The sequence below is a fragment of the Trichomycterus rosablanca genome, chromosome 14 (genome assembly GCF_030014385.1).
Source record: "Trichomycterus rosablanca isolate fTriRos1 chromosome 14, fTriRos1.hap1, whole genome shotgun sequence".
In the NCBI taxonomy this organism is placed as follows: domain Eukaryota; kingdom Metazoa; phylum Chordata; class Actinopteri; order Siluriformes; family Trichomycteridae; genus Trichomycterus; species Trichomycterus rosablanca.
Genome location: NC_086001.1, coordinates 26,617,616 through 26,754,098, shown reverse-complemented (window position 1 = coordinate 26,754,098; position 136,483 = coordinate 26,617,616). Strand labels below are relative to the sequence as shown.

General features: G+C 36.5%; 2 protein-coding genes, 5 non-coding genes and 3 pseudogenes across 7 annotated transcripts; 4 read left to right on the top strand and 6 right to left on the bottom strand.

The window, feature by feature from the left end:
* Window positions 1–8,494: 8,494 nt before the first annotated feature.
* Window positions 8,495–8,613, bottom strand: LOC134327210 (5S ribosomal RNA; annotated as a pseudogene).
* A 659-nt stretch (window positions 8,614–9,272) lies between these two features.
* On the bottom strand, window positions 9,273–9,346 carry trnai-gau (transfer RNA isoleucine (anticodon GAU)). Its single transcript has one exon. It is a non-coding gene; the product is annotated as a tRNA-Ile (tRNA).
* Window positions 9,347–29,956: 20,610 nt separating this feature from the next.
* Window positions 29,957–111,664, bottom strand: LOC134326792 (zinc finger protein 850-like; the record flags this gene model as incomplete). The annotated part of the gene is made up of 4 exons (XM_063008950.1): window positions 29,957–30,270; window positions 30,465–30,741; window positions 57,833–58,453; window positions 110,753–111,664. Coding segments are annotated over 4 exons (2,124 nt in total), but the record flags the coding sequence as incomplete, so codon positions are not given.
* Window positions 68,897–69,010, bottom strand: LOC134327173 (5S ribosomal RNA; annotated as a pseudogene).
* LOC134326806 (tripartite motif-containing protein 16-like) lies at window positions 80,757–87,760 on the top strand. The gene is made up of 6 exons (XM_063008959.1): window positions 80,757–81,257; window positions 81,375–81,470; window positions 82,295–82,528; window positions 83,351–83,501; window positions 86,700–86,759; window positions 87,221–87,760. Exons 1-6 carry the CDS (start codon window positions 80,772–80,774, stop codon window positions 87,754–87,756), a joined length of 1,563 nt encoding a protein of 520 aa, XP_062865029.1. The 5' UTR covers window positions 80,757–80,771; the 3' UTR covers window positions 87,757–87,760.
* trnan-guu (transfer RNA asparagine (anticodon GUU)) lies at window positions 90,366–90,439 on the top strand. The gene has a single exon. It is a non-coding gene; the product is annotated as a tRNA-Asn (tRNA).
* On the bottom strand, window positions 90,649–90,721 carry trnak-cuu (transfer RNA lysine (anticodon CUU)). The gene has a single exon. It is a non-coding gene; the product is annotated as a tRNA-Lys (tRNA).
* trnai-aau (transfer RNA isoleucine (anticodon AAU)) lies at window positions 97,493–97,566 on the bottom strand. The gene has a single exon. It is a non-coding gene; the product is annotated as a tRNA-Ile (tRNA).
* Window positions 100,030–100,103, top strand: trnan-guu (transfer RNA asparagine (anticodon GUU)). The gene has a single exon. It is a non-coding gene; the product is annotated as a tRNA-Asn (tRNA).
* A 21,752-nt stretch (window positions 111,665–133,416) lies between the features above and the next one.
* On the top strand, window positions 133,417–133,525 carry LOC134327167 (5S ribosomal RNA; annotated as a pseudogene).
* The last annotated feature ends 2,958 nt before the right edge of the window (window positions 133,526–136,483 follow it).

Below are 136,483 nucleotides of genomic sequence, written 5' to 3'. Positions count from 1 at the left end.
CCGGAGGGGAGAGCTCCTTTAGTCCCTATAGTAGCACAGGCCCCCCTTCACATGGTGGCCATGGACTTTTTAACTTTGGGACGCCCTATGGACCGATACCAGAACATTCTTGTGATTACTGATTTGTTCACAAAATTTGTGTGGGCAGTACCTACAGTGGATCAAACCGCCTTAACCACAGCTAAAGTCCTTTGGAACTGTGTAATTCAGCCGTTCGGTTGTCCAGAGGTTTTCCATTCGGATCAAGGGCCTAATTTCGAATCTCTATTGATTCAAGAACTATGTGGGGTATATGGGTGTCGGAAGAGTCGAACAACCCCTTATCATCCGCAAGGGAACGGTAGCTGTGAGAGATTCAATCGGACCCTGTTGGATTTATTGGGGACATTGGAGCCAGAGCAGCAGGGGAGGTGGGTAGAATTTCTCCCCTCTCTTGTACAAGGGTACAATAATAGTGTGCATAGCATTACGAGTTATGCTCCAGCTTTTCTTATTTTTGGGAGACATCTGCGACCACCATTGGACTTGGTGATGGGAGTTCCAAGCCAGGGGGTGCAGAGTAACAGACATGAATGGGTAAGGAAACATCATGAACAACTAACCTATGCTTACTGTAAAGTCTCTGAGTCATTGCAGAAAGCCGCAGCTAAGAACAAACGCCTGTATGATCGGACAGCCCGTATAGCCCCTCTGCTACCTGGTGAACGGGTTTTGGTACGGGATAATCGATGGCGTGCAAAGGGAAAGTTGGGGGATCGTTGGAAGTCCCAACCACATGTGATTGTGAGGCAGCAGCGTGAAGATGTCCCTGTCTATGTAGTGAGACCCGAAGGAAAGGACGGCCCGGAGAGGACATTTCATCGTAACCTCTTGCGCCCTTGTTTGTGCTACCCTACAGCTTCCCGAGAGATGTCATCAACCCAGGGGCAAAGGGTAGTTGAACAGTGGGGTTGGGTGCCTGTGGTCCCGAGGGACCTAAGGGAAAGTGTGGGGCCTGAAAACAGACGATCCCAACGAGCAAACCAGGGCTGTCCCCCAGAGAGATTTGGGGATTGGGTTTCTTGAACTAAGGTTCCAGGGACTGGAACCCATTGGTGGGGGAGGGTGTCACGAGTGACTAAATTGGAGGGGTAGTGAGTTAATTGGTGACACCTGGGAAGGACCTGACTGTGGAGAGATGATAGGAATGGGCGGGCGGCGGAACGAATAAAAAAGGGGACGAGTGGATAAGTCGGGAGAGAGAGGACGGGACACAGGAAGCCGGGACGGGAGCTGCACGCGGAGAGCGACAAACGGACAGCGCAGAGAAAGGGGGAAGCTACGAGAAACCAATTGTTTTGTGAATCGGAGCTGGTTCGAATTCATATTGCTGGTTCGAGGGCGAGGTGCACCGACTTCGAGTGGCACAGGATTGGAGCCAGCAGACTGTGACGCGTGTTTGGGATAAGGAAGCAGGGCTCTAGACTAACTTTTTGCACTGGTTGCACTGGTGCGCCTAACTTTTTTTCTTAGGTGCACCAGCACAAAAGTTAGGTGCACCCAAATTTTTGACCGCATCGCATTTAACACCGCAGTTTTACAGGTTCACTTTTTTTTTTTAAATCACTGTCCACACAGGCAATATTGACTTGTAAATAACTAACAATCTGGTCAACATGGCCTTGTCTGATGATCTGTTTGCTACTGCCTGCCACTGAAAGGCAGTGGGGAGAGGGGACACTTGGGCAGTGCATTTATCGCGGCATGTAATGTGTTTTATAGATGCATTGTGCTTTTTCAGCCTTTCAATTCGAAATGTATTAGAACCAGTCACAAATATACTATTGCCGGCCATGGTCTTCCCATGGTCTTTACAGTTAATTATAGTATTATAGACTAATTATAGTACACTTATAAAAACTATAAAAATAATAATAGAGTAAATGTGTATGTATGTGTGTATATCTATTTATGTGTGTGTGTATATTTAAAATTATATGTATATGTTTGTGTGTGTGTGTATGGGGCTCTAGAGTGTTAGAGTGTAATCTTAAATGCAGTGCATTATATTATCGGCTTTACTGTATCTTTTACACAGATTCCCAAAATCGCTTGCGGTGCACTCACTGCGTATTTTGACTACATGTATTGTAATATATTTTGGTCTTTTAGTTATTTTTATATTTTACTTAACGAAAATATTGTCGTGTTTTTACTTTCACTATCGCCACACTTTACCGCTAGCATTAGCCCCTTGCTACTGTAGAGGGTCGGCTCACCTAGCCGCTGTCCGGTGGGGATGCTGCGGGTCTTTTGCTGTGCGGTGGTGGAGGTGTGGGAATAAACGCACACGGCAGGGTAGAGTCACTTTAACTGTTTAGTCAGGACTTAAGTGAGCGTTACAACACTTTACACCGCCGAGCTCCAGAAGCCGAACTTCCATTCTGGAGACATCCGGCGAGTCTCATATACAAAACTAAACTTACTGCAGAACATCCGAACGCACGTGGCTGAGCTGAATGTCGCTCACATATCACCGCTACAATATTGTCCCGCCCTTCACTATCTCTGATTGGTTTAGACCATGATATTGGCCTAATGTGTGTCTGTTGTTTTTTTTTTCCCTCGGACGCCTGGTCGCACCGGTGCGACCTGAGATTTTTTTTAGTCGCACCATTGAGAAATTAGGTCGCATGTGCGACCAAATTGGTCGCACTCTAGAGCCCTGGGAAGGGTGAGAACGCTCACCCTTCCCAAAGTTAAGTGCTTGCTCTCTTATATGTGTAAAGAAATAAGCGCTGTGTTTGTGCAGTGTGCCTCCGTTCCCGTATTTTAAGGTTTTAACGTTAAGCCGCCTTATTTGTGACTCTAGGGGTTTTAAATGAACTTTTAGCCATAGTAGCTTATGTCTAATGAAGCTTGTACCAGTGGATAGGTTTTTCTTTTACATTTGTTTTGTGGTAGTGTGATTTATTATTTGTTTATTTGATAGATTGGAGAGTGCATTATTAATTACTTATTTTGCATATGATTTGAGTATTTTTGTGTGTTATAAACCTGACCCCATTTGTATAGGTTTTTATGTAGACTCAGGCTCCTATGTGCATATGCTAGTCCCTGACCTAAGTCATAGTGTAAGGTGGTAAATTCTTCTCTGTGATGGTAGAAAGTGTCGCCTTTAGGAAGGTAAATGTATACCCTTCTTTTTCTTTCCTTTGTAGTGGCGGTTTTTACTGAATAAATTGGACTGAGTCTGTTGTCGTCGTGCAATAGGACTTTTGGACAAGCCCACTTTGCTCTACTCCCTCCACTGGCAGCTCTGGGACCCAAGGGATTGTGATGAACTTGATGTTTTAATTGTCTTTTATTTCTGTGGTAATAAAAATTGTAAACTTTGTAAATTCCTGACTCTGCATTACTGACCATTTCTGCTGCACCCCCAAGTATAACTATACCCTTGTTGTAAGGTGGCTAGTAGGTTTTTCCCCCCTACCACCTGGGTTACATAGACACACAGATTAACTCCTCAACAATTGAGAGATACAGATGTGCTAATGAAGCTATTTTACTGCTAAGCTGCTGTTCAACTCCAGTCCAGTTGGTGACGCTGGTGCGTCTTAAGTTGTTCTGCCAACCGCCATTAAACATCATAAGAAGAACAAGAAGCTGCTGTGTTTGTACTGTAGAGCCTCATCTGTAAGTAAAATATGTATTTAATTATAACCCTTATATTTAATTATAACCACATTCTAATTCATAATAAAACTAGAGTTCATAATAAAACATCACTGTGAGGATTTGAGGAGCTTTAACTCCAGTTTTATTTAAACACACAAACTATTAGCTGCTCCGCTAACTGTTAGCATCACACATGATTCAGTACTGATGAACCGATTCATTGAACCGATTTATATAAACACGTGATATTTTAAAACTTTGTTTACAGTTGAACTTTGTTTATAGTTTAACTTTGTTTATAGTTGAATATTGTTTATAGTTGAACTTTGTTTATAGCTGAATAGTCTGTCTGTCTATTAGATCTTTAATAATGCAGTCAGCAGAAGAGGGAGACGTCACCCCTGTGGATCTACAACATGAAGAATTCCAGAAGAAAATAATACAAAAGGAGGAAGAGGATGATGATTTTTTTCTGTAAGTAAATATAGAGCATGATGACACTTTTCCACCAGACAGTATGGTACAGTACAGTGTCTGGATTTAAGTTTTAATCTAACTAGGATTTATTTATGATTAGAAAATCAAACCCACAACCTTCAGTTTCCTCCAGTTGTTGAGATTCTTCTTCTCATATTGATGAATTTCAGGTGAAGTAACTTTAATCCCTGCAGAACTTGTGGCTTCTGTGGAACTGCTCTTCTCAGAGGAGCAACAGTGTGGAGGTTTCCAGATGAAGCCTGTGAAGAAGGAAGAACCTGAAGATAAAGATGAACTCAGTAAGATATTTTTTATCTTGAGTAAAATAAGATTTGGATTGAATAGAATCAGAGGAACCTGGGATGAAGCATCATACAGTGAAAGCTTGTATTGTGCTCATGCAGATCAGTGTGAGCAGGAAATGATGAATGCAGGATGAATCACGTTACAGGACTTTAGCATCAGATCTCAGTTTAACAATTACTAACAGTATTTATTATTTATAATGTTATAAATGTATCTGATTATTTACACTGTTATAAATGTATTTGATTATTTATAATGTTATAAATGTGTTTGATTATTTATGTTATAAATGTATTTGATTTTTTATAATGTTATAAATGTATTTGATTATTTATAATGTTATAAATGTATTTATTATTTATAATGTTATAAATGTATTTGATTATTTATAATGTTATAAATGTATTTGATTATTTATAATGTTATAAATGTATTTATTATTTATAATGTTATAAATGTATTTGATTATTTATAATGTTATAAATGTATTTTATTATTTATAATGTTATAAATGTATTTATTATTTATAATGTTATAAATGTATTTGATTATTTATAATGTTATAAATGTATTTTATTATTTATAATGTTATAAATGTATTTTAATATTTATAATGTTATAAATGTATATTATTATTTATAATGTTATAAATGTGTTTGATTATTTATAATGTTATAAATGTATTTGATTATTTATAATGTTATAAATGTATTTGATTATTTATAATGTTATAAATGTATTTGATTATTTATAACGTTATAAATGTATTTGATTATTTATAACGTTATAAATGTATTTGATTATTTATAACGTTATAAATGTATTTGATTATTTATAACGTTATAAATGTATTTGATTATTTATAATGTTATAAATGTATTTGGTTATTTATAATGTTATAAATGTATTTGATTATTTATAATGTTATAAATGTATTTATTATTTATAATGTTATAAATGTATTTGATTATTTATAATGTTATAAATGTATTTATTATTTATAATGTTATAAATGTATTTGGTTATTTATAATGTTATAAATGTATTTGATTATTTATAATGTTATAAATGTATTTGATTATTTATAATGTTATAAATGTATTTGATTATTTTCTGCTTCAGAACTGAACAAGGATTTCTGCTGCTCCTCGTGTCCACGTTCCTCTACAACCCAAAATCAGCTCCACAATCACATCAAGAGCTGCAACCATGATAAATATGAGACTCTGGTGAAGATTAAGACTGAACATGAGGATCTGACGCCCACCAGAAGCTCCAGTAATCAGCAAACGTCCTCTGGTACTGTCAGCATTAACACCTCTCTCAGTCCCACACAGGAAGAAGGAAATGTCTGCTCACAGTGTGGGAAGAGCTTCAGGTACCAGAGTAATCTCAAAATCCACCAGCGCATTCACACTGGAGAGAAACCGTATCAGTGCTCTCAATGTTGGAAGAGTTTTAATCAGCATTGTCATCTCAAAAAACACCAGCGCATTCACACTGGAGAGAAACCGTATCAGTGCTCACAGTGTGGAAAGAGCTTTAATATACAGATTCATCTCAAAACACACCAGCGCATTCATACTGGAGAGAAACCGTATCAGTGCTCACAGTGTGGAAAGAGCTTTAATATACAGATTAATCTCAAAACACACCAGCGCATTCATACTGGAGAGAAACCGTATCAGTGCTCACAGTGTGGAAAGAGTTTTAATCGACAGGGTAATCTCAAAACACACCAGCGCATTCACACTGGAGAGAAACCGTATCAGTGCTCACAGTGTGGTAAGAGTTTTAACAGTCAGGAATCTCTCAAAAAACACCAGCGCATTCACACTGGAGAGAAACCGTATCAGTGCTCACAGTGTGGAAAAAGCTTTAATATACAGAGTAATCTCAAAAAACACCAGCGCATTCACACTGGAGAGAAACCGTATCAGTGCTCACAGTGTGAGAAGAGTTTTAATCGACAGGATACTCTCAAAACACACCAGCGCATTCACATTGGAGAGAAACTGTATTAGTGCTCACAGTGTGGAAAGAGTTTTTATACAGTCTAGTCTCAAAATCCACCAGCGCATTTACACTGGAGAGAAACCATATCAGTGCTCACAATGTGGAAAGAGTTTCCATAGACAGAGTGAGCTCAAAATACACCAGGGCCTTCACACTGGAGAGAAACCATATCAGTGCTCACAGTGTGGGAAGAGTTTTAATCAACAGAGTGCTTTCAAAAGACACCAGCGCATTCACACTGGAGAGAAACATTATCTGCATCCGGAATCAGATACTAACAGAGTCGGTACTAGATTTTAATCAACAGAGTTTGTGCTGTTAATACAGTTCATGTGGTAAATGTTTAATGTTTGTTTAAGAGTCGTTTGGTAACTGATGATGATTCATTGTAGCGGTTCACTAAGTGAAGCGATTCATGCACGAGAATGTAGTGGAGCCTCATGAAGTTCATTTCATGCCTTTGGATGCATTGTGGGTATGTTTATTTGTTAACAGATGTTTTAATTGATGTTTATTAAGAGTATTAGTTGATTTTGTATTACATGCTTGAATCAGGTTAGCTCATGATGCATTAAGTTAAATGAATTTGCACATGTTGGCTTATTAGTATTGAAATGCAGAACTTGGAATAATATGCATATGGACTTTAAACTTAAATATTATTTGATATTCATGTCTTGATGTGCTGAAGTTTATAAACGTGTTGTTTTTACTTCTTTTAGTTTTAAACTACTTCCAGTTTACCATTAAACAGAGTTGAACTAAACATCTTCTACAGCGTGGTGATTGGTGGAGGAGTTATCTATCTGCCAGTTTATGCAGGGCGTATAAAGGTTGCAGAATAGAGTTAATACACCAGCACATTCACACTGGAGAGAAACCGTATCAGTGCTCTGTGTGAGAAAAGCTTTAATATACAAAGTGACCGTAAAATACACCAGCACATTCACACTGGAGAGAAACCGTATCAGTGATCTTAGTGTGGATCCAAGAGTTTTAATCAACATTGTCATCTCAAATTACACCAACGCATTCACACTGGAGAGAAATTGTATCTGGACTCTGTAAACACTGTAACACACAGGAATCAGACTCAGATTATCAGATGATCAGATTGTAAAAGGTAGAAGAAAGAAAGAACAGAGTTAGAGAAGCATGTTGGAGAACTAAACATGACATTAGAGGAACTGCTTGGAAGAACGTCTAGGACTGACTGTAGTCCTCTCTAAAGCTACCTGAGCGATAGTGCTAATGGAAATTTATTAATGCTAAGCTGCTGTTAAACCATGCCATTATTTTAATTAGCCAAACTTAATGACCCTTCTGTAAATGGTTTAATGTGCACACTGCTGCTACTGACTTGTTTTTCTTTTCTACAATGTAAGTTCATACCTTCAGGTTCATGTTATTTGAGGTCTGTGTTTTGTTCATTCATATGAATGCTGTGTACTTTGGTCAGTGGAAGTAGTTTTATAGCTTTATAAAAACATTGTACTTACTTATTATTTCCATTCTTGCAGAAGTGTGTGTTTACCTTCCACTTCCATAGTGAGGCGTGTCCAGCCCTGATACACAAACATTTTTGTCCCTGTTAAAAACTTTAGCAAGTTAAAATAACTCGTGTCCTGACCAATATTTACCCAGAGCTGGGTTGCCAAATAACACCTTTTCACCTGCATTCGGCCTTTTTTCCCCTGCATACCAAAAACAGTCGCCATTGCAGGTTTACAAAAACACTTTGGACAGAAGAGCCATAAACACTTTCTAATTTTTATATATTATACAAATAAAATAATAATAATGTTACAAATCTGTACCCAAGTAACAAGCTGTAATTTATTTCTAGCACCACTAGATGGAGACGATGTCTGTACAACATTTTGAACTTCACTTTAAAAGTCAGTTGAATGTGTTTTACTGTAGTAAGAATGAAAGTATGAGCTGATCTTTGTCTCATTGTGTAGCTTTGATGAAGAAAAAGCCGCTGGGTCAGTGTGTAACAGGAGGTTTGGAGTGAAGGTGGGGGTGTGTGGATAAAAGCTTCCAGCACCTGGTATTCTCAGGCGGCCTCCCATCCAAGTACTAACCAGGCCCGACCCTGCTTAGCTTCCTAGATCGGACGAGATCGAGTGTTCTCAGGAAGGTGTGGCCGTAAGCGAGAGATGCTGTCAACAAGCTGCTTCTTATAGTCCGTCGTTCAGGCTTTCTAAATAAATAAATAAGTAATAAAAACCTTAAAATTGTTAGTTCGTTAAATTTCAGGTGTTGTTTATGTAAACAAAAATCTCAAAAGGACGACTAATGAAATTTATTTATAAATAGTGTTCATGGTTTTACACTTTATGTTGATATTAATTAAAATAATAATACTAATAAGTCAGAAGGAAAGATTTATGGTGTTCAGGAAAATTCACGTCTTTTAAAGCACCACGTTTTGTTCAACTCTCTTGAGTTTTGCTCAGTAAAATGCCAATAAAAAGACAAGAGTTTCTTACATTTACACTGATTCTTATTCCACTGCAGATATGAACTCAAGATATTTCATGTTTTATCAGGTCAACTGTTATGATTCAAGAATAAATAAAAGCTGATGCTTTTAATCTCATATTTTCCTAATACTTTCATTCTACACTGTCTAAATTTCTTTTAGTCTTCTGCCATTAGGTGAAATGAAGCCAGAATTAAAGATGGCAGAAGAACAGGGTGATATTCTTACTTTCAGTGATTAAATTACTTAGGTTAGAAAGTCCTGATACACAGCACATGCTTACCTGACTCTCTCTCAGCCATGCTACCTTTAATCGTTAAAGAGGCTGTGGCCCGTACAGGGATCGAACCCGCAACCTTGGCGTTATCAGCACCACGCTCTAACCAACTGAGCTAACCGGCCAGTTCATCTATTCTCTTAAGATCTTTGTACATAATTCTACACTAACCCCATTCAACCAGCTGCATGGCAGCACAAAAACCATTTGAGAGTCTGCACACTTACAGTGAAGATCTGCAGAAATGAGCAGCTCCTAAACTGAATTTGGTTGTTATTGCGCCAGAAATGCAGCAGTTTCATGTTATTTTAATGATCTGAGATCTCAGTCCTATTTCAGACATCACTGTCTAGTCATTTTTTTATGTTCAGACTTTTTTTAATACACATCTAAGAGGTTTTGTAGGTTCTTATATGTGTGTTCTGTTTAAACTATATATTTCTTAAAGTTCTTGACTGCGCTTAATGCCACCAACCAGTGACTGGAGCAGATACGACTCAGGTCCTAGGATTTGTACGTGTAGATTCTGGGTTTTAGGAAGTTGAGCTACTGTTAATATTTTTTCCCAGTTGAACTAAAAACAACCTGAATTGATGTTTTAATTGTTCATTAAGACTTCACTAAGAGTTATTACCATCAAGCAAATGTAAAGCATATTTCTATATGAAGAGCATCTGTTTCCAGATAATATACACTGAAGTTTAAAGCATAATGGAGCGGGTTCAGTAATTGTGTAGTAGTTTAAAAGCGACAGCGTCTGTGTCTGTTTCTGTTGCTTATTCTGAATTTTGTTTGTTTGTAAACTGTTAATTAGTTCTTAATCTGGTCGTGATGTTAGTGAATTAAACCTACATCTCTCTGATGGTCTGACTGATGAGCTGTCTGTTCTGACCTGCTGCGTAAGCCCAGCTAGCTCAGTTGGTAGAGCATGAGACTCTTAATCTCAGGGTCGTGTGTTCGAGCCCTACGTTGGGCGACTTCATTTAACATTGTTAGGTTTTTAACATAACATCATTATTAAACATAAATTACATCCAGACCACATGGTCTATTGTTCAACATGTCGCCCGCTAGGCTCTCTCCCTGACTCCTACAGAAAGGGGGGGGAGGCAGAGCCCGGGGCTTGTTAGCACACTTCATTGGCTCCACCAGCAGTAAAGGAGGAGGAGCCTAGCTGAGTTTAAAAACTGGCGGGGAGAAAGGTTCGGCCTCTTTCTTACGTGGTGTGTCTAGACTGCAGGAGTAAGGAGCGCCGGCCGGCTTAGCTCTGATATATATTCACAGATCATTTTTACACTTAATAAAGTGTTTTAAAGAGTACTTTCTGGACTTCCTTCGACTGCTTTCTTCAGGAACTTTTGAACAAAAGATTTATCCTAACAAATGGTAGCCAGAGGATGGTTCAGGAGGTCTGAGGATAGCATCGAATCGATTCAGCTGACTGAGGTAAGACCAGGAATTCTGAAAAATCTTTTGTACTCAGTACAAGGCGCGCGCCTGCTTAAGGTAAACAGACGTTCTCTGTATATATATTAGATGCATTTATTATTTAGTGTACTGAGTGTGAAAGTGAATCTCAGAATCCGTAAGTGTCTGATTAAATTACTAAAGTATCATTAGATAGTTTAAAACTGTGAATATATGTTGGAGCTAAAAAAAATTTATGTTTCCTGATTGCTGAGTTTGAATCAGACCGAGCAAAATAAACGGTAAAGGGCTGTTCGGCAGAGGCTTCACCCGGAACACCATTGGAGCGAAACGTGTCTGTCTGTTTCAAAAGCAGGGGCGCGTGATTCGAAAGATCTAAGTTTTAACGAGTCTGGGACTGGGTTAATTCTATAGATCTCAAATTTTCGAGCGTTGGATCTAGAAGTCTGGCAGTTTGAAAAACGAGATTCTATGATTCGAGCGTTGGAAATAATAGGGTCTGGCAGTTTAAAAAACGAGATTCTATAATTCGAGCGTTGTAAAACCTAGGGTCTGGCAGTTTAAAAAACGGGATTCTATGAATGAGCGAACGTTGGAAATCTATTACCTGGCAGTTCAAAGGACGGGGTTCTATGATTTGAACGTGGAAATCTTAGGAGTCTGGCTGTTCAAAGGACGGGATTCTATGAAAAAGATTGTCCTAAAATTCGGACTTGACGGTTTTGGGAACGGAGTTCGGTTAATTAGACTACTTTAAATTCTAAATTTGGTTCGAAAACAGTACATCGGGAGTTTGTTTGTCAGTGTTTCTGTGCGTATTTATATGTAACCTTTTGTTTGTCCGCCATCTTGCACACGCGTGTTTTTCTGTCTGTCCGCCATTTTGGCTTTCTGTCTGTCCGCCATTTTGTCTTGGGAATGCAACGTGGTCTCCCGTCTATCCGCCATTTTGTTTCTTGAGAACGCAGCGTGTTTTTCTGTCTGTCCGCCATTTTGGCTTTCTGTCTGTCCGCCATTTTGTCTTGGGAATGCAACGTGGTCTCCCGTCTATCCGCCATTTTGTTTCTTGAGAACGCAGCGTGGCTTTCTGTCTGTCCGCCATTTTGGCTCTGTCTGTACGCCATTTTGTCTTGGGAATGCAACGTGGTCTCCCGTCTATCCGCCATTTTGTTTCTTGAGAACGCAGCGTGGTTTTCTGTCTGTCCACCATTTTGGCTCTGGGAGAGCTGAGCGTGGTTTTCTGTCTGTCCACCATTTTGGCTCTGGGAGAGCTGAGCGTGGTTTTCTGTGTATCCGCCTTTTTGGCTCTATGTGAGCAGCTTGCCGTATCTTGTCCATCGGCTATCTTTGTCTTTGTACGCCTGGATTGGGTAAGTGCTGCAGTTAATTTTATAATCAACTTTATTTTTATAATCTTAAGATAACTGAGTTAAGATGAAGTATTTATGGTACCTTATTAAGTGTGTTTTAAGGTAGATAGCGTTCTTGAACTTTAAGGTTCTTAAACCAGGAAAGGGGGTACTTAGAGTGGAATTCATCCATGTGTGACATAGGACATTTTCACACATAATTAAGGAAAATCTCCTTAATCAGAGTTGTTATAGTGAATAAGATTAAAATTTTGTGAGTAACACAGCGCTTGTTAGTCGTGATAGGAGATTTGCTGGGTGTATTGGTGCATGTATTATTGAGAGATTGCTATATTGTTTCTTTGTTTAATGTATGGGGTAGTGCTGGACAATAATTCGACATCAATATGTCGCAAGTGGGGAATGTTTCAATAGCGGGGATATGATTTTAAACAAATTCGATCAATACACATACATACACGAATCCAGTGCTTAGTGTTACCGCTCTGATCGCACTGGTTACTGTAACACAGTAGTTTTTAAAGCACATTTCACAGACTGTAATTTTGCTTTTGCTTAAGTATGTTTTGTATTAGTAATTGTTACATTTTGAATAGCATCTGTTACCGAGCAAAATAAAAATAAAAATAAAAAACGCTAAAGAAATCGCGAATTCAGTGAGTTGCGACAGGGAGTCGAGTCTTTTGTCTCGGTTCCTTTTGAAGAGCCGCGTATTTACATGGCGACTGCCGGAAGAGTCGGTTCCTTTGTTTCGGTTAGAAGAGCCGATTCATGGATTCAAATCATTTTACGACACATCGCTAGTGGCTATACAGTTTGAAAAAGTTTTATGTCATTTGAAATGACACATTACACATCCCTAACTGTTTTAATTGTTGCATCAACATGTTTCTTCTATTGCATTTGAGTTAAGGACAACGTTTCTTCTATTACATTTGAATAAAAAAAAACTACTGTTGAGGTTTGTATCCACTCCTGTTCACATTACACAGAGGAGACCCCCTGCTGTTTACTCGGTGAGTACATTTTAAATGAGTTACTTTCTACTTTTTGCTTGAGTGGATTTTCAGAGTAGTAACTTTACTTGTAATTAAGTAAAGATTAATTAAAGTAATAGTACTTTTACTTGAATACAATTTTTTGGTACTCTTTCCACCTCTGATTAAAACATATGGTAATATATTAGATTATATATTGTCAAAGCTTATGTTTATTTGAGAGTGAGGTCGTGTTTTTCTCTGTATACAAATGCTGAATACAAGTAAAAGGTAAAAGCTAACATGTTACTGTTTCTAAAATATTGTGTAGTTGTAAAGAGTGAGATTTCAAAGCCCTATAAATCTTATGAGGTGTGATCATTTGTTTGCCTCTGGAATTAAATTGGAAATAATGCCTGAAGGTACCACTATTTCTGTACAAGACAGGGACTCTGATCCCTTCTGGATTTGTGCAGAATTTTCTTTGTCTTTGTCTGCTACAGAAATATCCGCAGTTATACTAAGTGATCTTGAGGGTTATACTTATCTAACTCGGTTAGTGCCAAATTATGTTCTATAACTGAAAGGAAAACATCTCACGTATCAAGTTAATGATTGTATAAATACTACAGTGTACTTCTAAAATTGAACATTATTATCAAATGCTGTAATATACTTAATCCTACCACTTTTTACTAATTGCAGGAGATGGTGAACATCATGACTGTATTACTCTATCTATTTTTTCTGGGCCTGATAGGAATCCTGAATTGGAAATGTTTGTGAAAGGATTTGCATCCAGAGATGCTGCAACAGACAGGAAACAAGTGGGCTTAGTTAAAAATTTTAGCAAATGATACTTTGTGTCATTGTCCCTCCTATTCAATTTAAGTGGAACTATTTAAGTAAAGTTTTGTTCCAATTTTACAGGACAATGCCAGAGGTGACACTGCTGACAAAGCTGTTACACACCTTCCACTGCTCAATAACGACATTATTTGTTTACAGGTCCAGCTAACACCAGACTTTGATTGAACTAACTTTAAAATTCTGTGCTTTCCAACAGGATAAACACATTTAGAAGGTTTATTTAATGTTTTATTTTCAAGATTTGATTGTAAAATTTGAAAAAAGGGGGGAGTATAATGGTAGGAATGAGAGTTTATGTTTAAATATGGCAGGAGTATTATGGCAGGAATAAGAATTTATGTTTAATATGCCGCTTTGTGTATTAAATCCTGTGATACATTGTGCTGGGGCAGCTGGACTGGCAGACCTACGGATATGCATGCAGATTCAGGTACGTATATGCATGCAGATTCAGAGACGCCTGGTGAAGGTAATCTTCAGCCTTACTTCACATATGAGGACATTACATTTTGGTTTTGTTATGCCTTATTCCTTGACCTGCTAAACCTAGACCGATTGTTCCCATTAGTGGACATTTTTTGTCTGCCAGCTAGTGGTAGCAAAAGTACTAGAACACTAATAAAGTTTGTTTGTTTCTTTATTGAGATTTTGACGTTATGTTTTGCACTTTGGTTGCATTTATGGCAGGAGCGGTGGTTGCTCATTGCATGGGATTCAGGTTATATCGGGCACAGACATGGACAGTTCAGTGTCTCTGGTTCGCCTCGCTGGCATGTCTTTGGACTGTGGGAGGAAACCGGAGCACCCGGGGAAAACCCACATGACAACATGCGGGCTCCGCGGAGGGGGGACCTTCTTGCTGTGACAGTGTGCGACGGTACTACCCACTGAGCCACCGTGTCACCCAACTAATAAGGTTAAAAACAAAAGGAATAGGGAAAATGCATTGAAAAAATCAAAGCTCGGGTCTCAGGAGATTAAATATAATTGCTTACACGGACTCCGGTAAGATTCAATTTAATTGGTAATATTTTTTGGAAATTGTTAATTGGCAATTGGTAATATTTGATGCTTGTGTTGTATCCGATGAATCTTTTCTAGCTAATTGATCAGGTCAACTCACTCATTTTATATTATATAGTTTATTGAAGAAGTTAGATTGGTTCAATGTGGTGCAGTAAACCTTGTGGCAATACTATGCATGATCATAGATGAGTGCAATTTAAAGATTGAGGGAATAGTGAGAAGAAAATAACTTGTTAGGAGAGAAGTACATGAAGGGGGGTGACTGGAGACCCAGGTCATAGGTTTCACAGACACACAGCAACCCAGCGGGGGGTTGAGGCCATAAACTGCAGGCCCTGCATGAGTAAAGAGAAGTCTGATATTTAATCTACTGTGTACTGGCTGAGGATGGTGGACACTTATGCAGTACCAAAGATGATGTAAAAATTATGAATACCAGATCTTGCAGATGTGTGTCATGGCTGTTGTTGCATTCTGATGTTTGAGTAAAGCAGTGTTCAAGAGGCATATGGGGTGCTGAGGTACAGAATGCCAAAGTAATGACATCATCAGACAAGAGGAAGGGAAAGCTGATGTGAGACTGGATGGAGACGTTATGCAGTGAAATCTCAAGACCGTGTGGGACAGTAGTGTGTTTTAATAGACATCCACCTGAAGATCTGGGTTCCATAATAAAAAGTGAGGGGTTCGGTAACATCTTATAGAGGTTTTGGATGTATTTTACAGTAAGGTATTAGAATAACAATAATTCGTGTAGAAAAAGTTTTGGTTACAAGAGTAAATTAGAAAGAGCTACAAGTGCTTGTGTTTTAGTGAGAGTAGGGATGCAGGTACCATAGTGATGTGGGGTTAATGACATTTGTAGGGAGATGTAACAATAATACAATAGAGATAGTATAGGTTGGTAGTACTTTGCAGTGAGTTAACTAAATGGAACTGTTTAAGTAGAATTTAGTATTCAAGAAAGCCAAAGTGGATCAAAGCACTAGTGATGATGAGCATGAGGGATTGGCTGACTAGGAGCAGGAGATGGTCATGTGAGAGTCTGTTGGACTGTGGGAAATGGAGTCTGTATTGTTAGAAGCAGGAGGTGTGTTAGTACCAGTGACCAAAAGTTGGGGTAAAAAATCTGAATGAATAAATAATATAAGTCAGGGGTTTGTAGGACTGATGGAAGTTGATATAGCAGAGCGGTTGTTATTTTAAGTATGGCAGAGTAAATAATAAATAGTGGATTGGTGATTTGTATTGGGAAAAATGTGATTTAGAACATTTGAAGGCTCTCTAGCATGCGACGATGATGAAGTAGAATAAGTGTAGAAAATGTTAGATGTAATGTGTATGCACCTTCTGCTCTGATCAGTTTGAACTATTTGAAGTTAAATTTTATATAGCAGGAAGGGTTAATGCAGTATGAGAGACAAGTAATGAAGTATATGTTTGTTTCCATAGGACCATTGTCGGTCGCGGTGAAGTAATTGTTTGTTTCCAGGGGATCACTGTCGATTGCCCTGAAGTATATGTTTGTTTCCATAGGGCCATTGTCGGTCGCGGTGAAGTAATTGTTTGTTTCCAGGGGATCACTGTCGATTGCCCTGAACTATATGTTTGTTTCCATAGGGCCATTGTCGGTCGCGGTGAAGTAATTGTTTGTTTCCAGGGGATCACTGTCGATTGCCCTGAAGTATATGTTTGTTTCCATAGGGCCATTGTCGGTCGCGGTGAAGTAATTGTTTGTTTCCAGGGGATCACTGTCGATTGCCCTGAACTATATGTTTGTTTCCATAGGGCCATTGTCGGTCGCGGTGAAGTAATTGTTTGTTTCCAGGGGATCACTGTCGATTGCCCTGAACTATATGTTTGTTTCCATAGGGCCATTGTCGGTCGCGGTGAAGTAATTGTTTGTTTCCAGTAGACACTGTTGTTGTACTGAGGTTTACGTTCTTTTGTCTGAGTTGTGTTTGGACAACCGAGTGAGTTGTGCCAGTGAATGTTAAAAGAATACTCGTATTCTTCGACTAGGCAGGAATCTTCTGTTCTAGGGTGTGTCTCGTTAAAACCAGTTTATCTTTGTCTTAATACGTGTTACAGATTTTGCTCGAAAGGTTGTTTAAAGCGGTCTAAAATGTCTAATTTAACACATAGAGAATTTATCCATGTCTCACCCACTAACACAAAGCTTATAAAGACAATTACACCTGTTTCAGGAGCAACAAACCAGAACTGATAAACAGGGGACATTTTTCAGAAGGGATGTGTGTATGAATGGGTGTCTGTCGCTAAAACACTGAATGAACTGCCAAAGGCAGCTCACTTGCGGCCCTGACGCTAACCTTCCTTACTCGCCGGCGCCACATTGGTGTCAGAAGTGGGATCGTGGTGTTTGGGTGGCTCTGATGGTTTGGTGAGCCAATATGCCCGGTCTGTCGGAGTGCGCTAGCCCAGGTGGCTGTAGGGGCAGGGTGCCCGGTCCAGCAGTGGGTGGAAGAGCGACTCGGCAGTGTAATGGGGTGCGGTCCAGACATGGAGCCACCCAGTGGACGCTGGTGAGTGGGTCACCGGGACGGTTGACCATTAGGGAGGGGACAGTGTAGCGTCGCCACTGGGTCTGGCACGGGCTTTACCCAGAAAGCCTTGCGGCAGTGGTGTCTAAGCTCACCGTGGCTGTGTATCCCGATGTTGGGAGTGGGGTGGCTGCGGTGAGGGCTGGGTAAGTAGCTTATATGTTTGTCTGTTGTATGATTGTATGTGTGTATGAATGGGTTAAGTGGCTAGAAGGAATGTTTGGGCCATGGAAGGGAGTTATTGCAAATTTGGTGATGTCAGCATGCGTAGGATTGGTAATTTTAGTGATATGTTGTTGTTGTGGTATCCCGTGCATCAGGGTATTAATAGAAAAATTTTTAATAGATATAGTGAGTAGAGGAAGCAGAGGGGGGCAGGATCCACCAGTTATCCAGATGGTGTTGGCTGATTTGTCTAGATAGCATGCAGATGATGATGAGGAGGATACCCTTGAAGGTGGGCCGGAAGACCCACTTCGAGCAGTATAAGTGCTACTAACTCTGCTTAATTAAAGGTAAAACCGACCAGACAAGACGAGGAGAGAGGACCAGCACTACTGATCACACACCGTGATGAAGGAAGGAGACTGGGAAGGACTGGCAGAGGCAGACACTGAGGGGACTGGAAGACCCACTCCAAGGGACAGAAGTGGCACTAACTGGACCTGCCTACAGGGAACAAACCACAGCAGAAAGCCCGACAAAACCGACTATGTGGAAGAAGAGTCCAGCGGAATCAACGGAGCGGAACAAGACGAGGGGGGAGAATTTAGTTAGACTAGGAAAAAAAAAAACATAAACATATAGTTCGCAGACACATAGACCATCTTTGAAAACACTAGTTAAGTGCAACACACATAGTTTAGCTACAAAACGCAAGGGGTTAGTTCAGGATTGTTTACAATGTATATATGTTTGGTACTCTGCTATTTTTAGGAAATGTTTGTGCTGCTGTGGAAACAGGTAAGGCCGACAGGGGAGAATCCATAAGACATTAGGAGTCATGCAGAGACACAGGAGCTATGGGCCCCTTCTGAATATCTGCAGCTCCGTCTGGTGGAGGACAACCTGAACGGACTTCCTGTAGAAGCCACGCACCCATTGTGTTTATTTTATTTTTCTTCTCTTTTTGATTTCCTATTTTTTAAATTACTTTATTTTGATTTCCTGTTTTTATTTTTTTTTTGTTTGTTTGTTTGTTATAGGGTTAGGAGCTGTTGCGATAGGTACGGTTCCTTTAGTTTAATTGGTAGCCTTTTTATTTTTAGAAACGTTTTATTGTATAAAATTCAGCCCAGTGGCCATGTAGTCAGAAGGGGTTAAATTGGGGGGTTGCTGACGGCTATCCTTATCTCCTGGGATCTAGAAACACCTAATCTATAGTTAAAAGTTATTGTGAAAGCATTAAGATGCTTTCAAGGGGGGATGGTAGGTTTTTAACATAACATCATTATTAAACATAAATTACATCCAGACCACATGGTCTATTGTTCAACATGTCGCCGGCTAGGCTCTCTCCCTGACTCCTACAGAAAGGGGGGGCAGGCAGAGCCCGGGGCTTGTTAGCACACTTCATTGGCTCCACCAGCAGTAAAGGAGGAGGAGCCTAGCTGAGTTTAAAAACTGGCGGGGAGAAAGGTTCGGCCTCTTTCTTACGTGGTGTGTCTAGACTGCAGGAGTAAGGAGCGCCGGCCGGCTTAGCTCTGATATATATTCACAGATCATTTTTACACTTAATAAAGTGTTTTAAAGAGTACTTTCTGGACTTCCTTCGACTGCTTTCTTCAGGACCTTTTGAACAAAAGATTTATCCTAACAACATCTACAGAAACCAAAAGGACGTTCTTCCACTTTGGACAGCCGGTCTCCAGTGACTTATCAGGTGGATATTTGTGCTTGTAGGACTGTTGTTTACTGGATGTTTATCAGTTACTTATTTCCACTATTCTGTGGAGCTACACATTGTTTTTGTGTCTCATATCCGTTTGATCAACAGGCAGGTTGTGCAATAAAAGACACTCGTCCCTGGGTGGACTCGAACCACCAAGCTTTCGGTTAATTGGTAGTCCGGCCTATTTTTGTGCATTTTCCGCCTGAAAGACATACCTAGTTTCTAAGGCTTCTCATTCAGAAAGTTTATAAGATAACACAAAAATTATACTTCAGTGTTATAGAGAACCCTTTAAAGTATCAGAAAAACACAGCCAAATGCCATAATGTTATGTTACAATGATCAAATGATGACAAAAACCCCCCAAAATGTAGGCGCTTTTTACATTTTTTTTTTAATCCAAAGTTTCAGTGAGTATAAGTAGGACTGCAGGTCTGCAGACCATCTACAGAACATATATAGAGTTGTAGCCAAAGGGGTTTTCTGTCACAGGCCCAGATTTTAGACCTCTAACTCATTCTGATTTTGAGTTATTGCACCTGGAGTGGCATCACACTTTACTGCTCTCCAAATCTTTCCATAGCTTTCTAACTGACAATAAACAGATTATACTGCAGATAAAATGTGTAAAATGCATTATTTATACTTTATAAAGTCATTATTTATAACATTTGAGTGTTTTTTGGAGTGATGAACTCTCACAGTGAGCCAGTAAGCGCTCCCTTCCCCCAGCGCGCACACACATATACAAACCGCTACTTTTGTAACAAGATACAGGCAGCCGGTTGAACTTTTCACGAACTGAGTCGTTTAAATAGATTCACACTGTATTATCAGCCCTAAGAGGGAAGTTTGACTCACTTTACTGACTCAGAAGCCCAGGTTTCAGCGTGCGTAATGTGTATCCATGGTGACGGCTGGTGAAATACAGCTGTTTAGACTAATCCGAGAGGCTAAATGCAAAAAGCGGGGCGGGATATAAGCTGGTCCTCCAATCAAAAGCAAAATATGCTAATATTTTTGCATTTCTCCAATGAAAAACAAGTATTAGGTGGTGAGATGGATACTGTCTCTACATTGGCTGTAAAGGTATTGCGCAATCTCACAGCCAAACTCTGAGCGCTATCAGTTAGAGTGAGGTTTTGTGATTACTGTGAGTGCTTTCTCATTATAATACGATCTGATATTCGCGTGTTATTGACTTATAAACTTATACAACATGCTTGCAACTATTCAAAATGGCCGCCGGTGTTTGTAAACATTTACAAAAAGTGGATTTTATCTGGAATGGAAGGACTAATGAACATAAATTTGGACTCAGATTGAAGATAAAAGATCCAGGTATGTGCTGGTTTAGCTCTCATGCTTTTGTTTGATATACATTTGTCGCGGTGGTGTTGTTTACCGAGTGCTTTGATGCATTGCATGCTATGCATTGATGGCAGAGCTTTATCAGACATGAATCATTTCTGGTATATTTTTTATGCTGATTTATTTGAAGTAAAACAAACAGCAGAAATGTGATGGTGAAGTTGTGCTGGCTTGTTTGGTATAAATGTTGTCGGTATGAAAGTAAGTACCGCAGTATAATATTACAAAATATAAAGGCTGTATTTCTGGCAGAAATTTTTCAGACCTACAATTCTTTTGTGTTTTTAAAAGAACTTATAAACAAAATAAGCTCAATGTTTACGTTGCTAAAAACTAGAGATTTTAAGCTATCAGAAGGTTCCTTGTTTACCAACAATGATATTTTGACGGTGTGACAGTATACAGAGAAACACAAACATAAAAATTCATAGCCCGTTCACGGGCTAAAGACCACCATGGGGTTTTTAAAATGTTCTTTTCTTTCGTGCAGCGGAGGATAACGAGTAGACTCCAGAGCTTTCTGTGTTTGTTCAGCATGGAGATGCTCCGGATCATCACAGACTGCACCGTCCACGAAGCCCGGAGAACAAACGAATGCTGGAGCCTTTCTGTCAGTGAGCTGATGGCCTTCATAGCAGTTCTGTTTCTTCGAGCAACACTCTGCCCAATTGGTGCGATGATAGAGTCTTGGTCAGAAAATTATGCCGTGCCTGCAATCAAGGAGACGATGTGCCGTGACCGCTACAAAGAAATCATGCGGTATTTGCGGTTTGACAACAAAGACACCCGTGCTGAACGTGTGAAGACCGACAGATTCGCTGCAGTTTCGGACATCTGGCAACGTTTCATATGTAACTGTCATCTGTGTTACGTACCGGGACAACACATTACTGTCGACGAGCAGCTGTTTCCCACCAAGGTCCGCTGTCCATTCACGCAGTACATCTCAACTAAGCCTGATAAATTTGGCATAAAGTTCTGGATTGCTGCAGACTTGGAGACGAAGTATATGTGCAACGCCATTCCATATTTAGGAAAGGACCCCAGTCGTCCCAAAGGTGAAAGACTGTCTGAGAATGTCGTCATGAAGCTCATGGAGCCATTTCTGGGCAGGGGAAGAATTGTCACCATGGACAACACATCTATGGCACTGGCTAACAGACTGCTGAACCATAACACAACTCTGCTCGGCACAATCAACAAAATTAGACGGGAGATTCCCCCTCCAGCAAAAAGTGCCAAGGGCCGGGCTGAATTGTCCACACAAGTTTATAAATCTGGCAGTGCCACACTGACAGTGTATGTTCCTAGGAAGAACAAGTTGGTCTGCGTTCTCAGCACCATGCACCAGCATGTGCTAGTTGGCGATGAGCGCAAACGGAAACCAAACACTATTACAGATTACAACTCCATGAAGGTATGTATATGCATAATGTTGCCGCACTGGTTTAATGTACTTATACATGTTGCACTGTTTCCAAAATGTAACATGCACCTCTCAAAATATTGTTTTTGCAGTGTGGTGTCGACATAATGGACCAGATGGCACGTGTGTATACGGTACGTGCAGCCACACGCAGGTGGCCCGTTGCCGTATTTTACAACATGCTTGACCTAGCAGCGATGAACGCATATGTGTTGTACAAAGCATGCACCAGGTCCACCGAAAGCAGAAGAGATTTTATACATGGCCTTGCACTGGAACTTCGGCAGCAATTTATGCTGGAAAAGGCTATGAAACAAAAGCAACATCCCTCGCCTGTTCCTGGAAAGACGACGCAGTGTCAGGTGCAGACGCTCTGCACTAGAAACCGCAGCACAAAACAGTGTGGAGTTTGCAACAAGTACACCTGTCGCAAATGTAGAACTGAGAAAAACTGGGTGTGTAATAAGTGTGAATAACATGTATAGCTACAATTACACATACACACACACACACATACACACACACACACATATATATATATATATATATATAGTACCTATAGTTTTGTAAAAACATTAAATAAACAAAAAAAAAAAAAATTGCAATTTTGTAAGATTTTTTTTCCTGTGAATATTATTTTAAATAAATCTTGCTGCCAGCTCACTCAGGCCTGTCTCTAGAATTTGGGCAGAGGAGGATAAGAGGTGTTTGTGTGTAGACAGGCTGTGGGTCATTACCATGATACTGGGTACTAAGTGGCTCACAACAGGGGAGTGGGGGATCGAGAGGCTAGAGTCCCTTGCGCAAAAAAGCGCAAGCATAGTCATTCTAGTGTTAAGGACTAAACTCTAGACCTGTAGCTGAGTCACTTGGTAAGAAGGATCTTCTGCACGTTCTTCATTAGAAACGACCTGCTGGAGACACCAGCTTTGTTAAAGTAGCTGCCAGGATTCTAACAGGAAGGTAAAGGGTTTTCTTGTTTGTTTCTTTTACATTTATGTTGCATTTGTTGTTCTTTTTATTTTATGATGTTATTTAATATTATCAGGTTAATATATTCAGACTGTTTAAAATAGCTTTATGCTCATAATTGTGGTGTTTTATGAAGCCTTTTTTACTCCCAGCACACCAAAGATTTACACTTGTGAGCTAATTATTAGTCCTGTCATGAACTGGATTAGATTTGCTTGGTGCAGGACTGATGTTAAGAAAGTCAGATCTCTTATATCTTTATTTATATCAAGTTATTTATAGTTATTTAATTATTAATATCTGCAGTATTTATAAGTATTTTATCCTGATGTTCTTTGAATTCAGATTCTCACTTAGACGTGAAGTGAATTTAATGTTTTTATTACTAGGTGATGAGTTTATTATTATTGTGGTATTAATGTAGTAAAAGTAATTCTAATTAATCAACTTGTTTCTTTGTTTCTGTTGCTTTCCAAGGAAACAGTTTCTACAGTCTTATCAAAGCATAAACATGAAGAACTTTCATCACTGCTTAGAGTGGGAAGAGTTTTATTAAGCAGAGTAATCTCAAACAACACCAGCGCATTCATACAGGAGAGAAGCCATATCACTACTCACGGTGTGGGCAGAGTTTTACGATGCAGAGTAATCTTCAACGACACCAGCACATTCACACAGGAGAGAAGCCATTTCAGTGTTCAGAGTGTGAAAAGAGTTTTACTCAAAGCAGTAACCTTAAAGTACACCAGCGTGTTCACACAGGAGAGAAGCCGTATCACTGCTCGGAGTGTGGAAAAAGTTTTAGTCAACGATGTACACTCCAACAACACCAGCGAATTCACACAGGAGAGAAGCCGTATCACTGCTCAGAGTGTGGAAAGAGTTTTATTCGAAGTAGTGACCTTAAAGTACACCAGCGTGTTCACACTGGAGAGAAGCCATATCACTGCTCAGAGTGTGGAAAGAGTTTTGCTCAACATGTTAACCTAAAAAAACACCAGCGTATTCACACAGGAGAGAAACCGTATAACTGCTCTGAGTGTGGAAAGAGTTTTGCTCAACAGGGTACCCTTCAAAAACACCAGCGTGTTCACACAGGAGAGAAACCATATTACTGCTCAGAGTGTGGAAACAATTTTGCTGAACATGGTAGCCTTCAAAACCACCAGCGTATTCACACAGGAGAGAAACCATATCACTGCACCGAGTGTGGAAAGAGTTTTACTCAAAGTAGTGCCCTTAAAGTACACCAGCGTATTCACACAGGAGAGAAACCGTATTACTGCTCAGTGTGTGGAAAGATTTTTGCTCATGAAAGGAATCTCAAACAGCATCAGCGTATTCACATAGAAAAACTACATCACTGTTAAGAGTGTGGGAAGTATTTTATTGCATATTATGTTCTCCAACAACACCAGCGCATTCACACAGGAGAGAAGTCATATCACCATTCACTGTCTGAAAAGAACTTTAGTGAAAGGAATATTCTTTAAGTACACCACACCAGCGCATTCACATAAGAGGATGACCCATATTGCTGCTTATAGTGCAGATGAAGTTTTACTGGAAGCAGCATTTTTAATAGACACCAGTACGGTCACACAGAAGTTACGTTTTTGTGACTGAAGTCGTCTTGAAAAACACCAGCGCATTCAGAGGAGAAAATAAAATGATACTCCACTACTGCATGTACAGAAAGAGCTGTGTGTGCTTTCTTTTTCTACTAATATCCACTAGAACTGTTCTACTTCAATTATCAAATGTACATGATGGTATGAATATTATTATTAATCATCAAATGTAATGTGGTGTAATGTACCAACCTCAGATCTGAATCTGTTTTTGTTCTTTATTCAAGTTTAATCTACTTTAATAAACACAAAACAACTTTTACTTTCAAGTGGAAGAATTTTACCCTGGTCTTTATGGTGTTTGCAAGAATTCTTCATATTATGAATGCAAAGTTTTCATAAATGAATAGCCTCTTACTTTAACACTTTTAGGTCTACACTCCAAAATTCTAGTCTTTAGATGATTTCCACTTAGCAAATAATGAACCATCCTCAACCAGAATGTACATGAGAAGGTGTGAATGGAGGGCTGTGGACTGAACAGTGTTGCATTGTTCTATCATCATGAGTCTTTGTTCTTTGTGTTTATTTATAGACCAAATTAGTGGTAGCTAAACTCCTTTGTTAAAAGAAATACTCATATTTACATTTAATTATCCCACCATCTTCTAGTGCATAAAACCCAGTTCATATAAATCCTAATACAGACTGCACTGACATGTTTTAAAATTACATTTAAAAATAAATAAATACTATTGTGGTAGTTTAGGCGTTTCCTTATCATGGAGGTGACCAATTGACCAAGACCAACTGAGGGGTCAGGAGGCAATTGTTTTTTTATTGATGAATAAATGTATTTGTTAAACTGTAAATTCCATCTGAGTCCTCTGTGTGATGAGAGTTTGGTTTTGAATCCGATGTCAGCAAATGTGTCCACAGTTGTTAAATGGGACTAAACTCACTGTCCATGTATTTGTATGTAGGCTTGAGCTGGAGTGACAATAGAAGATAGATGTAAAGAACTGGGTGGGCACCCAGCTAGCAAAAAAATTATGAATATATCCGGCATGCCGGAACTTTTTGTGTCGGCCCACATCCGGCAGCTGGATCTGGCCCGGTGTCAAAATAAATGACGGTTAGATTGTGGCCCATATACGGCTGCCCGGATCCCAGCCATGACTGCCAGCAATAAGCCAGCACTTAACCACCTGCTAGCCAGAACAACCATTATTAGGCCCAGTTAAGGCCTGCAGTAGATTTTTAAAAGGCTTTCCTTTAATGGTCACTGGTACTACTACAACTGTTCTTGCTTCTTATTGCTATGAAAATACTCTGTAAAATATATATATATATATATATATATTAGGGCTGTCGAAGTTAACGCGATAATAACGCATTAACGCGATCTCAGTTTAACGTGATTAAAAAAAATAGTGCCGTTAACGCATTTGGCCCTGCGAGTCATCTGTAGTTCATGTTGATACTTGACCGTGCACGGCATCTATCATTAAAAGTAGAGGAGTACGTGAGTGATGGAGAAAGGTCTGTTAAACGTGAAGTTTCATTTCAAAAGTTTGCCAGATGGCTCACTTGACAAAACAAAAGCTGTTTGCAGTTATTGTCAGAGTTTAGCTATCACCAATTGACCAAGACCAACTGAGGGGTCAGGAGACAATTTTTTTTATTGATGAATAAATGTATTTGTTAAACTGTAACATGTGGTATGTGGTATTTCAATCCAGCTTGAAATACCACATGCAAGCCAAGCACACATTTGGCAGCAGGTTGAGCTCTGGCAATGTACGACAGACAACACTGGACAATGTTCGCCGGCAGACGATGGACCAGCCCACCTCCAACAAATTAACGGTAGCAATTGCTAAATGGATAGCCACAGCATGCAGACCAATTAACATAGTGCAGGACGAGGGTCTGCGCGACATAATTAGGCTCGCTTCCAAGGACCCATCTTATGAGCTACGCTCGAGATCAACTATCGTCAACAGAATTCACGAGCTATATGAAACGGAGAGGGCAAAACTAGCTCAGGATTTGGAACTCACAGCCACTATTGCTCTTACGGGTGATTATTGGACATCACTAGGTAACGACAGCTATCTCGGAGTTACAGGTCATTATATAGATGAACAGTGGCAACTTCATTCACATGCTTTAACGGTCATGAAAACAGAGGAGAGGCATCATGCTGTGACCTGTGCCGAACATTTTATGGATGTGGCGAAGCAGTGGAACATCGAAAGTAAAGTGAGTACCCTAAGCACAGATAGTGCAAGAAATATGATAGCAGCGACGAGGCACCTACCGTTCGAACATTTGCCATGCATCACACACAGCATTCAACGTACTGTTACAGTGTCCCTACAAAATAGTATATTTGACTGTGCACTTTCTAAGTGTCGCAAGGTGGTGGGGCACTTCAAACATAGTCCACCTAATACCTCTGAATTAGAAAAACAGCAAGTTGCACATGGGCTGAAGACACGATGGAACTCCACTCTGGAGAAGGTGAAACGTCTGCAAAAACACCAAGAACCAGTAAAAGACGCACTAGCCCTGCACAAAACCAATGTATATATATGTTCTGTTACTACAGTATATCAGTATTTGTAATATAAAGTTTTAGTAAGTTTTTAGTCCTAAAGAGCAGCAGTTAATGTTACCTTGAAAAGCTCAGTGAATAAGTGTAAAAGATAATGGTTCTCTTATTTAAACTGAACTTAATGCTTGAGGCTCCTCGCACATGCGTTCAGGGAACCTTTCATAGTGAACTGATTCTACCTGACACCACCATGTATTAACATTAAGATAATAGTTAAAAATCACTTGTCAGTTATCATTCTTATAAACAGTTATCATGGTTTAGCGTACGTACATCTGGTTCAAGTCAAACAAGCTTATCAAGCGACTGTAAAATAATGTTATACATACATATACAACTATTATATTGAATTAAAAAAGTTGCTTTGAGTCTCAGTCAGCCAACATGCAGCCATATTCTGGCCAGATGTGGGGTGCCGCAATGTAGCCGAGTCTCAGTCAGCCAACAGTGCCGACATGCAGCCATAATCGGGCCAGATGTGGGGTGCCGAGCCGACAGACAGCCGACACTGCCAAACCGGAGCCGGAATCGGCCCAGATCTATCTTGCTAGCTGGGCAGCGTCGGTGCGCACGCGTTTCTACGAGAACCAGCCAAACCCAGCTGTGGTGACAACTGGGCCGGATCTGGCTACATTGATTCTAGCCGATTCTGACACTCGGCCGACGGTGCCGATAGAAAAGTGGGAACTGGGCCAGATGATTGTGCTAGCTGGGGTATATCTCTGCACAAGAGATGATTTTTTTTTTTTTACTAAATAAATAAAGTAAATAAATGGAATTTGTTTGTAGATGTGATTCCAGTATACAGTATTTGTTTGGGTTTAGAATGTAACGTGAAAGTAAAGTAATGAGGAACGAGATTACATTTTCCAGGATGTAATGAGTAAAGTAATTTTAGTTAAGTAACAAGCTGTAATTTATTTCTAGCACCACTAGATGGAGACGATGTCTGTACAACATTTTGAACTTCACTTTAAAAGTCAGTTGAATGCATTTTACTGTAGTAAGAATGAAAGTATGAGCTGATCTTTGTCTCATTGTGTAGCTTTGATGAAGAAAAAGCCGCTGGGTCAGTGTGTAACAGGAGGTTTGGAGTGAAGGTGGGTGTGTGTGAGTAAAAGCTTCCAGCACCTGGTATTCCCAGGCGGTCTCCCATCCAAGTACTAACCAGATCCGACCCTGTTTAGCTGTGGGCATTCTCAAGATGGTGTGGTTATTTTTTTTTCTTCTGGACTTTAAATAAGCTGGGTTGCTCTATCTATACTGCAGATTTTACTGCGCATTTAAACCCTTTTTTATACTATGCTTAAAGTTTAAGTGGGCATCTAAACCTTAGTATTTTTTATTTATTTTATAATAGTTTTAAATCTAATAAAATATTAGATCTCTCCAATCTTTATTATTAATGATTTAGGATTTCAGGTTACATGATGAACTATTTACAATTATTACCCACCCAGTCCTTTACATCTATCTTCTATTGTCACTCCAGCTCAAGCCTACATACAAATACATGGACCGTGAGTTTTGTCCCATTTAACAACCGTGGACACATTTGCTGATGTCGGATTCAAAACCAAACTCTCATCACACAGAGGACTCGGATGGAATTTACAGTTTAACAAATACATTTATTCATCAATAAAAAAACAATTGCCTCCTGACCCCTCAGTTGGTCTTGGTCAATTGGTCACCTCCATGATAAGGAAACACCACAATAGTATTTATTTATTTTTAAATGTAATTTTAATGTCTGTATTAGGATTTATATGAACTGGGTTTTATGCACTAGAAGATGGTGGGATAATTAAACGTAAATATGAGTATTTCTTTTAACAAAGGAGTTTAGCTACCACTAATTTGGTCTATAGATAAACACAAAGAACAAAGACTCATGATGATAGAACAATGCAACACTGTTCAGTCCACAGCCCTCTATTCACACCTTCTCATGTACATTCTGGTGGAGGACGGTTCATTATTTGCTAAGTGGAAATCATCTAAACACTAGAATTTTGGAGTGTAGACCTAGAAGTGTTAAAGTAAGAGGCTATTCATTTTTGAAAACTTAGCATTCATATAATGAAGAATTTATGCAAACACCATAAAGACCAGGGTAAAATTCTTCCACTTGAATGTAAAAGTTGTTCTGTGTTTATTAAAGTAGATTAAACTTGAATGAAGAACAAAAACAGATTCAGATCTGAGGTTGGTACATTACACCACATTACATTTGATGATTAATGATCATATTCACACCATCATGTACATTTGATAATTGAAGTAGAACAGTTCTAGTGTATATTAGTAGAAAAAGAAATCTGTAAGAGAAAAAATGACATGACTTTTTCTGTACATGCAGTAGTGGAGTATCATTTTATTTTCTCCTCTGAATGCGCTGGTGTTTTTCAAGATGACTGCAGTCACAATAACGTAACTTCTGTGTGACCATACTGGTGTCTATTAAAAATGCTGCTTCCAGTAAAACTTCATCCGCACTATAAGCAGCAATACGGGTCATCCTCTTATGTTCTTTTCAGACAGTGAACTGTAATACGACCTCTCTCCTGTGTGAATACGCTGATGCTGTTTGAGATTCTTTTCACGAGCAAAAATCTTTCCACACACTGAGCAGTAATACGGTTTCTCTCCTGTGTGAATACGCTGGTGTTTTTGAAGGGTACCATGTTCAGCAAAACTGTTTCCACACTCTGAGCAGTGATAGGGCTTCTCTCCTGTGTGAACACGCTGATGTACTTTAAGGGCACTACTTTGAGTAAAACTCTTTCCACACTCTGAGCAGTGATGTGGTTTCTCTCCTGTGTGAATACGCTGGTGGCTTTGAAGGGTACCCTGTTGAGCAAAACTCTTTCCACACTCTGAGCAGTGATAAGGTTTCTCTCCTGTGTGAATACGCTGGTGTTTTTGAAGGTTACCCTGTTGAGTAAAACTCTTTTCACACTCTGAACACATTTACATTTTCAGCATTTAGCAGACGCTTTTATCCAAAGCGACTTACACAATGAGCAATTGAGGGTTAAGGGCCTTGCTCAGGGACTTAACAGTGGCAACTTGGTGGTGGTGGGGCTTGAACCGGCAACCTTCTGTTTACAAGCCCAGTACCTTAACCACTGAGCTATCACTGGCCCTGAACCACTGGCCACTGAACACTGATATGGCTTCTCTCCTGTGTGAATGCGCTGGTGTTTTTGGAGCATATTCTGACGAGAAAAACTCTTCCCACACTCTGAGCAGTGATATGGCTTCTCTCCTGTATGAATACGCTGGTGTTGTTGGAGTTTACATTGTTGAGTAAAACTTTTTCCACACTCTGAGCAGTGATATGGTTTCTCTCCTGTGTGAATGCGCTGGTGTCGTTGGAGATGACTCTGCATAGTAAAACTCTTCCCACACTCTGAGCAGTGATGAAAGTTCTTCATGTTTATGCTTTGTAGAAACTGTTTCCTTGGAAAGCAACAGAAACAAAGAAACAAGTCGATTAATTAGAATTACTTTTACTACATTAATACCACAATAATATTAAACTCTTCACCTAGTAATTAAAACATTAAATTCACGTCACGTCTAAGTGAGAATCTGAATTCAAAGAACATCAGGATAAAATACTTATAAATACTGCAGATATTAATAAGTAAATAACTATAAATAACTTGATATAAATAAAGATATAAGAGATCTGACTTTCTCAACATCAGTCCTGCACCAAGCAAATCTAATCCAGTTCATGACAGGACTAATAATTAGCTCACAAGTGTAAATCTTTGGTGTGCTGGGAGTAAAAAAGGCTTCATAAAACACCACAATTATGAGCATAAAGCTATTTTAAACAGTCTGAATATATTAACCTAATAATATTAAATAACATCATAAAATAAAAAGAACAACAAATGCAACTTAAATGTAAAAGAAACAAACAAGAAAACCCTTTACCTTCCTGTTAGAATCCTGGCAGCCACTTTAACAAAGCTGGTGTCTCCAGCAGGTCGTTTCTAATGAAGAACGTGCAGAAGATCCTTCTTACCAAGTGACTCAGCTACAAGTCTAGAGTTTAGTCCTTAAATAGAGCTGAGGACAAAGACCCAAGACCAGTTAAAAACTCTGCATTGGTCAATCATCAGCCAACCATTCACACCTTCTTGTGTGAAGTACTAGCTCATTATCTATGGAACGTGTGCAAATGAAGTAGATAGAGCCACAAAGCATGATGGGTGAGGTCAAACTACACCTATTTATCTCAGCAGAGAAGTGATTTACATTTAATCCTAAACACAAACAAGAAATTGAAAGGCTATTCTGTAAAGTGAAATGACATGAACTTAGATAAAGCTTTTATGATAAGAATCTAAGTCATGTAAAATGCTGTATGTATATTTGTGTGAATTAGTTTCTACTGTATATGAGGAACAATAAGAAAACTAGAAGAGGAAACACCCACCTATAGATTTATCTGTATTTATGGTGTAGAAATATGTGAACTGTTGGATTTACTGAAGCACTTTCTACATTCTGAGCAGTGATACGAGCTCACTGAGGAAACATAAAGATTAATAAAGGGAAGGAAACAAAACCTGAAAATAAAAGCTTTACCTTCCGTTCAAATCCTGTTCAAACTGCTGAGAATGAGAGCAGTTCATAACTACAGGAACACAGACTGTACTTGTACTCGGTCTGTTGACCTCCAGCAGCAACTGGAACCAACGCCAAACAATTCAACTCTACCCAGGGTTGCCAAGTCCAGCACAAATATCCAGCTCAAATTCTGTCTAAACCCGTCCTTCACATGCTAAAACTAGCAGACCTTGTTCATAGGTATGTGAGCATAAATCCTCATTAAAACATTTTGTACGGTTTGTAAAGAAAGCTTTCAGACAGCCGTGACACATTTTGAAAGTAGCCCAATTTGGCGGGAAAATCACGAAAGTTGCCAGGTTCAGCCTGGTCTAAAATCAACCCTGAAGCTGAAACTAGCCCAGAATCCAGGGGGTCACAGATATTGGTGGAATGGCAAATGAATGATCAGTGTACTACTAGTGAATCTTTTATTATTAATAATAATATACTTTCATTTTACATTCCGATTGATACTTTTTTGTGTTGTATTTTGTTTACAATCTACTGCTTTTAGTAAAGAGTGGGCAGTCGTTGCGTAGTGCTTAAGGTACTGAACTAGTAATTAGAAGGTCGCTGGTTCAAGCCCCACCACAGCCAGGTTGCTGCTGTTGGACCCTTGAGCAAGGCCCATAACCCTCTATTGCTCAGACTATATACTGTAACTGTATTGTAAATCGCTTTGGATAAAGATATCTGCTAAATGCTAAAAATGTGAATGTAAATAAAGAGACAAAATTAATATTGAGCAGAATTAAGTTCAGCTTATTGGTCCGGCCCTCCACAACAGTCCCAGTTTCTTATGTGGCCCCTTGGAAAATTTAATTGCCCACCCCTGATTTAAACCCTATTTTTTGATACCCTTAAACTTAATAATAAATGCCTTTAATATTGTCACATTTCTAGAATGTATTTGTAACCTACATGTTGTGTACTATCATTATGAAGTGGAATTGTTCTGTGGAAACAAGAGAATTCCTTTTAATAACAATAACAATTCATGTAATCAAGATTATTCCATTTAATAACAATCTAAATTAAAACGGGAATGAGCTTAGATTATATTTTAGTTTACTATAAATTTAAAGTAAAATCATAATTTCCAGTTATTACCAAACCTTTTATATTAAAGCCTGAAATTCTATCCTAAATAGTTCCGCCAGACGCTTTTACCGTAATGTTTAGTATACGTACATCTTCACAAACAATGTGGGAGCTGATTTGACTGAGCATTTTGAAGTGGAGGCTTGACCGCAGTAGTAAATCAAACAGTTCACAGACACACAAGTGCACAGTAAATATTTCTACACCATAAACACAGATAAATCTATAGGTGGGTGTTTCCTCTTATAGTTTTCTTATTGTTCCTCATATACAGTAGAAACTAATACACACAAATATACATACAGCATTTTACATGACTTAGATTCTTATCATAAAAGCTTTATCTAAGTTCATGTCATTTCACTTTACAGAATAGCCTTTCAATTCCTTGTTTGTGTTTAGGATTAAATGTAAATAACTTCTCTGCTGAGATAAATAGGTGTAGTTTGACTTCACCCATCATGCTTTGTGGCTCCATCTAGTTCATTTGCACACGTTCCATAGATAATGAGCTAGTACTTCACACAAAAACGTGTGAATAGTTGGCTGATGATTGACTAATGCAGAGTTTTTAACTCATCTTGGGTCTTTGTCCTCAGCTCTATTTAAGGACTAAACTCTAGACTTGTAGCTGAGTCACTTGGTAAGAAGGATCTTCTGCACGTTCTTCATTAGAAACGACCTGCTGGAGACACCAGCTTTGTTAAAGTGGCTGCCAGGATTCTAACAGGAAGGTAAAGGGTTTTCTTGTTTGTTTCTTTTACATTTATGTTGCATTTGTTGTTCTTTTTATTTTATTATGTTATTTAATATTATCAGGTTAATATATTCAGACTGTTTAAAATAGCTTTATGCTCATAATTGTGGTGATTTATGAAGCCTTTTTTACTCCCAGCACACCAAAGATTTACACTTGTGAGCTAATTATTAGTCCTGTCATGAACTGGATTAGATTTGCTTGGTGCAGGACTGATGTTGAGAAAGTCAGATCTCTTATATCTTTATTTATATCAAGTTATTTATAGTTACTTAATTATTAATATCTGCAGTATTTATAAGTATTTTATCCTGATGTTCTTTGAATTCAGATTCTCACTTAGACGTGAAGTGAATTTAATGTTTTTATTACTAGGTGAAGAGTTTAATATTATTGTGGTATTAATGTAGTAAAAGTAATTCTAATTAATCGACTTGTTTCTTTGTTTCTGTTGCTTTCCAAGGAAACAGTTTCTACAGTCTTATCAAAGCATAAACATGAAGAACTTTCATCACTGCTCAGAGTGTGGGAAGAGTTTTACTACACAGAGTAATCTCAAACAACACCAGCGCATTCACACAGGAGAGAAGCCATATCACTGCTCAGAGTGTGGAAAGAGTTTTGCTCAACAGGGTACCCTTCAAAAACACCAGCGCATTTATACAGGAGAGAAGCCATATCACTGCTCAGAGTGTGGAAAGAGTTTTACTCAAAGCAGTAACCTTAAATTACACCAGTGTATTCACACAGGAGAGAAACAGTATCACTGCTTAGTGTGAAAAGAGTTTTGCTTACAGTAATGCTCTTAAGGTACACCAGAGTGTTCACACTGGAGAAAAGTCGTATCACTGCTTAGAGTGTGCAAAGTGTTTTGCTGTACATAGTACCCTTCAAAAACACCAGCGTATTCACACAGGAGAGAAACCGTATTACTGCTCAGTGTGTGAAAAGATTTTTGCTCATGAAAATAGTCTCAAACGGCATCAGCGTATTCACATAGAGAAACTACATCACTGTTAAGAGTGTGGGAAGTATTTTATTGCACATTATGTTCTCCAACACCACCAGCGCATTCACACAGGAGAGAGGTCGTATCACTGTTCACTGTCTGAAAAGAACTTTAGTGAAAGGAATATCCTTTAAGTACACCACACCAGCGCATTCACATAAAAGGATGACCCATATTGCTGCTTATAGTGCGAATGAAGTTTTACTGGAAGCAGCATTTTTAATAGACACCAGTACGGTCACACAGAAGTTACGTTTTTGTGACTGAAGTCGTGTTTCATTTTCTACTAATAGCCACTAGAACTGTTCTACTTTAATTATCAAATGTACATGATTACATGAATATGATCATTAATCATCAAATGTAATGTGGTGTAATGTACCGACCTCAGATCTGAATCTGTTTTTATTCTTTATTCAAGTTTAATCTACTTTAATAAACACAGAACAACTTTTACTTTCAAGTGGAAGAATTTTACCCTGGTCTTTATGGTGTTTGCAAGAATTCTTCATATTATGAATGCTAAGTTTTCATAAATGAATAGCCTCTTACTTTAACACTTCCAAGTCTACACTCCAAAATTCTAATCTTTAGATGATTTCCACTTAGCAAATAATGAACCGTCCTCCACCAGAATGTACATGAGAAGGTGTGAATGGAGGGCTGTGGACTGAACAGTGTTGCATTGTTCTATCATCATGAGTCTTTGTTCTTTGTGTTTATCTATAGACCAAATTAGTGGTAGCTAAACTCCTTTGTAAAAAGAAATACTCATATTTACATATAATTATCCCACCATCTTCTTAGATTCTACTTAGATTCTTATCATAAAAGCTTTATCTAAGTTCATGTCATTTCACTTCACAGAATAGCCTTTCAATTCCTTGTTTGTGTTTAGGATTAAATGTAAATAACTTCTCTGCTCATATAAATAGGTGTAGTTAGACTTCACCCATTATGCTTTGCGTCTCCATTTACTTAATTTGCACATGTTCCATAGATAATGAGCTAGTACTTCACACAAGAAGGTGTGAATAGTTGGCTGATGATTGACCAATGCAGAGTTTTTAACTGGTCTTGGGTCTTTGTCCTCAGCTCTATTTAAGGACTAAACTCTAGACTTGTAGCTGAGTCACTTGGTAAGAAGGATCTTCTGCACGTTCTTCATTAGAAACGACCTGCTGGAGACACCAGCTTTGTTAAAGTGGCTGCCAGGATTCTAACAGGAAGGTAAAGGGTTTTCTTGTTTGTTTCTTTTACATTTATGTTGCATTTGTTGTTCTTTTTATTTTATTATGTTATTTAATATTATCAGGTTAATATATTCAGACTGTTTAAAATAGCTTTATGCTCATAATTGTGGTGATTTATGAAGCCTTTTTTACTCCCAGCACACCAAAGATTTACACTTGTGAGCTAATTATTAGTCCTGTCATGAACTGGATTAGATTTGCTTGGTGCAGGACTGATGTTGAGAAAGTCAGATCTCTTATATCTTTATTTATATCAAGTTATTTATAGTTACTTAATTATTAATATCTGCAGTATTTATAAGTATTTTATCCTGATGTTCTTTGAATTCAGATTCTCACTTAGACGTGAAGTGAATTTAATGTTTTTATTACTAGGTGAAGAGTTTAATATTATTGTGGTATTAATGTAGTAAAAGTAATTCTAATTAATCGACTTGTTTCTTTGTTTCTGTTGCTTTCCAAGGAAACAGTTTCTACAGTCTTATCAAAGCATAAACATGAAGAACTTTCATCACTGCTCAGAGTGTGGGAAGAGTTTTACTACACAGAGTAATCTCAAACAACACCAGCGCATTCACACAGGAGAGAAGCCATATCACTGCTCAGAGTGTGGAAAGAGTTTTGCTCAACAGGGTACCCTTCAAAAACACCAGCGCATTTATACAGGAGAGAAGCCATATCACTGCTCAGAGTGTGGAAAGAGTTTTACTCAAAGCAGTAACCTTAAATTACACCAGTGTATTCACACAGGAGAGAAACAGTATCACTGCTTAGTGTGAAAAGAGTTTTGCTTACAGTAATGCTCTTAAGGTACACCAGAGTGTTCACACTGGAGAAAAGTCGTATCACTGCTTAGAGTGTGCAAAGTGTTTTGCTGTACATAGTACCCTTCAAAAACACCAGCGTATTCACACAGGAGAGAAACCGTATTACTGCTCAGTGTGTGAAAAGATTTTTGCTCATGAAAATAGTCTCAAACGGCATCAGCGTATTCACATAGAGAAACTACATCACTGTTAAGAGTGTGGGAAGTATTTTATTGCACATTATGTTCTCCAACACCACCAGCGCATTCACACAGGAGAGAGGTCGTATCACTGTTCACTGTCTGAAAAGAACTTTAGTGAAAGGAATATCCTTTAAGTACACCACACCAGCGCATTCACATAAAAGGATGACCCATATTGCTGCTTATAGTGCGAATGAAGTTTTACTGGAAGCAGCATTTTTAATAGACACCAGTACGGTCACACAGAAGTTACGTTTTTGTGACTGAAGTCGTGTTTCATTTTCTACTAATAGCCACTAGAACTGTTCTACTTTAATTATCAAATGTACATGATTACATGAATATGATCATTAATCATCAAATGTAATGTGGTGTAATGTACCGACCTCAGATCTGAATCTGTTTTTATTCTTTATTCAAGTTTAATCTACTTTAATAAACACAGAACAACTTTTACTTTCAAGTGGAAGAATTTTACCCTGGTCTTTATGGTGTTTGCAAGAATTCTTCATATTATGAATGCTAAGTTTTCATAAATGAATAGCCTCTTACTTTAACACTTCCAAGTCTACACTCCAAAATTCTAATCTTTAGATGATTTCCACTTAGCAAATAATGAACCGTCCTCCACCAGAATGTACATGAGAAGGTGTGAATGGAGGGCTGTGGACTGAACAGTGTTGCATTGTTCTATCATCATGAGTCTTTGTTCTTTGTGTTTATCTATAGACCAAATTAGTGGTAGCTAAACTCCTTTGTAAAAAGAAATACTCATATTTACATATAATTATCCCACCATCTTCTTAGATTCTACTTAGATTCTTATCATAAAAGCTTTATCTAAGTTCATGTCATTTCACTTCACAGAATAGCCTTTCAATTCCTTGTTTGTGTTTAGGATTAAATGTAAATAACTTCTCTGCTCATATAAATAGGTGTAGTTAGACTTCACCCATTATGCTTTGCGTCTCCATTTACTTAATTTGCACATGTTCCATAGATAATGAGCTAGTACTTCACACAAGAAGGTGTGAATAGTTGGCTGATGATTGACCAATGCAGAGTTTTTAACTGGTCTTGGGTCTTTGTCCTCAGCTCTATTTAAGGACTAAACTCTAGACTTGTAGCTGAGTCACTTGGTAAGAAGGATCTTCTGCACGTTCTTCATTAGAAACGACCTGCTGGAGACACCAGCTTTGTTAAAGTGGCTGCCAGGATTCTAACAGGAAGGTAAAGGGTTTTCTTGTTTGTTTCTTTTACATTTATGTTGCATTTGTTGTTGTTTTTATTTTATTATGTTATTTAATATTATCAGGTTAATATATTCAGACTGTTAAAAATAGCTTTATGCTCATAATTATTACTTATTGTGGTATTAATGTAGTAATAATGCTAATGCTAATAGTAATGCTAATGAATTGACTTGTTTCTTTGTTTCTGTTGCTTTCCAAGGAAACAGTTTCTACAGTCTTATCAAAGCATAAACATGAAGAACTTTCATCACTGCTCAGAGTGTGGGAAGAGTTTTATTAAACAGAGTAATCTCCAACAACACCAGCGTATTCACACAGGAGAGAAACCATATCACTGCTCAGTGTGGGAAGAGTTTTACTCAACAGGGTAACCTTCAAAAACACCAGCGTATTCACACAGGAGAGAAACCGTATGTGTGGAAAGATTTTTGCTCATGAAAATAATCTCAAACAGCATCAGCGTATTCACATACAAAAACTACATCACTGTTAAGAGTGTGGGAAGTATTTTATTGCACATTGTTCTCCAACAACACCAGCACATTCACACAGGAGAGAGGTCATATCACAGTTTACTGTCTGAAAAGAACTTTAGTGAAAGGAATATCCTTTAAGTACACCACACCAGCGCATTCACATAAGAGGATGGCCCATATTGCTGCTTATAGTGCAGATGAAGTTTTACTGGAAGCAGCATTTTTAATAGACACCAGTATGGTCACACAGAAGTTAAGTTTTTGTGACTGAAGTCGTGTGCATTTTCTACTAATATCCACTAGAACTGTTCTACTTCAATTATCAAATGTACATGATGGTATGAATATGATCATTAATCATCAAATGTAATGTGGTGTAATGTACCAACCTCAGATCTGAATCTGTTTTTTTTTTTTATTCAAGTTTAATCTACTTAAACACAGAACAACTTTTACTTTCAAGTGGAAGAATTTTACCCTGGTCTTTATGGTGTTTGCATAAATTCTTCATATTATGAATGCTAAGTTTTCATAAATGAATAGCCCCTTACTTTAACACTTCTAGGTCTACACTCCAAAATTGTAGTGTTTAGATGATTTCCACTTAAATTATGAACCGTCCTCAACCAGAATGTACATGAGAAGGTGTGAATGGAGGGCTGTGGACTGAACAGTGTTGCATTGTTCTATCATCATGAGTCTTTGTTCTTTGTGTTCATCTATAGACCAAGTTAGTGGTAGCTAAACTCCTTTGTTAAAATAAATACTAATATTTACATTTAATTATCCCACCATCTTCTAGTGCATAAAACCCAGTTCATATAAATCCTAATACAGACATACTATTGTGGTGTTTCCTTATCATGGAGGTGACCAATTGACCAAGACCAACTGAGGGGTCAGGAGGCAATTGTTTTTTTATTGATGAATAAATGTATTTGTTAAACTGTAAATTCCATCCGAGTCCTCTGTGTGATGAGAGTTTGGTTTTGAATCCGACGTCAGCAAATGTGTCCACGGTTGTTAAATGGGTGTCACACTTGAGCCTTCTGTGTGCTCCTGTCTGCCACACCCACCTCTATTGGAGCAATCAGCCTCCAGCCAGCTCCCCTCTCTGGATTGGTTCTCTGGGGCTAATTAGCCCCGGCTGCAATATATTTAAGAGAGGTACTGGGAGAGGCTGGTGGGGATTATTGGATTTGTTTCATGGTTGCTCTGTTTGACTAATGTATCTCTGTCTGGTTCATATAGATCCTGATCTATTCTGGTTTGTTCTTGTCGTTGCCTTTGTCATGTTGAGTCTGTTTAGTCATGGTTAGTCTGTTTAGTCCTGTTCAGTCTGTTTAGTCCTGTTTAGTCCTGTTAGTCTGTTTAGCCCAGTGAGTCTGTTTAGCCCAGTTAGTCTGTTTAGCCCAGTTAGTCTGTTTAACCCTGTTAGTCTGTTTAGTCCTGTTTAGTCCTGTTAGTCTGTTTAGCCCAGTTAGTCTGTTTAGCCCAGTTAGTCTGTTTAGTCCTGTTCAGTCTGTTTAGTCCTGTTCAGTCTGTTTAGTCCTGTTAGTCTGTTTAGCCCAGTTAGTCTGTTTAGCCCAGTTAGTCTGTTTAGCCCAGTTAGTCTGTTTAACCCTGTTAGTCTGTTTAGTCCTGTTTAGTCCTGTTAGTCTGTTTAGCCCAGTTAGTCTGTTTAGCCCAGTTAGTCTGTTTAGTCCTGTTCAGTCTGTTTAGTCCTGTTCAGTCTGTTTAGTCCTGTTAGTCTGTTTAGCCCAGTTAGTCTGTTTAGCCCAGTTAGTCTGTTTAGCCCAGTTAGTCTGTTTAACCCTGTTAGTCTGTTTAGTCCTGTTCAGTCTGTTTAACCCTGTTCAGTCTGTTTAGTCCTGTTCAGTCTGTTTAGCCCTGTTAGTCTGTTTAGTCCTGTTTAGTCCTGTTCAGTCTGTTCAGTCTGTTTAGCCCAGTTAGTCTGTTTAGCCCAGTTAGTCTGTTTAGCCCAGTTAGTCTGTTTAGCCCAGTTAGTCTGTTTAGCCCAGTTAGTCTGTTTAGCCCAGTTAGTCTGTTTAGTCCTGTTCAGTCTGTTTAGCCCAGTTAGTCTGTTTAGCCCAGTGAGTCTGTTTAACCCTGTTAGTCTGTTTAGTCCTGTTCAGTCTGTTTAGTCCTGTTCAGTCTGTTTAGCCCTGTTAGTCTGTTTAGTCCTGTTCAGTCTGTTTAGTCCTGTTCTGTCAGTTTAACCCTGTCTTGTCTTATTATTAAAATTCATCAGTCTATCACACATCTCTGCGTTTGTGTCCGCCCCTCCTGTCCGTCTAGCCCACAGAGCGTTACAGAATAATCCCCCAATTAGGACACAGCGAGATGTTGCTTTTTCACGTTTTCCCAGACTTTGGCTCTATGAGGTTTCCTCTGGTCTTCCCGCTTAGTAGGCCGGCTCCTTATGATGGAAGCAACCATAGTGTTGAAGGCTTCCTTCTACAGAGCCAGCTCTACCTGCAGAACCTTCTGGACCCCCAGCCAACTGAAATCGACAAGGTACGATTTATGATGTCTAGACTGAGGGGTGCTGCTCATGAGTGGGCTAAGCAGCTTTGGTCTGACAGGGGAGTTGTGCTGAACTCGGTGAAGGATTTTGAGGGCCTCATGAGAACCAAATTTTCATGTAGCAAAGTGCCCACTGCAGCTTATACCTGGCATCCAGTGCCCACTGGGGAGGTTAAGTTTTCCCCAGTGCCCACTGCGGATGTGGTCCAGGAGCCAGTGCCCGCTTATAAAGCTCGTGACTGTCCCAAGTCCACGTTAGGAGCCAGCCAAAATTATTTAGGTCCTATTTCCTGTTTCGACCCCAAGGGCTCCGGGGGTCCTTCTGTTTGTTCGCCGGCTCCAGTCCCGTGTACTCAGGTTCAGATGAGTCCAGTTTCTCCAGGGTCCAAACAGCTGACTTCTGACGCATATCCAGGGTCCAAGCAGCTGATTTCGGACGCCTCTCCAGTGTTTTCGCAGCTGAGTCCAGTTTCTCCAGGGTCCAAACAGCTGACTTCTGAAGCATATCCAGGGTCCAAGCAGCTGATTTTGGACGCCTCCCCAGTGTCCTCGCAGCTGAGCGATGTTTCTCCAGTGTTTTCTCAGCTGACTCCGGACGCCTCTTCTCAAGGGTCCACGCAGCTGACTCCGGACGCCTCTTCTCAAGGGTCCACGCAGCTGACTCCGGACGCCTCTTCTCAAGGGTCCAAGCAGCTGACTCCGGACGCCTCTTCTCAAGGGTCCACGCAGCTGACTCCGGACGCCTCTTCTCAAGGGTCCATGCAGCTGACTCCGGACGCCTCTTCTCAAGGGTCCACGCAGCTGACTCCGGACGCCTCTTCTCAAGGGTCCACGCAGCTGACTCCGGACGCCTCCTCGCCAGGGTCCTCGCAGCTGACTCCGGATGCCTCCTCTCAAGGGTCCACGCAGCTGACTTCGGACGCCTCTTCTCAAGGGTCCACGCAGCTGACTCCGGACGCTTCTTCTCCAGGGTTCTCACAGCTGTTTCAAGGAGTTTCTCAAGGATTTTCGCAGCTGACTTCGGAAGCCTCTCCAGGGTCCTTGCAGCTGAGTGACGTTTCTCTAGTGTTTTCGCAGTTAACTTTGGACGCCTCTCCAGTGTCCTCGCAGCTGAATGTTGTTTCTCCAGTGTTTTCGCAGCTGACTTCGGACGCCTCTCCAGGGTCCTCACAGCTGAATCAAGGAGATTCTCAAGGATTTGTGCAGCTGATTAATGACGTTTCTCCAGAGTTTTTGCAGCTGACTCCCGAAGCCTCTTCGCCAGGCTCCACGCAGCTGACTCCCGAAGCCTCTTCGCCAGGCTCCACGCAGCTGACTCCCGAAGCCTCTTCGCCAGGCTCTACGCAGCTGACTCCCGAAGCCTCTTCGCCAGGCTCCACGCAGCTGACTCCCGAAGCCTCTTCGCCAGGCTCCACGCAGCTGGCTTCTGTTCCCGTGTTGGTGCTCTCCGATGGCGCTTCTGTTCCTGAGTTGGTACCCCCAGAGGGTGCTTCTGTTCCTGAGTTGGTGTCCTCCGATGGCACTTCAGTTCATGAGTTGGCGCCCTTAGATGGTGCTTCTGGCTCCTCGTCAGCGGCCCCCGATGGCGCTTCTGAACTCTTGTCGGCACCCCCTGACAGTGCTTCTGAACCCTCGTTGGCGCCCCCCGACGGCGCTTCTGGATTTCCGTCGGCACCCCGAGTTACCGCACTTATGTCATGCCTGCCTCGGAACGTTATGAATTACTTTAAATTCGCCCCGCAGGGTCCAGGACCCCCTTTTTTTTTGTGTTTATATTTGGGCACGCCGGGAGTCGTGCCTACAGGGGGGGCTACTGTCACACTTGAGCCTTCTGTGTGCTCCTGTCTGCCACACCCACCTCTATTGGAGCAATCAGCCTCCAGCCAGCTCCCCTCTCTGGATTGGTTCTCTGGGGCTAATTAGCCCCGGCTGCAATATATTTAAGAGAGGTACTGGGAGAGGCTGGTGGGGATTATTGGATTTGTTTCATGGTTGCTCTGTTTGACTAATGTATCTCTGTCTGGTTCATATAGATCCTGATCTATTCTGGTTTGTTCTTGTCGTTGCCTTTGTCATGTTGAGTCTGTTTAGTCATGGTTAGTCTGTTTAGTCCTGTTCAGTCTGTTTAGTCCTGTTTAGTCCTGTTAGTCTGTTTAGCCCAGTGAGTCTGTTTAGCCCAGTGAGTCTGTTTAGCCCAGTTAGTGTGTTTAGCCCAGTTAGTCTGTTTAGCCCAGTTAGTCTGTTTAGTCCTGTTCAGTCTGTTTAGCCCAGTTAGTCTGTTTAGCCCAGTGAGTCTGTTTAACCCTGTTAGTCTGTTTAGTCCTGTTCAGTCTGTTTAGTCCTGTTCAGTCTGTTTAGCCCTGTTAGTCTGTTTAGTCCTGTTCAGTCTGTTTAGTCCTGTTCTGTCAGTTTAACCCTGTCTTGTCTTATTATTAAAATTCATCAGTCTATCACACATCTCTGCGTTTGTGTCCGCCCCTCCTGTCCGTCTAGCCCACAGAGCGTTACAATGGGACTAAACTCACGGTCCATGTATTTGTATGTAGGCTTGAGCTGGAGTGACAATAGAAGATAGATGTAAATGACTGGGTGGGTAATAATTGTAAATAGTTCATCATGTAACCTGAAATCCTAAATCATTATTAATAAAGATTGGAGAGATCTAATCTTTTATTAGATTTAAAACGATTATAAAATAAATAAAAAATACTAAGGTTTAGATGCCCACTTAAACTTTAAGCATAGTATAAAAAAGGGTTTAAATGCGCAGTAAAATCTGCAGTATAGATAGAGCAACCCAGCTTATTTAAAGTCCAGAAGAAAAAAAAATAACCACACCATCTTGAGAATGCCCACAGCTAAACAGGGTCGGATCTGGTTAGTACTTGGATGGGAGACCGCCTGGGAATACCAGGTGCTGGAAGCTTTTACTCACACACACCCACCTTCACTCCAAACCTCCTGTTACACACTGACCCAGTGGCTTTTTCTTCATCAAAGCTACACAATGAGACAAAGATCAGCTCGTTCTTTCATTCTTACTACAGTAAAATGCATTCAACTGACTTTTAAAGTGAAGTTCAAAATGTTGTACAGACATCGCCGTTATCTAGTGGTGCTAGAAATAAATTACAGCTTGTTACTTAACTAAAATTGTAATGGGATTACTTTACTCATTACATCCTGGAAAATGTAATCTCGTTCCTCATTACTTTACTTTCACGTTACATTCTAAACCCAAACAAATACTGTATACTGGAATCACATCTACAAACAAATTCCATTTATTTACTTTATTTATTTAGTAAAAAAAAAAAAATCATCTCTTGTGCAGAGATATACCCCAGCTAGCACAATCATCTGGCCCAGTTCCCACTTTTCTATCGGCACCGTCGGCCGAGTGTCAGAATCGGCTAGAATCAATGTAGCCAGATCCGGCCCAGTTGTCACCACAGCTGGGTTTGGCTGGTTCTCGTAGAAACGCGTGCGCACCGACGCTGCCCAGCTAGCAAGATAGATCTGGGCCGATTCCGGCTCCGGTTTGGCAGTGTCGGCTGTCTGTCGGCTCGGCACCCCACATCTGGCCCGATTATGGCTGCATGTCGGCACTGTTGGCTGACTGAGACTCGGCTACATTGCGGCACCCCACATCTGGCCAGAATATGGCTGCATGTTGGCTGACTGAGACTCAAAGCAACTTTTTTAATTCAATATAATAGTTGTATATGTATGTATAACATTATTTTACAGTCGCTTGATAAGCTTGTTTGACTTGAACCAGATGTACGTACGCTAAAAGAAATACTCATATTTACATATAATTATCCCACCATCTTCTTAGATTCTACTTAGATTCTTATCATAAAAGCTTTATCTAAGTTCATGTCATTTCACTTCACAGAATAGCCTTTCAATTCCTTGTTTGTGTTTAGGATTAAATGTAAATAACTTCTCTGCTCATATAAATAGGTGTAGTTAGACTTCACCCATTATGCTTTGCGTCTCCATTTACTTAATTTGCACATGTTCCATAGATAATGAGCTAGTACTTCACACAAGAAGGTGTGAATAGTTGGCTGATGATTGACCAATGCAGAGTTTTTAACTGGTCTTGGGTCTTTGTCCTCAGCTCTATTTAAGGACTAAACTCTAGACTTGTAGCTGAGTCACTTGGTAAGAAGGATCTTCTGCACGTTCTTCATTAGAAACGACCTGCTGGAGACACCAGCTTTGTTAAAGTGGCTGCCAGGATTCTAACAGGAAGGTAAAGGGTTTTCTTGTTTGTTTCTTTTACATTTATGTTGCATTTGTTGTTCTTTTTATTTTATTATGTTATTTAATATTATCAGGTTAATATATTCAGACTGTTTAAAATAGCTTTATGCTCATAATTGTGGTGATTTATGAAGCCTTTTTTACTCCCAGCACACCAAAGATTTACACTTGTGAGCTAATTATTAGTCCTGTCATGAACTGGATTAGATTTGCTTGGTGCAGGACTGATGTTGAGAAAGTCAGATCTCTTATATCTTTATTTATATCAAGTTATTTATAGTTACTTAATTATTAATATCTGCAGTATTTATAAGTATTTTATCCTGATGTTCTTTGAATTCAGATTCTCACTTAGACGTGAAGTGAATTTAATGTTTTTATTACTAGGTGAAGAGTTTAATATTATTGTGGTATTAATGTAGTAAAAGTAATTCTAATTAATCGACTTGTTTCTTTGTTTCTGTTGCTTTCCAAGGAAACAGTTTCTACAGTCTTATCAAAGCATAAACATGAAGAACTTTCATCACTGCTCAGAGTGTGGGAAGAGTTTTACTACACAGAGTAATCTCAAACAACACCAGCGCATTCACACAGGAGAGAAGCCATATCACTGCTCAGAGTGTGGAAAGAGTTTTGCTCAACAGGGTACCCTTCAAAAACACCAGCGCATTTATACAGGAGAGAAGCCATATCACTGCTCAGAGTGTGGAAAGAGTTTTACTCAAAGCAGTAACCTTAAATTACACCAGTGTATTCACACAGGAGAGAAACAGTATCACTGCTTAGTGTGAAAAGAGTTTTGCTTACAGTAATGCTCTTAAGGTACACCAGAGTGTTCACACTGGAGAAAAGTCGTATCACTGCTTAGAGTGTGCAAAGTGTTTTGCTGTACATAGTACCCTTCAAAAACACCAGCGTATTCACACAGGAGAGAAACCGTATTACTGCTCAGTGTGTGAAAAGATTTTTGCTCATGAAAATAGTCTCAAACGGCATCAGCGTATTCACATAGAGAAACTACATCACTGTTAAGAGTGTGGGAAGTATTTTATTGCACATTATGTTCTCCAACACCACCAGCGCATTCACACAGGAGAGAGGTCGTATCACTGTTCACTGTCTGAAAAGAACTTTAGTGAAAGGAATATCCTTTAAGTACACCACACCAGCGCATTCACATAAAAGGATGACCCATATTGCTGCTTATAGTGCGAATGAAGTTTTACTGGAAGCAGCATTTTTAATAGACACCAGTACGGTCACACAGAAGTTACGTTTTTGTGACTGAAGTCGTGTTTCATTTTCTACTAATAGCCACTAGAACTGTTCTACTTTAATTATCAAATGTACATGATTACATGAATATGATCATTAATCATCAAATGTAATGTGGTGTAATGTACCGACCTCAGATCTGAATCTGTTTTTATTCTTTATTCAAGTTTAATCTACTTTAATAAACACAGAACAACTTTTACTTTCAAGTGGAAGAATTTTACCCTGGTCTTTATGGTGTTTGCAAGAATTCTTCATATTATGAATGCTAAGTTTTCATAAATGAATAGCCTCTTACTTTAACACTTCCAAGTCTACACTCCAAAATTCTAATCTTTAGATGATTTCCACTTAGCAAATAATGAACCGTCCTCCACCAGAATGTACATGAGAAGGTGTGAATGGAGGGCTGTGGACTGAACAGTGTTGCATTGTTCTATCATCATGAGTCTTTGTTCTTTGTGTTTATCTATAGACCAAATTAGTGGTAGCTAAACTCCTTTGTAAAAAGAAATACTCATATTTACATATAATTATCCCACCATCTTCTTAGATTCTACTTAGATTCTTATCATAAAAGCTTTATCTAAGTTCATGTCATTTCACTTCACAGAATAGCCTTTCAATTCCTTGTTTGTGTTTAGGATTAAATGTAAATAACTTCTCTGCTCATATAAATAGGTGTAGTTAGACTTCACCCATTATGCTTTGCGTCTCCATTTACTTAATTTGCACATGTTCCATAGATAATGAGCTAGTACTTCACACAAGAAGGTGTGAATAGTTGGCTGATGATTGACCAATGCAGAGTTTTTAACTGGTCTTGGGTCTTTGTCCTCAGCTCTATTTAAGGACTAAACTCTAGACTTGTAGCTGAGTCACTTGGTAAGAAGGATCTTCTGCACGTTCTTCATTAGAAACGACCTGCTGGAGACACCAGCTTTGTTAAAGTGGCTGCCAGGATTCTAACAGGAAGGTAAAGGGTTTTCTTGTTTGTTTCTTTTACATTTATGTTGCATTTGTTGTTGTTTTTATTTTATTATGTTATTTAATATTATCAGGTTAATATATTCAGACTGTTAAAAATAGCTTTATGCTCATAATTATTACTTATTGTGGTATTAATGTAGTAATAATGCTAATGCTAATAGTAATGCTAATGAATTGACTTGTTTCTTTGTTTCTGTTGCTTTCCAAGGAAACAGTTTCTACAGTCTTATCAAAGCATAAACATGAAGAACTTTCATCACTGCTCAGAGTGTGGGAAGAGTTTTATTAAACAGAGTAATCTCCAACAACACCAGCGTATTCACACAGGAGAGAAACCATATCACTGCTCAGTGTGGGAAGAGTTTTACTCAACAGGGTAACCTTCAAAAACACCAGCGTATTCACACAGGAGAGAAACCGTATGTGTGGAAAGATTTTTGCTCATGAAAATAATCTCAAACAGCATCAGCGTATTCACATACAAAAACTACATCACTGTTAAGAGTGTGGGAAGTATTTTATTGCACATTGTTCTCCAACAACACCAGCACATTCACACAGGAGAGAGGTCATATCACAGTTTACTGTCTGAAAAGAACTTTAGTGAAAGGAATATCCTTTAAGTACACCACACCAGCGCATTCACATAAGAGGATGGCCCATATTGCTGCTTATAGTGCAGATGAAGTTTTACTGGAAGCAGCATTTTTAATAGACACCAGTATGGTCACACAGAAGTTAAGTTTTTGTGACTGAAGTCGTGTGCATTTTCTACTAATATCCACTAGAACTGTTCTACTTCAATTATCAAATGTACATGATGGTATGAATATGATCATTAATCATCAAATGTAATGTGGTGTAATGTACCAACCTCAGATCTGAATCTGTTTTTTTTTTTTATTCAAGTTTAATCTACTTAAACACAGAACAACTTTTACTTTCAAGTGGAAGAATTTTACCCTGGTCTTTATGGTGTTTGCATAAATTCTTCATATTATGAATGCTAAGTTTTCATAAATGAATAGCCCCTTACTTTAACACTTCTAGGTCTACACTCCAAAATTGTAGTGTTTAGATGATTTCCACTTAAATTATGAACCGTCCTCAACCAGAATGTACATGAGAAGGTGTGAATGGAGGGCTGTGGACTGAACAGTGTTGCATTGTTCTATCATCATGAGTCTTTGTTCTTTGTGTTCATCTATAGACCAAGTTAGTGGTAGCTAAACTCCTTTGTTAAAATAAATACTAATATTTACATTTAATTATCCCACCATCTTCTAGTGCATAAAACCCAGTTCATATAAATCCTAATACAGACATACTATTGTGGTGTTTCCTTATCATGGAGGTGACCAATTGACCAAGACCAACTGAGGGGTCAGGAGGCAATTGTTTTTTTATTGATGAATAAATGTATTTGTTAAACTGTAAATTCCATCCGAGTCCTCTGTGTGATGAGAGTTTGGTTTTGAATCCGACGTCAGCAAATGTGTCCACGGTTGTTAAATGGGTGTCACACTTGAGCCTTCTGTGTGCTCCTGTCTGCCACACCCACCTCTATTGGAGCAATCAGCCTCCAGCCAGCTCCCCTCTCTGGATTGGTTCTCTGGGGCTAATTAGCCCCGGCTGCAATATATTTAAGAGAGGTACTGGGAGAGGCTGGTGGGGATTATTGGATTTGTTTCATGGTTGCTCTGTTTGACTAATGTATCTCTGTCTGGTTCATATAGATCCTGATCTATTCTGGTTTGTTCTTGTCGTTGCCTTTGTCATGTTGAGTCTGTTTAGTCATGGTTAGTCTGTTTAGTCCTGTTCAGTCTGTTTAGTCCTGTTTAGTCCTGTTAGTCTGTTTAGCCCAGTGAGTCTGTTTAGCCCAGTTAGTCTGTTTAGCCCAGTTAGTCTGTTTAACCCTGTTAGTCTGTTTAGTCCTGTTTAGTCCTGTTAGTCTGTTTAGCCCAGTTAGTCTGTTTAGCCCAGTTAGTCTGTTTAGTCCTGTTCAGTCTGTTTAGTCCTGTTCAGTCTGTTTAGTCCTGTTAGTCTGTTTAGCCCAGTTAGTCTGTTTAGCCCAGTTAGTCTGTTTAGCCCAGTTAGTCTGTTTAACCCTGTTAGTCTGTTTAGTCCTGTTTAGTCCTGTTAGTCTGTTTAGCCCAGTTAGTCTGTTTAGCCCAGTTAGTCTGTTTAGTCCTGTTCAGTCTGTTTAGTCCTGTTCAGTCTGTTTAGTCCTGTTAGTCTGTTTAGCCCAGTTAGTCTGTTTAGCCCAGTTAGTCTGTTTAGCCCAGTTAGTCTGTTTAACCCTGTTAGTCTGTTTAGTCCTGTTCAGTCTGTTTAACCCTGTTCAGTCTGTTTAGTCCTGTTCAGTCTGTTTAGCCCTGTTAGTCTGTTTAGTCCTGTTTAGTCCTGTTCAGTCTGTTCAGTCTGTTTAGCCCAGTTAGTCTGTTTAGCCCAGTTAGTCTGTTTAGCCCAGTTAGTCTGTTTAGCCCAGTTAGTCTGTTTAGCCCAGTTAGTCTGTTTAGCCCAGTTAGTCTGTTTAGTCCTGTTCAGTCTGTTTAGCCCAGTTAGTCTGTTTAGCCCAGTGAGTCTGTTTAACCCTGTTAGTCTGTTTAGTCCTGTTCAGTCTGTTTAGTCCTGTTCAGTCTGTTTAGCCCTGTTAGTCTGTTTAGTCCTGTTCAGTCTGTTTAGTCCTGTTCTGTCAGTTTAACCCTGTCTTGTCTTATTATTAAAATTCATCAGTCTATCACACATCTCTGCGTTTGTGTCCGCCCCTCCTGTCCGTCTAGCCCACAGAGCGTTACAGAATAATCCCCCAATTAGGACACAGCGAGATGTTGCTTTTTCACGTTTTCCCAGACTTTGGCTCTATGAGGTTTCCTCTGGTCTTCCCGCTTAGTAGGCCGGCTCCTTATGATGGAAGCAACCATAGTGTTGAAGGCTTCCTTCTACAGAGCCAGCTCTACCTGCAGAACCTTCTGGACCCCCAGCCAACTGAAATCGACAAGGTACGATTTATGATGTCTAGACTGAGGGGTGCTGCTCATGAGTGGGCTAAGCAGCTTTGGTCTGACAGGGGAGTTGTGCTGAACTCGGTGAAGGATTTTGAGGGCCTCATGAGAACCAAATTTTCATGTAGCAAAGTGCCCACTGCAGCTTATACCTGGCATCCAGTGCCCACTGGGGAGGTTAAGTTTTCCCCAGTGCCCACTGCGGATGTGGTCCAGGAGCCAGTGCCCGCTTATAAAGCTCGTGACTGTCCCAAGTCCACGTTAGGAGCCAGCCAAAATTATTTAGGTCCTATTTCCTGTTTCGACCCCAAGGGCTCCGGGGGTCCTTCTGTTTGTTCGCCGGCTCCAGTCCCGTGTACTCAGGTTCAGATGAGTCCAGTTTCTCCAGGGTCCAAACAGCTGACTTCTGACGCATATCCAGGGTCCAAGCAGCTGATTTCGGACGCCTCTCCAGTGTTTTCGCAGCTGAGTCCAGTTTCTCCAGGGTCCAAACAGCTGACTTCTGAAGCATATCCAGGGTCCAAGCAGCTGATTTTGGACGCCTCCCCAGTGTCCTCGCAGCTGAGCGATGTTTCTCCAGTGTTTTCTCAGCTGACTCCGGACGCCTCTTCTCAAGGGTCCACGCAGCTGACTCCGGACGCCTCTTCTCAAGGGTCCACGCAGCTGACTCCGGACGCCTCTTCTCAAGGGTCCAAGCAGCTGACTCCGGACGCCTCTTCTCAAGGGTCCACGCAGCTGACTCCGGACGCCTCTTCTCAAGGGTCCATGCAGCTGACTCCGGACGCCTCTTCTCAAGGGTCCACGCAGCTGACTCCGGACGCCTCTTCTCAAGGGTCCACGCAGCTGACTCCGGACGCCTCCTCGCCAGGGTCCTCGCAGCTGACTCCGGATGCCTCCTCTCAAGGGTCCACGCAGCTGACTTCGGACGCCTCTTCTCAAGGGTCCACGCAGCTGACTCCGGACGCTTCTTCTCCAGGGTTCTCACAGCTGTTTCAAGGAGTTTCTCAAGGATTTTCGCAGCTGACTTCGGAAGCCTCTCCAGGGTCCTTGCAGCTGAGTGACGTTTCTCTAGTGTTTTCGCAGTTAACTTTGGACGCCTCTCCAGTGTCCTCGCAGCTGAATGTTGTTTCTCCAGTGTTTTCGCAGCTGACTTCGGACGCCTCTCCAGGGTCCTCACAGCTGAATCAAGGAGATTCTCAAGGATTTGTGCAGCTGATTAATGACGTTTCTCCAGAGTTTTTGCAGCTGACTCCCGAAGCCTCTTCGCCAGGCTCCACGCAGCTGACTCCCGAAGCCTCTTCGCCAGGCTCCACGCAGCTGACTCCCGAAGCCTCTTCGCCAGGCTCTACGCAGCTGACTCCCGAAGCCTCTTCGCCAGGCTCCACGCAGCTGACTCCCGAAGCCTCTTCGCCAGGCTCCACGCAGCTGGCTTCTGTTCCCGTGTTGGTGCTCTCCGATGGCGCTTCTGTTCCTGAGTTGGTACCCCCAGAGGGTGCTTCTGTTCCTGAGTTGGTGTCCTCCGATGGCACTTCAGTTCATGAGTTGGCGCCCTTAGATGGTGCTTCTGGCTCCTCGTCAGCGGCCCCCGATGGCGCTTCTGAACTCTTGTCGGCACCCCCTGACAGTGCTTCTGAACCCTCGTTGGCGCCCCCCGACGGCGCTTCTGGATTTCCGTCGGCACCCCGAGTTACCGCACTTATGTCATGCCTGCCTCGGAACGTTATGAATTACTTTAAATTCGCCCCGCAGGGTCCAGGACCCCCTTTTTTTTTGTGTTTATATTTGGGCACGCCGGGAGTCGTGCCTACAGGGGGGGCTACTGTCACACTTGAGCCTTCTGTGTGCTCCTGTCTGCCACACCCACCTCTATTGGAGCAATCAGCCTCCAGCCAGCTCCCCTCTCTGGATTGGTTCTCTGGGGCTAATTAGCCCCGGCTGCAATATATTTAAGAGAGGTACTGGGAGAGGCTGGTGGGGATTATTGGATTTGTTTCATGGTTGCTCTGTTTGACTAATGTATCTCTGTCTGGTTCATATAGATCCTGATCTATTCTGGTTTGTTCTTGTCGTTGCCTTTGTCATGTTGAGTCTGTTTAGTCATGGTTAGTCTGTTTAGTCCTGTTCAGTCTGTTTAGTCCTGTTTAGTCCTGTTAGTCTGTTTAGCCCAGTGAGTCTGTTTAGCCCAGTGAGTCTGTTTAGCCCAGTTAGTGTGTTTAGCCCAGTTAGTCTGTTTAGCCCAGTTAGTCTGTTTAGTCCTGTTCAGTCTGTTTAGCCCAGTTAGTCTGTTTAGCCCAGTGAGTCTGTTTAACCCTGTTAGTCTGTTTAGTCCTGTTCAGTCTGTTTAGTCCTGTTCAGTCTGTTTAGCCCTGTTAGTCTGTTTAGTCCTGTTCAGTCTGTTTAGTCCTGTTCTGTCAGTTTAACCCTGTCTTGTCTTATTATTAAAATTCATCAGTCTATCACACATCTCTGCGTTTGTGTCCGCCCCTCCTGTCCGTCTAGCCCACAGAGCGTTACAATGGGACTAAACTCACGGTCCATGTATTTGTATGTAGGCTTGAGCTGGAGTGACAATAGAAGATAGATGTAAATGACTGGGTGGGTAATAATTGTAAATAGTTCATCATGTAACCTGAAATCCTAAATCATTATTAATAAAGATTGGAGAGATCTAATCTTTTATTAGATTTAAAACGATTATAAAATAAATAAAAAATACTAAGGTTTAGATGCCCACTTAAACTTTAAGCATAGTATAAAAAAGGGTTTAAATGCGCAGTAAAATCTGCAGTATAGATAGAGCAACCCAGCTTATTTAAAGTCCAGAAGAAAAAAAAATAACCACACCATCTTGAGAATGCCCACAGCTAAACAGGGTCGGATCTGGTTAGTACTTGGATGGGAGACCGCCTGGGAATACCAGGTGCTGGAAGCTTTTACTCACACACACCCACCTTCACTCCAAACCTCCTGTTACACACTGACCCAGTGGCTTTTTCTTCATCAAAGCTACACAATGAGACAAAGATCAGCTCGTTCTTTCATTCTTACTACAGTAAAATGCATTCAACTGACTTTTAAAGTGAAGTTCAAAATGTTGTACAGACATCGCCGTTATCTAGTGGTGCTAGAAATAAATTACAGCTTGTTACTTAACTAAAATTGTAATGGGATTACTTTACTCATTACATCCTGGAAAATGTAATCTCGTTCCTCATTACTTTACTTTCACGTTACATTCTAAACCCAAACAAATACTGTATACTGGAATCACATCTACAAACAAATTCCATTTATTTACTTTATTTATTTAGTAAAAAAAAAAAAATCATCTCTTGTGCAGAGATATACCCCAGCTAGCACAATCATCTGGCCCAGTTCCCACTTTTCTATCGGCACCGTCGGCCGAGTGTCAGAATCGGCTAGAATCAATGTAGCCAGATCCGGCCCAGTTGTCACCACAGCTGGGTTTGGCTGGTTCTCGTAGAAACGCGTGCGCACCGACGCTGCCCAGCTAGCAAGATAGATCTGGGCCGATTCCGGCTCCGGTTTGGCAGTGTCGGCTGTCTGTCGGCTCGGCACCCCACATCTGGCCCGATTATGGCTGCATGTCGGCACTGTTGGCTGACTGAGACTCGGCTACATTGCGGCACCCCACATCTGGCCAGAATATGGCTGCATGTTGGCTGACTGAGACTCAAAGCAACTTTTTTAATTCAATATAATAGTTGTATATGTATGTATAACATTATTTTACAGTCGCTTGATAAGCTTGTTTGACTTGAACCAGATGTACGTACGCTAAACCATGATAACTGTTTATAAGAATGATAACTGACAAGTGATTTTTAACTATTATCTTAATGTTAATACATGGTGGTGTCAGGTAGAATCAGTTCACTATGAAAGGTTCCCTGAACGCATGTGCGAGGAGCCTCAAGCATTAAGTTCAGTTTAAATAAGAGAACCATTATCTTTTACACTTATTCACTGAGCTTTTCAAGGTAACATTAACTGCTGCTCTTTAGGACTAAAAACTTACTAAAACTTTATATTACAAATACTGATATACTGTAGTAACAGAACATATATATACATTGGTTTTGTGCAGGGCTAGTGCGTCTTTTACTGGTTCTTGGTGTTTTTGCAGACGTTTCACCTTCTCCAGAGTGGAGTTCCATCGTGTCTTCAGCCCATGTGCAACTTGCTGTTTTTCTAATTCAGAGGTATTAGGTGGACTATGTTTGAAGTGCCCCACCACCTTGCGACACTTAGAAAGTGCACAGTCAAATATACTATTTTGTAGGGACACTGTAACAGTACGTTGAATGCTGTGTGTGATGCATGGCAAATGTTCGAACGGTAGGTGCCTCGTCGCTGCTATCATATTTCTTGCACTATCTGTGCTTAGGGTACTCACTTTACTTTCGATGTTCCACTGCTTCGCCACATCCATAAAATGTTCGGCACAGGTCACAGCATGATGCCTCTCCTCTGTTTTCATGACCGTTAAAGCATGTGAATGAAGTTGCCACTGTTCATCTATATAATGACCTGTAACTCCGAGATAGCTGTCGTTACCTAGTGATGTCCAATAATCACCCGTAAGAGCAATAGTGGCTGTGAGTTCCAAATCCTGAGCTAGTTTTGCCCTCTCCGTTTCATATAGCTCGTGAATTCTGTTGACGATAGTTGATCTCGAGCGTAGCTCATAAGATGGGTCCTTGGAAGCGAGCCTAATTATGTCGCGCAGACCCTCGTCCTGCACTATGTTAATTGGTCTGCATGCTGTGGCTATCCATTTAGCAATTGCTACCGTTAATTTGTTGGAGGTGGGCTGGTCCATCGTCTGCCGGCGAACATTGTCCAGTGTTGTCTGTCGTACATTGCCAGAGCTCAACCTGCTGCCAAATGTGTGCTTGGCTTGCATGTGGTATTTCAAGCTGGATTGAAATACCACATACCACATGTTACAGTTTAACAAATACATTTATTCATCAATAAAAAAAATTGTCTCCTGACCCCTCAGTTGGTCTTGGTCAATTGGTGATAGCTAAACTCTGACAATAACTGCAAACAGCTTTTGTTTTGTCAAGTGAGCCATCTGGCAAACTTTTGAAATGAAACTTCACGTTTAACAGACCTTTCTCCATCACTCACGTACTCCTCTACTTTTAATGATAGATGCCGTGCACGGTCAAGTATCAACATGAACTACAGATGACTCGCAGGGCCAAATGCGTTAACGGCACTATTTTTTTTAATCACGTTAAACTGAGATCGCGTTAATGCGTTATTATCGCGTTAACTTCGACAGCCCTAATATATATATATATATATATATATTTTACAGAGTATTTTCATAGCAATAAGAAGCAAGAACAGTTGTAGTAGTACCAGTGACCATTAAAGGAAAGCCTTTTAAAAATCTACTGCAGGCCTTAACTGGGCCTAATAATGGTTGTTCTGGCTAGCAGGTGGTTAAGTGCTGGCTTATTGCTGGCAGTCATGGCTGGGATCCGGGCAGCCGTATATGGGCCACAATCTAACCGTCATTTATTTTGACACCGGGCCAGATCCAGCTGCCGGATGTGGGCCGACACAAAAAGTTCCGGCATGCCGGATATATTCATAATTTTTTTGCTAGCTGGGTGCCCACCCAGTTCTTTACATCTATCTTCTATTGTCACTCCAGCTCAAGCCTACATACAAATACATGGACAGTGAGTTTAGTCCCATTTAACAACTGTGGACACATTTGCTGACATCGGATTCAAAACCAAACTCTCATCACACAGAGGACTCAGATGGAATTTACAGTTTAACAAATACATTTATTCATCAATAAAAAAACAATTGCCTCCTGACCCCTCAGTTGGTCTTGGTCAATTGGTCACCTCCATGATAAGGAAACGCCTAAACTACCACAATAGTATTTATTTATTTTTAAATGTAATTTTAAAACATGTCAGTGCAGTCTGTATTAGGATTTATATGAACTGGGTTTTATGCACTAGAAGATGGTGGGATAATTAAATGTAAATATGAGTATTTCTTTTAACAAAGGAGTTTAGCTACCACTAATTTGGTCTATAAATAAACACAAAGAACAAAGACTCATGATGATAGAACAATGCAACACTGTTCAGTCCACAGCCCTCCATTCACACCTTCTCATGTACATTCTGGTTGAGGATGGTTCATTATTTGCTAAGTGGAAATCATCTAAAGACTAGAATTTTGGAGTGTAGACCTAAAAGTGTTAAAGTAAGAGGCTATTCATTTATGAAAACTTTGCATTCATAATATGAAGAATTCTTGCAAACACCATAAAGACCAGGGTAAAATTCTTCCACTTGAAAGTAAAAGTTGTTTTGTGTTTATTAAAGTAGATTAAACTTGAATAAAGAACAAAAACAGATTCAGATCTGAGGTTGGTACATTACACCACATTACATTTGATGATTAATAATAATATTCATACCATCATGTACATTTGATAATTGAAGTAGAACAGTTCTAGTGGATATTAGTAGAAAAAGAAAGCACACACAGCTCTTTCTGTACATGCAGTAGTGGAGTATCATTTTATTTTCTCCTCTGAATGCGCTGGTGTTTTTCAAGACGACTTCAGTCACAAAAACGTAACTTCTGTGTGACCGTACTGGTGTCTATTAAAAATGCTGCTTCCAGTAAAACTTCATCTGCACTATAAGCAGCAATATGGGTCATCCTCTTATGTGAATGCGCTGGTGTGGTGTACTTAAAGAATATTCCTTTCACTAAAGTTCTTTTCAGACAGTGAATGGTGATATGACTTCTCTCCTGTGTGAATGCGCTGGTGTTGTTGGAGAACATAATATGCAATAAAATACTTCCCACACTCTTAACAGTGATGTAGTTTTTCTATGTGAATACGCTGATGCTGTTTGAGATTCCTTTCATGAGCAAAAATCTTTCCACACACTGAGCAGTAATACGGTTTCTCTCCTGTGTGAATACGCTGGTGTACTTTAAGGGCACTACTTTGAGTAAAACTCTTTCCACACTCGGTGCAGTGATATGGTTTCTCTCCTGTGTGAATACGCTGGTGGTTTTGAAGGCTACCATGTTCAGCAAAATTGTTTCCACACTCTGAGCAGTAATATGGTTTCTCTCCTGTGTGAACACGCTGGTGTTTTTGAAGGGTACCCTGTTGAGCAAAACTCTTTCCACACTCAGAGCAGTTATACGGTTTCTCTCCTGTGTGAATACGCTGGTGTTTTTTTAGGTTAACATGTTGAGCAAAACTCTTTCCACACTCTGAGCAGTGATATGGCTTCTCTCCAGTGTGAACACGCTGGTGTACTTTAAGGTCACTACTTCGAATAAAACTCTTTCCACACTCTGAGCAGTGATACGGCTTCTCTCCTGTGTGAATTCGCTGGTGTTGTTGGAGTGTACATCGTTGACTAAAACTTTTTCCACACTCCGAGCAGTGATACGGCTTCTCTCCTGTGTGAACACGCTGGTGTACTTTAAGGTTACTGCTTTGAGTAAAACTCTTTTCACACTCTGAACACTGAAATGGCTTCTCTCCTGTGTGAATGTGCTGGTGTCGTTGAAGATTACTCTGCATAGTAAAACTCTGCCCACACCGTGAGTAGTGATATGGCTTCTCTCCTGTATGAATGCGCTGGTGTTGACGAATAGGGTGTTCCAAGTACCAAAAAAATACAATGTTTAAATTGTATAATTTTTTCATTTAATATTGTGCACAAATGTGTCACCTATGTAAATATGTATTTTATTTCTCAGCATTTCGCTTATTTGATAATTTTAGTGTTGTTGACACACAACAAGGGCACAAAAATGTCATTCAGTGCAACGACTAATTTATGACAAAATACACACATAAGGAACAATCTTATCCATTTCAAATTTATAAGTTTAGTATATCTCTTACAAAAGATTTAAAACCTCAGAAGAAACTGTACTTTTGAATTTTCTGTGCATTGTTTGTCTTGGGATTTTGTTTATTTGTATACAAGATGTTTTTGCTACACATTCTATTCTATTTAAAACCCAATCAAACTCTGTTTTCTATGAAGCAGGCCTGGATTCTCTTGCATTCACATGAAAAAAATATATAATAATGACTTATTACAGTTATTTTAAGCAAATGTTTTTGTTGCACTGTATGATGATTTTATGTTGCACTGAATGACATACTCCAAATTATCCTGTTACATCAGAATATTCATGACTTAATTTGTTTTTAAGTTCTTTATTGATTAAAGTAGCAATAGTAGAATGAAATTATGCCACACCAGTGGCAAGTATGTGTTATAATTAGGGCTGTCAAACGATTAAAATTTTTAATCGCGATTAATCTCAGAATTTCATATAGTTAATCGCGATTAATCGCATTAAATAAAATCTGTGTAAATGTTATAGAAAACAAGGTTTTTTAAGTGAAATGTGAAAAGTGGACGTTTCTACACGAAGTGAGTGTGTTTTGACCCTTTTGGGGCTTCCATAGTTCATGGACTAGCGTGCTTGACTCCGGTATTCAGTGCCGTAACAGATTAAGTTAATAAAGTGTTTTGCTCCCGACAACTTGTGAATATACCGTGTATTTATTTCTTTATTATGCAAGTGCATCCCTACGACGCTCAGTTACAGTGTATCACAAAAGTGAGTACACCCCTCACATTTCTGCAAATATTTCATTATATCTTTTCATGGGACAACACTATAGACATGAAACTTGGATATAACTTAGAGTAGTCAGTGTACAACTTGTATAGCAGTGTAGATTTACTGTCTTCTGAAAATAACTCAACACACAGCCATTAATGTCTAAATACCTGGCAACATAAGTGAGTACACCCCACAGTGAACATGTCCAAATTGTGCCCAAATGTGTCGTTGCCCCTCCCTGGTGTCATGTGTCAAGGTCCCAGGTGTAAATGGGGGGCAGGGCTGTTAAATTTGGTGTTTTGGGTACAATTCTCTCATACTGGCCACTGGATATTCAACATGGCACCTCATGGCAAAGAACACTCTGAGGATGTGAGAAATAGAATTGTTGCTCTCCACAAAGATGGCCTGGGCTATAAGAAGATTGCTAACACCCTGAAACTGAGCTACAGCATGGTGGCCAAGGTCATACAGCGGTTTTCCAGGACAGGTTCCACTCGGAACAGGCTTTGCCAGGGTCGACCAAAGAAGTTGAGTCCACGTGTTCGGCGTCATATCCAGAGGTTGGCTTTAAAAAATAGACACATGAGTGCTGCCAGCATTGCTGCAGAGGTTGAAGACGTGGGAGGTCAGCCTGTCAGTGCTCAGACCATACGCCGCACACTGCATCAACTCGGTCTGCATGGTCGTCACCCCAGAAGGAAGCTGACGCACAAGAAAGCCCGCAAACAGTTTGCTGAAGACAAGCAGTCCAAGAACATGGATTACTGGAATGCCCTGTGGTCTGACGAGACCAAGATAAACTTGTTTGGCTCAGATGGTGTCCAGCATGTGTGGCGGCGCCCTGGTGAGAAGTACCAAGACAACTGTATCTTGCCTACAGTCAAGCATGGTGGTGGTAGCATCATGGTCTTGGGCTGCATGAGTGTTGCTGGCACTGGGGAGCTGCAGTTCATTGAGGGAAACATGAATTCCAACATGTACTGTGACATTCTGAAACAGAGCATGATCCCCTCCCTTCGAAAACTGGGCCTCATGGCAGTTTTACAACAGGATTACGACCCCAAACACAACCTCCAAGATGACAACTGCCTTGCTGAGGAAGCTGAAGGTAAAGGTGATGGACTAAACCCAATTGAGCACCTGTGGCACATCCTCAAGTGGAAGGTGGAGGAGTTCAAGGTGTCTAACATCCACCAGCTCCGTGATGTCATCATGGAGGAGTGGAAGAGGATTCCAGTAGCAACCTGTGCAGCTCTGGTGAATTCCATGCCCAGGAGGGTTAAGGCAGTGCTGGATAATAATGGTGGTCACACAAAATATTGACACTTTGGGCACAATTTGGACATGTTCACTGTGGGGTGTACTCACTTATGTTGCCAGCCATTTAGACATTAATGGCTGTGTGTTGAGTTATTTTCAGAAGACAGTAAATCTACACTGCTATACAAGTTGTACACTGACTACTCTAACTTATATCCAAGTTTTATTTCTATAGTGTTGTCCCATGAAAAGATATAATAAAATATTTGCAGAAATGTGAGGGGTGTACTCACTTTTGTGATACACTGTATATTATTTTAACAAACCGCAAATGAAAAACGGTGGCAAGTCCGACATTAAAACGTTTGTTCTACCAGTCAAGTCTCAACATGAACTAGAATTTGCGTTAACGGCACTATTTTTTTTAATCGCGTTAAATTGAGATCGCGTTAATGCGTTATTATCGCGTTAACTTCGACAGCCCTAGTTATAATATTACTACATCATGAAAAAAGTAAGGCAATGAAAAACATAGCTAATGAAGCCATCATAACAACTTGTAAGGCACCAGAACAGTGTGGAAGTTTGGAATTTGTGTCATAACACGTGAAAAAGTTGCTGCAGTAAATCTAAATTCATTCAAAACTATTTTCTTGCTGTACATGGCTTTGGTTCTGCGATTATGATTTTGACATCAGACTTAAGGTAGTAAATTTCATCAGGTGGATTTGGCCACACAAAGGAATTTCTGTTTCAATTTTGTAGCATGCAGCTAACTTGCACCTCATCTCCTACAGACAGCAGTACCTGCCCAACGAATGGCAGGTCATCGTACTTGACTATAACAAAATCTCAGGGACCACTTCATCAAAAACATAATTATTAATATTCATTGTAATTACTGCTCTTATTAAGGAAGACTAGAATGGAAAAAAGTGGTTTTCATATTTAAAAATAATTTTAAAACATTATAAAGTCAGTATAACAACGTCATTGTCAATTTAGTGCAACAGCGAAATTCTGTTGCATTGAATGACTGTTGTTGTACTGAATGACAGAAATTTTACTTTAGCACATTTTACAGTTATCCCAGTGGTTAGCAAAAGCTAACATTGACCTTAGCTCAAAGACATTTCTACACATATTCACATTTAAATGTTAATAACCTTGTTTGTTTACAAGATTAACCGTAATATTACGTTTTCTGTGTTGTACTGAATGACACTCAGTTTTGTTCTTTAATGTACTATGTCAGTAAAAAGACATTTTTATCAAATAATGTTAAAATGCATTGACCTCGTGTGTGTGCTGAAGGGTCCCCAGGAGTCTTTTGTTGTTATAATTGGTCACATGACTGCAGTAGCTTGATTGCATATTAAAATAAGGCTTTTTATTAACGTTGTACTGAATGACAACTGAAGATTGGGAAAATGGGGACTGAAAGTATCCTGAATATTATTAATATTGAAAAACACATCTGATTGAATATTATTTAATGTCACACATGACATTTGTACAATTATGCCAAAGCAGTAAATTTTAAGTTTTACTTAAGATTAATTAGTTTTTTCTTAATGTTTTATTACTTAAAGAGGTAGGGGGACCGTTGCACTGAATGACATTTTGGGGGTTTCAAGGGTTATTTTTTCAAAAATCATACATTTTCCGTAAAAATTACTTTAGGTTTCAGTAAAGATGTACAAATGGAGTAGATTGAAGGTATATCCACTTATATTAATATAATTGTATATTATTTATCAAGTGGGGACACTAAAAAGTTACGTCTCGTCTTTGACCCTAGTACAGCACTGTTATTGGGAGTGGATGAGAAACTAGATGTAAAGAACATCAGACTTAATCATTTCACTTTGGACCACAAAACCACTTCCACCAAACTCAAAGGCTTGTTTCCCAGACAGGGATTAAGGCTTATAGTCCAGGACTACATTTAGCTTTAAATAGAGAATCTCCATTCAAAATGCTGTGTAGTCTAGGACTAGGCTTAATCCCTGTCTGTGAAACCAACCCAAAAAGTTCTATTAGAAGTCTTTTCTGTCTGATGCTGCTCAGTCCCACAATAGTTTCAACATTTTCACTCTGTTTACAGCCTCACAGCATTAAAAAGAAACAGTTAAAACAGTCTGAAAGAATTTTCCTGGATTTCTCTTTAATAGGGAATAAAGTACATTTGTCTATCTGTCTGTCTGCCTGTCAGATCTTTTAATAATGCAGTCAGCAGAAGAGGGAGACGTCACCCCCATAGATCTACAAAATGAAGGATTCCAAGAGAAACTAATAAAAAAGGAGGAGGAAGAAGATGTAAGTTACTTCTGTAAGTAAATGTGGAGCAATTTGCCATGTTAGTACAGTACAGTGTGGTTAGTATAGTAGAAATAATAAGAGAATGTGGATAGTGGGATTAGAACCTGTACTGTACCGTACTGTCCTATGGAGAAGTGCTGATACACTCCAGTCTGGATTAAATCTAAGTAGTATTTATTTGTGGTAACTAAACCCACAACCTTCAGTTTCCTCCAGTTGTTGAGCTTCTTCTTCACATATTGATGAATTTCAGGTGAAGCAGGGCTCTAGACTAACGTTTTGCACTGGTTGCACTGGTGCGCCTAACTTTTTTTCTTAGGTGCACCAGCACAAAAGTTAGGTGCACCCAAATTTTCGACCGCATCGCATTTAACACCGCAGTTTTACAGGTTCACTTTTTTTTTTTAAATCACTGTCCATACAGGCAATATTGACTTGTAAATAACTAACAATCTGGTCAACATGGCCTCGTCTGATGATCTGTTTGCTGCTGCCTGCCACTAAAAGGCAGTGGGGAGAGGGGACACTTGGGCAGTGCATTTATCGCCACATGTAATGTTTCATAGATGCATTGGGCTTTTTCAGCCTTTCAATTCGAAATGTATTAGAACCAGTCACAAATATACTATTGCCGGCCAATGTCTTCCCATGCTCTTTACAGTTAATTATAGTATTATAGTCTAATTATAGCAATTATTTTTTTATCAAAATTATAAAAATAATAATAGAGTAAATGTGTATGTATGTGTGTATATCTATTTATATGTGTGTGTATATTAAAAATTATATGTATATGTTTGTGTGTGTGTGTGTGTGTGTGTGTGTGTGTGTGTGTGTGTGTGTGTGTGTGTGTGTATGGGGCTCTAGAGTGTTAGTGTAATCTTAAATGCAGTGCATTATATTATCAGCTTTACTGAATCTTTTACACAGATTCCCAAAATCGCTTGCGGTGCACTCACTGTGTATTTTGACTACATGTATTGTAATATATTATGGTCTTTTAGTTATTTTTATATTTTACTTAACGAAAACATTGTCGTGTTTTTACTTTCACTATCGCCGCACTTTACCGCTAGCATTAGCCCCTTGCTACTGTAGAGGGTCGGCTCACCTAGCCGCTGTCCGGTGGGGATGCTTCGGGTCTTTTGCTGTGCGGTGGTGGAGGTGTGGGAATAAAGGCACACGACAGGGTAGAGTCACTTTAACTGTTTAGTCAGGACTTCAGTGAGCGTTACGACACTTTACACCGCCGAGCTCCAGAACCCGAACTTCCATTCTGGGGACATCCGGCGAGTCTCATATACAAAACTAAACTAACTGCAGAACGTCCGAACGCACGTGTATAAACCTGGTGCTGCATTCTGATTGGCTGAGCTGAATGTCGCTCACATATCACCGCTACAATATTGTCCCGCCCTTCACCATCTCTGATTGGTTTAGACCATGATATTGGCCTAATGTGTGTCTGTTGTTTTTTTTTCCATCGGACGCCTGGTCGCACCGGTGCGACCTAAGATTTTTTTTAGTCGCACCATTGAGAAAATAGGTCGCATGTGCGACCAAATTGGTCGCACTCTAGAGCCCTGTGAAGGATCTTTAATCCCTGTGGAACACGTCACCTCTGAGGAACACCTCACCCCAGAGGACCAACAGTGTGGAGGTTTCCAGATGAAGCCTGTGAAGAAGGAAGAACCTGAAGATAAAGATGAACTCAGTAAGATATTTTTTATCTTGAGTAAAATAAGATTAGGATTGAATAGAATCAGAGGAACCTGGGATGAAGCATCATACAGTGAAAGCTTGTATTGTGCTCATGCAGATCAGTGTGAGCAGGAAATGATGAATGCAGGATGAATCACGTTACAGGACTTTAGCATCAGATCTCAGTTTAACAATTACTAACAGTATTTATTATTTATAATGTTATAAATGTATTTGATTATTTTATAATGTTATAAATGTATTTGATTATTTTATAATGTTATAAATGTATTTTATTATTTATAATGTTATAAATGTATTTGATTATTTTATAATGTTATAAATGTATTTGATTATTTATAATGTTATAAATGTATTTGATTATTTTATAATGTTATAAATGTATTTTATTATTTATAATGTTATAAATGTATTTGATTATTTTATAATGTTATAAATGTATTTTATTATTTATAATGTTATAAATGTATTTGATTATTTTATAATGTTATAAATGTATTTGATTATTTATAATTTATAAATGTATATGATTATTTATAATGTTATAAATGTATTTGATTATTTTATAATGTTATAAATGTATTTTATTATTTATAATGTTATAAATGTATTTGATTATTTTATAATGTTATAAATGTATTTGATTATTTATAATGTTATAAATGTATTTATTATTTATAATGTTATAAATGTATTTTATTATTTATAATGTTATAAATGTATTTGATATTTTATAATGTTATAAATGTATTTGATTATTTATAATGTTATAAATGTATTTGATTATTTATAATGTTATAAATGTATTTGATTATTTATAATGTTATAAATGTATTTGATTATTTATAATGTTATAAATGTATTTATTATTTATAATGTTATAAATGTATTTTATTATTTATAATGTTATAAATGTATTTGATATTTTATAATGTTATAAATGTATTTGATTATTTATAATGTTATAAATGTATATGATTATTTATAATGTTATAAATGTATTTATTATTTATAATGTTATAAATGTATTTGATTATTTATAATGTTATAAATGTATTTATTATTTATAATGTTATAAATGTATTTATTATTTATAATGTTATAAATGTATTTATTATTTATAATGTTATAAATGTATTTGATTATTTATAATGTTATAAATGTATATGATTATTTATAATGTTATAAATGTATTTGATTATTTATAATGTTATAATTGTATTTGATTATTTATAATGTTATAAATGTATTTGATTATTTATAATGTTATAAATGTATATGATTATTTATAATGTTATAAATGTATTTGATTATTTATAATGTTATAAATGTATATGATTATTTATAATGTTATAAATGTATTTGATTATTTATAATGTTATAATTGTATTTGATTATTTATAATGTTATAAATGTATATGATTATTTATAATGTTATAAATGTATTTGATTATTTATAATGTTATAATTGTATTTGATTATTTATAATGTTATAAATGTATTTGATTATTTATAATGTTATAAATGTATATTATTATTTATAATGTTATAAATGTATATGATTATTTATAATGTTATAAATGTATTTGATTATTTATAATGTTATAAATGTATATGATTATTTATAATGTTATAAATGTATTTGATTATGTATAATGTTATAAATGTATTTGATTATTTATAATGTTATAAATGTATATGATTATTTATAATGTTATAAATGTATTTGATTATTTTCTGCTTCAGAACTGAACAAGGATTTCTGCTGCTCCTCGTGTCCACGTTCCTCTACAACCCAAAATCAGCTCCACAATCACATCAAGAGCTGCAACCATGATAAATATGAGACTCTGGTGAAGATTAAGACTGAACATGAGGATCTGACGCCCACCAGAAACTCCAGTAATCAGCAAACGTCCTCTGGTACTGTCAGCATTAACACCTCTCTCAGTCCCACACAGGAAGAAGGAAACGTCTGCTCACAGTGTGGGAAGAGCTTCAGTACCCGGGGTGCTCTCAAAATACACCAGCGCATTCACACTGGAGATAAATTGTATCAGTGCTCACAGTGTGGCAAGAGCTTCAAGTTTCAGAGTGCTTTCAAAATACACCAACGCATTCACACAGGAGAGAAACCTTATTCCTGCTTACAGTGTGGGAAGAGTTTTAATCAACAGAGTGCTCTCAAAACACACCAGCACATTCACACTGGAGTGAAACCATATCAGTGCTCACAGTGTGTGAAGAGCTTTAGATGTCTGGGTGCTCTTAAAATACATCAGCGCATTCACACGGGAGAGAAACCGTATCAGTGCTCACAGTGTGGAAAGAGTTTTAATACACAGAGTTATCTCAAAACACACCAGCACATTCACAGAGGAGAGAAACCGTATCAGTGTTCACAGTGTGGAAAAAGTTTTAATCGACAGAGTCATCTCAAAAAACACCAGCGCATTCACACTGGAGAGAAACCGTATCAGTGCTCACAGTGTGGGACGAGTTTTAATACACAGAGTAATCTCAAAACACACCAGCGCATTCACAGAGGAGAGAAACCGTATCAGTGTTCACAGTGTGGAAAAAGTTTTTATCAACAGAGTCATCTCAAAAAACACCAGCGCATTCACACTGGAGAGAAACCGTATCAGTGCTCAAAGTGTGAGAAGAGTTTTAACAGACAGGACTCTCTCAAAAAACACCAGCGCATTCACACTGGAGAGAAACCGTATCAGTGCTCACATTGTGGGAAGAGTTTTGTTACACAGATTAATCTCAAAAATCACCAGCGCATTCACAGTGGAGAGAAACCATATCGGTGCTCACAGTGTGGAAAGAGTTTTAATCAACACAGTAATCTCAAAGTACACCAGCGCATTCACACTGGAGAGAAACCGTATCAGTGCTCACAGTGTAGAAAGAGTTTTATTACACAGAGTAATCTCAAAAAACACCAGCGCATTCACACTGGAGAGAAACCATATCAGCGCTCACAGTGTGGAAAGAGTTTTAATATACAGAGTAATCTCTACACCCACCAGCACATTCACACTGGAGAGAAACTGTATCAGTGATCTCAGTCTGTATGCACAGGAATCAAACTCAGATGATCAGATTGTAAAAGGTCTAAGAAAGAAAGAACAGAGTTAGAGAAGCATGTTGGAGAACTAAACATGACATTAGAGGAACTGCTTGGAAGAACGTCTAAAGGACTACAGTCTGTTGTTCAACTCCAGCTGCTGCTGTTCAACTCCAAACATGCCATTATTTCAATTAGCCAAACTTAATGACCCTTCTGTAAATGGTTTAATGTGCACACTGCTGCTACTGGCTTGTTTTTCTTTTCTACATTGTAAGTTCATATCATACCTTCAGGTTCATGTTATTTGAGGTCTGTGTTTTGTTCATTTATATGAATGCTTTCCATTCTTGCAGGAGTGTGGGTTTACCTTCCACTTCAATAGGGAGGCGTGTCCAGCCCTGCTACAGAAACTGTCATTCTGTCCCTGTTAAAAACTTTAGCTTAGTTAAAGCAAATAAAGACACATTTAAAATCTTCATCTTTTATTACAGGATTAAAGTTACATAGTTGACCCATGGTAAAAAAAGAACCTCACAGTTGGGATTTTGTAACAGCTCAGCACAGTGGTCAAACTGCACAATTCATTGCATTGCATTCTGCCTTTTCTTTCCTGCATAACAAAAACAGTCGCCATTGCAGGTTTACAAAAACTCTTGGGACAGAAGAGCCATAAACACTTTCTAATGTTTATATATTATACAAATGAAATAATAATAAAGTCACAAATTTGTACCCACGCAACAAGCTGCAATATACAGTATTTCTAGCACAACTAGATGGCGACGATGTCTGTACAACATTTTTGTACAACTTCACTTTAAAAGTCAGTTGAATGTGTTTTACTGTAGTAAGAATGAAAGTATGAGCTGATCTTTGTCTCGTTGTGTTGCTTTGATGAAGAAAAAGCCGCTGGGTCAGTGTGTAACAGGAGGTTTGGAGTGAAGGTGGGTGTGTGTGGACAAAAGCTTGCAGCACCTGGTATTCCCAGGCGGTCTCCCATCCAAGTACTAACCAGGCCCAACCCTGCTTTCGAGATCGGACGAGATCTGGTGTTCTCAGGGTGGTGTGGCCGTAAGCGAGAGACGCTGTAAACAAGCTGCTTCTTATAGACGTCCGTCGTTCAGCCTTTCACTTGCTGTGTGTCGTCTTTTACTTTCTCTGTTCTACACGCAGCTTTTCAAATAAAAGATCCTGAAACAGTGACAAAACACACAGAGAACCACACACACTACTCAGCTGCTGCTGCTGATCCACTTTCACCTGCATTTAGTACAAAAACACCACAACAAATCATCTGGATTCAACCTTTTCTTAACCATGTACAAGAAAACTGCTAAAAATGAAAACAATAGAATTTGAACAATGCAAAATAAACCTTTCTATAAACGTTTACTAGGAAAAGTGAAGGTACAACCTAAACACACACTGGAGCAGATTGTTCCCAGACCTAGGAGTCAAAGATATATATATAAATAGATATAAAACACTTTTGCTAAAACACAATTTAATTTTAATGAATTAAGATTATATAGAATAAATTTGTGTAAATCTCCAAATGAACCTGCTAATATCATTTCTAACAGAACACTGTTTTAATGTAAGTAAAGAATGTTTGTTTTCCTTTTTTATATATTTATTGTATATTACTGGTAGTGTTTTTAACAAACGTGTCAGTCCAGAATCCAAGATTAAAAATGTGTCCTTTAAAAGACACTTTCTAGCTGTTGGCATAATAAAGTGTCCGTCTGTCCTTTTTATTCAAGCACCTACAGCTTACAGTCACACCTGAATCAGATGAGGACAGACCATGGGAACCAGGTGAGGATTGCAAGCAGGAAGTGCAGGCAATGATGGAGGGAAGGAGGAGGATGAAAGATGCTGTCTAGTATCAGTAACTGTAAAATCTTACCATGATTTGTTTTTGAGGAACTTGGCATCCATATATTTAATTGTTTGCTGAATATTGAAGGCAAACACAGAGTATCACATCATGACCACAAGTTTTTACTGATATGTTGACAGTTTTGAACAGGAAATACAGACTACACAACAGTCTTAGACTCCTAAGATTATATATAAAGTTATAAAAATAGAATAAGTACAAATAATCATAAATACAGTAAAAAGTAAGAAGTAGATGTAGTTTGACTTCACCCATCATGCTTTGTGGCTCCATCTACTGTAGTTCATTTGCACACGTTCCATAAATAATGAGCTACACTGCAAAAAATGATTTTTTGACTTAGTAAATAGAGTGAAGATTTTTAAAGTACTTTATACAAGATTATTCTAGTACAGTCTTGCTACTTAAGAATTTCACATATAATTTAGTGTGTTACTTTGTGTTTCTTTGTAACTATTTGTCATCAAATATATTAGTAAATTTTTTTCTAAATACCAAGTAAAATTAACTATGTTTTTCATTTCTTGGATTGAAGCAAAGCAAAACTAAAAACTTCTAGTAAATATTACTTTATGTTCCACGCATGCGCATTGCCTGGCAAGTTCGGACATGTTTCACACACACAGTGCAAAACGAGCTGCTGAGACTTTTGAATCTTCTCAAGTCTTCTCACCACCAAGTTTTTCGGTTGTTGAGGACATACTTTGGCCAAAGAGGACTGTTTTATGGTAAGTTGTCATTTTTTAAGAAATTATATTACCATGCCAGTTAATATTATAAATTTTTAAAATGTGTTTAACTTTCTACACTATTGACTCCAAATTAGCATCCGTTAGCATTTACATTTACATTTACATTTTCAGCATTTAGCAGACGCTCTTATCCAGAGCGACTTACAGAAGTGCTTCCATAGTGAACATTTCATTCCTTAAGTTTAGATAGACAACAGTCGACGAACACAACTCTGCTAAAACCTGTTAGAACCAAAGTGCCTTTTTTCTTTTTTTTTTTTTTTTTTTTAAATGGAAAAGATTGGAATAAAGTGTTAGTAAATAAGTACAGATCAGCCTAAGTGTTTAGTGAAAAGGTGTGTTTTTAATCGTTTTTTAAAGACAGCAAGAGACTCAGCTGTTCGGACAGACAGAGGAAGTTCGTTCCACCATTTGGGCGCTAGAACAGAGAACAGCCTTGATGCTTGTCTTCCTTTAGTCCTGGATGGAGGCTCAAGTCGAGCTAGACTAGAGGCTCGGAGGTTGCGTGGTACAGAGCGGGGTTTGATTAGACCCCGAAGGTAGCTTGGGGCTGGTCCATTTTTGGCTTTGTAGGCGAGCGTCAGTGTTTTAAACTGAATGCGTGCAGCTACAGGAAGCCAGTGAAGAGAACGTAGCAGTGGGGTGATGTGGCAGTGTTTAGGTTGGTTAAAGACCAGACGGGCAGCTGCATTTTGAATGAGCTGTAAGGGTTTAATAGTGGCCATGGGAGCTCCTGCCAGGAGGGAGTTGCAGTAGTCCAACCGAGAGATTACAAGTGATTGCACCAGAATCTGGGTAGCTTCTCTGGAGAGAAATGGCCGAATCTTCCTGATGTTGTACAGGAGGAACCGGCACGATCTCGTCATGTTGGCAATATAAGGAGAGAAGGTCAGCTGGTTATCCAGGACAACACCAAGACTTCTTACCTTATCAGATGGTCTAATCTGGAAGTCATCCAGAGAAATGACTAGGTCCTGGGTTGGAGACAGATCTCCAGGAATGAGCAACATCTCTGTCTTGCTGGGATTAAGTTTTAGATGATGAGCTGACATCCATTGTGAGATATCTCGCAGACATGCTGAGATGCGAGCTGAGACTTGCGTGTCTGAAGAAGGAAATGACAGAACAAGCTGAGTGTCATCTGCATAGGAGTGGTAGGAGAAGCCATGGGAGGCTATGACCTTACCCAGAGAGCAGGTGTAGATAGAGAAGAGAAGTGGGCCAAGTACAGAGCCCTGAGGAACACCGGTTGAGAGAGTGCATGGGGTAGATATGGATCCCCTCCATGACACTTGGTAGGAGCGCCCTTCCAGGTAGGAGGCCATCCATTGCCATGCTGAACCTGTTACTCCAAGGTTGGAGAGAGTGGTCAGGAGAATGCTGTGATTCACTGTGTCGAAGGCTGCAGAAAGGTCAAGAAGAATAAGAACAGATGACAGTTTGGCTGCATGAAGCTTCTCAGTAACAGCTACAAGTGCTGTTTCTGTAGAATGTGCTGCCTTGAAGCCAGACTGGTACGGATCGTGGAGATCATTCTGAGTAAGAAAGGCAGATAGTTGGTTATAGACAGCACGTTCAAGAATTTTGGATAGAAAAGAGAGGAGTGAGACAGGTCTGTAGTTGTTAATGTCTATAGTGTCTAGTGTAGGTTTCTTAAGAAGGGGAATGACCTGAGCCTTCTTAAAAGCAGTAGGGACAACACCTGATGTCAGGGAGTTGTTGATGATGGGTGTGATGAAGGGGATTAGGTCCTGCGAGAGGTCTTTGAGGATGGTGGATGGTATAGGGTCAAGTGTGCATGTAGTGGGATTGCTGGATGAGAGGAGCTGTGTAACCTCATCCATGGTGAGTGGGGTGAAGCTGGTGAGTGTGTTGGTGGGTTGAGGGTCAGTTGAAAGTGGGTCAGTCGGAGAGAAGGATTGATTGATTTTGTCAATCTTGTCCTGGAAGAATGTTGCAAAGTCAGTAGCAGTGAGAGAGGCAGAAGGGGGAGGAGGAGGAGGGTTCAGAAGAGAGGAAAAGATAGCATGAAGCTTACGTGGGTCAGCAGCAGATTGTTCAAGCTTGGCTTTGTAAAAAGATGTTTTTGCAGCAGTCAGAATGGCAGAATGAATGTTATGTAGTTATATTAATCGGGATAACTTGTTCCGTTTAATGAACGTTAGTTCTAAAATAGTTCTTTTGTTTAATGATTATGAAAGCCTGTTTTGCTACTTAAAAATAAATCTGTCTGAGGCTGTATAGTCCCGGGTCTTTCAAATACAAATGTGCATTATTAGGCGACCTGTGAGCAAACCTTGAGAAAGTAAAATTGAATTATAATATGTAACATAACATTCTGAGGTCTACATAAACTTTATAATTACTAATTTATGTTATTTTTTTAATCTTTGTCTTAGGTGAAAGATCAGTTCAGGAGGATAACAACAGTCCACCTGGAGCAAGTGTTTCTGACAAACTTTTACTTGCATCTATTTTTATTTTTTACTGCAAGTTTTCAGAAAATTTTTTGAAAGATTGATATCATTTATTTTGTCCTTACACTGTGACACTTTTATAGTTTGTTTTCCATTTACATTTTTTACTTTTGTGTAGCGAGTGAGACTTTAGAAAACACGCTGTTTGAAAGACATTTTGTCCACTGAACTGGAAGTGAAAATGCATTTCCATTAATTGTGCAAAACAAATAAAAAAGTTTGACAAAAAATGTGTTCTGTCTGTTATAGTGGTTTTTGTATATGGTAATCATTGATGTTGAATTGAATAATGTAAAATTATTTAGCAATGTATAATATAGCATTTTAATAATATATATAATATAGCATTTTATAAGCCATGTTTTAATGCTGCAATGTTTAAGTAGAATCTACTAAGATACAGCTATTAAAATATACTTGAAGCAGTGTGTAGCAAAGTAACTTTTACTGAAGAATTTCTAGTAAAATCCAGATAGAATTGTGAGTAACTTTTACTTGAATATATGGTCTGTTAAATTTACTAGCAGTTTGTACATGGAAAAACGTTCCTAAGTTTTTTTAAGTAAATCTTACTCCACATTTTTTGCAGTGCACGTATAGAGCAAGCAGAACTCTCCATTAGCACAACTAGAAAGTGAAGTTTTCAATAATTGAAAGGTTAGTACAAGGTTCCCTTAAAGGTTTCAATAATTTTAAGGTTACGGGAACGTTAGGGGAACGTTCCCAGAACTATAATGCACAACCAAACGGGAACGTTCTATTTCCGTAAAGAAAACTTTCTTGGGGAACCAAAGGGCAACCAAAATGATCCGTTCCCAGAACATTCTGGGAACCAAAAACTAACATTCCCAGAACGTTCTGGGAACCAAAAATTGTTAGCTGGGACCATACACACAGTGAAGCAAAAATAACATTCAAAGCTCAACAACATAAAAATACATCAAATTACCCAAATATTATCTACATAACACCAGAGCGCATTGAGCATGAGACACATGCATTTCAACAAGCTCACACGCTCACACACCACACATGGTATTTCTCACGCTGAGAAATGATTAACTTCGCCGCACATAAATGACTATAACCTATCCTACACACGAGTCAAAGGCAGACTACTCTGCACTCATACCGCTGTCTTGAATTAGCGACCTATCGGCCAATCAGAAAATAGAATTTCTCAGCCAATCAGAAAATAGAATTTCTTGTTGCTGCGGGAGGTCTGAAATAGTGACGTAACCTATGCTCTAAATGCGTGCACATAATTGTAGACGAGCTGGAGGTGGAAGAGAACCGTCAGGATCATCAGGTAATATCTTCATTTATTTTAATCTTTCATTAGTTACTATAGTTACTATAGTTTTTCAACTCTTTGTATAAGGCCTATACCTGCCAGTTAAAGTGTTCGTTTGAATAGTAGGCTTAAAGAGGATGAAGAGAGGAACGTTTGCCTGTTTTTTACTGTTTGTGTTGTTTATTCAGACTTCAAGATGTCAGGGAAGAAACAAAAGAGTATTATTTCATTTTTGGTGGCTCAGCCATCAAAAAAGGTTTCCAGGTCAGATGAGGTAGGCCTACCAGTGGAAGAGGCAGTGATTGAGACAGCAAGGGAGACATTAGGGGAGATAGTGACAGTGGAGATGACCGAAGAAGAGAGTGTGGAGGTCAGAGAAATAACAGTGAAAAAAAACGGCCTTAACCGGAGCTGCCACCTATAGGAGCACTTTTAAAAGTGAGTGGACAGCAAAATGGCCATTCATTAGTGTAGGCACCACCAGCTCCTACTATTGGTGCTCAATCTGCAGACAGGAAAACTCATGTGCCCATCAAGGTGTAGCAGATGTGCAGCGACATATTAGGAGCAAAGGACACCAGTCTAAAGAGCAGGCACTGCAGTCCACAAGCGGTATTGCTCAGTTTTATCCCACAGTGGCTGTTGGTGGCATGACTACACAAGAGGCCAAGGTATAGGAGCACATGCAGCTAACACATGAAATCTTGTTTTTCATTATTTCTGCCCTCCATTTATAAAAATTAGTTTTTGTAATTCAGTCACAATGATTATGAACAATTACAGGGTAGCTGATATCACACTTTTAAAGTACATTGAGTCTGTGTTTATTATATGAAATTAGCTATACAAATAAATTTGACTTAAATGTCCCCTCTGTTGATAACATGGTTATCATCGTTTTCTGTTACAGACAAGAAGAGCTGAAGTTAAAGTGGCTGTGGCTATGGTGCAGCACAATGTGCCATTTGCCATCGCGGAACATTTCAGTCCATTGTTCAGGGATTGCTTCAAGGACTCTGTCACAGCACAGCATTACAAATGTGCCAGCACAAAAACAATGTGCATAATAAATGAAGCTGTGGCACCACATTTTAGGGAGGAGCTGGTCACCAAGATGAAGACCATTCCCTTCACTCTAATAATAGATGGATCAAATGATACAGGTGTTATTTTGACAGCCAGTTGACACTTTCTCATTTTCCAGTATTTATTTCTTTACACAACATTTCAGTGTGGGGTGTATGTAATGCTTGTAATGTAATGCTTGCACCTTGTCATCACAGGACGAGAGAAAATGAACCCCCTCACGGTCAGAGTGTTTGACGGCAAGGCTGTTGTTCACAGATTTCTGGACATGTGCACAACAAGTGGGCAACGCTGCGGCACGGCCGAAGTCATTTTCCAGAAAATGAACGACATCGTCCAGAAACACTCGATACCGTGGGGTAATTGTGTTTCTCTCTCTATCGACAATGCCCCTGTCAATACAGGGGCAAGAAACTCCATTTCCTCAGGGATACTCACAGAGAATTCCCATGTGTACATCCATGGGTGTCCATGCCATATTCTTCATAATACTGTGAAACATGCTGGGCAGAGGTTTTTGGAAGTAAGTTTGTATCCTTTCAATAACCTATATGTTAAACCTAATGTAAGATTTAAATAGCTTGTTATGCTGTAGTGTAATGAATCTGTGATCAAAATGCTGTGATTATGAAACATAATGTATTGTAGGTGACTGGATTTGACCCCGAAGATCTTGCAGTGGATGTTGGGCACTGGTTTAGAGGCAGTACGAACCGTAAAGGTTACTTAACAGGTTTGTGATTTAATCAGCAGCAGTATAGTGTGAATGGCATGCAGAAGATTTTCAGTAGACTGAAACTTAATGTTACATTCTCATCACAGAATTATGTGAGTTGCACGAATACGACTATATGGAGATACTTCAGCATATTTCCATTCATTGGCTGAGCCTGGAGCGGTGTTTGATACGCATTCTACAGCAATACGAGCCACTCACCAGCTATTTCAAGTCGCCAAGTAGGTTGCATATTTCACTGACATGAATGCAAGGTTCTTCAGGAGATTGCTATGTAAATGTATACTATGTACAATGTGTGCTTTTTAATTTTTAGGTGAGAAACAACCAAGGTTCAGAAGGCTGGTGGATGCATTCTGTAACCCACTGACAGAGGTCTACCTGATTTTCTATCATGCAACGTTGCCAGCCTTCTCCTCACTAAATCTCCTCCTTCAGAGAGAGAAATCCTCAAGCTGCCTTCTCTATGAAGAGGTAAAACAGGAGGGTTAAGCTGTGTTTCTGCCAGTAATAGCCACTGGTCATTTTTCATTTGCTGAAACTATTTTGTGCAAATTTAATTCAAAATCTTTACTGAAATGCAACTTTGTAGATGACCAAGTTCATTCGCAAGTTGTGCGGAAGGTTTTTGAAAGTTGAAGCACTGCAGAGCCGAGCGGTGAATGAGATCCACTACAAGGATCCATCCAACCAACTGCCAGGTAATGTTCCCCAAGTTTTCCATAAGCAAATACATAAACTCTCCACCCACTGACCACAAATGGCTCATTCAGTTATGACATTGAGGATGTCACTGATGTGAAGGGATATTGTACATACTTTAAGAGGAGTATGAAAAATGGAAAATGTGGGAGTTGTCCATGACTATTATTGTGAACGTACCTTCCTGAGGTTTAAGTCTTTGATTTATGTCTCTGGTAGGACAAAAGCAGAATATTGGGTTTACAACCCGAGCAACGCTCAACAGGCTCCTTGATGCAGGAGATATCACGCCACAGCAAGTGGAGAGGTTCCATCAGGCAGCGCTGGCATTTCTAATAGGAGCAGTTCAGTATGCTATTGCGAAACTACCCCTGAAAGAGACCCTGCTGAAACATGCCAGGTTTGTTGATGTCCAGCAGAGGACTGAGTGTGAAGTGAATGATGCTGCATACTTTGTGGAAAGGTAAGGGTTTAACATTTTGAATAGATTGTGAAGTTTGATCACATTTGAAAAAACAAACCCCTTTGTTTCTCCTAGTTCAGTACACATTATGTTCTTTAGGTTTCCTGAACTGCTTCCATACCATGGACCCCAAGAGCATGATCAGCTGAGTGAGGAGTTCCTGGACTACCAGTTAATGGACATCCCTATGCCCCAAGACCCAGCCATGTTTGACATTGAGGCTTTCTGGGGGAATATAACCGCACTGAAGAATAGGGTAAGAAATATGCAGCGCTGACATGAACAACATAATAACTGCAAAAATATGTAGGAGTGTAATTAGGCTTCCTTGGTTCATTTTTTTCAAAGGTGACTGGTATGAGCATATTTCCAAGGCTGTCTACAATAGCCAAATTGGTATTAGTTCTGCCTCACTCAAATGCAGATGCAGAGAGGGTTTTTTCCATGGTGGGGCTTAATAAAACAAAAACCAGGAACGCGTTGGCTCTGGATGGAACACTGTCATCCATCATGACTGTGAAAATGGCTGACATTGAACCACATTGCTTTAAATGATACCGATATTGGGGGCTCCCATTTAAAGCAATGTGGTTCAATGTCAGCCATTTTCACAGTCATGATGGATGACAGAGTTCCATCCAGAGCCAACGCGTTCCTGGTTTTTGTTTTATTAAGCCCCACCATGGCAAAAACCCTCTCTGCATCTGCATTTGAGTGAGGCAGAACTAATCATCAAGGCATCAAAATCTGCCACAAACACTTACAACACACATCACTCATAAACACAAACACACACAGCTGCTGTTCATTTGTTTGTTTGTTTGTTTGTTGTTTAACGCCATGTTTACCCATTGGTCACTCTCATGGCAAGATAGGTACCTAGTTTTGTTCAGGTTATTTATTCATGTTCTTTGTCTTCTGTCCTTTCTGTGTTTATTTGTAGATGTGTATTATCAGTCATGTATATTTCAAGTAATTGATCAGAGTTCCTGTGTTGGTTTTGTTAAAGATTTATACCATTGTGTTTGGTAGAATTACAAGTCTTTGTCGTTCTATGTCATATTTTGTCAATGCACCAACCCCCCCGAAACAACCTGTGAAAACTCCAACCCCCTGCTCCCCCCAAAAAAATATCTCACTCCAAGCAAACTTGACGATTACAGCATTGTACTTGCTTACTTTGTATTTATTAAATCCACAACAGTAACGAACATTAACTATCAAAATCCCGCAGACATCTGTGTGTGCGTCGCTCTAACCATTCCGTACTGAAATATAAAACCATCACACGTTCGATACATTAACACATATTGTTACATCCCCTTTTGTTTTTGTTTTTAGTCGGTTCCTTTGCATTAATCAGAGGTGGAAAGAGTACTAAAATATTGTACTCAAGTAAAAGTACTATTACTTTAATTAATTTTTACTTAAGTACGAATAAAATTACTAGTCTAAAAATCTACTCAAGTAAAAAGTAACTCATTTAAAATGAGTAAACGTTACTTAGTTACTTTTTTAACGGGGGGGGGGGGGGGGGGGGGGTCTCTCCGGTGTAATACAAACAGGACAAGTGGATATAAATCTCACAATAGTTGTTTTTAATTAAAACAGAAAAAACATGTTGATATAACATTTAAAACATTTAGAGATGTGTAATGTGTTATTTTAGTACAGACCATCCCATAAAACTTTTTCAAACTGTACAACCACTGAAGTTGGCATTAATTGTGGTTGCCGCCCTGTTGATCAGGATCAACAAGCCTCAAAATCTCATAACATTAAATAAAACATAAATAAACTCACTGAATATATGAAGGTGCATGGATGTTCATTTTCACAATAGCTGTTTGCTACAACTTACAATTTCTTTAATAATAATTATTGCAGTAATCTGTATTTTTCATCATTTTGTTTTTAATATTCTGTGTATGAAGTGAATTTTATGTACGTCTACTATAAACCATTAGCAAACTACTAAATGTGGCTATATTAGACTTTTACTGTAACATTTACATTCATAACTTAAGAAAAAAGATATAATGTACTAGGCTAATCAACTTTCAAAACTATATAAAAGTCCAGAATTTGGCTTAAAAGTCTTGAAATTTCATCTCTACTATGAAAAAATATTGATTTGAATTAAAAAGCATTGAAAACAATTGCAGGATAAGGCATGACAATAATATGTGTTTGTATTTTATTTAAAAACAAACTGAATGATACATTTCTGAATTATATTTAGTGTTACCAATTAAAGACGGACCCACCGTGACCCTGACCAGGTGATGAAAAGAAAAAACTGTACGTTGTGGTTCCGTCTCTCTCTCTCTCTCTCTCTCTCTCTCTCTCTCTCTCTCTCTCTCTCTCTCTCTCCCTCCCCTTTAGTTCAGCAGAAGTGAAACTGATCTGTTCCGTGTCTGTGTTTGTAGTTTTGTTGATAATTGAAGTTGATGAACGCAGGTGAGTTTATACATTTCCACACTTCTGTACATTACTGTGTATTGTTACTTTATGTAGTTCAGATTGTTGATTTGATTTAAACGCACGTGTTTTGAACAGAACACTCACGAACTAAACCAGGAAGCCGTTCTCGGCTAATAAACATCCAAAAATGAGTGAAACTGCATTAACTGATTCTGCAGTAAACAAGGAACAAACTACAATCAAATATGTTTTAAAGTTTTTTCTGTAAATGTTTATTTTCTGTTATTTTGTAAATGTGAGCTTCATCCGCGTTGAAAGGCTAAGGAAGTGTTAAGGGAGCGTCTACAAAGTGCAAGCCGAGGTGTAGTTATTACCCAGTGGCATGTACCATTCAATACAACTGTATAAAGTCCTACAGTATGGGTACAGTAAAAATATATAGTGTCAACAATTCTAAAAACAACCATTTTAATATAATAAACGATGCAATAGTTACCTAGTGACATGTACCACCCACTACACTTACATTACAGAAACAAACCCTACAGTATGGGTACAGTAATAAAGAATTGTAAAAAAGTAAAAAAAAAACAACATAATTTAATATAACCATATTTCATAGTAACCAACAACTTGTACTAGTTACTACAACCACATTATAAAAGTGCATGGGTACAGTAACAAATCATAAAATGTAAAGGTACAGTAAAGGTATAGTAATAATAAAATATAGAAAATTAACAAAAATTAAGAAACGCAAATTTTGATAAGACGAAGGTTGTAGTAGTTAACTACTGACTTGTACTACTTACTACAACCACAATACAAATTCCCACAGCATGAGTACAGTAGATAATCAAAAATTTTAAAAATGAACGTTTCTGTTTACGTGTAGAAAAATGGAGTCCAAAATTTCAGTAACTCAGGACGAGTTCAGCTGTTCAGTCTGTCTGGAAACGCTGAAGGATCCTGTAACTACATCATGTGGACACAATTTCTGTATGGTGTGTATTAATAACTGTTGGGATCAGGAGGATGATAAGGGAACACACAGCCGTCCACAGTGTAGACAAACCTTTACTTCAAGACCTGATGTGAGTAGAAACACCATGCTGGCTGGAGTTGTGGAGAAACTGAAGAAAACAGAACTTCAAGCTCCACATCCTGGTCACTGTTCTGCTGGACCTGAAGATGTGGAGTGTGATTACTGTACAGAGAGAAAATCCAAAGCAGTAAAATCCTGTCTGGTGTGTTTGGTCTCTTTCTGTGAAACTCACCTTCAGCCTCATTATCAAATTCCTGTTTATAAGACTCACAAGCTGGTTAAAGCCTCCAGACGACTCCAGGATCAGATCTGCTCTCAGCATGATAAACTGCTGGAGGTTTACTGTCGTACTGATCAGCAGTGTATCTGCACATTGTGTATGCTAGAGAATCATGAAGGACATGATATAATATCGGCTGCAGCAGAAAGAACTGAGAAACAGGTAAAAATATTATACAGCTCTCTTTAACAAGTAACAACTCATTATCATTTACACTGACATTGTTTATGTGGTGCTCGTACACAATACAAGTAAATTCTGAATTGTTATTCTGTGTAGAAGCAGCTGCTGGAGATCCAGAGAAAATTCCAGGAGAAAATCCAGAACAGAGAGAAGGAACTTTGTGAGCTGATAAATGCTGTGGAGTCTCACAAGGTAAGTTTTATAAACAAAAAGCTCTTAGGATCAGTCAGACTCTCCTCCATTAAACCAATCTCCATTAAAAATTTGATATTTTATATCTCAGGTAACTTTGCAAGTGATGGAGCATTTTTGTTTATGAATTTTAAAAAATTCTTCAAATTCTGCCTGGTTAGTTTGTGATTGATGCTGTACAGCAATTCTTAGGTTGTGCTAATAATTATAAGGGTGATAAGATCAGATTAGGGCTTTGACTGGGCCACCCAAAAAAAAATATTAATTGTTGCTTTGCATCAAGATGCTTAAACATAAATGACTGTATAAGATTTCTGGTAAAGATTTGAGAAGATCACTACATTGAATTTCCCAGTCCTGGCCAGCCTGCTGTTTCCTGATACTCAAAAGAATTTATGTAACAGTATGCTACCACCAGCACATTTTACAGTATATATGGTGTTTTTAGGTTTTATTAGATTTAATCCACACATATAATTTTAAATTAAGGACATACAGGAGCAGGTGTGTTGTATCAAAGAGCTGTGAGGAAATATAACATGCTGATAAATGCAGTAAAATGATGATGAACATTGAAGAAGTGCTGGAGTTTAAGGTGGAAGGTAGAAGACTGGAACTCTTTCTTATATTTGGTAAGTAGAGTATCAAATACTGCATCATGTGGACATGATGATGATGGTAACATTTACCAGGGTATGAAAAATCAAGCCATTTAACACCATCACCAAGCTATGAGTGATGAAAGTCTTACTCTGGCCAGTAGCTACATATGAATGTGAAGGATGGACAAATATCTAAGTGAGAAATGTTTCCTCTTCTCACAGTGTTCTGCACAGACAGCAGTGAAGAACATTGAGATTATCTGTACTGAACTAATCAACTCAATTAACAGAAGATGCTCTGAGCTAAAAGATCTGATCAGAGATCGAGAGACAGCTGAAGTAAGTCAAGCTGAAAAAATCCTGAAACAGTTGGAGCAGCAGATTGTAGAGCTGAAGAGGAGAGATGCTGAACTGGAACAGCTTTCACACACAGAGGATCCCGTCCATTTCCTCCAGGTAACAGAACTAAAAAGAATAAATTATTGCTGCACCAGTAATAAAATATGTTCAGAATGTGAACAAACTTTATGACCGTAGTGTTAAAGAGATAAAAATTAGTATGAACTCTCCTGAAATCAGATAATAAGAGATTAAATTAAACATTGATGGCGGTCTCTAGTGGACAGATAGGGAAATAACAGGGCTGAGTTTTTTTGGGGGGGAAATCTGATTGGTTGCCAGCGAAAGGGAAAAGGGGCAGCTTGTATTTGGGATTGTGTTAATCCAGTGCATTTGTTCTAATGATTACTTTTCTCAATCGAAAATAAGTCGAAATAGCAGCAATTTTTTAAAAGTCTTATTTAAAGGAACAAGCTTGACCTTGTTTAACACAATACATACATAGTCCACAATATTCAGGCTAACAGGAGTCTGGTTTTAAAAATGAGGACAAACACAAAACATGTGATGCATACAATTAAAGTCCAATATTTAGGTAATGGTGCCTCTAGTGGACAGGTAGTGAAATAACAGGGCTGCTGTTGCTTGATGAAGAATGTTCTGTTTAAACTGTAGGATTATTTAATAATGCATTTTAGAGTCGTTGCTCATAAAAACTGGTCTGTACCTGAATGCTTCTTTTATACCCAAACACAGCTGGATTATCTGTTTAAGATGATTGTGGGACATTTTACAATCTTCACAGTAGTGTTAAATTGTCCTTGTACCAACTATTTTCAACAGTTTTACAGGCACAAGTTTATTAGTTTATTAGTTGAATCATTTATGATTCATCATCATCTTGTTGTTTCTCTGTGAACATTATTTGTCTGGATGTAGAATTTTCAGTCTCTCTCTGCTCCTGCTGGATCTGCCGCCATCACAATCAGTCCTTTCCTCTCATTTGATGATGTTACAAAGTCTGTATCTCAGCTGAGAGAGAAAGTAGAAGAATTCTGGAAAGAGCAGTGGGAGAAGATACCAGATGGAGGTGAGTTTAAGCCCTTAGTGTTCCATTGTCTCCAAAATGTACTCAAACATCAAACAAAACAATCAAATCCACCAACATGAACATTTTACATCTAACAACATCATTCATTTACTCATTAACCCAGTACTGGTCATGGTCACAGTGAGTCCAGGGTTGAATGAAATACACTCACACACAGTTATTCAGACTTAAGGTCACTTTAGACGAGGGATGCATCGATACCATTTTTTCCCAACCGAGTACGAGTACAAGTACATGTATTTTTGTACTCGCCGATACCGATACCTATTTAGAATGATGCAATCTGGAGCATTATGGAATAGTGTAGTTTTTAGTGTAAAATAGTGCAGTGGAACAGTTGCTTGGGTTGCCATCACTAATTGTAAAAAAAAAACACCGCACAGACATCATTGAGAAAGCTTCTGACAAGCTAACGTTAACGTTCATTAATAAACGCACGTAATTAACGTTGTGCACATCATACATGCGATGCGATTCTGCTGAATGAAATATTTACTTTAAAAAGATAATACAGTCCGATCCCATCTGAGCCGATTCTATCAGCACATACATTCGTGGTTCACCTCGGTAAATCGTAAACGACGAAGTCGGCTCCCGCTCTGTGGTAATAACCAGTATAATTAAGCCTGAGCTTTATAAGGTAAGCGAGTCACACAAAATGTTCTGTAGTATTTGGTGTTTATTTACAACCGCATCATTCATTATAACAGTAAACACGGAGAGATGACTGAGAAAAGAAACTTACGCTGCGCTTAAAATGAGTCGACTCCTGAATCACTTGTATCGACACTGTGAACAGAGTATTAAAGACACACACACGTCCTATAACGGCGGTCGCTGCTTTTGCTTTTTCGCTGTTAGCTGTATTTTGAATGTTTTTTTTTTCAAACGGAACTAAATAACATTAAACGTGCGTGTGAGCGTGGTCAGTGAGAATAATTCAATCTGTCTCCCGTGGGTGAAAAATGAATTGCTTTAGTTTTAAAAGTAAAAAAATCTCGCAAGGTCAGGCACACAGGTTGAAAACCCCTGCGTTAACGCAGCAACGTGCACTAGGCACACGGTATCGGATGTTTAGTATCGGAGCCTCGTTTGCGAGTACGAGTTAATGAACGTGGTATCGGGCTAATACCCGATACTAGTATCGGTACTCATGCATCTCTACTTTAGACAAACACTGGGAGAACATGTCAAATATGTATTTACTGTGATTAGTGATTGTACTGTTACTCTTTCTGCAGTGAAGAAAGTCTGGATTACTTCACCTCCTGAACCTGAAATCAAAGAAGATTTTCTACAATGTAAGTTGCTCACAAGCACACAAACATACACAGTGCAGTGAAAAAGTATTTGCACCCTCCAGTTATCTGTATTTTACATATGTGTCACACTTCAGAGGTCATGAAGTTAAAAAAAGTAAAACAATCATTTAAACTGCTGTCTGTATATTTTTGATCCAGGAGATTTTATAAGTCTAAATCATTCAGTCACAGAAACCACTGAAATACACACACACACACCAACACACATTTACGCAGACAAACCCTATGACACACATGCCTACACACTCCTACACACTCCTACACACATTCTCTTATACATACTCTCTTATTCATGTGTACAAATGCACACACTGAAATACACACACACAATTTAAAGAGCTTTATTAGCATGACTGTGTGTTTGTTGTTGGATTGTGTGTTGCTAGTGTGTGTTTGTGTACTGTTTATGTATGTCTGTATAGTGTTCATGCATTTGTGTAGCATTTGTGTGTGTTTGAGTTGTATTTGTGTGTATGTGTATATTTGTGTAGTGTTTGTGTGTATGTTTAGTGTCTGTGTAATGTATGTGTGTTTGTGTAGTATTTATGTGTGCTTGAGTAGTATTTGTGTGTGTTTGTTTGTGTAGTGTTTGTGTGATTGTGTAACATTTGTGTGTTTGAGTAGTATTTGTGTGTGTAGGGTTTGTATGTGTTTGTGTAGCATTTGTGTAGTATTCATGTGTGCTTGAGTATTTTTGTGTGTAGTGTTTGTGTGATTGTGTAACATTTGTATGTTTGTGTAGTATTTGTGTATGTGTAGTGTCTGTGTAGCGTTTGTGTGTGCATGCCTGTTCAGTTCCTGTGTGTATGTGTAGTGTTTGTATGTGTTTGTGTAGCATTTGTTTGTTTTTGTTTAGCATCTGTGTGCTTGAGTAGTATTTGTGTGTAGTGTTTGCGTGTGTTTGTGTGATTGTGCAGTGTGTCTGTATGCCTGTTCAGTGACTGTGTGTATGGGCAGTGTATGTGTTTGTGTGGTCTTCATGTGTGTTTGTGTAGTATTTGTGTGTATGTGTAGTGTCTGTGTGTATATGTGCAATGTTTGTGTAATGTATGTGTGTGTTTGCGGTGTTCATGTGTGTTTGTATAGTATTTGTGTGTGTTTGAGTAGTATTTGTGTGTTGTTTGTGTATGTTTGTGTATTTACATTTACATTTTCAGCATTTAGCGGACGCTTTTATCCAAAGCGACTTACACAATGAGCTGAACACAATGAGCAATTGAGGGTTAAGGGCCTTGCTCAGGGACCCAACAGTGGCAACTTGGTGGTGGCGGGGCTCGAACCGGCAACCTTTACTAGTCCAGTACCTTAACCACTGAGCTATCACTGGCCCTATCACTGTGTAGTGTCACACTCTTACACGCACACACTTAGACTTACATTTAATTACACACACACACACACACACACACTGTTACGCGTACATAGTTAGCCTTAATAAAAGCAAAGCGTAATTGCTGGTACATTAGTAAGTTGCCAGTGTGCTACATAACTTAGTGAAGTGTGAAAATCAGGAGGCAGAAAACCAGATTTATACTCAGCTAAATCAACTTTACTCAGCAGCTCTTTAAATATTACAGGTTTTTATAAACAAAGTGTTTTAATTACACGACACAAATGTAGAAATTACAACTTCAAATCCAACAAAACTCCCACTCACAAAGTGAACTGTACACGGAGCCAAATAAAAGAAATAAGCAAAACAGCTAAACTGCCAAACCAGGCCTAAACTAACAAACACAAAAAAGACAAGGGGTGGCACCTGTCTCTTAACTAGTGGGCTAAACAGAATAATAATAATACTTGTGTATAAATGTATTTACAGTGATTAGTGATTTTACTGTTACTCTTTCTGCAGTGAAGAAAGTCTGGATTACTTCACCTCCTGAACCTGAAATCAGAGAAGATTTTCTACAATGTAAGTTTCTCACAAGCCCACAAACATACACAGTGCAGTGAAAAAGTATTTGCACCCCCCAGTACACACGTGTGTGTGTATGTGTAGTGTTTTTGTAGCATTTGTGTGTATGTGTAGTGTTTTTGTAGCGTTTGTGTAGTGTTTGTGTGTTTGGTGTTGAATAGTGTTGCTCTGTATCTTTGGTTGTGCAGTGTTTGTGTGTATTTGTGTGTGTGTGTGTATGTAGTGTTTGTCTTTTTGTGTGTGTTTGGTGTTGGATAGTGTTGCACTGTATCTTTGGTTGTGCGGTGTTTCTGTGTATTTCAGAATCAGAATCAGACTTTATTGGCCAAGTATGCTCACACATACAGTACAAGGAATTTGACTTTGGTTATACAGAGGCTAGCAGTGCACAATAAATACAATAAGGACATTCTCTCTCTCTTCTATGTTAATTGGTTTATTTTGTGTTTCCTCTCCAGATGTTTGTCGGTTCACACTGGATCCAAACACAGTAAATAAAAACCTCCGTCTGTCTGAGGAGAACAAAGTAGTGACCTGCAGTAGAACATTACAGTCGTATCCTGATCATCCAGATAGATTTGATTATTTCCCTCAGGTTGTGTGTAGAGAGAGTGTGAGTGGACGCTGTTACTGGGAGGTTGAGTGGAGTGGGGATGATGGGGTTTGTATTGCAGTGTCATATAAAAGCATCAGCAGGAAGGGAGATGGTGATGAGTGTTTGTTTGGATGTAATAATCAGTCCTGGAGTTTGTTCTGTTCTCAATCCAGATTTCTATTCAGGCACAAAAACAGAAAGACTAAAATTCCCATAATGCCGAGTTCCTCTAGAATAGGAGTGTATGTGGATTATGAAGCAGGAACTCTGTCCTTCTACAGCGTCTCTGATACAATGAAGCTCCTCCACAGAGTTCAGACCACGTTCATTCAGCTCCTCTACCCGGGGTTTTATGTTTGTTTAGGATCAAAAGTGAAACTGTCAGATTTAACAAATTAAATGTAAAATTTACATGAAAGTGTAACATTAAACTGTTTGGGTGATTTTAGAATCTGTGAGGCAGTGATACATTTATGAAGATTTTCTTTTTCAATTTATTAACCACCATTTATTCAGTGCTGTGAAAAAGTATTTACCCCCTTATCTGATTTCTTCTGTTCTTAAATATTTATCATCTAAATGGATTCAGATATTAAAACTAAATTAAATAAAAGACAAACTGAATATTTAAAAACATAAAAGAGAAAATTTGTGTACATTACAAAATGATAAATGTGATCATTTTCACCTCAAACCTCTTTCTTCTCAAATCTATTATAACCCCAAATCAGAAAAAGTTGGGACAGTATGAAAAATGCAAATAAAATAATGCAAATAGTATTAAAAAGAATAAAAAATACATTAATAATAATAATAATAATAAGAAGAATAAAGTCATAAATCTGTATCTATTCAAAAAGATGTAATGTATTCTAGCACCACTAGATGGGATGATGAACTCCACATGATTATAAACTCCACCTTAAAAGCCAGTTAAACGGTAAAGATTTTAATTTGACTTTTTCAGTTTAGCTAATAAAAAATGCAGTACAAGGAGACCTTTACTTTAGCTTTGAGTTATTTAATGATTTTTGTTGAAATATTATGTAATATTTATTTGTTCTTTCCTATGTACCAGAAAAGTCATCATTGCTGCCTGCAACCCCTTACAAAACACCTTTTCTTGCTGATGTGATGTTGTAATAAATCCAAAAGAAATTATTAAATAAATGCCTTAGATGACATAGACTGATCCCCCTTTTCCAGCTCCTAACAACAAATTCCTGATGGTTTGGTTTTAGTTAAAGATCAGCTGATACTTTCATGCTTACTACAGTAAAACACACTGAACTGACTTTTAGTGAAGTTCAAAATGTTGTACAGACATCGTTCCCATCTAGTGGTGCTAGAAATAAATTACAGCTTGTTGCTTTGGTACAAATTTGGGACTTTATTACTATTACAATTATTTTATTTTTATAATATATAAAGACTAGAGAGTGTTTATGACTCTTCTGTCCCAAGTGTTTTTGTAACGTGTTGTAGACCTGCAATGGCGACTGTTTTTGGTATACAGGAAAGAAAAGGCCTAATGCGGGTGAAAATGTGTTATTTGGCAACCCAGTACTGTGTAAATATTGGACAGAACACATGAAGGGTTATTTTTACTTGTTGGGTTGTGCAGTTTAATCATTGTGCTGAGTTAGTTTTCGTTTTCGGCATTTAGCAGACGCTTTTATCCAAAGCGGCTTACAATTATGACTGAACACAATTTTGAGCAATTGAGGGTTAAGGGCCTTGCTCAGGGGCCCAACAGTGGCAACTTGGTGGTGGTGAGGCTCGAACCGGCAACCTTTTGATTACTAGTCCAGTACATTAACCACTGAGCTATCACTGCCCCGAGTTCTTACAACAACCCAGCGAGGTTCTTTTTTTTACCATGGGTCAACTATGTAAGTTTACTAAAGCTTGTATTTAAATGAAAGGTTTACATTGCTGTCTTCAGGATTTCCTCTTTAGTGATATTTAATGTTAATAGCTGTTCTGATCTAAAAGATGCTGCTGCCTTTGACCTTTAAAACTGAGAAGTGATTTGTGAGATAATTAAAATAAGTGAAATGTTTATTTTGTACTTTGGTTTTATATTATTTGTGCAAACATTTGTTTTATGCAACTTTAGACTTGTAATAACAGATGAACATTTTAAATGTGTCTGTATTTGCTTTATCTAAGCTAAAGTTTTTAACAGGGACAAAAATGACAGTTTGTGTAGCAGGGCTGGACACGCCTCACTATTGAAGTGGAAGGTAAACCCACACTCCTGCAAGAATGGAAATAGTAAGTAAGTACAATGTTTTTATAAAGCTATAAAACTACTTCCACTGACCAAAGTACACAGAGCTCACACTTGTCAGAGACATTTGAAGCCCAGGTCAATAGGACCTGCTAGTTAGAGAAGGCTCACTTGTTTGTTAGTTTAAGTCCAAAAGTGGGTGTGGCCCATACGTGGATCGAACCCGCGACTTTGGCATTATTAGCACCACGCGCTAACCAACTGAACTAACTGGCCAGTTCAGCTATTAACTTCCAACTCACTATAGAACAATCCAACTAACCGGCCTGTGCACAAAGGACAGGGAATATACCCACATACCCGATCCTACACTGACAGCCCTTCAGTTATGGAGCTGCCACACAGAAACGATGGAGAGCTTTACTGTTGTTGAGCAGAACAGATCTTCGTGTGAGATGACTGAGGTTCATGTATTTTTCTTTTAAGAATAAATAAAAGCTGATGCTTTTAACCTCATACTTTCCTAATACTTTTATTCTACACGGTCTACATTTCTTTTAGTCTCTAAATTACACAGCAGTTCTCTCTTTATTTATTTATGTATTTTTGCTATTAACAAAATTGATTGTAAGCATTTATAAAGGTCATGCCACGTTCATTAGGTGAAATAAAGCCAGAATTAAAGATGGCAGAAGAACAGGGTGGTATAGCCTGAGGTAAACCTTAGCAAGTCATGTGACCTGTGTGTACCATCCAATGAAACATCTGTGCATGTGTCTCTGTGGCGCAATCGGTTAGCGCGTTCGGCTGTTAACCGAAAGGTTGGTGGTTCGAGCCCACCCAGGGACGAGTGTCTTTTATTGCACAACCTGCCTGATGATCAAACGGATATGAGAAACAACAACAATGTGTAGTCCCACAGAATAGTGGAGTAACTGAAAACATCCAGTAAACAACAGTCCTACAAGCACAAATATCCACCTGATTAGTCACCGGAGACCGACTGTCCAAAGTGGAAGAACTTCTTTTGGTTTCAGTAAACGTTAAATGAAGATACTCACCCAACGTGGGGCTCGAACCCACGACCCTGAGATTAAGAGTCTCATGCTCTACCGACTGAGCTAGCCGGGCTTAAGCAGCAGGTCAGAACAGACAGCTCATCAGTCAGATCATCAGAGAGATGTAGGTTTAATTCACTAACATCACGACCAGATTAAGAACTAATTCACAGTTTACAAACAAACACAATTCAGAATATAACAATAAGAACTAAATGTAAAAGTGTAAGTTAGTCGCGTCTTTCTGCTCATACTGAGTATTACTGTGGTATTACTGCATGTAGGAGACACATGGAGCGCAGTATGGTAGGTGAACTATAGGGCACTAGGACCCAGCAGCACTACAATGAACAGAGTGACAGTGGGATCTAGCGGTATTGGGACTCTTATTACAGGACGCTGTTTCTGCTGCTTGTTATTAAACTCACCTGTGGATCATTTGAGTGGAGAAATCGTGGTGAGTTCTTGTTGTGTTCTTGTTTTTTATTGAGTTTTCTTGCTAGAAAAGAGATTTATGAAGCTTTTTGAGGGTGAAACTGGGTGCTGCATTTGTTTTAGATCTTCTGGACTTGCTCGGTCACGCTAATTCTACTTAAAGTTTTAGTGCGCATTTAAACCCTGTTTTACGGTACTGATCACATCTACACTAAAAGTTTTAGTGCGCATTTAAACCCTGTTTTACGGTACTGATCACATCTACACTAAAAGTTTTAGTGCGCATTTAAACCCTGTTTTACGGTACTGATCACATTATCTACACTAAAAGTTTTAGTGCGCATCTTAACCCTGTTTTACGGTACTGATCACATTATCTACACTAAAAGTTTTCGTGCGCATCTAATAAAGCAATAAGCCACGAGAGGCCGTGCGTTACTGTGATTTTAGCACGGGGACGACGTTTTTGGCACGACGCGAAGCGGAGTGCCTAAAACTTCTTTCCCCGTGCTAAAATCATAACAGTAACGCACGGTCTCAAGTGGCTTATTGCTTTTATAAAACGGCGGTCAACATAAAATATAATAAATACAACAACGTTTAATTCATAAATGTATTTATTATGTATAAACTTACAATAAAGCATTCTTCCGCCACAGAAAGTAGTCCGATAACGGCGTGCCACGTTGCTAGGCAACATGAGTGCGAACAAAACATTAACAATAAACATTACTACACAAACACTATTTCTTGAACGAAACTTCCGCTTCATGATTAGCATTATTGTTTATATTAATCTGGACATTTCCATTTATAGTACATGAATTAAAATAGTGTTCAACCATGTTTGTACTTTTCTTCGCTGGTGGGCTGGAATGGTTTGGCTCTGATAGTGGGCGTTTCGGTAGCAAGAATGTTGCTCCAGCATCTCCGCTCTCTGAAATTAGGGTGCCAGTATGACTGCAGCGAAGATTTACTTCGGTGGCCAGTTACAGCCATAATTTCTCTTGCCTCCAACCCTGCATCAGAAAGTTTCTGCACTGTTGTACTTCGCAGACAGTGGTTGGTGTATACAGTTTCAATGCCAGCTGCCTTGCAAATTCTGGGCAGCATAGAGCCAAGAAAATTGACCCCCATGGGCTCTCTGATGTACCTAAAGAGCAAAATAAAATTGACATAATGAAAAGATTCTAGCTTACATATTGACTGCCATGTTTTTACCACCAAACACCAGTTGTAATGTAAAAAAATGAGTTACAATGTGACCAAATTGGTCTGTCAAAGAAAGTGTTACAGAATTAGTTTACAATAATTACCATATTTCTTTGGTAAGGGCTGTCTTCTTTGGATGGAGATAAAAGGCTGGTGGGTTCGTAAGAAGAAGGGACAGATATTTCTCCAAGGAGGAAACAGGGCATAACACGTCGTCCGGCTGCTCGTACATAAATCCACGTCGGCTCTCTTTCGCTCTTTCGTTCGGGTCTTTGTGGTTTTTTGTCATTTCATTAAATGTCAAGGTGGCATACTTTAAACCATTCTCGTCCTTACGAACGACAAATGATTCTGGCATTAGTTGCCGGTTCCCTTCTTTGGCTCGCCGTCCTAGATGCAACTGTATGTCAAACCAGACTTTATTGACAAGCCCCACTGGTGTGTTTGGATTGAGCGCCTCGGAGTACTTGATTTTAATGAAATCTTCGTCCGTTATAGCCTGATGGTGTGTTGAATTGTCTTGACCTTCTCTGCGAAGTTTTTTTACAACTCCAGTGAAAACGTTGTTGCTAGTGGTAAAAGCGGAGTCATTAAGGATACACCAAGACAGACTAAGAGGGGGGTCATTGATATATCTGTTCAGTTCTGCGCGTAAGCCAACATAGCTGCTGAAACCATATGATTCACCTTTTCCATTCCTCACTGTAGCATAAAACCGACGAAGAAGTTGGTTCAGCTCTGCTTTGGTGACTTTTTCAAAATCAACAGTGACGTTTTTCTCAGTACACCAGTTCTGAAAACAGCGAACGGCCCACTGTGTCTGTTTCACTGTGCCTTCTTCATTTCGGAATTTTTCGAACACTGCTATGTCCCTGCCGTTAATTTCCGCATGTCTTCTATTTTCATTCTCTTCAGTTCTGTCCATCTCTTCACACCATTCATTCACTGTTAACCCACCCAATAAGTCAAAATTTACCTTAAATTTTCCATTTTTAATGTGCTGCAAACTAGGTATGAACTGAAGGTGGCGTATTAATACGGAATGTGAGGTGGTCATAGGTGTGAGTATATCGGGGATTTTACAACGGCTCAGAACGCGGCTCAGCCAATCAGATTTTAGGACCGGAACTATTCATTTTATAAACCCTGTTTTACAGTATGATGCTCTGACTGTTAGTACAGAGATTAAAACAGAAAGAAGTTTTACAGTTTAATAAACTTATCGAGTCCTGATGCACACAGATGTACCAGAAATAAAGTCTGTTCTAGTCTAAATGTAGAACAATCTACATGTTCCAAATTCAGACCTTCTTTGGTATTAAAAAGAGCATTTACGCTTGTATTACTTACATGAGTTTAAGACATTTGTACTGTAGAAATTCGGAGTAATGTGATGACAAACTTGTGTAAAACGTTGTTTCGGTTCTGTATACATTACATTTTAAAGTCCTGTTATACAAGCAAATCAATTTGTTATGAAATTACACTATTTTGTACTCATATGAGTTTCTAAATGAATTTTTACTGTAGGAATGTGAAATAATAAAATGGCAAACTAATATAAAGTGTCTTTGATTCTGTATAGACCACTTTTTAAAGTCTAGTAAAATAATCAAATCACTATATTCTTTAGGATCACTTACTCTTGTGCTCATTAAATGGCTTTTATAAATTTTTATTGCAGGATGATGAAGTAATGGGATGGCAAACTTATTTAAAAAATTGTGCATTTTCAGTGAGAGTCTACCAGAGGTGAGCACACCAGCAGTGCTAAAATGCAGAATTAATAACATTGATGACAGTCTTCATACTGGAAAGGTAAAGTGCATGCTGTCTGGAGAGAAAAGACTGCAGGTCTTGAAGAACTCTGTGAGGGTAAAAAAAACTGTGGCGTGCCACAGAGGAATACAAGATAATGGCACTCGCTGACCCAGAGCCTAACCACCTACCAATCCTGAGTACATTATGAAAAGCCAAACAAGAGAGATGGGATAAAGAGGTAGGACACAAACACCCTATCCTTTCCCTTCATCTGATAAGACCTTTTTTTTTTTTTTGCTATTATTGGACCCCCTCTCAACTACTAGTCTACAAAACACTAGTAAAGACTCAAGGTTCAAGTGTAAGTTTTGATGCTACAGGTACAGTAGTCAAAAGGCTCACCAGACAGAAACATCAGGACATATATTTCCATATCAAGGAGTTCTGTCCTCACATGGAGATACTTCAGTTCACATCCCAGTGGTGCAAATTCTGGCTGCGTCCTGAGTACGTACTAGATTGGAGGAAGTATGCACCGCTCGGCCAGTAAAGAAGTACGTAGTTTCAGTACATTAGTATGCAGTATGCTCACAACACCCGTATGTACTACGTCCGCCATCTTACCAACGTCAAGTGATGACGTAAGGACGTGATGACGTAATATCACCATAGTTCATAGCTCATCTGCCAAAATGTCGGGTATTTATCGTCTTTATTTGCGCCACTAACTGATTAATCTATAGTCATGTATCCCGACTCCACACTGAGATGGCAGAGAGTAGTAAATCACAGAAGAGAACTAGGAAAGTTATTGATTTTTTACCTCAGAAATAATGTAAGTACTGCCAACCTCTTTAGCAACAGTATACTACATTACCATGATTAGATTAATACAATGAAAATAAATGACAAAATGATAGATCTGACACATATTAATAATTACAGTAGAATAATTTTTCGAAAATCGTCTGTGCACGACATTGTACACAGAATGAGTAGGGCTGTCAGAGGGCTCGTCAGGAGGATCATCACCCTACCAACTGGTGATGAACTAGAGTGTGTAGGATCCGAATGTTTTAGAGTGGCAGTTGGCGCTACTGATGGGTGCCACATTCTAATAAAACCCCCATCTGCCAATGCACAGTGCTACCTAAACAGGAAGCTGTTCCACTCGATTCAGCTTCAAACCATCTGTGACCACCAGGGGAAGTTCAGAGACATTTTTGTTGGTTACCCTGGGTCGATTCATGATGCAAGGGTACTAAAGAACAGCCCTGTGTATAAAAAGGGCTTATACCCACCTGCAGGATGATACATTCTTGGGGATGGGGGTTATCCCTGCATTAATACACCCATCCGGCTCCTGACCCCCTATCGAGAGCCTGTGCAGAACCCTGTACAGGCTCGTTTTAACAGCAAACTGTCCAAGGCCAGGAATGTGGTGAAAAGGGCTTTTGGAATGATTAAGACAATCATTTTCTTTAAAGCCCTTGAGGTGAGACCTGTCTTCGCCCCGGCGGTTGTTGCATGCGGTGCGGTGCTCCACAACCTCTGTATAGCTCATGGAGACATTATTGAGCCACAATTAACAGAGGTACATGTTGACCAACCAGAGCCTGTAATAAATGACATTACATCAGGTGAAGATGCAAGAAAGCATCTGGCTGCAGCTGTCACAGCACCACAGCACAGCATACCAGCTCTTTATGAGCATGATTATATTTAGAAAAATGTTTTGTTAATAGGTTCATGTTGTTTGTTTTTACGTTTTGTTCTACAGTTCTTGATTGTCTCTTGACATTAACAGTTTATGCATTATTTAAAAGTAAAACTTTAAAATATTTTTTTAATTACAATTTTTCCAGTTTTTCTATTTTTAATTAAGGTTAAATGAAAAAGAAAATTCTTTATGTCCATTATTTGCCAAAACATTTTCTTTCTCACAACATACAATAATACTACAACACTTTTTGATTTTCAACTATTTATTTTTTCATTAGAATCTCTAGGATTTTAATAAACCTTTCCTCTCTCTCTCTTGCCTCCCTATCTCTCCTTTCCTCCCTCATTCTTGCTTCCTGGTCTCTCCTCTCCTCTCTCTCTCGCTCTCGCTTTTCCTCTCTCTGGCGCGCCTCTTGCTCTCTCTTCTCCTCTCGATCTATTCTTTCCTTTTCTATTCTTTCCTCTCTCTCCTCAGCCTCTCTCCATCTTCTCTCCTCGTTCTCTGCTGCTTCTATCTCCCTCTCATTTTCCCTTTCTTCCATCTCCCTCAGATACTCAACTAAATCTTTCTCCCCTCGTCTCTTTTTGGCTGGGGTTTCCATGCTTCTCGAGGATGATGAAGCTTCAGCAGCATCCTGGCCAGATGAGGAAATAAGGGTCTCTGGGCTAATTGATGGTCTCCCACCTGTTGCCTCATCCATATCCGCATACCATTTCCAAGATGCTGCTGTTGCTTCACCACCCTCTTTACTTACCCCAGTAGGTGGACACTTAAGTTCCTACAAGATTCATAAACACAGTACAAGGACCTTAACTTGTATTACAAATCTTTTCTGATATTTTTACTGAAGATCTTACCAACAAACGGAGCTTACTTTGTATTTTTGTTTGAGGTTCTCCCACTTCTTCTTCACATAAGTGGGAGTCACCTTCCCCTGCATTCGGTTCTCCAACACAAAGCCTCTACAATATAATGCACATAACAGTTATTAATGTATATAACATACACTGCTTCAAAAAAAGTTTAGCCATTAAAAGTTTTTAATGCTTTGAAAAAATTTGCAAAACTTGAATACTAAAACTTGTCTTTATACCACCCTTTGTAATTAATATTATGCATAAGATGTAACACAAATTTTGTTACGTCAAACAAACAGTTACTTACTCAAACCCTCGAACCCCTGCATTCCGTTTTCCAGTGAAGAGGGCCTGGTTGGCCACTCTGCACCGGATAAGATTTTTAGTGTCTTCATCAGACCCTGCAATATCAAACATTAGTTTTAAAAGGGATTTTTAATGTGATTGTGTAGCAACATTACAACAATCATGAATATTTAGCCTCAACAACCCCAAAGCTAGATATATCTACCTTCCTAAAGATAGTTTAGGATAGCCCATCACTAGCATTACAGATCAAATTAAATTAATGTATAGATAGATCATTTATTACAGCAGCTCAATATATATTAATGCAAAGTATTATAGTAAGCAAGTATTAAAGTATGCAAGTATTCAAATTTGCAAGTATTAAAATACAAAAGTATTAAGTACACATGGAATGTTGTACAACACTATGTAGTTAAATACATTGAATAAAAAGTAGTATATCGCTTTTATTGTCCTACCAGAATGACAACATTTGAAGCCCAGGTCAATAGGACCTGCTAGTTAGAGAAAGCTCACTTGTTTGTTAGTTTAAGTCCAAAAGGGGGTGCGGCCCGTATGGGGATCGAACCCACGACCTTGGCGTTATTAGCACCACGCTCTAACCAACTGAGCTAACCGGCCGATGTCAGGTCATACACCCACATACCCGATTCTACACTGACAGCCCTTCAGTTATGGAGCTGCCACACAGAAACGATGGAGAGCTTTACTGTTGTTGAGCAGAACAGATCTTCATGTGAGATGTGAAATGAAGCCAGAATTAAAGATGGTAGAAGAACAGGGTGGTATTCTTACTTTCAGTTATTAAATTACTCAGGTTAGAAAGTCCTGATATGCAGCACATGCTCACCTGACTCTCTCTCAGCCATGCTACCTTTAATCATTAAAGAGGGTGTGGCCCGTACGGGGATCGAACCAGCAACCTTGGCGTTATTAGCACCACGCTCTAACCAACTGAGCTAACCGGCCAGTTCATCTGTTCTCTGTTTAGATCTTTGTACATAATTCTACACTAACCCCATTCAACCAGCAGCACAAAAACCATTTGAGATTCTGCACACTTTCAGTGAAGATCTGCAGAAATTAGCTGAAATAAACTGAATTTGTTTGTTATTGCACCAGAAATGCAGCAGTTTCATGTTATTTTAATGATCCGAGATCTCAGTCCTACTTCAGACATCTCTGTCTAGTCATTTCTTATGTTCAGACTTTCTTAATACACATCTAAGAGGTTTTGTGGGTTCTTATATGTGTGAACCATCTAAACTATACTGTATTGTGGTACATTCATTCAGCCTTCATCAGTTTATCTCTGCTCATTCAGCCTACAGCAGTTTAGACCCGCCCACTTAACCACCAATTTGCCTCCACAGTGAGCCTGTATAGAGAGAGAGATTTTCTTTTTACAACGTGCAAATAAACAAATTACTTTAAAAAAAACAAAAACAATTTTGTACAGGAAACAAATATAACAGTAACATAAAAAAGTAGAGTGCAAATCATTCCCGATTAAAGTGCGTAATGCTTTTCTACAACACAATGTTTTTACATTATTTTACCATGTTATGTCCTTATGTTGTCAAAATATAAACAAAGTCTACTTTGGTCAACTTTTTTTGCTGAACAAAAACTGTAATAATGCATTGAAAACAAAACAAGACAGTAAAGATAAAGTCATATATCCACCATAAACCAAATATTTACAAATATCTTCTTCCCAAGATGATGCAAAATAAATCCAAAAAAAGTTGACCAAAGTAGACTTTGTAGGGTTCAAAGCTTATACGCCTTACCGGGAGTCCACTTCAACTGAATCAGAGTTATTCCGTATAATGCAGTCCTTATCCATACCCTTAGTTAGTCCTTATTAAAGTTGAATGTCCTTTTTTAAAATCCATCAGTTAATAATGTGTAGTTGATTCCCGAATAAACTCCTTTTCTACAGAAGTAGCAATATTAATGCATTAGCAATGTAAATATACAAAGGAAATTAGCATATAGCATTAGCATCTACCTTCCATAATATTTCCAAAAAGAGAAATTATCCCAAGAATAATGATAATCAAAACGCAGTTTGCAGTACAGTAATCCCTCGCTATATCGCGCTTCGACTTTTGCGGCTTCACTCTATCGCGGATTTTATTTGCAAGCATGTCTAAATATAAATCACGGATTCTTCGCTGGTTTGTGGATTTCTGCAGACAAGGGGTGTGTTCGAAAAGCTAGTGAGCTCTCTACATAGACGCATTTTACGTCATCCTGTGCGCGCTCCCGATTAGGAGGCTGTTCCAAATCTTAGATGCCTTAATATCCTCACTTCTTAACATTTCAACGTTATTTTCACTCAAGAATGAGTGAGCATCCGACGCTGCCTTAGTGATCAAGGCAATCCCAGAATTCATTGCGGGTCAGGCGCTCTTCTCTCACAGAAAAATAAACATGGCTGACTGTGCGGACAAACGAATGGAGTTCTTTTCAAACGTAAATAAAATATTACTGATTTTTAACTTGTATAAACTTGTACCAAGTGTTTTTATTTGCAAGTTCGGGCTTGTCAGGAAATGTAACCGTTATCGTTACATGAAGGGAGATGTTATATTGATGTTAGCATGCTGTGCTACCTCAATCCATTGGTTTTAATGACAAGATGCTAAATGCTAAACCCGATGGAATCGGGTTATAAAAATAACCATATAAACACATGGTTTTTACTTCGCGGATTTTCACCTTTCGCGGAGGGTTCTGGAATGCAACCCCCGCGATCGAGGAGGGATTACTGTACTTACATCTAGGCATAAAACATCAAAGTTTCCTAGGAAAGGACTCTTTAAATCTTCAAAAAGATGAAAAATGCAAAGCAGCACACCAAGTAGCAAACCGCTTTTGCTTCCATCAGGAAAATGCTGTGTCTACTTCTTTTCACAAAAGAAAACATGGGTAATTCCCTCTCTATTGCCCCCTAAGGGAGACCATGGGAACTGACCAAATGTAACTCTATGGTGTTAGCCACCATGCCTGTTACAGTATTATACTGTTTATTAGCCTGACTTAAGCAAGTCATGTGACCCTGACAGCTGTGCATGTGTCTCTGTGGTGCAATCGGTTAGCGCGTTCGGCTGTTAACCGAAAGGTTGGTGGTTCGAGCCCACCCAGGGACGAGTGCCTTTTATTGCACAACCATGTCTGATGATCAGACGATTAAACCTTAGTGTATATTATCTCATATAGAAATATGCTTTACATTTGCTTGATGGTAATAACTCTTAGTGAAGTCTTAATGAACAGTTAAAACATCAATTCAGGTTTAGTTCAATTGGGGAAAAATATTAACAGTAGCTCAACACGTACAAATCCTACAATCATTCCACAAAGTTCACAAACATGATTCAATGAGTGAAAACTTGAGGTTTGGAGCCCCTCTGGTGTGCAGGCTGGTACTGTGTATCAGAACTACTTACTGTGTGCAGGACCTGAGTCGTATCTGCTCCAGTCACTGGTTGGCGGCATTTAGCTCAGTCAAGAACTTTAAGAAATATATAGTTTAGATAGTTCACACATATAAGAACCCACAAAACCTCTTAGATGTGTATTATTAAAGTCAGTTTCAGCTGCTTAAACAGGGACAGTGTAGATTTATGTACAAAGATCTAAAGAGCATTGATGAACTGGCTGGTTAGCTCAGTTGTTTAGAGTGTGGTGCTAATAATGCCAAGGTCATGGGTTTGATCCCTGTACGAGCCACACCCTCTTTTGGACATAAACTAACAAACAAGTAATCCTTCTCTAACTAGCAGGTCCTATTGACCTGGACTTCAAACGTTGTCTCTGACAAGTGTGAGATCTTTTTAATGCCCTTCTCATTCAGGTCAGAAACATGCCATTATTTCAATCTGCCAAACTTAATTGCCCTGCTGTAAATGGTTTAATGTGCACACTGCTGCTACTGGCTTGTTTTTCTTTTCTACAATGTAAGTTCACACCTTCAAGTTCATGTTATTTGAGATCTCTACATAGATTTCTTCCTCATGTGCATAAAGACGCAGTTTAGTTTGAGTCGATTCACTAAGTTGATAGTACTCAGCAATGAGCCGTTAGAAGCTGAAGGAGTCGATTCTTTTTGATGAAGTCAACATTTTATATGTTATACAAAATACTTAAAAGAGTCGGATCACTATCGTTAGCTGTCATTTAAAAATTAATCGCAGGTCAATACAGAGACAAACCATCTCATCTAATACAAAATAGAATCAAATAATGTATAACAGTTTAATGATGCACCATACATACAGTGAAGCAAAACACAAAACCTCTAAACTTGTAAAAAGCTTCACTTAAATAATAATAAAATGTCAAAAATACATCAAATCACCTAAATATTATCTACATAACACATACAGCAAAAACATGTGAATGTGGAAGCATGTGTGTGTATTGTGTATGTGTGTGTATTGTGTGTGTGCATGTTTATGAATATTAACAGAATTGATACGTATGTTAGACATGCATACACTGTAAAACATTTCACGTTGGTTAAACTCAGAAACTTAAGTTCACCTGCTGCCTTAAAAAGCTGAGTAAACTCAACTTGATGAAAACCGTTGTAACAACTCAAGAAGTTAAGTTAAAACGTTTTTTAACTAATGATTATTCATTGTTTCAACTTGATGCACCGAGTCAAAATAACTTACTATGTTTATTTTATTCATTTCAGAAAATGAGCTATCTAGTCAAATAAACATACAATTCCTCACTATTATAACACACACTTTTAAGTTAATAAAACTTCAGCTATATTCACATAACTTATTGTCTAAAGTTAACAGTGCTTATGTTTGTAATTTCTAGACTTGACTAAGAAATGTTTCCCAGTTTCTTTAAACTTTACAATGAATGAACTTACAACTTTTGTTTTTAAATAACATTTATTTAAACAACAAATATTTCATAAGTTTTCACCTTGGCTCTTGGTACATCTTTTAAAAAGGCAATGTGTACCCAAAATAAAAACAATGCCACTTTTGAACACATTTATTGCAAACAGGTTCCATAAATGTTGTTTAGGAATAAATGTGCTCTTTGTAGTGATGTAGTATTCTTCCTTGGCCATTTCCACTTCATAAGAGGGGCCTTCAGAACTCTGCAGAGAGAAAAAACAAGACTGCTGAATTGTGTTCTCAAAAATGTATGTGAATAAAATTATTATCTGGATAGGGAGATATTTAGCTCTCTTCATTCATCCCTACACAGGTCAATTTAACTCAATTACAACTTTAAAAAGAAAATACAAATTATTTAACACAGCAGATCAACACAGTGTAATAACGCACAAAATAAGTCGTTATTTACCTTTGAAAGTGGATGGCTAACGAATTAGCTAGCTAGTTAACATAATCTTTACCACTATTAGCTTACCTGAGCACGCATGCAGACGTTTCGTTCAAAGGCAAACCAAAGTTTAGTTCGCCACAGTTAACGTTCCGTTAAACGCATTACAGCACAAAACAAAACATCTGCCATGGACCCAAGTGGTGTAGTAGCTAACCGTTAACCTAATGTTAAGCGTTCATGGCCTCGGCAAACATATCGAAACAAGTAAATCCGTCAGTTCTGTCACATTCAATGATCGGCGTACACAATTTCACTTTTTATCACACAGGTTTTAAACTTTGATAAACTCACCTGCTTCCCGCCATTGACGCTTTCAGTAGAAAACGCTCCAACTTGCCAAACTCCACTCGGTGTATCAATCCGCACTCAATTTGTCTCAAACTGTAGTCCAGAGTCAGGTGCATCCCTCTGCCGCTGAAAGTAGTCCACTATTGCATAACGTGTGTTATTCTTGTTTTTTATCAGTCTTAATATTAATGGCTTTCCGTCTGTGAAAAATATTGGTTAGCCCCATGCTCCCATGGTTTTAACATTTCAAAAAATATTATTGTTCTGTCTAACTCAAAAATGGTGCCCACCTATAGGAATCGCCCACTCTTTCCCCTTTTCTTTTTTTAACTGATAACTTACAGACTTAAGTTAAATGAACATTGACAACATAGAAAAACTCACAAGTAGTCAAGACAACTGATTATTTTACGTTAGATTTTCTGAAAACGTATTAACCTGAGTTCAATATCCAAAACTTGTCATGACAATTGGAGTTGAAAAGAAGTAATGAGTTCACATAACTTATTGACGCTGAAATGTTTTACAGTGTAGATACGTGAAGTGATGTAGACACACATAACTCCTCAGCAATAATAATGATACACTATGTGGCCAAAATTATTTGGACACCTTACCATGAGCTTGTTGGATCTCATTTCAAAAACAAACAGTATTAAAATCAAGTGACTTCTGTGTGATCATTAGTGACTTGTGATCTCCTGAACAGGTGCACAAACATCAAATCATCTGCTTCAGAGCGACAAGGAGGGACGGGCCAACTGCGTCCTGAACTTAGTGCAATTTTCCAACAGTGGAACGTTTTGTTGTGATTTTGATACTTGGGTGGCAAAGTTTAACTAGAATTACTTTTATTTAGTGTTTAAAACTTCTAAATTACCTCAGTTTTGTCAATTGATTTCAGTCAATTATATCAATCACATAAGTTTAAATCACTTGAGATGTAAAAGTAAAGTCTGAAGTTGAATATTTTTGCATTATTTACTCAGCAAATGGCGAATCATTACGTTTAGTTTTTGTGGTGTCAGGGTTCCATGGTGTAATGGTTAGTACTCTGGACTCTGAATCCAGTGATCTGAGTTCAAATCTTGGTGGGACCTTACTGCTTTTATTTGGGGCCCAGTGTGAGGTCCAAGATTGAGAAACATTAGCAGTTTCAGGATGGTAGCATTCAGCACATGTGCAGTACAACAGAGCATCACAACTGCTTGTGCTAGTTTAGAGTCACCTAAAATTACATGTTAATTTCCATCCATTCATCCAGCTTGAATATCATAATAGCACTAGTAGTGTTATAGTGTTCCACATGTGACTGCTCCATCCCAAAATATAATCACAAATCATTGTTTACAGCGCCATCTAACAGCCAACTTGCTCTTAAATGACTAATTATTAACTTTTTGGCTTTATTTACTCAGCAAATGGCAAGTTTCATTTGGGAGCCGGTGTGAGTTCCAAGGTTTAGAAACTTTAGCAGTTTCAGGATGGTAGCGTTCAGCGCATGCGCAAGTACAACAGAGCGCTTGTGGGGTGTAGACCACGATTACTTGTGCTAGTTGTGTCGACCAAGCAGATCACCATTCAGGAAGGTACATCAGTGCCAAAATACGAGCCAGTTTGTTCAGTAAAACTTTATAAGCCAACAGCAGCGAATAAACTTAAGAGTCACCTTAGATTACATGTTAACTTCCATCTATCCATCCAGCTTAAATACCATAAACACTACATAAAAACATGTGGAGCTATTCTTACTACAGTAAAACACACTGAACTGACTTTTAAAGTGAAGTTCGAAATGTTGTACAGAGATCGTTCCCATCTAGTGGTGCTAGATAAATTACAGCTTGTTGCTTGGGTACAGATTTGTGACATTATTATTAAATTGTTGTTGTTGTGTGTGTTGTTATTTTTAACTGTTCATGTTTTTAAATGTAAAACCATAAACAGCACCGTCTATAAATAAATGAATCTTGTGCTTCCACTTGAGATTTTTGTTTACGTGAACAATGTCTGAAATTTGATGAGCTTGATTAGTTTGTAATATGTGTTAAGATGATGAATGAACCTAAACACTTGCTTTTAAATTTTAGGCTTTTAATTATTCATTTATTTATTTGTTTATTTTAGTTTCATTACAACGTGACACCAGCAAGATAATCAAGCTAAAAAAAACTTCTGTCCCAGGTGTTTGGGTTATTTTAACTTGTTGGGTTGTGCAATTTAACCATTGTTTTTTACCCAATGCTGGGTTGATTTTACCATGAATTTTACCATGATACATACTACTACTAATTCTACTACTACTACTACTAATAATAATAATAATATAATAATAATAAACAGCACAAAGATGTTTTTGAGGTTTTTTCTTTTCAATATTTAGTATTAATAAAAATAAATATTTAAATACAAAAATGTATCTGGATACACAAAAAAAACTAATTAGGAAAATGTAAACAAAATCTGACAGTTAATAATTAATATATTATTTACATTGTTAAAAATACTGCATTTCTTTGATTGCAGCCACATATTATTTGTAGCGACTGTAATGAGATTAAGCATAAATACATTTAAGAAAATACAGCATTAAAGCATAATCTCATTAAAATAGGCCACAATTTAACACTATAATACAATATAATTTATTAATGTCTGAATTACATTAACTAATTATTTAATAAACTGTGATTAAACAAAAATATAAAATACATCTAACATACATCTTAAACTGCTCTTCTTCACATGTTAAATTCCTCCTCTGTTGAATAAATCAGGGCCCCTGAAACCCGTATAACTGAAGATTTACCAGGGAGCTGGTACACTACCTGCTGTAATGATTCCCAAGCTGAGGACACTGTTTGGGAAAGTGTAAATCAAAGCAATAAAAAGCTCTAAAGCAAACATCTACTGCTTGGATAAGAGACGCTGCTGTACAGGACTGTAATAAACTGAGAAAATGTTCAAGTCCAAACTCTAATACCAACAGGAAGAGCTTCCTCTGTTCCTACTGCTGCACTCAACCATGTTGGATCCAGACTGTTATAACATAAACATTTCATTCTCATGTTTCCTCTCCTTGTTTCTTGGTCTCCAGAAGACACTTCAGAACAGCAGGAGTTGGAGCTTCATCTCTGTAACCAGACTCAGTTGCAGAACTCTTTAATTTCTGCAGGTTTTGTAGATAAAGAACTCTTGGAAGCATCGATTTGTTCTTCTGCTCTCAGAGGTCGTCTTTTCAGCTCACTGTGCACAACAACATCTACTTCAACTGGACAGTCAATCACAAAATGTTCAGTCTAATGACTTTAACCTTGTGGAAACTCTAGAAATGTAAAACTGTAATATGGGTGAACAAGTCGAACACTTTTTGTAATAACATTTATCCACTGCAGACCCTTTAAGTGATTTTTTGTTGTTGATTGCTCCAGTGTGGAATGAAAAAGAATGATGGTGATGCTGGAAGTCACTGGGTAAAGAATTCCTCGTTACTCTCATAACTCACATCATCCTCATCCTGAACATCTTTTACTTCCTGCAGCTTCTCCTGCAACTGAATCCTAACAAAACGTAACATAAACTTTAATATGAAATCAACCACTCGTAGTCACCATGTACTGACAGTGTTTACAGTGTACTTTGTAGTGGTTGTTGTGTTAGGAAACATTGCAGAATTTCTTCTTAGCAAAGAAACCCTTTTATACCCTGGTTATTTATTATATTTATATAAGGATTATAATGTTTAGTTATCATCCTTATTTAATCTGTTTAATTTGGTTATTTTATTGGACTTCAAAAACTGGTCAATACATAATTGAATAAACACTTTATATAAGTTTACCATCCCGTTACTTCATAATCCTACAGTAAAATACTTAAACGCTTCAAAAATATGATGAATTCATATAATTTATTTTGCTTATTTCATGGAGTTTAAAAACAGAAGATGTGGTATTATGAGTAAGTAGGACACTTATTTAAATATAGTGGATTTAACTGAAAGCAGGTTTCTTTATTTTTTTAATACCAAAGAAGGTCTGAATTTGGAACATGTAGATTGTTCTACATTTAGACTAGAACAGACTTTATTTCTAGTACATCTGTGTGCATCAGGACTCGATAAGTTTATTAAACTGTAAAAAAACTTCTTTCTGTTTTAATCTCTGTACTAAGTCAGAGCGTCGTACCGTAAAACAAGGTTTAGAAGCGCACTAAAACTTTTAGTGTAGACAATGTGATCAGTACCGTAAAACAAGGTTTAGAAGCGCACTAAAACTTTTAGTGTAGACAATGTGATCAGTACCGTAAAACAGGGTTTAAAAGCGCACTAAAACTTTTAGTGTAGACAATGTGATCAGTACCGTAAAACAGGGTTTAAAAGCGCACTAAAACTTTTAGTGTAGACAATGTGATCAGTACCCTAAAACAGGATTTAAATGCGCACTAAAACTTTTAGTGTAGACCAGGGGTGTCAAACTCATTTTCACCAAGGGCCACATTAGCATTATGGTGGCCCTCAAACGGCCAATTGTAACGTATCCTGCTGTGATTGCAGTCTGTTGTTTTTCTTGGAGGCTGAATTCTGCATTTATATTGTCCTCCTTTACCACAGACACGGCCTCATAACACAAGAGATGCACCGGTTTCTCTTCCTGAAGCACAAACTTGTTTTCACTTTCATTACATTTCCTCCTTCTGCTTAATTTTCTTACTTATCAGGGCTCTAGAGTGCGACCAATTTGGTCGCACATGCGACCTAATTTCTCAATGGTGCGACTAAAAAAAATCTCAGGTCGCACCGGTGCGACCAGGCGTCCGAGGGAAAAAAAAAACAACAGACACACATTAGGCCAATATCATGGTCTAAACCAATCAGAGATAGTGAAGGGCGGGACAATATTGTAGCGGCGATATGTAAACAACATTCAGCTCAGCCAATCAGAATGCAGCACCAGGTTTATACACGTGCGTTCGGACGTTCTGCCGTAAGTTTAGTTTTGTATATGAGACTCGCCGGATGTCCCCAGAATGGAAGTTCGGGTTCTGGAGCTCGGCGGTGTAAAGTGTTGTAACGCTCACTTAAGTCCTGACTAAACAGTTAAAGTGACTCTACCCTGTCGTGTGCCTTTATTCCCACACCTCCACCACCGCACAGCAAAAGACCCGCAGCATCCCCACCGGACAGCGGCTAGGTGAGCCGACCCTCTACAGTAGCAAGGGGCTAATGCTAGCGGTAAAGTGCCGCGATAGTGAAAGTAAAAACACGACAATATTTTCGTTAAGTAAAATATAAAAATAACTAAAAGACCAAAATATATTACAATACATGTAGTCAAAATACGCAGTGAGTGCACCGCAAGCGATTTTGGGAATCTGTGTAAAAGATCCAGTAAAGCCGATAATATAATGCACTTTATTTAAGATTACACTCTAACACACACACAAACATATACAGTACATATAATTTTAAATATACACACACATACATAAATAGATATACACACATACATACACATTTACTCTATTATTTTTATAATTTTTATAAGTGTGCTATAATTAGTCTGTAATACTATAATTAACTGTATTAACTGTATAATTACTACAGTATATTAACTGTAAAGAGCATGGGAAGACAGTGGCCGGCAATAGTATATTTGTGACTGGTTCTAATACATTTCGAATTGAAAGGCTGAAAAAGCCCAATGCATCTATAAAACACATTACATGCCGCGATAAATGCACTGCCCAAGTGTCCCCTCTCCCCACTGCCCTTCATTGTCAGGCAGCAGCAAACAGATCATCAGACGAGGCCATGTTGACCAGATTGTTAGTTATTTCCAAGTCAATATTGCCTGTATGGACAGTGATTAAAAAAAAAAAAAAAAAAAGTGAACCTGTAAAACTGCGGTGTTAAATGCGATGCGGTCGAAAATTTGGGTGCACCTAACTTTTGTGCTGGTGCACCTAAGAAAAAAAGCAACCAGTGCAAAACGTTAGTCTAGAGCCCTGCTTATCTTCTTGCACATTTTGGGATTGTGTAAATATTTCTTAACATCATCTACTGGTGGGCTGTGTCACTTTACATGTAACAAAATTAGGCATTTTGAGAGATGCAGTTTGTTTAGGATTTTACAGTGTATTTTTAAGACAATCATTCTCCCCTTACTAATAGTTTATCCCCCTTTCTCAGCTAGACAGACAGACAGACAGACACACAGACAGACAGACAGCTCCCTTCAGAATACAGTCGGTTTATTTGCTCGCCAGCTGTGTGATACACTGTGCATCAAAATAAAGTAAACATACAAACAATAAAAACAATAAAGAACTTAATACAGTAAAAGCACACAGCTGTAGTCAAGTGTTACATCTGTTACACGTGTTACACTACTTACAGACGGTGCTTCTGTATTATACTGCAAGATAATTATCTGTATTTATTTATTATTGTTTACATTACTGACTACACTACCCCGCGTTCTTTTGCCGTAAAAGTCACATGGCTTCTAGCGAAGGTTAAAGTTAGTTGCCATGACTACGATGTCACGTTGTCTCTTAAAGTCGCAGGACTCCCATTACACTAGTACGGTCTCTGTAATGACTCAACCCATCACAACAATCGTACAGTCGTTAAACCTCTCGCGGGCCACATAAAATGACATGGCGGGCCGGATGTGGCCCGCGGGCCATGAGTTTGACACCCCTGGTCTGACCGATGAGCTGTCTGTTCTGACATGCTGCTTAAGCCCGGCTAGCTCAGTCGGTAGCGCGTGAGACTTTTAATCTCAGGGTCGTGGGTTCGAGCCTCACGTTGGGTGAGTATCTTCATTTAACGTCTATGGAAACCAAAAGGACGTTCTTCAACTTTGGACAGCCGGTCTCTGGTGACTTATCAGGTGGATATTTGTGCTTGTAGGACTGTTGTTTACTGGATGTTTTTCAGTTACTTATTTTCACTATTCTGTGGGACTACACATTGTTGTTGTGTCTCATGTTCGGTTGATCAACATTAAGTTTGGCAAATTGAAATAATGGCATGTTTCTGACTTGAATGAGAGGGGCTTTAAAAAGATCTCACACTTGCTGAGACAACGTTTGAAGCCCAGGTTAACAGGACCTGCTAGTTAGAGAAGGATCACTTGTTTTTTTAGTTTAAGTCCAAAAGTGGGTATGGCCCATACGGTGATCGAACCCACAACCTTGGTGTTATTAGCACCACGCTCTAACCAACTGAGCTAACCGGCCAATGTTCAAGGGCAGGTCATATACCCAAATACCCGATTCTACACTGACAGCCCTTCAGTTATGGAGCTGCCACACAGAAACGATGGAGAGCTTTACTGTTGTTGAGCAGAACAGATCTTCGTGTGAGATGACTGAGGTTCATGTATTTTTCTTTTAAGAATAAATAAAAGCTGATGCTTTTAACCTCATACTTTCCTAATACTTTTATTCTACACGGTCTAAATTTCTTTTAGTCTTCTGCCATGTGCAGTGCAAGAATTCACTAAATTACACAGCAGTTCTCTTTTTATTTATTTATTTTTGCCATTGACAGAATTGATTGTAAGCATTTATAAAGATCATGCCACGTTCATTAGGTGAAATAAAGCCAGAATTAAAGATGGCAGAAGAACAGGGTGGTATTCTTACTTTCAGTGATTAAATTACTCAGGTTAGAAAGTCCTGATATGCAGCACATGCTCACCTGACTCTCTCTCAGACGTGCTACCTTTAATTGTTAAGTTGGGTGTGGACCGTACAGGGATCAAACCCACAACCTTGGTGTTATTAGCACCACGCTCTAACCAACTGAGCTAACTGGCCAGTACACCTAGTCTCTACAATAATTCTACACTAACTCCATTCAACCAGCTACATGGCAGCACAAAAACCATTTGAGATTCTGCACACTTACAGTGAAGATCTGTAAAAATGAGCAGCTCCTAAACTGAATCCATGTTTAGCTGGATGAAGAACCAATTAATCTGAAGACGTCACTCACTAACCGTCCCACTCACTCAGCTCACTCACTTTCATAGACTCATTTACACACATTTAGTCGACACTTTTATACAAAACATCGCTTTCAACACTGTGAGCACTGATACAGTTCCTCTCCAGTGTGAATGCGCTGGTGTTTTTTCAGATCACTCTGTCCAGTAAAGCTCTTCTCACACTGTGAGCACTGATACGGTTTCTCTCCAGTGTGAATGCGCTGGTGGAGTTTAAGATTACCCTGTATATTAAAACTCTTTCCACACTGTGAGCACTGATATGGTTTTTCTCCAGTGTGAATGCGCTGGTGTACTTTAAGATTACCCTGTATATTAAAACTCTTTCCACACTGTGAGCACTGATACGGTTTCTCCCCAGTGTGAATGCGCTGGTGTTTTTTTAAATGACTCTGACAATAAAAATTCTTCTCACACTGTGAGCACTGATACGGTTTCTCTCCAGTGTGAATGCGCTGGTGTATTTTGAGATGACTCTGTGTAATAAAACTCTTCCCACACTGTGAGCAATGATACGGTTTCTCTCCAGTGTGAATGCGCTGGTGTATTTTGAGATGACTCTGTGTAATAAAACTCTTCCCACACTGTGAGCAATGATACGGTTTCTCTCCAGTGTGAATGCGCTGGTGTATTTTGAGATGACTCTGTGTAATAAAACTCTTCCCACACTGTGAGCACTGATATGGTTTCTCTCCAGTGTGAATGCGCTGGTGTATTTTAAGAGCACTCTTATGATTAAAACTCTTTTCACACTGTGAGCACTGATACGGTTTCTCTCCTATGTGAATGCGCTGGTGTATTTTGAGAGCACTCTGGAATCTGAAGCTCTTCCCACACTGTGAGCAGACGTTTCCTTCTTCCTGTGTGGGACTGAGGGAGGTGTTAATGCTGACAGTACCAGAGGACGTTTGCTGATTACTGGAGCTTCTGGTGGGCGTCAGATCCTCATGTTCAGTCTTAATCTTCACCAGAGTCTCATATTTATCATGGTTGCAGCTCTTGATGTGATTGTGGAGCTGATTTTGGGTTGTAGAGGAACGTGGACACGAGGAGCAGCAGAAATCCTTGTTCAGTTCTGAAGCAGAAAATAATCAAATACATTTATAACATTATAAATAATCAAATACATTTATAACATTATAAATAATCAAATACATTTATAACATTATAAATAATCAAATACATTTATAACATTATAAATAATCAAATACATTTATAACATTATAAATAATCAAATACATTTATAACATTATAAATAATCAAATACATTTATAACATTATAAATAATCAAATACATTTATAACATAAATAATAAATACATTTATAACATTATAAATAATCAAATACATTTATAACATTATAAATAATCAAATACATTTATAACATTAAGAATAATAAATACATTTATAACATTATAAATAACCAAATACATTTATAACATTATGAATAATAAATACATTTATAACATTATAAATAATAAATACATTTATAACATTATAAATAATCAAATACATTTATAACATTATGAATAATAAATACATTTATAACATTATAAATATTAAATACATTTATAACATTATAAATAACCAAATACATTTATATTATTATAAATAATCAAATACATTTATAACATTATAAATAATCAAATACATTTATAACATTATGAATAATAAATACATTTATAACATTATAAATAATAAATACATTTATAACATTATAAATAATCAAATACATTTATAACATAAATATAAATACATTTATAACATTATAAATAATCAAATACATTTATAACATTATAAATAATCAAATACATTTATAACATTATAAATAATCAAATACATTTATAACATTATAAATAATCAAATACATTTATAACATTATAAATAATCAAATACATTTATAACATTATAAATAATCAAATACATTTATAACATAAATAATAAATACATTTATAACATTATAAATAATCAAATACATTTATAACATTATAAATAATCAAATACATTTATAACATTATGAATAATAAATACATTTATAACATTATAAATAACCAAATACATTTATAACATTATGAATAATAAATACATTTATAACATTATAAATAATAAATACATTTATAACATTATAAATAATCAAATACATTTATAACATTATGAATAATAAATACATTTATAACATTATAAATAATAAATACATTTATAACATTGTAAATAACCAAATACATTTATAACATTATGAATAATAAATACATTTATAACAATATAAATAATAAATACATTTATAACATTATAAATAACCAAATACATTTATAACATTATGAATAATAAATACATTTATAACAATATAAATAATAAATACATTTATAACATTATAAATAATCAAATACATTTATAACATTATGAATAATAAATACATTTATAACATTATAAATAATCAAATACATTTATAACATTATGAATAATAAATACATTTATAACATTATAAATAACCAAATACATTTATAACATTATGAATAATAAATACATTTATAACAATATAAATAATAAATACATTTATAACATTATAAATAATCAAATACATTTATAACATTATGAATAATAAATACATTTATAACATTATAAATAATAAATACATTTATAACATTATAAATAATCAAATACATTTATAACATTATAAATAATCATATACATTTATAACATTATAAATAATCAAATACATTTATAACATTATGAATAATAAATACATTTATAACATTATAAATAATAAATACATTTATAACATTATAAATAATCAAATACATTTATAACATTATAAATAATCAAATACATTTATAACATTATAAATAATCAAATACATTTATAACATTATAAATAATCAAATACATTTATAACATTATAAATAATCAAATACATTTATAACATTATAAATAATCAAATACATTTATAACATAAATAATAAATACATTTATAACATTATAAATAATCAAATACATTTATAACATTATAAATAATCAAATACATTTATAACATTATGAATAATAAATACATTTATAACATTATAAATAACCAAATACATTTATAACATTATGAATAATAAATACATTTATAACATTATAAATAATAAATACATTTATAACATTATAAATAATCAAATACATTTATAACATTATGAATAATAAATACATTTATAACATTATAAATAATAAATACATTTATAACATTGTAAATAACCAAATACATTTATAACATTATGAATAATAAATACATTTATAACAATATAAATAATAAATACATTTATAACATTATAAATAATCAAATACATTTATAACATTATGAATAATAAATACATTTATAACATTATAAATAATCAAATACATTTATAACATTATGAATAATAAATACATTTATAACATTATAAATAACCAAATACATTTATAACATTATAAATAATCAAATACATTTATAACATTATGAATAATAAATACATTTATAACATTATAAATAATAAATACATTTATAACATTATAAATAATCAAATACATTTATAACATTATGAATAATAAATACATTTATAACAATATAAATAATAAATACATTTATAACATTATAAATAACCAAATACATTTATAACATTATGAATAATAAATACATTTATAACAATATAAATAATAAATACATTTATAACATTATAAATAATCAAATACATTTATAACATTATGAATAATAAATACATTTATAACATTATAAATAATCAAATACATTTATAACATTATGAATAATAAATACATTTATAACATTATAAATAACCAAATACATTTATAACATTATGAATAATAAATACATTTATAACAATATAAATAATAAATACATTTATAACATTATAAATAATCAAATACATTTATAACATTATGAATAATAAATACATTTATAACATTATAAATAATAAATACATTTATAACATTATAAATAATCAAATACATTTATAACATTATAAATAATCATATACATTTATAACATTATAAATAATCAAATACATTTATAACATTATGAATAATAAATACATTTATAACATTATAAATAATAAATACATTTATAACATTATAAATAATCAAATACATTTATAACATTATAAATAATCAAATACATTTATAACATTATAAATAATCAAATACATTTATAACATTATAAATAATCAAATACATTTATAACATTATAAATAATCAAATACATTTATAACATTATAAATAATCAAATACATTTATAACATAAATAATAAATACATTTATAACATTATAAATAATCAAATACATTTATAACATTATAAATAATCAAATACATTTATAACATTATGAATAATAAATACATTTATAACATTATAAATAACCAAATACATTTATAACATTATGAATAATAAATACATTTATAACATTATAAATAATAAATACATTTATAACATTATAAATAATCAAATACATTTATAACATTATGAATAATAAATACATTTATAACATTATAAATAATAAATACATTTATAACATTGTAAATAACCAAATACATTTATATCATTATAAATAATCAAATACATTTATAACATTATAAATAATCATATACATTTATAACATTATAAATAATCAAATACATTTATAACATTATGAATAATAAATACATTTATAACATTATAAATAATAAATACATTTATAACATTATAAATAATCAAATACATTTATAACATTATGAATAATAAATACATTTATAACATTATAAATAATCAAATACATTTATAACATTATAAATAATCAAATACATTTATAACATTATAAATAATCAAATACATTTATAACATTATAAATAATCAAATACATTTATAACATTATAAATAATCAAATACATTTATAACATTATGAATAATAAATACATTTATAACATTATAAATAATCAAATACATTTATAACATTATAAATAATCATATACATTTATAACATTATAAATAATCAAATACATTTATAACATTATGAATAATAAATACATTTATAACATTATAAATAATCAAATACATTTATAACATTATGAATAATAAATACATTTATAACATTATAAATAATAAATACATTTATAACATTATAAATAATAAATACATTTATAACATTATAAATAATCAAATACATTTATAACATTATAAATAATCATATACATTTATAACATTATGAATAATAAATACATTTATAACATTATAAATAATAAATACATTTATAACATTATAAATAATCATATACATTTATAACATTATAAATAATCAAATACATTTATAACATTATGAATAATAAATACATTTATAACATTATAAATAATCAAATACATTTATAACATTATAAATAATCAAATACATTTATACCATTATAAATAATCAAATACATTTATAACATTATGAATAATAAATACATTTATAACATTATAAATAATAAATACATTTATAACATTATAAATAATCAAATACATTTATAACATTATAAATAATCAAATACATTTATAACATTATAAATAATCAAATACATTTATAACATTATAAATAATCAAATACATTTATAACATTATAAATAATCAAATACATTTATAACATTATAAATAATCAAATACATTTATAACATAAATAATAAATACATTTATAACATTATAAATAATCAAATACATTTATAACATTATAAATAATCAAATACATTTATAACATTATGAATAATAAATACATTTATAACATTATAAATAACCAAATACATTTATAACATTATGAATAATAAATACATTTATAACATTATAAATAATAAATACATTTATAACATTATAAATAATCAAATACATTTATAACATTATGAATAATAAATACATTTATAACATTATAAATAATAAATACATTTATAACATTGTAAATAACCAAATACATTTATATCATTATAAATAATCAAATACATTTATAACATTATAAATAATCATATACATTTATAACATTATAAATAATCAAATACATTTATAACATTATGAATAATAAATACATTTATAACATTATAAATAATAAATACATTTATAACATTATAAATAATCAAATACATTTATAACATTATGAATAATAAATACATTTATAACATTATAAATAATCAAATACATTTATAACATTATAAATAATCAAATACATTTATAACATTATAAATAATCAAATACATTTATAACATTATAAATAATCAAATACATTTATAACATTATAAATAATCAAATACATTTATAACATTATGAATAATAAATACATTTATAACATTATAAATAATCAAATACATTTATAACATTATAAATAATCAAATACATTTATAACATTATAAATAATCAAATACATTTATAACATTATAAATAATCAAATACATTTATAACATTATGAATAATAAATACATTTATAACATTATAAATAATCAAATACATTTATAACATTATAAATAATCATATACATTTATAACATTATAAATAATCAAATACATTTATAACATTATGAATAATAAATACATTTATAACATTATAAATAATCAAATACATTTATAACATTATGAATAATAAATACATTTATAACATTATAAATAATAAATACATTTATAACATTATAAATAATAAATACATTTATAACATTATAAATAATCAAATACATTTATAACATTATAAATAATCATATACATTTATAACATTATGAATAATAAATACATTTATAACATTATAAATAATAAATACATTTATAACATTATAAATAATCATATACATTTATAACATTATAAATAATCAAATACATTTATAACATTATGAATAATAAATACATTTATAACATTATAAATAATCAAATACATTTATAACATTATAAATAATCAAATACATTTATACCATTATAAATAATCAAATACATTTATAACATTATGAATAATAAATACATTTATAACATTATAAATAATAAATACATTTATAACATTATAAATAATCAAATACATTTATAACATTATAAATAATCAAATACATTTATAACATTATAAATAATCAAATACATTTATAACATTATAAATAATCAAATACATTTATAACATTATAAATAATCAAATACATTTATAACATTATAAATAATCAAATACATTTATAACATAAATAATAAATACATTTATAACATTATAAATAATCAAATACATTTATAACATTATAAATAATCAAATACATTTATAACATTATGAATAATAAATACATTTATAACATTATAAATAACCAAATACATTTATAACATTATGAATAATAAATACATTTATAACATTATAAATAATAAATACATTTATAACATTATAAATAATCAAATACATTTATAACATTATGAATAATAAATACATTTATAACATTATAAATAATAAATACATTTATAACATTGTAAATAACCAAATACATTTATATCATTATAAATAATCAAATACATTTATAACATTATAAATAATCATATACATTTATAACATTATAAATAATCAAATACATTTATAACATTATGAATAATAAATACATTTATAACATTATAAATAATAAATACATTTATAACATTATAAATAATCAAATACATTTATAACATTATGAATAATAAATACATTTATAACATTATAAATAATCAAATACATTTATAACATTATAAATAATCAAATACATTTATAACATTATAAATAATCAAATACATTTATAACATTATAAATAATCAAATACATTTATAACATTATAAATAATCAAATACATTTATAACATTATGAATAATAAATACATTTATAACATTATAAATAATCAAATACATTTATAACATTATAAATAATCATATACATTTATAACATTATAAATAATCAAATACATTTATAACATTATGAATAATAAATACATTTATAACATTATAAATAATCAAATACATTTATAACATTATGAATAATAAATACATTTATAACATTATAAATAATAAATACATTTATAACATTATAAATAATAAATACATTTATAACATTATAAATAATCAAATACATTTATAACATTATGAATAATAAATACATTTATAACATTATAAATAATAAATACATTTATAACATTATAAATAATCAAATACATTTATAACATTATAAATAATCAAATACATTTATAACATTATGAATAATAAATACATTTATAACATTATAAATAACCAAATACATTTATAACATTATGAATAATAAATACATTTATAACATTATAAATAATAAATACATTTATAACATTATAAATAATCAAATACATTTATAACATTATGAATAATAAATACATTTATAACATTATAAATAATAAATACATTTATAACATTATAAATAATCATATACATTTATAACATTATAAATAATCAAATACATTTATAACATTATAAATAATCATATACATTTATAACATTATAAATAATCAAATACATTTATAACATTATGAATAATAAATACATTTATAACATTATAAATAATCAAATACATTTATAACATTATAAATAATCAAATACATTTATAACATTATAAATAATCAAACACATGTATAACATTATAAATAATCAAATACATTTATAACATTATAAATAATCAAATACATTTATAACATTATAAATAATCAAATACATTTATAACATTATAAATAATCATATACATTTATAACATTATGAATAATAAATACATTTATAAAATTATAAATAATCAAATACATTTATAACATTATGAATAATAAATACATTTATAACATTATACATAATCAAATACATTTATAACATTATAAATAATCAAATACATTTATAACATTATAAATAATCAAATACATTTATAACATTATAAATAATCAAATACATTTATAACATTATAAATAATCAAATACATTTATAACATTATGAATAATCAAATACATTTATAACATTATGAATAATAAATACATTTATAATATTATAAATAATTAATACATTTATAACATTATAAATAATCAAATACATTTATAACATTATAAATAATCAAATACATTTATAACATTATAAATAATCAAATACATTTATAACATTATAAATAATCAAATACATTTATAACATTATAAATAATCAAATACATTTATAACATTATAAATAATAAATACATTTATAACATTATAAATAATAAATACATTTATAACAATATAAATAATCAAATACATTTATAACATTATAAATAATCAAATACATTTATAACATTATAAATAATCAAATACATTTATAACATTATAATTAATCAAATACATTTATAACATTATAAATAATCAAATACATTTATAACATTATAAATAATCAAATACATTTATAACATTATAATTAATCAAATACATTTATAACATTATAAATAATCAAATACATTTATAACATCAATAATAAATACATTTATAACATTATAAATAATAAATACATTTATAACATTATAAATAATCAAATACATTTATAACATTATAAATAATCATATACATTTATAACATTATGAATAATAAATACATTTATAACATTATAAATAATCAAATACATTTATAACATTATGAATAATAAATACATTTATAACATTATAAATAATCAAATACATTTATAACATTATAAATAATCAAATACATTTATAACATTATAAATAATCAAATACATTTATAACATTATGAATAATCAAATACATTTATAACATTATAAATAATAAATACATTTATAACATTATAAATAATCATATACATTTATAACATTATAAATAATCAAATACATTTATAACATTATAAATAATCAAATACATTTATAACATTATAAATAATCAAATACATTTATAACATTATAAATAATCAAATACATTTATAACATTATAAATAATAAATACATTTATAACATTATAAATAATAAATACATTTATAACATTATAAATAATCAAATACATTTATAACATTATAAATAATCAAATACATTTATAACATTATAAATAATCAAATACATTTATAACATTATAATTAATCAAATACATTTATAACATTATAAATAATCAAATACATTTATAACATTATAAATAATCAAATACATTTATAACATTATAATTAATCAAATACATTTATACCATTATAAATAATCAAATACATTTATAACATCAATAATAAATACATTTATAACATTATAAATAATCAAATACATTTATAACATTATAAATAATCAAATACATTTATAACATTATAAATAATCAAATACATTTATAACATTATAAATAATAAATACATTTATAACATTATAAATAATCAAATACATTTATAACATTATAAATAATCAAATACATTTATAACATTATAAATAATCAGATACATTTATAACATTATAAATAATCAAATACATTTATAACATTATAAATAATCAAATACATTTATAACATTATAAATAATCAAATACATTTATAACATTATAAATAATCAAATACATTTATAACATTATAAATAATCAAATACATTTATAACATTATAAATAATCAAAAACATTTATAACATTATAAATAATCAAATACATTTATAACATTATAAATAATCAAATACATTTATAACATTATAAATAATCAAATACATTTATAACATCAATAATAAATACATTTATAACATTATAAATAATCAAATACATTTATAACATTATAAATAATCAAAAACATTTATAACATTATAAATAATAAATACATTTATAACATTATAAATAATCAAATACATTCATAACATTATAAATAATAATATACATTTATAACGTTATAAATAATAAATACATTTACAACATTATAAATAATCAAATACATTTATAACATTATAAATAATCAAATACATTTATAACATTATAAATAATCAAATACATTTATACCATTATAAATAATCAAATACATTTATAACATTATAAATAATCAAATACATTTATAACATTATAAATAATCAAATACATTTATAACATTATAAATAATAATATACATTTATAACATTATAAATAATCAAATACTTTTATAACATTATAAATAATCAAATACATTTATAACATTATAAATAATCAAATACATTTATAACATTATAAATAATCAAATACATTTATAACATTATAAATAATCAAATACATTTATAACATTATAAATAATCAAATACATTTATAACATTATAAATAATCAAATACATTTATAACATTATAAATAATCAAATACATTTATAACATTATAAATAATCAAATACATTTATAACATCAATAATAAATACATTTATAACATTATAAATAATCAAATACATTTATAACATTATAAATAATCAAAAACATTTATAACATTATAAATAATAAATACATTTATAACATTATAAATAATCAAATACATTCATAACATTATAAATAATAATATACATTTATAACGTTATAAATAATAAATACATTTACAACATTATAAATAATCAAATACATTTATAACATTATAAATAATCAAATACATTTATAACATTATAAATAATCAAATACATTTATAACATTATAAATAATCAAATACATTTATAACATTATAAATAATCAAATACATTTATAACATTATAAATAATCAAATACATTTATAACATTATAAATAATCAAATACATTTATAACATTATAAATAATAATATACATTTATAACATTATAAATAATCAAATACTTTTATAACATTATAAATAATAATATACATTTATAACATTATAAATAATAAATACATTTCAGGGCTCTAGACTAACTTTTTGCACTGGTTGCACTGGTGCGCCTAACTTTTTTTCTTAGGTGCACCAGCACAAAAGTTAGGTGCACCCTAATTTTCAACTGCATCACATTTAACACCACAGTTTTACAGGTTCACTTGTTTTTTCGCTGTCCATATAGGCAATATTGACTTGTAAATGATTAAATAACAGTCTGGTCAACATGGCCTCGTCTGTTGATGTTTGTTGCTGTCTGCCGCTGAAAGGCAGTGGGGAGAGGGGACCCATGGGCAGTGCATTTACTGCGGCATGTAATGTGTTTTATAGATGCATTGTGCTTTTCATCCTTTCAATTCAAAATGTATTAGAACCAGTCACAAATACAATTTTGACGGCCATGGTTTTCCCATGCTCTTTACAGTTAATTATAGTATTATAATCTCATTATAGTACACTATTATAAAAATTATAACAATAATAATAGAGTATATCTATTCATGTATGTATGTATGTATGTATGTATGTATATGGGTCATTCTATAATTTGGGGTACATTTCACATCACCAAAAAAGTACAAAAACAATGTTCTCTCTCAATAAAACAATCAGTGGTTCAAGTTAATATATTCTTTAGTATAACATATTCACTATTTGCAAAGCTTAAACATTAATTTTTTTTATTTTTATTTAAAAGGGACAGTAGATGTAGACTACTAGGTAACTTAGTTGACAGGTAACATAGTTGACAATTTCCCTATTTTGACCCATATCTTCAGTGGTAGACCTTGCCTGGCTGACCACATGTCATTTCTTGAACAGAATAATGTCTAATTTGAACATACGTTTGAATTAAAATTATAAAAAAAATTTTAACCATAACAATGTATGTAACATAGTTGACGGTCAATTAATATACTCATTGACAATGTTCTATTATAGATAAAATATTTTAAAAAATAAGAGGACATTCACCACAGTGTGTTCAATATACCCTCTACAGAGATGAATGATATCATGTAATGCTGGTCACATAATTTTAGAACAAACCATTTTTGAGTTGCTGAGTGGAGTTCTGTTAGTAACATAGTTGACAGAACTTTTGCGGACATTAATAAATAAAGATATTTAAATTATTTAAAAGAGAAACTCAATTTAAAAAATATTATTTTTCTTTGGTATTTAAACTTTTAAAATAAATAAAAAAATAGATGTTGTTGCCCTTAATGATTTTATTCATTATTTTAAAACCAAGGCACCCTCAACTTAAAAAACAGACACAGCAAAAACTGTTCATTTAGGAACATCATGACAAATTTCAAGTTAAATGAAGCATAGGATGCACATAATGTTTTTGTGATATTACAACATGTTTTCCATTAATAGGTAAAATATGACATTTTTAAAGAAAATAGTTAGAATAAATATAATTATTATCATTGGACATGGAATGTACCCCAAATTATAGAATGACCCATATATATTTTTTTTTGTGTGTGTGTGTGTATGGGGCTCTAGAGTGTAATCTTAAATAAAGTGCATTATATTATCGGCTTTACTGGATCTTTTACACAGATTTCCAAAATCGATTGCGGTGCACTCACTGTGTATTTTGATTACATGTATTCTAACACTTCACTGTCTTTTAGTTATTTTTATATTTTACTTAACGAAAATATTATTGTGTTTTTACTTTCGCTATCGTCGCACTTAACCGCTAGCATTAGCCTATTGCTACTAGAGGGTCGGCTCACCACTGTTACGGGTCTCTTGCTGTGTGGTGATGAATGTGTGGGAATAAAAGCACACGACAAGGTAGACTTCACTGTAACGGTTTAGTCAGGACTTCAGTAAGCGTTACAACACTTTAAACTGCCTAGCTCTAGAAACCGAACTTTTATACTTTGGCCGTCCGGCGAGTCTCATATACAAAACTAAACTAACTGAACGTCCGGTGCTGCATTCTGATTGGTTGAGCTGAATGTCGCTCACATATCACCGATACAATATTGTCCCGCCCTTCACTGTCTCTGATTGGTTTAGACCATGATATGGGCCTAATGTGTGTCTGTTGTTGTACCACAGGAAGACTTTCAGAGTAGCGGAGACTTTTTTCCCCTTGAACTGCTGGTTGCACCGGTGCGACCTGAGATTTTTTTTAGTCGCACCATTGAGAAATTAGGTCGCATGTGCGACCAAATTGGTCGCACTCTAGAGCCCTGCATTTATATCATTATAAATAATAAAGATTGTTAGTAAATGTTAAACTGAGATCTGATGATAAAGTCCTGTACCATGATGCATCATGAATGATTAATTTATTTAGGTTGTCCACTATGGGAGGCACTCTAGAACTCTCTGCTCGACTCTTTGCTGGATCTCTTCTCCCTGTGAATTTCTCTATACACAATATTTTAATTTTTCTTCTTGAATTCTATGTGTAATCGATCCCTTCTGTTATGTTTGTTTTGTCATTGTACATCGACCTTGAGTTTGGTGAAAGGCGCTATATAAGTTAAACTTATTACTATTATCATTATTGTAGTTTGTGTGGTTCTTAACACCAGATCAGCTGCTGTCTCTATTATCATGGCTGAACAGATTCTCACATTTGGGGTCGACGGTTTTCTTTATTTGTGTAAATAGAGATTAGAGTCGTTTGTGTGACTGTGAGGGTTTAGTGGTGCTGTTAGTGTTAGTATTAGTGATAGACACAAATAAATTCAATAATAAATGTTATTTTTACTTACTGAGTTCATCTTTATCTTCAGGTTCTTCCTTCTTCACAGGCTTCATCTGGAAACCTCCACACTGTTGGTCCTCTGGGGTGAGGTGTTCCTCAGAGGTGACGTGTTCCACAGGGATTAAAGATCCTTCACCTGAAATTCATCAATATGTGAAGAAGAAACTCAACCACTGGAGGAAACTGAAGGTTGTGGGTTTAGTTACCACAAATAAATACTACTTAGATTTAATCCAGACTGGAATGTATCAGCACTTCTACACAGGACAGTACGGTACAGTACAGGTTCTAATCCCACTATCTAAATGTTCTTATTAGTTCTACTATACTAACCACACTGTACTGTACTAACATGGCAAATTGCTCCACATTTACTTACAGAAGTAACTTCCATCTTCTTCCTCCTCCTTTTTTATTAGTTTCACTTGGAATCCTTCATTTTGTAGATCTATGGGGGTGACGTGTCCCTCTTACTGCATTATTAAAAGATCTGACAGGCAGACAGACAGATAGACAAATGTACTTTATTCCCTATTAAAGAGAAATCCAGGAAAATTCTTTTAGACTCTTTAACTGTTTATTTTTAATGCTGTGAGGCTGTAAACAGAGTGAAAATGTTGAAACTATTGTGGGACTGAGCAGCATCAGACAGAAAAGACTTCTAATAGAACTTTTTGGGTTGGTTTCACAGACAGGGATTAAGCCTAGTCCTAGACTACACAGCATTTTGAATGGAGATTCTCTATTTAAAGCTAAATGTAGTCCTGGACTATAAACCTTAATCCCTGTCTGGGAAACAACCCTTTGAGTTTGGTGGAAGTGGTTTTGTGGCCCAAAGTGAAATGATGAAGTCTGATGTTCTTTACATCTAGTTTCTCATCCACTCCCAATAACAGTGCTGTACTAATACTTTTAACTTTTACTATAAACCTGTAAAACAACCTGTAAACAAAGCTACAAGAACTCGCTGTTTCTATCAAACATTACAAACTGTAAACAAAGCTGAAAATGTGACGCGTTTATATCAAAATGTGAGATTTAATAATGAATAAACTCTGAATCCGTTACAATCCACTGATTCATCGGTTCAATGAATCGGTTCATCAGTACTGAATCATGTGTGATGCTAACAGTTAGCGGAGCAGCTAAAAGTTTGTGTGTTTAAATAAAACTGGAGTTAAAACTCCTCAAATCCTCACAGTGATGTTTTATTATGAACTCTAGTTTTATTATTAATTAGAATGTGGTTATAATTAAATATAAGGGTTATAATTAAATACATATTTTACTTACAGATGAGGCTCTACAGTACAAACACAGCAGCTTCTTGTTCTTCTTATGATGTTTAATGGCGGTTGGCAGAACAACTTAAGACGCACCAGCGTCACCAACTGGACTGGAGTTGAACAGCAGCTTAGCAGTAAAACATCTCCATTAGCCCTGTATCTCTCAGCTACAGTGTTGGGGGAACGAACCGATTCTATTGAACGATTCTTTGAAATGAACTAAAGGAACCGAGTCGCTCCTCTAGTATAAGGACAAATAATTAAGGAATAAACTTGTTTAATGATGTTAAATCTGATTGGTTCATGGCGTGTATGTTTTAAAGCAGAAACAAACACAGGCCCATCTCTGCACAAGAGAGGATTTTTCTGAAACTAAATAAATAAAGTAAATAAATGGAATTTGTTTGTAGATGTGATTCCAGTATACAGTATTTGTTTGGGTTTAGAATGTAACGTGAAAGTAAAGTAATGAGGAACATTTTACATTTTCCAGGATGTAATGAGTAAAGTAATCCCATTACAGTTTTAGTTAAGTAATAAGTAATGAGTAATGGATTACTTTTTTGAGTAACTACCCCAACACTGCTCAGGTAGCTTTAGAGAGGACTACAGTCAGTCCTAGACGTTCTTCCAAGCAGTTTCTCTAATGTCATGTTTTGTTTTCCAACTCACACATTCACACCAGTAGAAGCTTAAAAATAACACTACAAACCAACTAGTCAATAAGCACAAGAGGATTCATCTTTATAGACGGTGCTGTTTATGGTTTTACACGTTAAAACATGAGGAGTTTATTTTTATTACAACAAACACAACAGCAACAATTAATAATTATAAAAATAAAATAATAATAGTAATGTCACAAATTTGTACATAAGCAAAAAGCTGTAATTTATTTCTAGCACCACTAGATGGCGATGACACTTTAAAAGTCAGTTGAATGTGTTTTACTGTAGTAAGAATGAAAGTATGAGCTGATCTTCGTCTCATTGTGTAGCTTTGATGAAGAAAAAGCCGCTGGGTCAGTGTGTAACAGGAGGTTTGGAGTGAAGGTGGGTGTGTGTGGATAAAAGCTTCCAGCACCTGGTAGTCCCAGTCGGTCTCACATCCAAGTACTAACCAGGTCCGAACCTGCTTAGCTTCCAAGATCTGGTGTTCTCAGGGTGGTGTGGCCATAAGCGAGAGATGTTGTAAACAAGCTGCTTCTTATAGACGTCCGTCGTTCAGCCTTTCACAAAGAACAAAGACTCATGATGATAGAACAATGCAACACTGTTCAGTCCACAGCCCTCCATTCACACCTTCTCATGTACATTCTGGTTGAGGACGGTTCATTATTTGCTAAGTGGAAATCATCTAAAGACTAGAATTTTGGAGTGTAGATCTAGAAGTGTTAAAGTAAGAGGCTATTCATTTATAAAAACTTAGCATTCTTAATATGAAGAATTTTTGCAAACACCATAAAGACCAGGGTAAAATTCTTCCACTTGAAAGTAAAAGTTGTTCTGTGTTTATTAAAGTAGATTAAACTTGAATAATGAATAAAAACAGATTCAGATCTGAGGTTGGTACATTACACCACATTACATTTGATGATTAATGATCATATTCATACCATCATGTACATTTGATAATTGAAGCAGAACAGTTCTAGTGGATATTAGTAGAAAATGAAAACTATAAGAGAAAAAATTACACATCGCTTTTTCTGTACATGCAGTAGTGGAGTATCATTTTATTTTCTCCTCTGAATGCGCTGGTGTTTTTCAAGACGACTTCAGTCACAAAAACGTAACTTCTGTGTGACCGTACTGGTGTCTATTAAAAATGCTGCTTTCAGTAAAACTTCATCTGCACTATAAGCAGCAGTATGGGTCATGCTTTTATGTGAATGCGCTGGTGTAGTGTACTTAAAGAATATTCCTTTCACTAAAGTTCTTTTCAGACAGTGAACGGTTATACAACCTCTCTCCTGTGTGAATGCGCTGGTGTTGTTGGAGAACATAATGTGCAATAAAATACTTCCCACACTCTTAACAGTGATGTAGTTTCTCTATGTGAATACGCTGATGCTGTTTGAGATTCTTTTCATGAGCAAAAATCTTTCCACACTCTGAGCAGTGATATGGTTTCTCCCCTGTGTGAATACGCTGGTGTTTTTGAAGGGTACCATGTTCAGCAAAACTCTGTCCACACACTGAGCAGTAATACGGTTTCTCCCCTGTGTGAATACGCTGGTGTTTTTGAAGGGTACCATGTTCAGAAAAACTCTTTCCACACTCAGTGCAGTTATATGGTTTCTCTCCTGTGTGAATACGCTGGTGTTTTTGAAGGGTACTATGTTCAGCAAAACTCTTTCCACACTCTGAGCAGTAATATGGTTTCTCTCCTGTGTGAATACGCTGGTGTTTTTGAAGGTTACCCTGGTGAGCAAAACTCTTTCCACACTCTGAGCAGTAATATGGTTTCTCTCCTGTGTGAATACGCTGGTGTACTTTAAGTGCATTACTGTAAGCAAAACTATTGCCACACTCACAGCAGTGATACGGTTTCTCTCCTGTGTGAACACGCTGGTGTACTTTAAGGTCACTACTTTGAATGAAACTCTTTCCACACTCTGAACACTGATATGGCTTCTCTCCTGTGTGAATGCGCTGGTGTTTTTGGAGCGTACTCTGTCGAGAAAAACTGTCTCCACACTCTTAGCAGTGATATGGCTTCTCTCCTGTGTGAATACACTGGTGTTGTTTCAGATGACTCTGCTTAATAAAATTCCTCCCACACTCTGAGCAGTGATGAAAGTTCTTCATGTTTATGCTTTGATAAGACTGTAGAAACTGTTTCCTTGGAAAGCAACAGAAACAAAGAAACAAGTCAATTCATTAGCATTACTATTAGCATTAGCTATTGGCATTATTACTACATTAATACCACAATAAGTAATAAAAACATTAAATTCACTTCACGTCTAAGTGAGAATCTGAATTCAAAGAACATCAGGATAAAATACTTATAAATACTGCAGATATTAATAATTAAATAACTATAAATAACTTGATATAAATAAAGATATAAGAGATCTGACTTTCTCAACATCAGTCCTGCACCAAGCAAATCTAATCCAGTTCATGACAGGACTAATAATTAGCTCACAAGTGTAAATCTTTGGTGTGCTGGGAGTAAAAAAGGCTTCATAAATTACCACAATTATGAGCATAAAGCTATTTTAAACAGTCTGAATATATTAACCTTATAATATTAAATAACATAATAAAATAAAAAGAACAACAAATGCAACATAAATGTAAAAGAAACAAACAAGAAAACCCTTTACCTTCCTGTTAGAATCCTGGCAGCCACTTTAACAAAGTTGGTGTCTCCAGCAGGTCGTTTCTAATGAAGAACGTGCAGAAGATCCTTCTTACCAAGTGACTCAGCTACAGGTCTAGAGTTTAGTCCTTAAATAGAGCTGAGGACAAAGACCCAAGACCAGTTCAAAACTCTGCATTGGTCAATCATCAGACAACCATTCACACCTTCTTGTGTGAAGTACTAGCTCATTATCTATGGAACGTGTGCAAATGAAGTAGATGGAGCCACAAAGCATGATGGGTGAAGTCAAACCACACCTATTTATCTGAGCAGAGAAGTTATTTACATTTAATCCTAAACACAAACAAGGAATTGAAAGGCTATTCTGTAAAGTGAAATGACATGAATTTAGATAAAGCTTTTATGATAAGAATCTAAGTCATGTAAAATGCTGTATGTATAATTGTGTGAATTAGTTTCTACTGTATATGAGGAACAATAAGAAAACTAGAAGAGGAAACACCCACCTATAGATTTATCTGTGTTTATGGTGTAGAAATATTTACTGTGCACTTGTGTGTCTGTGAACTGTTTGATTTACTACTGCGGTCAAGCCTCCACTTCAAAATGCTCAGTCAAAACAGCTCCCACATTGTTTATGAAGATGTGCGTATACTAAACATTACGGTAAAAGCGTCTGGCGGAACTATTTAGGATAGAATTTCATGGTTTAATATAAAAAGTTTGGTAATAACTGGACATTATGATATTACTTTAAATTTAAAGTCAACTAAAATATAATCTAAGTTCATTCCTGTTTTAATTTAGATTGTTATTAAATGGAATAATCTTGATTACATGAATTGTTGTTATATAGTGCCCTTAAAGTACACCAGCGTATTCACACAGGAGAGAAACTGTATCACTGCTCAGACTGTGGAAAGAGTTTTGCTCAACAAAGTAAACACCAGCGTATTCACACAGGAGAGAAACTGTTCACTGCTCATGAATAGAATCTGAAACGGCATCAGCGTATTCACAAAGAAAAACTACATCACTGTTAAGAGTGTGGGAAGTATTTTATTGCACATTATGTTTTCCAACAACACCAGCGCATTCAGACAGGAGAGAAGTAATATCACCGTTCACTGTCTGAAAAGAACTTTAGTGAAAGGAATATTCTTTAAGTACACCACACCAGCGCATTCACATAAGAGAACGACCCATATTGCTGCTTATAGTGCGGATGAAGTTTTACTGGAAGCAGCATTTTTAATAGACACCAGTACGGTCACACAGAAGTTACGTTTTTGTGACTGAAGTCGTGTTTCTTTTTCTACTAATATCCACTAGAACTGTTCTACTTCAATTATCAAATGTACATGATGGTATGAATATGATCATTAATCATCAAATGTAATGTGGTGTAATGTACCAACCTCAGATCTGAATCTGTTTTTATTCATTATTCAAGTTTAATCTACTTTAATAAACACAGAACAACTTTTACTTTCAAGTGGAAGAATTTTACCCTGGTCTTTATGGTGTTTGCATAAATTCTTCATATTATGAATGCTAAGTTTTCATAAATGAATAACCTCTTACTTTAACACTTCTAGATCTACACTCCAAAATTCTAGTCTTTAGATGATTTCCACTTAGCAAATAATGAACCGTCCTCCACCAGAATGTACATGAGAAGGTGTGAATGGAGGGCTGTGGACTGAACAGTGTTGCATTGTTCTATCATCATGAGTCTTTGTTCTTTGTGTTTATCTATAGACCAAATTAGTGGTAGCTAAACTCCTTTGTTAAAAGATATACTCATATTTACATTTAATTATCCCACCATCTTCTAGTGCATAAAACCCAGTTCATATAAATCCTAATACAGACTGCACTGACATGTTTTGAAATTACATTTAAAAATAAATAAATACTATTGTGGTAGTTCAGGTGTTTTCTTATCATGGAGGCGACCAATTGACCAAGACCAATTATAAATGTATTTGTTAAACTGTAAATTCAATCCGAGTCCTCTGTGTGATGAGAGTTTGGTTTTGAATCTGAATATCAGCAAATGTGTCCATGGTTGGTAAATGGGACTAAACTCACGGTCCATGTATTTGTATGTAGGCTTGAGCTGGAGTGACAATAGAAAGTGGATGTAAAGGACTGGGTGGGTAATAATTCAAAATAGTTCTTCATCTAACCTGAAATTCTATTCATAAATCATAAGAGAATAAAAAGAACTAGAGAGTGCATTTCCGGAGAAAATGCGAGTGTGATTGCCGTGTGCCGGTCGGCGGGCGTGCGCAGGTCGGGGGCGCGCATGCGTTTAGAAGTGGTGCGGTGCGTGGGGTGTGAATACTTTCTCTCAGACAGGCCACTGTATCTGTGCACAAGCTGTGGTGTGAGCACAAGTTCACTCTGGGTGTGTTTGAAAAGCCAAACCTGTAAAAAAATGCATTTCTGCACGTTTGTACTGCTTACAAATCAGTACTCATTCATTTACATGTGATTATCACTGCAGGGGCCATGGTATTGCGCAATCTATGATCGGCTGTGTCTCATTTACAGCTTTCAGGCATAGTGCACTCAGACTTCGGTCCCTCTTTTAGCATTTAGCAATTCCCATTGATTTTAATGCATCCGTTAGCCTTGAAGCTAACGGATATAAATATCTTTTTTTCTGTTGCAACGCGAATGATATGACGCTCCCTGCTAAGTGTAACTGCAGTATAATTTCATTCTGTGCAGCGTTTTCATCTTAAAAATCACTAATACTTTAGTTACAGACCAAAATAAGTCAGCTTTTTTGGCGGCCGCCATTTTCTATTCTCAGAACGGGCTGAAGATGCCGTCTACGTCATCACGTTGACGTTCTGTGGAAAGCCAAAGGTGTCAAGATTTTTGTCCAAAAATTCGGGCAAAAACGGGCATAAATGCCACACGGATGGGCGTATCCGGATGATTTTTTGGATTTGGGCGCTAATTAATGACCCGGTCGATCAAGGGTTGGAACGGCGTTGATAGCTCAAAATTTTTTTCAAAATGAATGGGAATCAATGGGGCAAAACGGGCACCTTAAAACGGGCACTGTGCCCACAGTGTTGGTTCGATCCAAAAGCTGTATACAAGCAGTCCATTCCCGTATGGGCCGGACGATTTGGCACTGGAACGGGGTCGATATCTCGAAAATTGCGGACGAAGAAAGGGAGACAAAAAACGGGCGGAATGGCAATAATATATTGAAAACGAAAATAACAATAACAATAGTGTGCTTGCATTCTGCAATCACACTAATAAATCATAAATAAAGAAGATTGGAGAGGAGAAGAAAACAGGAGAGGAAAAAACAGAAAAGAGTAGAAGTGAAATTTAGAGCTTTTAGTATTTAAAGTGTTACTATTAAATGTAATAAGAGCGACCAATACTGCTACTAGATCCCACCATCACTCTGTTAATCACAGTGCTGCTGGTGAAGAAAAGGTGGAATCCAGATGATTTGTTGTGGTGTTTTTGTACTAAATGCAGGTGAAAGAGAATCAGCAGCAGCAGCTGAGCGGTGTGTGTGGTTCTCTGTGTGTTTTGTCTCTGTTTCAGGATCTTTTATTTGAAAAGCTGCGTGTAGAACAGAGAAAGGCTGAACGACGGACGTCTATAAGAAGCAGCTTGTTTACAGCGTCTCTTGCTTATAGCCACACCACCCTGAGAACACCCGATCTCGGAAGCTAAGCAGCGTCGGTCCTGGTTAATACTTGGATGGGATCCCGCCTGGGAATACCAGGTGCTGGAAGCTTTTATCCACACACACCCACCTTCACTCCAAACCTCCTGTTACACACTGACCCAGCGGCTTTTTCTTCATCAAGCAACACAATGAGACAAAGAGTCCCAAGTGTTTTTGTAAACCTGCAATGACAACTGTTTTTGGTATGCAGGAAAGAAAAGGCAGAATGCGGGTGAAAAAGTGTTATTTGGCAACCCAGCACTGTGTAAATATTAGACAGAACACATGATGGGTTATTTTAACTTGTTGGGTTGTGCAGTTTAACCACTGTGCTGAGCTGTGAGGTTCTTTTTTTATCATGGATCAACTATGTAACTTTACTGCAGCTTGTATTTAAATGAAAGGTTTACATTGCTGTCTTCAGGATTTCCTCTTTAGTGATATTTAATGTTAATAGCTGTTCTGATCTAAAAGATGCTGCTGCCTTTGACCTTTAAAACTGAGAAGTGATTTGTGAGATAATTCAAATAAGTGAAATGTTTATTTTGTACTTTGGTTTTATATTATTTGTACAAACATTTGTTTTATACAACTTTAAACCTGTAATAAAAGATGAACATTTTAAATGTGTCTTTATTTGCTTTAACTAAGCTAAAGTTTTTAACAGGGACAAAAATGACAGTTTGTGTAGCAGGGCTGGACACGTAAGTAAATGTTTTTATAAAGCTATAAAACTACTTCCACTGACCAAAGTACACAGATCTCACACAGCCCAGGTCAATAGGACCTGCTAGTTAGAGAAGGCTCACTTGTTTGCAGTGGCGGCTGGTGCTAAAACATTTGAGGGGGGCGCAAACAAAACAACAAATTAAAAACAAAACAATAAAAAACAAGCCTTTAAAAGTAGCACTATTTGAACATGAATTTTGCCCTCCTTTCCTTCTGTCTTGCAAATTTCTCAATGACATTATGGTTAAAGTCAGTAATCTCAGTCACTAGTCTCTTCTCCATTGACAACATGGCCAATGCATTCAGCCTGTCCTGGGTCATAGAGTTTCTCAGAAAAGTTTTAATTATTTTCAAGGTTGAGAAGCACCTTTCAGCTTCTGCTGTGGTCATGGGTGTGGTGATGAGGATCTTCAGGAGAGTGACAGTCTCTGAAAATACTTCTTCAAGATTATTTTCCATAAACATCTGGAATAGGCCCACAGCACCACAACAGGCTTTGAACTCTTCCTTGCTGTAGATAAGACTAAGCTCTGTCTTCAGCTTACCTTGATTGAGCACTGGATAGGCTTTTAAGGTGTTGCTCGGTGCATCTTCAGGAAATGCTGTCTTGTATTGTTTAAACCTTTCCCCCTGCAAGAGTGTGGCACTAACAAGGTGGTTTGTGAAGGAAAAGCGCTCACTGGTGTGTCCCAGTATGATATCACAGACCTAGAGAAGGATAAACATGAAAATTATGAAGTGATCATAATTTATTTATTTCACATCTAAATAGTTATTTTTCTATCACTGTTGAAATTTAGTCATAGATCAAGTCATAGAAATGAGTTTGCTGCCATTTTCAAGACAAAATGTGTTAAAGCATTTTTGGAACAGAATTTTTGTGGGACAGGTTTATAGAAAATTCAGGAACCAAATGTTATGAGAATTTGTTTTATTCCATATTACCCATATATTGCAGTACAGCAAGAATAATAACATATATTGCTGACAAGCATTACACCAACATACACTGATCATTCATGCATAGCATAGAAACAGCTCTAAACAAATCTAATTGGACTGTGACTTCCACAACTCACCTCTGCAGCAATCCTTTCATGGTCTTCTACACTGAGTGTCCGACGCTTCTTTACTGGCTGACCGCTACCTTCACTGCTTTGTCCAACCATGGAATGGAGAGAATTTCTGCAAAGGAAAAAAATTACAATAACAATAATAATAACAATAATACTAATAAACAAAAGAGGAAAATGTACAACGATTACCTGATCTTTTAAATGTCCTGCTGGAACTGCTGAATGCTCTCCTTGATATAAACTGAATCTATGACCTTCTTCTGGAGTTTGGAATAGAGGAGGTCCACATGAGGCATGATATGGTGGAAAAGCTGCAGAAAGAACTTAAAATCCTGATCCTCCAGTAGCATGGCAAACGCACCTGCCTCTCTGACAGTAATGGGGTTAAAGTCACCAGAGTCTCGTATGCTTTCAAAACAGCGAATGAGGTCCTCTCTGTGTTCAAACACAGTATTGATGGTACGGCTGTGAAAGTTCCATCTGGTATTGCTGGATGCTGGTAGTCTGTGCGCCACAACTTTATCAAGAATACTTGTGCGCTTGGGTGATCTGGAAAAAAAGCTGGCAAATCCACCAAGGTTAGAAAAAAAAATTCTCACTTTGGTTATGTGAGAAGTAGCCTGCTGCATTATCAGATTGAGCTGATGTGCGTAGCAGTGGATGTAGTGTGCATTTGGGTACATGTCTTGTATCTTCTTCTGAACACTTGCAGTGGCACCCCTCATCACGCTGGCTCCATCATATGCCTGGCAGATGAGCTTACCCTTTTGATCCTCAGGAAGGATAGTTGTAAGACGTTCTTTTAGGGCTGTAGCAATGGAATCAGCAGTGGCCGACTGCAAAGGGATGAACTCAAAAAATCTTTCCTGCACATTGTTTTTAGCATCAATATAGCATAGTACAAGAACAAGCTGGCACTGCGTGGCAATATCCATTGTCTCATCTGCCTGGATTGAAAGAAAATCGCTGCCCTGGGCTTCTTTGATTATATGTTCCTTCAGAACAGACAACATACAGTCCAGTAGCTCATTCTGCACAGTTTTTGAAGTTCCCTTAAACACAGTGGCATTCTCAATGTGCTCCTTCAGCACTCCATCAAGAGAAGCAACAAAATCCACCAACCCTCGAAAAATTCCTGGATTATCTGAGCTCTTACTTTCATCATGGCCACGCAAGGCCAGCTCAAAGGCTCCACAAAATTTCACACAGTCTATTATTCTAG

Coding starts and splice junctions, on each gene's coding strand:
- LOC134326806 (XM_063008959.1), top strand. CDS start 80,772: ATGGTGTGTATTAATAACTGTTGGGATCAGGAGGATGATAAGGGAACA. Junction 83,502..86,699: donor GGAGAAGATACCAGATGGAG/GTGAGTTTAAGC, acceptor CTCTTTCTGCAG/TGAAGAAAGTCTGGATTACT. Junction 86,760..87,220: donor CAGAGAAGATTTTCTACAAT/GTAAGTTTCTCA, acceptor TTTCCTCTCCAG/ATGTTTGTCGGTTCACACTG.